Raw genomic sequence first — 144,179 nt, 5'->3', positions numbered from 1 at the left:
TAGTTATTACCAATTGTATTATATTAAAGTGTATGGAAAGACAAAACTTTGGTGGTGAGGGTATTACAGCCCCCATCAAGTTTTTATTGCGGTCTTTGTCCCCACTAGGAAACTATATCCTCTCAGTTGTCCACTGTCCTCTTGGTTGATCATTGACGCTAGGACTCAAAGTAAGGGACAGTCCAACATTTTTGGAATGGGGATCATCTTCCAATGGGGACACGACTGTCTAATGCCCCGTACACACGATCGGATATTCCAACAGCAAAAGTCCGGTGAGAGCTTTTGAATGGAAATTCCGACCGTGTGTAGGCTTCATCGGATTTTTGCTGTCGGAATTTCCGCCAACAAAAGATTGAGAGCTGGTTCTCAAATTTTCAGACGGAAGAAATTACTAGCGGAAAATCTGATCGTCTGTAGCAATTCCGACGCGCAAAACTCCGATGCATCCTCGGAAGCATAGAACTTCATTTTCTCGGCTCGTCGTAGTGTTGTGCGTCACTGCGTTCTTGACGGTCGAAAGTTCAGAGAACTTTTGTGTGACCGTGTGTATGCAAGCCAAGCTTGAGCAGAACCTTAGGGGGCAGATCCACAAAGATCTGCACCGGCGCAGCGTATCTAAGATACGCTACGCCGCCGTAACTTACTTTGCTTTGTTTTAAATGTAGTGTAGTGTATCTCTCGCGGCGTAATGGCGCGGAATTCAAATGCGGCGGGTAGGGGGCGTGTTTCATTTAAATGAAGCGCATCCCCGTGCCGAATGAACAGCGCATGCGCCGTCCCTAAATTTCCCGCCGTGCATTGCGCTAAATGACGTCGCAAGGACGTCATTGTTTTGACGTGGACGTAAATTACGTCCAGCCCGATTCACAGACGACTTACGCGAACAAAATGTTTTATTTTTTAATTATACGTGGGAACGACGGCCATACTTAACATTGAGTACGCCACCATATAGCAGCTTTAACTATACGCCGGAAAAAGCCGACTAGAGACGACGTAAAAGAATGCGACTTCCGCTCGTACGTTCGTGGATCGTCGGAAATAGCTAATTTGCATACTCGACGCGGATTACGACGGGAACGCCACCCAGCGGACGCCGAAGAATTGCATCTTAGATCCGAAGGCGTACGAAGCCGTACGCCTGTCGGATCTAACCCAGATGCCGTCGTATCTTTGTTTTGAGGATTCAAAACAAAGATACGATGCAGGAAATTTGAAAGTACGCCGGCGTATCAGTAGATACGCCGGCGTACTCGCTTTGTGGATCTGCCCCTAGATGTTTTTTCCCACGGAAAATCCGATCTTGTGGAAGCGGCATAAGAGGATATTTCCCTCACTTTCTGTTGTTTCTATAAGTCAAGAAGTGAAGGGATCTCCCCAATGGAGTCCAGGTGGCTACAAAAAATTATAATCTGACATGGGTTGGAAAGCTGCCCTACTCCGTCCAAAATGGAAAAAAAATCGTTTTGTCTTTGGATATACTTATGCATATGCAGATATTTTGAAGCATCTACAGAGCCCAACAGGGAACCTTCATGAGTTTCTTGTTGCTAGGGAAGACTTCCAACAATAGCTATAAAATACATCCATACAACATATCGTCCGTCTACACTCAACATTTCTCATTGGACACAAGTGACACTTACGAAGCCTGTACTAGCAGGATAGGTTGCGTACCTGATTATTTAGGGTGCCTTGCCTTACAATATTAACATTTCCAGAAAAGTGAAGCTTGGCTTCAATTCTGTCCTCACAATCCAAAAGCAGATCCCTCACCCAGAAGGTCAATCAGTTGAGAAGTTCACATCAACGCATTTGATGGCCGGAGGAGGTGAGTTGCTTACCCTGACAGATATTTACTCTCCACCTCTCCCCCCCTCTGCATGATCGCCCTTTATGATTTGACAAAGCTGCTACGCTGCCACGCCTCTCCCTCATCCCCCTTCTCCCCCGCATGTAACGTTTGCAGTTTCCAAATAGATCCCCCCCCCCTGACCGCAACTCACAACCCTGGCACATGACCATACAAAGACTCCGATTCTAAAAACAAAAAAGTAACACAAATTCTGTGCGAAAGAAAATTACTTTTGTAACTATCAACAGCACAAAACTTTTTTATACTGTATATTGTTGTTTGTATTTTTTTTTTGTACTAAAAAAAAAGATATAAAAAAAAGCTAAAAAATAAAAAAAAGGGGGATAAAAGGACCATTAAACCTGTACATATGTCTGTGTGTTCGCCGAATACAACAATTTCTTAAATGATTCTGGTTAAAAATTGTGTGTTTATGCTGAACTGGATCCATGCCATCTTGCTCTGGTGTAAGGAAAGTATTCAAATAAATAAAAATAAAGAAATTACATAATAAAAAAAAAATGACTCCTGTTCATGTGTGAGTGTGTTTAATCTGTTTTGTTTAATGGGTGAGGAATAAATTATGTGGTGAGCACGCTGTTTTTTAAATTGCGCCTCGGGTACAACCAATAGCAACACATAGTTGGATTTATTTACTATGGCGAAGAGCAGCGTTCGATCGTATCCGAGTTCATAAAAACACAAATTTATCACTGAAAGGAAATGCGGCTGTTAACTGTTCCTGCGCTCAGCAGGTAATGACTGCTTATTGCTCTGCCCTATTCAATATTTTCAGCTATCTACATTCATGGACACAGTTTGCTTGGCATTCACAATAACATATCTATGGGCCACTTACAATTACAACTTTAAAAGAAGCTCCGGGTGCCTCTCACTAAACACCTTGGACTGTCTACTTTCCAAAAAGGGGGTCATTCGGGGGATATTTGTACTATCCTGGCATTTTAGGACCTCAAGTAATGAGAAAGGCCATCAGTACATCAGCATTCATCGATTTTCAAATATATATACCATAGTGTTTAGATTCTATTAGCTAGATTCAGTAAGAGAATTTAAGTGTATTCTCAAACAGATACACTTAAACCTATCTAAGATACGACGGCTTGCGCCATCCTATCTTAGGGTGCAATATTTAGGCTGCCCGCTAGGTGGCGCTTCCATTGCGGTCGGCGTAGAATATGTAAATCACTAGATACGCCTATTCACGAACGTACGCCTGGCCGACACAGTACAGATACGCAGTTTCCGTAAGAGATAGGCCGCCTAAAGTTAAAGATGCCCCCTAGGTGGCGTAGCCAATGTTAAAGTATGGCCGCCATTCCTGCTTCGAAATTCGAAAATTTTACGTCGTTTGCGTAAGTCGTCCGTGAATAGGGATTTACGTCATTTACGTCCACGTCGAAATCAATAGGACCGTGCAGCGTACTTGGCCGCAATGCACACTGGGAAATGTAGGCGGACGGCACATGCGCCGTTCCAAAAAAACGTCAGTCACGTCAGGTCAAAGCATATTATCATAAAACACGCCCCCTCAGCCTATTTTGAATTAGGCGCGCTTGCGCCCGCCGCATTTACGCTACGCCGCCGTAAGTTAGGAGGCAAGTACTTTGAGAATACAGTACTTGCCTCTCTGACTTAAGGTGGCGTAGCGTAAATACGATACGCTACGCCGCCTTAAAGTTGCGGCGCTCTCTGTGAATCTACCTATTTAACTTTCACACAGACTACATAATAATGCAGCAAATTCCAAAGATTTAAAAAAAAAAATTATTGTACAGTAGTTTGTTATAAAATTTTGCAAATAAATAATCTTTTTTCATAAATGTAATTAATTGTTTTCTTCAAAAGATTATTTATTTGCCAAATTTTATAAGAAACTACAAAAAAAAATGTTTTTAAATCTTTGAATTTTTTATTTTATTTATACAGCAAAACATAAATAACATGAAATTATAAAACACTTACAGACCTGAAGATTTCCCACCTTAATGACCAGGTCATTTTTTGCAATACGGTGCTGCGTCATTTCAACTGACAATTGCGCGGTCGCGCGACGTGGCTCCCAAACAAAATTGGCGTCCTTTTTTCCCCACAAATAGAGCTTTCTTTTGGTGGTAATTGATCACCTCTGCGCTTTTTATTTTTTGCGCTATAAACAAAAAAAGAGCAACAATTTAAAAAAATATATATGCTATAATAAATATCCCCCCAAATTCTTTTCTTCAAAAGATCATTTATTTGCAAAATTTTATAAGAAACTACAAACATTTTTTAATTTTTTTTAAATCTTTGGAATTTTTTTTTATTTATACAGCAAAACATAAATAAAATTAAATTAGAAAAACACTTGCAGACCGGAAGATTTCCCACCTTAATGATCGGGTCGTTCTTTTGCAATACGGCGCTGCGTCATTTTAACTGGCAATTGCACGGTCATGCGACGTGGCTCCCAAACAAAATTTGCGTCCTTTTTTTCCCCACAAATAGAGCTTTCTTTTGGTGGTATTTGATCACCTCTGCGGTTTTTATTTTTTGCACTATAAACAAGAAAAGAGCAACAATTTAAAAAAATATATATATTTTTTACTTTTTGCTATAATAAATATCCCCCAATTTTTTTTCTTCAAAAGATCATTTATTTGCAAAATTTTATAAGAAACTACAAATGTTTTTTTTTTTTTAAATCTTTGGATTTTTTTAAAATTTATACAGCAAAACACTGGGGGGTTAAATGTGTTCCCTAGGGAGGTCTTTCTAACTGGGGGGGAGACTGACTGGAGGTGGAGAGAGATCACTGTTCCTAATCACTAGGAGGAATTAGCAGGAACTACAGTATTCTACAGTAGGGCAGTAGAAGATAGACAACCCTAGCAATCCAGCTGCTGTGGGAATACAAGTCCAATGAGGCAATGCAAGACTGCGACAACCACAGGCTTGACTATAGGGGCAGAGGCATGGCGGGATTTGTAGTTCCACCATAGCTGCAGTGCCATCGTTGCCAACACCTGGTTCTACAGCCTTACAGGACCATTGCACCATTTACATCAGTCTCTGCCACAGATGGATCAGCACTTTACTATCCTAGTCATCAATTGTTCAGACATGCAAACTCGGGCCAACTTGGACTAACAATCAACCTGCCTGTGTGATTTCGGATCATGGAAGGCGTGCAAGACAGAGGAAGACAAGGTAACAAAGCAATGCAATATATATATATACAGATTATATTGTACCGGTCTAGTGCTTTATTATATTGGCATTTATTTGCCAATGCATAATTCACCAGGCACCGACGGATTCTCTGGAGACAGTGGAGAATACTATAAAGCGTTCTCTCTTATCCTTTTGCCACATTTAGGAAACTTATTTAACACTTTCCCTACCGAGTCATTATAAAATGACGTCGGCGGGAACCCTCCCTCCCTCCGGGTGGACGTCATATGACGTCCTTGCCTTCCCGGGCGGCTAGGGTGCCTACGCACCCCCGCCACATTGCTCGGGACCCGGGAGATTATGGGGTTCCCAGTCAATAGGAGATTATGGGGCCCCCGGGCAATAGGAGATTATGGGGCCCCCGGGCAATAGGAGATTATGGGGCCCCCGGGCAATAGGAGATTATGGGGCCCCCGGGCAATAGGAGATTATGGGGCCCCCGGGCAATAGGAGATTATGGGGCCCCCGGGCAATAGAAGATTATGGGGCCTCCGGGCAATAGGAGATTATGGGGCCCCTGGGCAATAGGAGATTATGGGGCCCCCGGGCAATAGGAGATTATGGGGCCCCCGGGCAATAGGAGATTATGGGGCCCCCGGGCAATAGGAGATTATGGGGTTCCCAGTCAATAGGAGATTATGGGGCCCCCGGGCAATAGGAGATTATGGGGCCCCCGGGCAATAGGAGATTATAGGGCCCCAGGCATTAGGAGATTATGGGGCCTCCGGGCAATAGGAGATTATGGGGCCTCCGGGCAATAGGAGATTATGGGGCCCCCGGGCAATAGGAGATTATGGGGCCCCCGGGCAATAGGAGATTATGGGGCCCCCGGGCAATAGGAGATTATGGGGCCCCCGGGCAATAGAAGATTATGGGGCCCCCGGGCAATAGGAGATTATGGGGCCCCCGGGCAATAGGAGATTATGGGGCCCCCGGGCAATAGAAGATTATGGGGCCTCCGGGCAATAGGAGATTATGGGGCCCCTGGGCAATAGGAGATTATGGGGCCCCCGGGCAATAGGAGATTATGGGGCCCCCGGGCAATAGGAGATTATGGGGCCCCCGGGCAATAGGAGATTATGGGGTTCCCAGTCAATAGGAGATTATGGGGCCCCCGGGCAATAGGAGATTATGGGGCCCCCGGGCAATAGGAGATTATAGGGCCCCAGGCATTAGGAGATTATGGGGCCTCCGGGCAATAGGAGATTATGGGGCCTCCGGGCAATAGGAGATTATGGGGCCCCCGGGCAATAGGAGATTATGGGGCCCCCGGGCAATAGGAGATTACGGGGCCCCCAGGCAATAGGAGATTATGGGGCCCCCAGTCAATAGGAGATTATGGGGCCCCCAGTCAATAGGAGATTATGGGGTCCCCAGTCAATAGGAGATTATGGGGCCCCCAGTCAATAGGAGATTATGGGGCCCCCGGGAAATAGGAGATTATGGGGCCCCCAGGCAATAGGAGATTATGGGGCCCCCAGTCAATAGGAGATTATGGGGCCCCCGGGCAATAGGAGATTATAGGGCCCCGGGCATTAGGAGATTATGGGGCCTCCTGGCAATAGGAGATTATGGGGCCCCCGGGCAATAGGAGATTATGGGGGCCACACAGTATATACACACACACACAGTATATACACACACACACAATACACACACATACACAGTACACACACACAAACTCACAATACACACACACACATACACAGTATACATACACAGACAGACAAAATACACACACAGTACACACACATACAGTATACATACACAGACAATATACACACACAGTATACACACACATACACTATACATACACAGTATACACACACTCACAATACACACACAGAAAGACAAAATACACACACACACATACAGTATACACAGACAATATACACACACACACACACACACATAGTATACACACAGACAGACAAAATACACACAGTCATACAGTATACATACACAGTATACACACAGAGAAAATACACACACAGTATACATACACAAACACACAGTATACACAGACATACACAGTATACACACACACACATACAGTATACACACACACATACAGTATACACACATACAGTGCTTGACCTTACGTTTTTTACGTTTTTTCCGAACTGCGCATGCGCCGGGCACCTACATTTCCCAGAGTGCTAAGTACGCGGCACGGGCCTATTGATTTCGACGTGGACGTAAACAACGTAAATCGCTATTTGCGGACGACTTACGCAAACGATGTAAAAATTTTGAATCTCGAAGCGGGAACGGCGGCCATACTCTAACATTGCTATTCCATCTAATAGATGGAATAACTTTAGGCCTGATAATGGCTTACGGAAATGGCGTAAATGTACTGCGGCGGCCGGGCGTACGTTCGTGAATCGGTGTATCTACTAATTTACATATTCTACACCGACCGCAATGGAAGCGCCACCTAGCGGCCATCCGAAATATTGCAACCTAAGATAGGACGGCGCAAGCCGTCCTATCTTAGATATGTTTAAGCGTATCTCTGTTTGAGAATACGCTTAAACATAAGTCGGCGTAGATTCTGAGTTAGGTCGGCTTATCTACTGATAAGCCGGCCTAACTCTTACTGAATCTACCTAAATGTGCGTGTAAAGGCAGGTGTCCCAATACTTTTGGTAATGTAGTGTAGATACATATACAACTTCTACACACACAAATCCATATACTTTTTAATTCAATTCCTTCCTTGACAAAGCTCTTCCTCTGTTTGTACACTGTGTACACATTTAAATACATTCTAATATTTAAACCCCGTCGTTTAAAGGCTTTTAAAGCGCGCCATTTAGTGAACAGACTGTGCGATTATCCAATAATGTACCTGAAAATGCTTGTTCTACAAATGACTGTAGAAATGCATACCCAGGGTTTATTCAATTACAAATAGTGTACTTGTCCAAAATGGAAAGCATTACTTGTGTTTAGGGTTCTAAAAAACAATCTGATTAAAATACTAAGGAGGGTATGCATCACTAGAGAACAATACATAAAATAAAATTGCCGTTATAATGGAATAAATTGCGCGGCTCAGTTATACGTAATGAACTTATTAAATTATTATCTCGATCATAAATTCCCTTTAAGTGGCAAAAAATCGCGATCATTCCGAAAGCCAAGCGAAACACCTCAGGAGCTTTAATAATCCAATCCACAAATATAATATTTTCTAATAAAACCTTATTGCTACATAAACGATATAGGTCATCCATTCCCACTAAGGAGAGCTGCAAACTATTGATGTATAAATGCCCCGAAGTCACCCTGAAGTTTTCTACAATAAACCATCACACAATATATGAAATACAGCGATCGTTTCACAGCGACAAAGGAGTGCCAGAACTAGCCTATAACATATGGCCCAGATTCACAAAGCACTTACGCCGACGTATAACAAGTTACGCCGACGTAAGTGCAAATGTGCGCCATCGTATCTGTGCGCCAGACCCACAAACAGAGATGCGCCTAAAACCAGGCTACACCCCGCCGACGTAGCTTGCTTACGCCGGCGTAGGGTGGGTGCACATTTAGGCTGGGTGCATGGTGCCGCTCACGAACGTACGTGCGCCCGATGCAGGCTACGCGAGGTGCGCGTAAGTTGTACGTCCGGCGTGAAGTTATTCCCCATAAAGGAGGTGCAACCCGGCAACAGAGATGCTCAGGTCTGCACCAGGAAATACAAGCCGGCGTATTTTACGTTGGACGTGTGTCTGGCTGGGCGTAGGTTACGTTCACGGCATACGCAGCGATCCGGCGTAGCTTAGGCAGTTGTTCCGACGTGGTTGTGAGAAGGCGCAGGGGGATGCGTTCACGTCACGGCACATGCGCAGTTCGTTATACGTACTTGTCTGGCGCTCGGCCCATCATTTGCATGGGGTCATGCCTCATTTTCATGGGTCACGCCCACTTCCACCTATGCCGGCCTGCGCCTTTGAAACTTACACCACGCTGGCGCGACGTTGGGAGCACTGGCTTGATGAATTCCATGCTTGCCTCTCTGCGTTGGCGTAGCGTACAGGGGTTACTCTACGGCGGCGTAATGTGTGCCGTGCTCTCGGTGAATCTGGGCCTATATGTGCTCATCAAATGATTGAGTTCAGGTGTTTCCAGTGAATGGGAGCACTACATAGACATGTTCGGCAATTGTGAGCTTCCAACCTTGCGGGCAGAATTTGGGGAAAGCCTGTCTCTGTTTTAGCATGACTGTGTACAAAGCCAGCTCCACAAAGACATTGAGGGGGAATAAGCAAAGAGTGGTGCGGGCAGGGCCAGTGCTATCACTAGGCAAACTAGGCAGGCGACTAGGGCGCACTGCCACCTAGGGTGCACCACAGCATGTCCTAACAAGACTGTGACATGTAGAAAAATTGATACCCTGCAGCTGCTGAATGCCAGCTTCTCCTCCTCTCCCTCCCGCAAGAACTCCTATTCAGTTCCTGCTGCCTCCGCTGTGATCTCCCGCTGTCCTCTCTCCTGGGCCCCGATTTGATCTCTCCCAGTCCTCTATTTCCTCTCTCCCAGCCCCGCTGTCCTGTCTCCTGGCCCCCGCTTTGATGTCTCCCAGCCCGCTATTTCCTCTCTCCCAGCCCCGCTGTCCTCTCTCCTTTCCCCACTTTGATCTCTCTCCCAGCCCGCTATTTCCGCTCTCCTGGCCCCACTTTGATCTCTCCCAGCCCGCTATTAACTCTCTCCCAGCCCCGCTGTCCTCTCTCCTGGCCCCACTTTGATCTCTCCCAGCCCGCTATTTCCTCTCTCCCAGCCCCGCTTTGATCTCTCCCAGCCAGCTATTTCCTCTCTCCCAGCCCCGCTTTGATCTCTCCCAGCCAGCTATTTCCTCTCTCCCAGCCCCGCTTTGATCTCTCCCAGCCAGCTATTTCCTCTCTCCCAGCCCCGCTTTGATCTCTCCCAGCCAGCTATTTCCTCTCTCCCAGCCCCGCTTTGATCTCTCCCAGCCAGCTATTTCCTCTCTCCCAGCCCCGCTGTCCTGTCTCCTGGCCCCCGCTTTGATGTCTCCCAGCCCGCTATTTCCTCTCTCCCAGCCCCGCTGTCCTGTCTCCCAACCCTGCTTTGATCTCTCTCTTTCCTCTCTTCCAGCCACACTGTCCTCTCTCCTGGCCCGCTTTGATCTCTCCCAGCACACTATTTCTTCTCTCCCGGCCCCGCTGTGCGCTCACTCTGCCCCACTTTGACCTCTCCCAGGCCTATTTTCCTCTCTCCAGACCCTGCTTTGATCTCTCCCGGCCACGCTGTCCTCTCTCTAAACTGTGTTTACTATCCCTTAGTTTATGAATAAATGGGAAGCCTCTGTACAGAGCTATTCCTGTTCATTTATTCTGTTCTGCTGAGGCTCCAGAGATGGAGACTTATGCCTAGTACACATGACTGGGATTCCCGACGGGAAAAGGTCCGTCAGAAAACCGAGAACCTGCTCTTTACTTTTTCCCGTATAGACGATTGGTTTTCCCGTCGGGAAAACTCAGATGAGAGCTTTTTCTCTGGAATCTCGACCGTGTTTATGCTCCATCTGAGTTTTTCCCCCACGGCCAAAAGCTCTCCTCGTAGTTCTCCTGTCGGAAAACCCGGTCCTGTGTACGGGGCATGAGGGTTGTATCCTCAATCTCCTTTGTCTCAAAGGTGAAACATCAAAGGTCTGTTTAGACCCCTGATATTTCATCAAAGCCCCCCAACGGGGATCCTAAAGAGATAAAAATAAATGAAACTGTAAAAAAATTAAATTATAATAAAATGTTAAAAAAATTAAATAACAGAAATAACCAACTACTGACACCAGTGGAGTAAGGCAGGCTAAATACAGGAGATACAGGAACCTCCGAGATACAGATACCTCCGAGATACAGGAACCCCCGAGATACAGGAACCTCCGAGATACAGGAACCTCCGAGATACAGGAACCTCCGAGATACAGGAACCTCCGAGATACAGAAACCTCCGAGATACAGAAACCTCCGAGATACAGAAACCTCCGAGATACAGAAACCTCCGAGATACAGGAACCTCCGAGATACAGGAACCTCCGAGATACAGAAACCTCCGAGATACAGAAACCTCCGAGATACAGGAACCTCCGAGATACAGGAACCTCCGAGATACAGGAACCTCCGAGATACAGAAACCTCCGAGATACAGAAACCTCCGAGATACAGAAACCTCCGAGATACAGAAACCTCCGAGATACAGGAACCTCCGAGATACAGGAACCTCCGAGATACAGAAACCTCCGAGATACAGAAACCTCCGAGATACAGGAACCTCCGAGATACAGGAACCCCCGAGATACAGGAACCTCCGAGATACAGGAACCTCCGAGATACAGGAACCTCCGAGATACAGGAACCTCCGAGATACAGAAACCTCCGAGATACAGAAACCTCCGAGATACAGAAACCTCCGAGATACAGAAACCTCCGAGATACAGGAACCTCCGAGATACAGGAACCCCCGAGATACAGAAAACCTCCGAGATACAGAAACCTCCGAGATACAGGAACCTCCGAGATACAGGAACCTCCGAGATACAGAAACCTCCGAGATACAGAAACCTCCGAGATACAGAAACCTCCGAGATACAGAAACCTCCGAGATACAGAAACCTCCGAGATACAGAAACCTCCGAGATACAGAAACCTCCGAGATACAGAAACCTCCGAGATACAGAAACCTCCGAGATACAGAAACCTCCGAGATACAGGAACCTCCGAGATACAGAAACCTCCGAGATACAGGAACCTCCGAGATACAGGAACCTCCGAGATACAGGAACCTCCGAGATACAGGAACCTCCGAGATACAGAAACCTCCGAGATGCAGGAACCTCCGAGATGCAGGAACCTCCTAGATGCAGGAACCTCCGAGATGCAGGAACCTCCGAGATGCAGGAACCTCCGAGATGCAGAAACCTCCGAGATGCAGGAACCTCCGAGATGCAGGAACCTCCGAGATACAGGAACCTCCAAGATACAGGAACCTCCAAGATACAAGAACCTCCAAGATACAGGAACCTCCTTTATTTTCCACCATGGAAATTAGAAAATTCTGGAATTAGCTGCTCTGGGTAACACTCTTCATCAGTCCTTACACATGGTGCAATCTGCACAGCACATAAACAGGTGCTTAGTATTTATTACCTGACGGGAGTGTGTCAGGTGTGTCGGGGACAGAAGGGGTTAACCAGCCGGAAGGATGTCTGATTACTTGTGTGGGATTAAAAACTCCTCTTCTCTGCGGAAAGTGCTCCTAAGTGCAATATAATGACTGTCTAATCCTTTGTAATTACCCGAGCGCAAACGAGTTTTGTTTAATTATATGTAACTCATGTAGTTAAAAGAAGTATTACTACTTACTCCTGTCTGGGTCTCTCCGTCCAATTACATGCTTTGCTGTTTAGTTCATCAAATGAGCTACTATTAAGTGTAATTATTGCCATCTTCAGGAGGTAATTACACAACCTCTACTCGACCACCGAGCAGCCATTACCACGCGTGTCAGAGTTCGTGTTGCCACAGAGACCCTGCATAGGGAGGATTTATTTTTTTCCATTCTTTTTTTAATTTGTTTTCTATGTTTTGTGTACAGCGTGTTTACTAAACAGCTAAAGACCTCGCTTTATCCGAGTATTTGTCTTATTTCATAATCGCTTATTTTCCAGTGCTCTTTATTTGCAGTAAATGGCAAGTCCTCAAGTACCCCCCAACGGGCCATGTTTTCAGGTTTTCCTTTACTTTGTAAAAACGGGGGAATAAACTGGATATTATTCCCCACAAATATATAATATTGTATTGTAATTTTATTGTTAGGGGCTGCTCGTTGTGAGGTTAAAAAAAATGAAATTGAAGAAAAGTTTGTGATGAATGAACCGCGCAACCTATTAATGAATAAAGCATTAACATCATAAAATGCAAGAAAAGTGCAATATCATGAACGACCATTAGATGTCCCTAGTGGATTGAATCATCATAAGTGAACATGCAAAATTACATAATACAGTAATAAAAAGGTAAATAATAATATATAATAATAATAATAATATACTTATAATAATAAATAAAAGTAAATAATAATATATAATAATAATAATATACTTATAATAATAAATAAAATAAATACAAGTAAATAATAATATATAATAATAATAATAATACTATACTTATAATAATAAATACGTAAATATTAATAAAAAAATAAAAGTAAATAATACATAATAAAAAAGATTACATAATACAATCACATAATTAAATCGGTTGTATACCCACAAAACAAAACAAAAATGTAAAAATAAAACCTGTAAGGCAAAGGCATAATGAGCTAGTATGCACTGCTCATTATGAAATACTTACCTTAGAACGATGTCCCTGCATCGCATCCCAGTCAACGCCGAGGGAGCTGACATTTTCCCCTCTGCGTTTCTTCCGGTTCGCGGCTTCGGCACGGTCAGTGGCCAGAGCCGCGATGATGTCACTTCCTGCGCGCGGGAGTCCTCAGTTCCAACAAGGCCCGGCATGATACGCCGGACCTTCACTGCGCATGCACCGCTGACGTCAGCGGCTGCATGCAGGGTAAATAAATCGTGTAGGTTCAGGAGATATTCATTTTACCTACAGGAAAGCCTTATTATATTCATCCTAGAGAGTGCCATGAGGTGGTGGCTGTGCCAGGAGGGATCAGAAAGTTTGGTATGACTGATATAAAACAGAAGGGACTTCCAAAAATGGACGTCATAATCCATCCAATTATCACCCTAGAGTCAGGCAAATGATTTCTGGCTTTTTTAGGGGTAATTAGGTAGCCAAAAGGTCGTAGACACCCAAACATCCCATCCCATCCCATAACCATTCATACAGAATTGCCACACCATCACCGTCTTTCACTATAGTGGCTTCCAGTCTTCTGGAAAGATTACCAAGAAGATATTGATATTACCAAGAAGGCATCGATATTACGCTCCAATAGAACCAAGACTATTAGCTAGATTCAGGATGGCGAGCGCATACTTGCGGCGGCGTAGCTTATGGCATTTAGGCTACGCCGCCGTAAGTTAGCGAGGCAAGTACATGATTCACAATGTACTTGCCTGCCAAGTTACGGCGGCGTAGCCTAAAGCGGGCGGGCGTAAGGGCGGCTAATTTAAATTAGGCTGAGGGGGCGTGTTTTATGATAATTCGGCTTGACCCGACGTGATTGACGTTTTTTTCGGAACTGCGCATGCGCCGTGCGCCTACATTTCCCAGTGTGCATTGCGGCTAAGTCTGCCGCACGGGCCTATTGGTTTCCATGTGGACGTAAACGCCGTAAATCCCTATTCACGGACGGCTTACGCAAACGGCGTAAAATTTTAGAATTTCGACGCGGGAACGACGGCCATACTTAACATTACTATTCCATCTATTTGATGGAATAACTTTAGGCCTGAAAATGCCTTACATAAACGGTGTATCTTTACTGCGTCGGGCAAGTGTACGTTTGTGAATCGGTGTATCTACTCATTTACATATTCTAGTCCGACCGCAATGAAAGCGCCACCTAGCGGTCAGCCTAAAAAGTACACTTTAGGATACAAGGGTGTAATGCCACATACACACCATCACTTTATGTGATGAAAAAAAACGACATTTTCTGTGAAGTAAAAAACGACGTTTTTGAAACTTCAATTTTCAAAGACGAAGTTGCCTACACACCATCGTTTTCTCACAATGTTCTAGCAAAGCGAGGTTACGTTCCACCACGTTTTTCCATTGAAGCTCGCTTCATAAGTAGCTTCTGGGCATGCGCGGATGAAAAAACGTTGTTTTAAACCATGTTTTTGCTACACACGGTCAATTTCTGTGAAGTAAAAGTTGACGTTTTGAAAAACGACACATAAAATTGAAGCATGCTTCAATTTTTTTTGGTCGTTTTTTAGAAGACATAAAACGACGTTTTCCCCCACACACGATCAATTAAAGTGACGTTTTTAAAAACGTTATTTTTTTTCATCACATAAAACGACCGTGTGTACGCGGCATAAGACACTTACGCCGCTCGTATCTGAGCCTAATTTAAGCGTATCTGGTTACCAGAATACGCTTAAATTAGCGCCGACGCAAATTCTGACTTAGGCTGGCGTATCTATTGATACGCCAGCCTAAGTCTCTCTGAATCTAGCTATATATCCAAAAATACACAAAGGACCAAAAGCAACATGGCTCAGCAACACAAATGCACTTAAAACCCCAGCACCCTAAATGATGACACTGATGTAGCCAGGTGCTGAAAGCTCCCAACTTCTTTGGGCCATCTATTGCTGGGGATCTCATTCCACTTGCCTGCTCTTTATCCCCCTTTTCTCTCACCATATGGTTTACTGTGAAAGATGTTGCCACAAACAGTACTCTGGGATATGTAGTCCCATAAAGGGGCAGCAGCACGGTGGAAACATGAAGAAAACGACATTTCCCCAAAAACACAGGAAGGTGAGAAAGATTCATACAAGACTGCCCGGGGAAGGTTCGGAGCAGTTGACGTCTGACAAGTAGGAGTGTGCATCCTCATGGTAGCGCACCTTACTGTAAGGGATCCTAGGCCAGAGAAATCACCACCATAAGACAGTGTATTGCGAAGCTAGCCGCCTTGTCATGGAGCCACAGCGAGTGAGAGATAGAGGGCCATATTCTCAAATAATTTACGCCGGCGTATCAGCAGATACGCCGACGTAAGTCCGTTTCCTATGTTTAAGTGTATTCTCAAACTGAGATACACTTAAACATGCCTAAGATACGACAGCCTGCGCCGTTGTATCTTAGGCTGCAATATTTACGCTGACCGCTGGGTGGCGGTCAGCGTAGAATATGCAAATGACTAGTCACGCCGATTCTCTAACGTACGCTTGCCCGCCGTAGTGTTTTAACGTCGTTTCCGTAAGCGATACGCGGCGTAAAGATAAAGATGCCCCCTAGGTGGCGTACTCAATGTTAAGTATGGCCGTCGATCCCGCGTCGAAATTTGAAAATTTAACGTCGTTTGCGTAAGTCGTCCGTGAATGGCGCTGGACGCCATTTACGTTACAGTCAAAACAAATGACGTCCGTGAGACGTCATTTAGCGCAATGCACGTCGGGTAATTTACCCGACGGAGCATGCGCATTACGATCGGCGCGGGAGCGCGCCTAATTTAAATGATCCACGCCCCCTACCAGGATCATTTGAATTAGGAGGGCTTGCGCGGGTGGACTTTACGCGACGCCGCCGCAAGTTTACAGGTAAGTGGTTTGGGAATCAGGCACTTGCCACTTAAACTTGCGGCGGCGTAACGTAAAGGACATACGTTCCGCCGCCTCAGATCTATAAGAATATGCCCCAGAGAGGCTATTCTTCACCAATCACAGCACTGCTTGCCAGAGATTTGGGAAGAGATTGAGGAGGGGCCCCTCCCATCTTCGCTACTAGAGCTGTGTCGCAAGACGGGTGAGAGGGTTGTCAACTTGTTATCTATACTGTTCGGCAGGAAATTAATTATTCTGGGACAGGTCAACTGTCATGCCCCTTACAGGCTGACTTAGCTCACAGCATACTGCCTGCTGCCAGGTCGCACGTTTAACTCTGTTTCAAGGCATTGCTGCCTATCAGCTCTACCTTTACAACTAACTTAAATAGCTTTAACCCCATTTCCCATCTTACAACTCAACCAAAGACCAGATCAGCCCTTCTGCGTGTCATCACCGGATTAAAGACACTCTTAAAGTGCACCAATGCTTCAAAAGGGCCCCAACGGTAGCCAGCAGAAGAGACAACTTATTGACTGCTGCCTTCCTCCCTAGTTCATTTAGTCAACCTACATTTTACCACCTGTTTGCTATTTGGAGTTGGTAGGATCGAGATGGTGTCCTACAGGCAGCCTTAGGCCTAGTAAAGCCACCCTTGTGTACAAGGGACGCATAGCTGCATTTTATTAGCTGTTCCCTGTTGCATGGTTGGTGACAGTATTAATGTTTAAGCCGACCTGGTTGGCCAGTAAACCATTGGATTACCTAGTGTTGTTAGCTGTTTTACACCTCAAATGAACTGTTATATTTACCATTCAGTGCATGCTTTCCATGGTTGCTTCCTTGTAACATTTGTTTGACCACTAATAGGTATCAATATACCAACTGTGCCTTTTTTTATTTATTGGTCTGGTGTCTATCCTTTAAAAATTGGCAATCTTGGGTGCTTTGAAAATCCTTAATGCCTTTTCAAAAGCTACGGGCCTCCGTGTCAGCTGGCACAAGTCCATTCTATTTTCTATTGACCCCGGTGCCCAGAAGAATGCCCTGAATTATCTTCCACTGCAATGGGTTGACACTTTTCATTACTTGGGAGTAATAGTTTCCCGTAAAGTGTCGGATTATGTGTCTCTTAATCTGCTCCCTGTTCTGCAGGAGCTTAAAGTCAGACTGAAGGTGTGGAGCAATCTGCCACTGTCCCTTTTAGGACATATCAACCGAATTAAAATTGAAATACTGCCCACTTTGACATAACTGTACCTTAACCACTTAAGACCCAGACCTTTAGGCAGCTAAAGGACCCGGCCAGTTTTTGCGATTCGGCACTGCGTCGCTTTAACTGACAATTGCGCGGTCGTGCGACGTGGTAGACAAGTAGAGCTTTCTTTTGGTGGTATTTGATCACCTCTGCGGTTTTTATTTTTTGCGCTAAAAACAAAAATAGAGCGGCAATTTTGAAAAAAATTCAATATTTTTTACTTTTTGCTATAATAAATATCCCCCAAAAATATATAAAAAAACGTTTTTTTCCTCAGTTTAGGCCGATACGTATTCTTCTACATATTTTTGGTAACAAAAATCGCAATAAGCGTTTATCGGTTGGTTTGCGCAAAATTTATAGCGTTTACAAAATAGGGGATAGTTTTATTGCATTTTTATATAAAAAACATTTTTTTTACTACTAATGGCGGGTCCCGCGGTCACGGAGCTTCAGAGCACGCTGCGGGCGCGCGCCCGCGACCCACGGCTGGGCACTTAAAGAGGACGTACCTGTACGTGCTTGTGCCCAGTCGTGCCATTCTTTTTTTTCACAAGAAAACCAGCCGTGCCATTCTGCCGACGTATATGTGCAGGAGGCGGTCCTTAAGTGGTTAAACAATAACAAATTCTGGAACTGGATGGACAAAAGTACAAATGGTTTGGAAGACTAATCAGCTCCCCTATATATATTTAGTGGTTTCCCTGGAGCCATTTTGATGCATTCACAAATGTCTGGTTCACAATTGTCCCTCACTTGAAAGGCCTGCCCCTCTTTTGAGATCAGATCCCCTTTGTTCCTCACAGCCTAAGGTTGGCCATATATCATACAATTTTCTTGAACAATTTTCCTTTAGATTTACCAAAACCATATAATAGGAGGTCAAACCTAAACACGTTCAATTTGAATGCAACCAGGCAGGTCCCGTCCCTGTACTACATATCTGAAGATAAATCTAAAGGAAATTGAACAAGAAAAATGGCCAGCAGCATTCTCCTCAGCCAACGTGCACTCAAGGTGTGCTGGTACTTATAGTTCTCATGACCTGTCAAGTATCAGCCCTCCTGTTTCTAGCCTAGTCTGGTCACAGAAATTCTCCATTTACCGTATTTATCGCCGTATAACGCGCTCCCGCGTATACCGCGCACCCCCAAAGTGACCCCCAAACCTGTGGAAAAAAAGTTATTTTTGTACTTACAGTTTTGGTGTCTTGCGCGGCGTCCATCGGCGGCCTCGTCGGGTCCGGCGTCCTTCTGCGGCTTCGGGTGTCCTCTTCGGCGGGTCCGGCGTCCTTCTGCTTCGTCGGGTGTCCTTCTGCGGCAGGTCCAGTGTCCTCTTCGGCGGGTCCGGCGTCCTCTTCGGCGGGTCCGGCGTCCTCGCGTCCTCCCCGCTCGTTTCCCGCGCCGAGTTTTGAATACTGCGCCAACATATGCCGAGCGCAGTACACTCGGGCAGGCTCGGCAACTGTCGCGCTCACGTCCTGTACGTCCAGGACGTGACTGCGGAAGAAGCCGAGACTGGCCGAGCCTGCCCGAGTGTACTGCGCTCGGTATATGCCGGCGCAGTATTCAAAACTCGGCGCGGGTATCGGCGTATATCGCGCACCCACTATTTTGCCCTGATTTTCAGGGCAAAAAAGTGAGCTATATACGCCGATAAATACGGTACTTGACACACAGTGTGCTAATTTTGTACATCCAGTGGAAGTTTTCGAGCAGTGGCATGGATCGATACCCCTCATTCGTCACCCGCAGGCTCTCAGCCCTGCTCATTAGTAGTATTCTTTGTGCTTTCTTATTAAGGTCACATCACCAACACAACACCACTTAAAACCAGATGCTGCACTCATCGTAGATATACAATGTAATAGCCCTGCTGCAGTGCCGGCCCAAGACATTGTGCTGCCTGGTACCAATAATGAAATGCTGCCCCCCCCCCCAAAAAAAAATTACGCCCACCAAAATGCCCCCACATCCATTATTTTATATCATGATAACTAAAGTGGACCTATCATGGCTCTATACATGTATATAGGAGTATAAAGAGGACCTGTTATGGCTCTATTCATGCAATTAACCCCACAGTGGAGCGGAGAGCGGAACGGGAGGAGCGGTCGGGCGACAATTAGCCCCACAGTGGAGTGGAGAGTGGAGCTGGCGGAATGGGATGGTGTGCAGGCAGGAAATTTGCTGCCCCCCTGAAAGTGCTGCCTGGTACAATGGTACCATCAGGTCCCATGGTAGGGCCGGCCCTGCCCTGCTGTATGAAAAAAAGCAGCAATCTGGCTTTTTACAGTCAGCCAGATTGCTGGATGACCTTTTGGGGCTGGTTTACTAAAGGAAAATTGGCTGTCGACTTTGCAAGGGAATTTTAACTTATCTTAGTAAATGAGGTGAAGCTCTGCTGAAGTCCATCATTCGATCAAGTGCAAACAATAAAAAAAAATGTCTCTGGTTAGGCTTCTCACAATGGACAGGACTACCTTCCAACAGGGATGTGCAGTCAGGGGAGGCAGGTGAGCTAGGGTCATAGAGAACCCAAATTTGTGGGGGGGGGGGGTAGCCTAACTCTTACCCCACCACTGGGGCTCCTACAACCTATGGCAGGGGTCTCCAAACTGCGGCCCGAGATGTGGCCCTTTGCTAGCCTTTATCCGGCCCTTGGGGCACAATTTCCCCCATTGACATGAGGCACTATTCCTCCTATTGACACCAACAATGGGGCACTATATTATCCACTCATACCAATGATGGGATACTATTCCTCCTACTAATAGGGGGAATACTCCTCTTCCTATTGACCACCAACCCTGAGGCCATATAATGTTCTAACTGATGCCGGTCCCGTGACTTTTTCTTCCCTTGCTGGCCCCAATCCGGCCCTCCTAAAGTCTGAAGGGCAATAAAGTGGCCCTTTGTTTGAAAAGTTTGGAGACCCCTGCCTTAGCCCATAGCTCATAGCTAAAACCCATAACTCATTGCTAAAGTCTGTAGCTAAAAAGTGAAAATGGTTCTGCAGCTCAACGGGTTAATGTGAAATAAGTGAAGTGCTTCAGGGGCAAAATCAGTGGAAATTCATATGAGCCTATTTAACATTGCAGGACTGTCAAACATATCTCCCGTAAACAACGGGCAAAAAGAAAATCTATCACCTGGGAGCACAAAGACCGTCTCCTGGACATGTTGTGTTACCCTGCTGTGCGACATTGCATGGGGGATGGGCTTACTGGAATACCACAGAGATTGCTGTTCCCGATCACTGGGAACAGCAGTTCTCCATGACTTCTCCTGTCAGAATGGGGATCCGCCTTGTTTACATCCCCGTTCTGCCTCTGTGTACCGTGATCGCGGGGCGCCAGCGGACATATAGGTAGATTCACAAAGAGTTTGGCCGGCTTATCAGTAGATAAGCCGACCTAACTCAGAATCTACGCCACCGTATGTTTAAGCGTATGTTCAAACAGAGATACGCTTAAAACATATCTAAGATAGGACGGCTTGCGCCGTTCTATCTTAGATTTCAATTTTTCGGATTGGCGGCTAGGTGGAGCTTCCATTGCGGCCGGCGTAGATTATGTAAATGAGGGGATACGCCGATTCACGAACGTACGCCAGGCCGACGCAGTACTTTTACGCCGTTTACGTAAGAGATAGATAGCGTAAAGTTAGTGCTAGGCTCTAGTGGAATAGTAATGTTAAGTATGGCCGCCGTTCCCGCCGCGAAATTCGAAATTTTTACGTCGTTTGCGTAAGTCGTCCGCGAATCGGGATTTACGTCGTTTACGTCCACGTCGAAATCAATAGGCACACACGGCGTAGTTAGCCGCAATGCACACTGGGAAATGTAGTCGCCCGGCGCATGCGCAGTGACAAAAACGTCAAAAACGTGAGGTCAAGCCTCATTACCATGAAACACGGCCCCCCCAACCCATTTGAATTAGGCGCCCTTACGCCCGCTCGTTTTAGGCTACACCGCCGTAAATTAGCAGGTAAGTATATTGAGAATCATTACTAGCCTAGCTAATTTACGGCGGCGTAGCCTAAACAGGCTACGCTACGCTGCCGTAACTATAAGCCATTGTACCTGAATATACCTAATAGAGGCCGTGGGACTCGAGGGCGCGCTCCCGCGGCGTGCAGGTTAACACGCACAGACCAACGTAAGGGTATGTCGGTTTGCGCAGGAGAGCTGACCTGCCGCAGTATACAGTATATACTGTGGCTGGTTGGCAAGAGGTTAAAGGGGTTGTGCATTCTATGCATTAAAGTGGTTGTAATAAACCCTTACAGACCACTTTAACCTACAGGTGCCTAGATTAAGGCCTGCCTGTAGGTCCAAGAAATATCTCCTTAACCTACACGGTTTAGGAGATATTTTCCATAGACAATGGCGCAGGCGCACTGAGCATGCCGTTAGTGAAGACGATCATGCCGTCACTAGCTGGTCCCGCGTGCATGCGCGGGAGTGACGTCATCGCTGCTCCGGCCAGTTGCAGCGACGGAGCAGCGATACCCGGAAGTCACTCCGGGAGAGATGGCGGTGGAGGAGGAGGTGATCGAGGATCGCTTCGGGGGCTTCGATCTCAGGTAAGTAATTTATAATGAGCTAGTATGCTATGCACACTAGCTTATTATGCCTTTGTCTTGCAGGATTTTTTTTTCCCCGGGTTTACTTTAAAAAAAACTTCCGTCAGTGACCGGCCCCCAGCCCCCTCGTTTTACTTAACCACTTCATTACTGGGCACTTAAACCCCCTTCGTGCCCAGACCAATTTTCAGCTTTCAGCGCTGACGCATTTTGAATGACAATTGCGCGGTCATACAACACTGTACCCAAATTATATTTTTATCGTTTTTTCCCCACAAATAGAGCTTTCTTTTGGTGGTATTTGATCACCTCTGCGATTTTTATTTTTTGCGCTATAAACATAAAAAAACTGAAAATTTTGAAAAAAAACACAATATTTTTTACTTTTTGTTATAATAATATCCCAATTTTTTTAAAAATAAATAAAAATTTCCCTCGGTTTAGGCCGATACGTATTCTTCTACATATTTTTGTTAAAAAAATCGCAATAAGCGTATATTGATTGGTTTGCGCAAAAGTTATAGCGCCTACAAAATAGGGGATAGATTTATGATTTTTTTTTTTTTTTACTAGTAATGGCGGCGATCTGCGATTTTTTTGTCAGGCCTGCGATATTGCGGCGGACGTATCGGATACTTTTGACACAATTTTGGGACCATTCACATTTATACAGCAATCAGTGCTATAAAAATGCACTAATTACTGTATAAATGTGACTGGCAGTGAAGGGGTTAACACTAGGGGGTGAGGAAGGGGTTAAATGTATTCCCTGCATTGTGTTCTTACTGTGTGGGGGAGGGGGGTGACTGGGGGAGGTGACCGATGCGGTGTCCCTATGTACAAGGGACACAGATCGTCTCCCTGACAGCACGTGGAGCTCTGTGTTTACACACACAGAGCTCCACGTCCTGCTGTGTCACCGATGATCGCGGGTGTCTGGCGGACATCGCGCCCGCCAGGCACACGCATCGGCTCCCGAGCGATGCGCCGGGCACGTTGTTTCCCCGCTGCGCTCCCCCAGCGGCGCGCACGGGGAACAACAACAACAGGACGTCCAGGGACGTCCACCCAGGACTTGAGAGCCGCGCTGTGGACGTCTTTCGTCCATAGTGCGGATCCCAAGTGGTTAACGTGGAATTGAGTCGGCGGTGACGCGCTTTCCCTCTCTCCACAGGGTCTCGGCTCTTGATTGGATAGATTAATAGCAGCACACCCATTGGCTCCTGTCAATCAAATCCAATGACGCGGGCACCAGGGGGCGGGGCCGAATGAATGACTCTGGAGAGCGCCAGCAAGGTAACCCCCCCAGGAGAGTGCTTCTCCTAGGGGGTTATCTGATGCGGGGAGGAGCCGCCAGGGGACCCCAGAATTCGAGGATCGGGGTCACTCTGGGCAAAACAAGCTGCACAGTGGAGGTAAGTATGATGTTTGTTATTTAAAAAAAAAAATAAATAAAGCTTTACAATCACTTTAAGGAGGGTGGGCTACCTCCAGCTCACCTGCCCTCGTCTATCCTGAGGTTCCCCTTTAGAAATTCATATATATATATATATTTACACACCTTTGCCATATTATATTTTATATAAGGAATGAAATTATTCTCAAACTGTGATGTAATGTTATATATAAAGTGAGCGCAAAAAAAGAAAAAAAAAAAGACCAGTTTTTCCCTGATCTGGCAGCGCCATCTTGTGGGAGAAAAACATAACTGTTTTATAAAAAGTACCCCATAGATGAGCTCAAATAATTGCCTGGAAATACTCAGTATCTGGTTAAAGCTGAACTCCAAGAAACCAAAAAAGTCCTCCCTTGCAGAGGGGGCTACTTCTTGAGGTCTAGAGCAGTGTTTCCCAACTCCAGTCCTCAAGGCGCACCAACAGGTCATGTTTTCAGGCTTTCCATTATTTTGCACAGGTGATTTGATCAGTTTCACTGCCTTGGTAATTACCACAGCCGTTTCATCTGAGGGAAATCCTGAAAACATGACCTGTTGGGGTGCCTTGAGGACTGGAGTTGGGAAACACAAATGATATCAGCTGTGATGTATTTCAGATATCTTGCAAACCTGGCCTGTTAGTGGGCCCTGAGGACAGGGGTGATGACCACTACTCTACACATAAGAGAACAGGGCAGTACAGGGACAGCCCCACCGCAAAAAGAAGGATTTTTAGATTTCCCAGAGCTATTTGAAACCAAGTCAAAGATTTGTATTTTGTCCTGGATAGAGTAGGAAAAGGTTAGAAGCTCTGTCAGGCCTTTATTGTCACCTGTGCCTCTATAGGGAAGATCTGCTGAACAGGAACTGATAGTGACAGGGACACAGAGGAAAGGGTTAGAAGGGACAATGTCTTATTTTCTGCTGTCCCTACAAGTCCCAGAGTAGCCCGTACCACCCATTTCTGGGGTCACGGGGACAGGAAGTGGGGCAAATCCTGCCAATGTGGTCACAGAGAAAATTATTTAAAACTCATAAAATGTTCTGAACCTAAAAAATATATAAAAGCCTAGAGTTGGACTTCAACGCTCTCCAGAAATGATCGTTTTTTGCAAACTTACGTTGGGCCAGCTTGGCTTGACTTAATTATTCATATCTGATCTGTGGAGACCACTGGGGAACCTGAGAGCCCCAATCTTCCGGGTTCTGTATGACACAGTATGTATATATAAAGTGCCCACAAAATGCAGCCTCACTGTGCCCATCAAATGCGGCCTCACTCTCAATCTGTGCCCATCAATGCAACTCCTCAGTCTGTGCCCGTCAATGCAACTCCTCAGTCTGTGCTCGTCAATGCTGAGCCCCTCAGTCTCTGTGCCCATTAGAGCAACTCCTCAGTCTGTGCCCATCAATGCTGAGCCCCTCAGTCTCTGTGCCCATCAATGCTGAGCCCCTCAGTCTCTGTGCCCATCAATGCTGAGCTCCTCAGTCTCTGTGCCCATCAATGCTGAGCCCCTCAGTCTCTGTGCCCATCAATGCAACTCCTCAGTCTGTGCCCATCAATGCAGAGCCCCTCAGTCTGTGCCCATCAATGCCAAGCCCCTCAATGCAACTCCTCAGTCTGTGCCCATCAATGCAACACCTCAGTCTGTGCCCATCAATGCAACTCCTCAGTCTGTGCCCATCAATGCCGAGCCCCTCAGTCTGCGCCCATCAATGCAACTCCTCAGTCTGTGCCCATCAATGCAGCCCCTCAGTCTGTGCCCAATGCAGACTCACCAGTGCCTGGTTCATACAGCGCTGTGTCATGGCTTGCGTCTGAATTCTTGTATCAGGGTCCCGCCTCCTACACCGGCTCCTCCTGTGATAGACGACAATGCGGAAGATTAACCACTTAGGTTCCACAGTGAGTATAACAAGCATCATTTACTGCATATACAGACTGATTGTACGGTTGTGGGTTTAGTAACACTTTAGATCCTGTTCTGGGGACAACACAAAATGACGACGCGTTTTATTTTTAATGATAATGGTAAACAGGACAAGTAGAGAAGGTGAATCTCCCTAACAGGGACACAGACAGCAATAAAAACTGACGGGGGTTCTAATCCCTCTCCACTCCATCCAAAACTAATAAATAGAAAAAGATTTGCCTTTCATTATACTTTCAAACGCATTGTTGTCTCCCTCTAGTGGCCAAGAGTGAGCACTGCCAAGATCTAGGTTTACCACTGATCAGTAATGAAGAATACGGGCCCAGCTCGGGTCCTGGATCAGAAATGTTCCTTATGCCTCCTTGCAGGTTTCTGAAGCCTCCCCCCATTGGGGGTTACGTAGACGGGTGTTTTAGTTACTGCATTTTAAGTGCAAGGCTTGAAACTCCACTCTTACGCTGTAGTGTGGCTGTCTAAACGTTCTGCGATTCCCTCACTTCCAGTGGAGACACTAGTTCTGGTGACACGCCGGGATTCCTTCACTTCCAATGGGGACACGAGTTCTGGTGACACACCGGGAATCCCTCACTTCCAATGGGGACACGAGTTCTGGTGACACGCCGGGATTCCCTCACTTCCAATGGGGACACTAGTTCTGGTGACACGCCGGGATTCCCTCACTTCCAATGGGGACACTAGTTCTGGTGACACGCCGGGATTCCCTCACTTCCAATGGGGACATTAGTTCTGGTGACACGCCGGGATTCCCTCACTTCCAATGGGGACACTAGTTCTGGTGACACGCTGGGATTCCCTCACTTCCAATGGGGACACTAGTTCTGGTGACACGCCGGGATTCCCTCACTTCCAATGGGGACACTAGTTCTGGTCACACGCCGGGATTCCCTCACTTCCAATGGGGACACTAGTTCTGGTGACACGCCGGGATTCCCTCACTTCCAATGGGGACACTAGTTCTGGTGACACGCCAGGATTCCTTCACTTCCAATGGGGACACTAGTTCTGGTGGCCCCCCCGGGATTTCCTCTCACTTCCAATGGGAACACCCTAGGATTCCCTAATTTCCAATAATGACACCCTGGGATTCCCTCACTTGCAATGGGAACACTAGTTCTGGTGACACGCCAGGATTCCTCTCACTTCCAATGGGGACACTAGTTCTGGTGACACGTCAGGATTCCTTCACTTCCAATGGGGACACTAGTTCTGGTGACACCCCAGGATTCCTCTCACTTCCTGTTTTGGGTATGGAATGGTAAGTGAAGGGAAATCTCCCCAGTGTGAAACAGATGGAAAAAAAAAAATGAATGCAGAGGATGGGAAGAAGCAGCGATCAAATGATCAGTGCCACAATAGTCACATGATCAGAAGCCAGTCCTCCTGTCGCTACCGATCGTTAGCTCAGGCTGAGAGCTGTCTGTGATCGGGCAAGCAGTGAGCACACTCGTAGCTGCCCAGTGATATGTGTAGGAATTTATTCCATCTCCCTGTTAAAGTCTATGGGCATTCCATTCTGTCATTCCTTTTAGTATTTTCAGTAGATACGCCAGCCTAAGTCAGAATTTACGCCGGCGCTAATTTAAGCGTATTCTGGTAACCAGATACGCTTAAATTAGGCTCAGATACGAGCGGCGTAAGTGTCTTACACCCTCGTATCCTAAAGTGTCATTTTTAGGCTGACCGCAAGGTGGCGCTTCCATTGCGGTCGGCGTAGAATATGTAAATCAGCTAGATACGCCTATTCACGAACGTACGCCCGGCCGACGCAGTACAGATACGCCGTTTACGTAATGCATTAGCGGCCTAAAGTTATTCCATCAAATACATGGAATAGTAATGTTAAGTATGGCCGCCGTTCCCGCGTCGAAATTCGAAAATTTTACGTCGTTTGCGAATAGGGAATTACGTCGTTTACGTCCACGTCGAAATCAATAGGCCCGTGCGGCGGACTTAGCCGCAATGCACACTGGGAAATGTAGGCGCCCGGCGCATGCGCAGTTCCAAAAAAACGTCAATCACGTCGGGTCAAGCCTCATTATCATACAACACGCCCCCTCAGACAAATTTGAATTAGGCGCCCTTACGCCCGCCCGCTTTAGGCTACGCCGCCGTAACTTAGCAGGCAAGTACATTGTGAATCATGTACTTGCCTCGCTAACTTACGGTGGCGTAGCTTAACCACTTCTGGACCGCCGCATGTAGATATACGTCGGCAGAATGGCACGGACAGGCACATTGGCCTGCCTAGACGTACCCCCCCCCCCCCGTACATGCGGCGGTTCCCGTGGCTTCAGGAGCGATATGGGACGAGGGCGCGGCTATTCATTTCTAGCCGCCCCCTCACGATCGGTCCCCGGAGCTGAAGAACGGGGAGAGCCGTATGTAAACATGGCTTCCCCGTGCTTCACTGTGGCGGCTGCATCAATCCTGTGATCCCTTTTATAGGGAGACTTGATCGATGACGTCAGACCTACAGCCACACCCCCCTACAGTTGTAAACACACACTAGGTGAACCCTAACTCCTACAGCGCTCCCTGTGGTTAACTCCCAAACTGCAACTGTCATTTTCACAATAAACAATTTAAATGCATTTTTTGCTGTGAAAATGACAATGGTCCCAAAAATGTGTCAAAATTGTCCGAAGTGTCCGCCATAATGTCGCAGTCACGAAAAAAATCGCTGATCGCCGCCATTAGTAGTAAAAAAAAAAAAAATAATAATAAAACTATCCCCTATTTTGTAAACGCTATAAATTTTGCGCAAACCAATCGATAAACGCTTATTGCGATTTTTTTTACCAAAAATAGGTAGAATAATACGTATCGGCCTAAACTGAGGAAAAAAAATGTTTTTATATATGTTTTTGGGGGATATTTATTATAGCAAAAAGTAAAAAATATTGCATTTTTTTCAAAATTGTCGCTCTATTTTTGTTTATAGCGCAAAAAATAAAAACCGCAGAGGTGATCAAATACCACCAAAAGAAAGCTCTATTTGTGGGGAAAAAAGGACGCCAATTTTGTTTGGGAGTCACGTCGCACGACCGCGCAATTGTCAGTTAAAACGACGCAGTGCCGAATTGTAAAAACCCATTGGGTCATTTAGCAGCATATTGGTCCGGTCCTTAAGTGGTTAAACGCCATAAGCTACGCCGCCTTAAAGTTGCGGCCATCTCTGTGGATCTAGCTATAGGTGTGTATCACACGGCTTCGGTTTGTATAAGCGCAGTGTGGTCAGCCAGCTTTATTGAAGTGTTTTGTAGGGCTGTGGCCTCATCCCTTTATAACTGAACACGTATGAATTACACAGGTTCAGGGGCTGATTAAGGTGGTAATTAAACTCACTTGGTGCCTTATTTGCATTAAATTGGCCTCAGAACCCGAGTAATTCATGTGTTCAGGTTTAAAGGGACGAGGTGACAACCCTACGCTGCAGTTTGTAAATGGGGAACACAGATCCTCAGCACTCCCATTATGATCACCGATCACCATTTACTAGCTGGAGCTGAATAAGGAACGCTTGCCGATCACACTGCTCCTATACAAGCTGACGTCCATGTGATACAGCTCTTATGTCACTGTAGTGCACCAGCAGACTCCTGAATTTACCTGTAACCCCCCCATATAAAGCAGCAACAGCCCCTCCCCTCCCCCAGTTCTGACCAATGCATTTTGCTTAAAAGGATTCTGTCCATTGCCGATCTTTCTATGATGAGAATGAAGATGGCGGTGGAGTTGGTCTCCTACCTGTGGGATGATGAGGAGTGAGGAGGGAGGAGTCACCCCTGTAGATTGCACAGAGCAGGTGTGATCTATAATCATGATCAGCTGATCTCCAGCAGATCCCATCATACCAAAGGAAAGCCTTGTGCACTGTTAACGTTCATTGCATTGTATAGACATTGGCCCAGATTCTCAAAGACTTACGACGGCGTATCTCCAGATACGCCGCCGTAAGTCCGAATGGCCGCCGTCGTATCTATGCGCCTGATTCATAGAATCAGTTACGCACAAATTCTGTCAAGATACGAGCGGCGTAAGTCTCCTACGCCGTTGTATCTTGGGGTGCATATTTACGCTGGCCGATAGGTGGCGCTTCCGTTGATTTCCGCGTCGAATATGTAAATGAGCAAGATACGCCGATTCAAGAATGTACGTACGCCCGTCGCAATTGGTTCCGCCGTTTACGTAAGACATACGCCGGCGTAAAGATAAAGCTGGTCTCTAGGTGGCGCAGCCCATGCAAGGTATGGACGTCGGAACAGGTGTATCTTTTTACGTCGTTTACGTAAGTCGTACGTGAATGGGGCTGTGCGTAGGTTACGTTCACGTCACAGGCATTGAGCCGACGTATCTTTGGGCGTAAATACGACGTGATACTGAACATGCACGCGCATGCGCCGTTCGTTCGGCCATGCATCTACATGGGGTCACGCTTAATTTAAATACAACACGCCCACGACCTGCCTACTTTGAATTACGCGCGCTTACGCCGGCCGATTTACGATACGCCGCCGTAACTTAGGACGCAAGTGCTTTGTGGATACAGCACTTGCCTCTCTAAGTTGCGGCGGCGTAGCGTAAATAAGATACGCTACGCTCGTACAACGTAATGCAGCCCTACGTGAATCTAGGCCATTGTCATTTCAATGGAACTGTGTGCATTGCAGGTTGCTGTCATGTGTTTGTTGTGTGTGCATGCCTTGTTCTTGTAGTGGGCAATACCCAACCCTGTTGGCATGAACAGTCCCTTAGTTCTACATAAGGATAGCCCATTCCTTCGAATAGGCTGCCTATTGCTGCTAAATAGTATGATTTTCTTTATTTTTTTATTTTTTTTAAATGCACAGCCCCCAAACCTAATATGTTAAAATGCATTCTAGTGCGATCCATTTGCATTGACAGGTGGATTTGGGGTTCCATTAAACATACCTCCCAACATTTTCACATGGGAATGAGGGACACCTACTAGCAAATGTATATGTATGTAGGCATAGGACAAGCCCCCTGCCACACCCCCTTAAAGGAAAAATAACCCCAAAAAAAGGTTAATTAAATACAAAAGGATTTTTTTTTTTACCACTACTATTCCTTTATATTGACTTTTAACATTTACAAATGCAGCAATTTAGAAATCGGATGAAAGGTTTAGCACTTGGAAATACTTTTTGAAAGATAAAAAGTGCATTTTATATACATCTATAGAGATCAGACCAAAATGAGGAGGAATGAGGGACAGAGGGACATTGCGCCAAATCAGGCACAGTCCCTTGAAATCAGGGACAGTTGGGAGCTATGCATTAGGAATGCAGGGACAGCAGCACCCCTACATAAAAAGCATGCGCTGAGGGACTACGCATGGAAAGTGGACGGGGCTAAACCTGAAGGGGATTGTACAGTCACATTGTAAAGTGTAAGACTTTCTTTAGTATATTTCACAGGCAGATACTGTACACATTACAGCCAATCTATTGTGTGGACACAAATTGAATGGATGGTTTAGGTAGGTATTAGGCCCCCCATTTTAGACTGAGCCGCCCGGGGGGGGGGGGGGGGGGGGGGGGGCGTGTCACGGCGGCGGTTAATGATGGAATGTGGGGTTCCAGCACCTTGTACCTCTGCAACCCTGTACATTACACAGCCCCCTGCACCTCTGCACCCCTTTAAATTACACAGCACCCTGCACCCCTTTACATTACACAGCCCCTTTCACCTCTGCACCTCTTTACCTTACACAGCACCCTGCACCTCTGGACCCCTTTACATTACACAGCACCCTGCACCTCTGGACCCCTTTACATTACACAGCACCCTACACCTCTGGACCCCTTTACATTACACAGCACCCTGCACCCCTTTACATTACACAGCACCGCACCTCTTTACATTACACAGCACCGCACCTCTTTACATTACACAGCACCTTGCACTTCTGCACCCCTTTACATTACACAGCACCCTGCACCCCTTTACATTACACAGCACCCTGCACCTCTTTACATTACACAGCACTCTGCACCCCTTTACATTACACAGCACCCTGCACCTCTGGGCCCCTTTACATTACACAGCACCCTGCACCTCTTTACATTACACAGCACCCTGCACCCCTTTACATTACACAGCACCCTGCACCTCTGGGCCCCTTTACATTACACAGCACCCTGCACCCCTTTACATTACACAGCACCCTGCACCTCTGGGCCCCTTTACATTACACAGCACCCTGTACCTCTTTACATTACACAGCACCTTGCACTTCTGCACCCCTTTATATTACACAGCACCCTGCACCCCTTTACATTACACAGCACCCTGCACCTCTGGACCCCTTTACATTACACAGCACCCTGCACCTCTGGACCCCTTTACATTACACAGCACCTTGCACCTCTGCATCCCTTTATATTACACAGCACCCCTTTACATTACACAGCACCTTGCACCTTTGGACCCTTTTACATTACACAGAACCCTGCATCTCTGGGTCCCTTTACATTGCACAGCACCTTGCACCTTTGGACCCCTTTACATTACAGAGCACCCTGGACCCTTTTACATTACACAACACCCTGCACCTCCAGACCCCTTTACATTACACAGCACCCTGCACCTCTGGACCCCTTTACATTACACAGCACCTTGCACCTCTGCACCCCTTTACATTACACAGTCCCCACAGTTTGTTACACAGACACCCCCCTAATAGTTCTGGACCCTCTGCATGTTACACATACCTCACTACAGTACAGACCCCCTACCTACAGTACAGACCCCCCTACATTACAGCCCCTCTTTACAATACAGACCCCCCTACATTACAGATCCCTCTACAATACAGACCTGCTCTACAATACAGACCCCCCCCCCACAATATAGACCCCCCTACAATACAGAACCCCCCTATATTACAGACCCCCCCACAATACAAAACCCCCCTACATTACATACCCCCCACAATACAAAACCCCCTACATTACAGACCCCCCTATAATACAGAACCCCCCTACATTTTAGACCCCCCTACATTACAGACCCCCTACATTTCAGACCACCCCTACAATTCAGATCAGCGCGGGACTGCATGTCGGGCCGACTCCTCCTGTGTAGACATAGAGGAGGGGGAGGCGGCTTCACTCTGCTTGGCTGTGTGAGACAGCCGAGACTGATCAGATCATCAGAGTCACCATGCCAGAGAGAAGGGGATCATTGCGGGTCTTGGCCCCCTGATGTGCCGATGGGTGTCACTGTCACTCGAGTGCAGCTCCAAATCGCAGCTGAGAGTGTACTGGGGGAGGCGTGAAATGCGGCCCGTGGGCCGTCATGGGCCACCGCGGCCCACCGGGCATATGCCCGGTAAGCCCTATGGCCAGTCCAGGCCTGGTAGGTATATGTCATAGCGGTTAGTACATAAAGGCTCATTTATATGGGCATGCTTATGCCTACATGGTGTGCACAGGTGTTCCATGCATCTCTGTGTAGGAAGTCCCTTTCACATATATTGGGAAGCAGCACAGCAAAGAACACGGCTGTTGGTCCCACTCTAACATCCGTGTAGGTGCAGGTGCGTGCCCCCGGACAAATTCTGTCTGCCTTTCGAGGACACGCACCTGCACACATGACAAATCGGGATCAGCGGCTGTGTCTGCGCTTTTCAGAGGGCAGTTAGCATTACCACCTGTCTGAAAGAGGCCTTAGACCTAGTACACGGGCCTAACCATGTGTACCAAATCCAAAGAGTGTACAAGTACACACGTTGCCAGTGTTGCCAACCTGCCAGATTGAAATTTACTGACACAACACCCAAAATGCCCTGGCGCAGCCAAGTTTTTACTGGCATTTCCAAACGTTACAAAATGACAGTTGTAAGTGCACATTTCAGTATTTAGGCTACACATAAGTACAGTATGCAATAAGCAATGCGATTTAAGGCAAAAAGCAGATTTCTTATTTTATTTTCAATGTTTCTCAACTCCAGTCCTCAAGGCGCCCCAACAGGTCATGTTTTTAGGCTTTCCATTTGCACAGGTGATTTGATCAGTTTCATTGCCTTTGTAATTACCACAGCGGTTTAATCTGAGGGAAATCCTAAAAACATGACCTGTTGGGGCGCCTCGAGGACTGGAGTTGAGAAACACTGTATTAAGTAAGTGGCTCAGGGGCAGAAAATTCGAATGGGCCACACACGCACAAGAAATGTCTCTCACAGTGACACGGACAGCAGTGTGCAGCAGCACAGATTACTAACATGTCCCCTCCTGAGTCACAGCGACAGTTTCTCTCCATGCCAGGTGGTCCTCTCAGTCCAAACAGCACTGACAGTCCCACTCCTGGCTTGCCTTGCTCCCGTCCCACAGACCCGCACACGAAGCTCTGGCCGGTCCGCACTGTCTCCACCAGACCCGCCCCCCGCCGGTACCACCCGAACACTCTCTAGCAGGTACTTGGATGGTCCTGGCCAGCTCCAGACATGAGCTGCGCATGCCCAGGTCCAAACCAAGCGTCACAGCCATATTTTTTACTGGCAACCATTTCCATTTACTGGCAGGAGAAAAGTGGCAGTTTTTTACTGGCTGCCAGCAAGCCTGGACTGACCATAGGGCATACCGGGCATATGCCTGGTGGGCCGCGGGCCGCATGTCACGTCTCCCCCAGTGTAACATGCAGGGGGTCCAGAACTGTTAGGGGGGTGTCTGTGTAATGTAAAGGGGCCCAGAGGTGCGGTGCTATGTAATGTAAAGGGGCCCAGAGGTGCAGGGTGCTATGTAATGTAAAGGGGCCCAGAGGTGCAGTGCTATGTAATGTAAAGGGGCCCAGAGGTGCAGGGTGCTGTGTAATGTAAAGGGGTGCAGAGTGCTGTGTAATGTAAAAGGGTGCAGAGGTGCAGGGTGCTGTGTAATGTAAAGGGGTCCAGAGGTGCAGGGTGCTGTGTAATGTAAAGGGGTCCAGAGGTGCAGGGTGCTGTGTAATGTAAAGGGGCCCAGAGGTGCAAGGTGCTGTGTAATGTAAAGGGGCCCAGAGGTGCGGTGGTATGTAATGTAAAGGGGCCCAGAGGTCCAGAGTGCTGTGTAATGTAAAGGGGTCCAGAGGTGCAAGGTGCTGTGTAATGTAAAGGGGCCCAGAGGTGCGGTGCTATGTAATGTAAAGGGGCCCAGAGGTGCAGGGTGCTGTGTAATGTAAAAGGGTCCAGAGGTGCATGGTGCTGTGTAATGTAAAGGGGCCCAGAGGTGCAGGGTGCTGTGTAATGTAAAGGGGTCCAGAGGTGAAGGATGCTGTGTAATGTAAAGGGGTCCAAAGGTGCAGGGTGCTGTGTAATGTAAAGGGGTCCAGAGGTGCAAGGTGCTGTGTAATGTAAAGGGGTCCAGAGTGCTGTGTAATGTAAAGGGGTCTAGGGTGCTGTGTAATGTAAAGGGGTCCAGAGGTGCAGGGTGCTGTGTAATGTAAAGGGGTCCAGAGGTGCAGGGTGATGTGTAATGTAAAGGGGCCCAGAGGTGCAAGGTGCTGTGTAATGTAAAGGGGCCCAGAGGTGCGGTGGTATGTAATGTAAAGGGGCCCAGAGGTCCAGAGTGCTGTGTAATGTAAAGGGGTCCAGAGGTGCAAGGTGCTGTGTAATGTAAAGGGGCCCAGAGGTGCGGTGCTATGTAATGTAAAGGGGCCCAGAGGTGCAGGGTAGTGTGTAGTGTAAAAGGGTCCAGAGGTGCAGGGTGCTGTGTAATGTAAAGGGGCCCAGAGGTGCAGGGTGCTGTGTAATGTAAAGGGGTCCAGAGGTGAAGGATGCTGTGTAATGTAAAGGGGTCCAAAGGTGCAGGGTGCTGTGTAATGTAAAGGGGTCCAGAGGTGCAAGGTGCTGTGTAATGTAAAGGGGTCCAGAGTGCTGTGTAATGTAAAGGGGTCTAGGGTGCTGTGTAATGTAAAGGGGTCCAGAGGTGCAGGGTGCTGTGTAATGTAAAGGGGTCCAGAGGTGCAGAGTGCTGTGTAATTTAAAGGGGTCCAGAGGTACAAGGTGCTGGAACCCCACATCCCATCATTAAGCGCCGCCTCTCATCTATGTGGTTTCATGCACAGATGTCTATGCAAGTCGCACGCAAAATTGCCAAAAGTGCAGGAACTACTTTTGCAAATCAGTGTAGCAATTTCAACAGTGCGATTGCTGGCAATAGACTGTGACTTGTAATGCAATTTGACCTGTGAACGGGGGCTAAATCTTACTTTTTTTTATCAAAAAGCTTTATTTATTCTTACAGACAAAAACTTTGGATTGGTTTCTATAAAATAAAAACATAAAAAAGTAAAATATACTTGCCTTTACATACCTTTAGGTTCTTGGAGGGCGCCACACAATCAGGATCGGGTCCCCCTATTGCAGTATAAAGCTAAAGTCAAGCATTCTGGAACCCCCTGGTACACAAAACACCATCCTCTCCATTGAGGGCAGCGACAGGCAGACTGGCACCATTTTTGTACTGCAGGTTGCAAGTGGAAATTTTCCAAATTTTATCATGTTACAACCAAAAACATAAATGTTTGCGAGAAGCCATGTGGGGGACACAGCAAACGTGTGGAAGAAGGTGCTCTGGTCAGGTGAAATCAAAAATGAACTTTTTAGCCTAAAAGCAAAACGCTGTGTGTGGTGGAAAACTAACACTGCACATACCTACTGTGAAACATGGTGGTGGTAGCATCATGTTGTGGGAATGCTTTTCTTCAGCAGGGACAGGGAAGCTGTCAGAGTTGATGGGAAGATGGATGGAGCCAAATACAGGGCAATCTTAGAAGAAAACCTGTAAGAGTCTGCAACAGACTAAAGACTGGGGCGGAGGTTCACCTTCCAGCAGGACAACGACCCTAAACATACAGCCAGAGCTACAATGGAATGGTTTAGATCAGGGATATGCAATTAGAGGACCTCCAGCTGTTGCAAAACTACAAGTCCCATCATGCTTCTGACTCTGGTGTCATGCTTGTGGCTGTCAGAGTCTTGCTATGCCTCCTGGGAATTGTAGTTCTGCAACAGCTGGAGGTCCGCTAATTGCATATCCCTGGTTTAGATCAAAGCATATTCATGTGTGACTCAGTCACAGTCCAGACCTAAATCACATTGAGAATCTGTGGCAAGACTTGAAAATTGCTGTTTATAGATGCTGTAAATGTTTGGATCATGTACCTAATATTTATTGGAATAAAGTTGTATCTTGACCTTTTAGCAGTGGTGAGACGCTTCAATTTTCACTTTTGTTACATTGCGCTACAAACCAAGGAGCCCATGGAGATCCTCTGGAATGTACAAGTCGCCTGCCCAGAAACCAGATCATTTACATCCACATGAATACCAAACCGCAACATTGTACCATCCAGTCTCCTCCTGTCCCCCCCCCCCCCATACTATACAGTTCTCTTCTCCTCATCCCCTGTGCTATTCTCTCCTGGCCCCCACTGTACTATACAGTCTCCTGTCCCCCCCCCCCCCGCATACTATACAGTTCTCTCATCCTCATCCCCTGTACTATTCTCTCCTGGCCCCCACTGTACTATGCAGTTTCCTCCTGCCCCCTTTATTAATCAGTTACCTCTTTGCCCCCTGTACCATACAGTTCTCTCCTGGGCCCCCCTGTACTATACAGTTATCTTCTGCCCCCCCTTTGTATTATACAGTTCTCTCCTGGGCCCCCCTGTACTATACAGTTATCTTCTGCCCCCCCCCCCCTTTGTACTATACAGTTCTCTCTTGGGCCCCCTGTACTATTCCCTCATGGGCCCCCCTGTACTATACAGTTCTCTCCTGGGGCCCCTGTACTATTCCCTCATGGGCCCCCCTGTACTATACAGTTCTCTCCTCGCCCCCCTGTACTATTCCCTCATGGCCCCTCGTCCTATACAGTTCTCTCCGGGTCCCCCAGTACCGTTTCCTCCTCGCCCCCCCCCCCCCTGTTCTGTTCCCTCATGGCCCCTCGTACAATACAGTTCTCTCCTGGGCCCCCTTGTACCGTTTCCTCCTCACCCTCCCCCGTATTATACAGTTCTCACCCCATTGTACTATACAGTTCTCTCCTGGGCCCGTTTCCTCCTCGCCCCCCCTGTACTTTTCCCTCATGGCCCCCCGTACTATACAGTTCTCTTCTGGGCCCCCCTATACCGTTTCCTCCTCGCCCCCCGCCTGTACTATTCCCTCATGGCCCCCCGTACTATACAGTTCTCTCCGGGGACCCCTTGTACCATTTTCTCCTCGCCCTCCCCCATATTATACAGTTCTCGCCCCACTGTACCATTCCCCCTGCCCCCCGTACTATACAGTCCTCTCCTGGGCCCCCTGTACTATACAGTTACCTCCGGGGCTTGTCCGCTCGGCCGACTCCACTTACTCAGCGGGGGATCGAACGGCTGATCCCCACTGAGCAGGCGAATGACTGGTCCGTGTCCGCTCACTGTGCAGAGATGAACCTGTCAGAGTTCCAGCTCTCCTCTGTGGGGAGATCAGATGAAAACGTACCCCCTTGTCCGTTTTCATCCGATCCACCAGACGGATGTAAAATAGTGTCACCATCTGCCTGGGTCTCACGGACAGGATTGGATAGCAGCAGGTGTCACCGCTGAGCTCTGCCGCTCCATAGGAGTGAACGGAGCATCTGATCAGGTTCGACCTGAAAAACTGACAGACAGACCTGATCGGAAAGGGTCCTTATGCCATTTCTAAGCATTATTGTTGTTATATCTACAGCTCGCTGATCACACCGATGTTCCGTGAGCTTTATAGATCTGAAAAATTATTTCAGGGGTTCCCTGAGCTCTCAGACCTTTAGAAACACTGAGCTCCATGGGTTCACTTACCTTTTCCTCCAACACTGTGAATGTTTAATGGGTGTGTTGAATAAAGACACAAGAAATGAAAATGGTCTGTGTAATATCAGCTTTAGCACATAGGGGTCTATTTACTAAAACTGGAGAGTGAAAATTCTGGTGCAGCTCTGCATAGCAATCAGCTCCTAACTTCAGCTTGTTCAATAAAGTTTTGACAAAAAAAAAAAAACTGGAAGCCGATGCGTTTCTATGCAGAGCTGCACCAGATTTTGCACCCCCCAGTTTTAGCAAATCAACCCCTCAGTGTTTGTCTATTGTTGTGACTTAGATGAGGATCGGATCACATTTTAAGGCAAAATTACTGTAGAAAAACAATTCCAATGGGTTCATATACCGTATTTATCGGCGTATATCGCGCACTATTTTCCCCTTAAAATAAGGGGAAAATCATGGGTGCGCGATATACGCCGATAGCCGCTTCCCGCGCTCAGTTTGAAATCCTGCGCCGACATATACCGAGTGCAGTACACTCGGGTACATTCGACTAGGCTCGGCTTCGCTCGTGCTCACGCATAAACGTCAGAGCGTGAGCGCGAGCGAAGCCGAGCCTTGCCAAATGTACCCGAGTGTACTGCACTCGGTATATGTCGGCGGAGGCGTTCGAACTGAGCGCGGGAAGCGGGTACTCGACTTGAGGCGCGCGCTGGAGAAGCCGGGAGGACACCATCGAGGCCGCAGACGGACGCCGGACCGGACGATGGACGCTGGGAAGACACCAAAACTGTAAGTAATAAAATCATATAACATTTTTTTTTACAGGAATTTTGGGGGCAACTTTAGGGGTGCGCGGTATACGCGGGAGCGCGTTATACCGCGATAAATACGGTACTTGTTGTTGCCACTGTATAGGATGTAGAAGGTTCTGTTTTTACTGTTCCTTTTTTTTAAATCTATCAAAAAATAAAATAAAAAAAGGGATGCATATACTTACCAAATTGAAGCTACTCGTGTGATCCGAGTTCCCCCCCGTATCAGCCAGCACTGCTGCAGGGGAGAGGAGGGATCGCCAATAATGGAGGAAGCACTGGCTGACACAGAACAGCAGGACCACAAGCAGCCTGAAATCTTCCAGCCCCTCTGGTCTTGCCACATGACCCCCCCTGTGTAGACCAGCTGCAGGGGACAACACGCTGACAATGGCTGGAAATGCCAGGGAGCGGTGATGCCACCCATAGGCTTCAATGGCCCATCCATTGTCCGTGCTCCGTCCCCTCTCCAGCAGCAGCACTGGCTGCCACACAGGGAAGCAGGACCACAAGACCGGAACTGGAGCAGCCTGAAATGTTCCAGACACCCTGGTCCATTCACATGATCTCCCCTGCGTAGGCCAGTGCCAGCTGCAGGGGACAGCGTTCTGACAAGGGATGGGCCATTGAAGCCTATATGCGAGGTCTCCACTCCCTGGCATTTGCAGTCCATGTCAGAGCGTTGTCCCCTGCAGCTGCCACTGGCCTACACAGGGGAAATTATGTGACCGGACCAGAGTGGCTGTAAAATTTCAGGCTGGTCCGGTCTTGTGGACCTGCTTCCCTGTGTGGCAGCCAGTGCTGCTGCAAGAGAGGAGGGAGCGTTGACAATGGATGGGCCATTGGAGCCTATGGGTGACGTCACCGCTACCTGGCATTTCCAGCCATTGTCAGAGTACTGTCCCCTGCAGCTGGCCTACACAGGGAAGATCATGTGACTGGACCAGAGTGGCCGGAAAATTTCAGGCTGCTCTGGTCTGGTGGTCCTGCTCCCCTGTGTCGGCCAGCGCTGCTGCAGGAGAGAGCAGGGAGCACAGACAATGGAAGGGCAATTGAAGCTTATGGGTGATGTCACCGCTCCCTAGCATTTACAGCCATTGTCAGAGTGCTGTCCCCTGCAGTTAGCACTAGCCTACACAGGGAAGATCTGACCGGACCAGAGTGGCCTGGTCTCGTGGTCCTGCTCCCCTGTGTCGGCCAGCACTGCTGCAGGAGAGAGCAGGGAGCACAGACAATGGAAGGGCAATTGAAGCTTATGGGTGATGTCACTGCTCCCTAGCATTTACAGCCATTGTTGGGCGAGATCATGTGACCGGACCAGAGTGGCCTGAAAATTTCAGGCTGCTCCGGTTCAGTCTTGTGGTCCCGCTCTTCTGTGTCAGCCAGTGCTGCTGGAGGAGAGAGGAGGGAGCGCCAACAATGTATTGGCAATTGAAGCTTAACGGTGACGTCACAGCACCATGCCATTTCTAGCCATTGTTGGAGAGCTGTCTCCTTTTCCCGGCAGCCAGCACTGGCATACACAGGCGAGATCATGTGACCAGACCAGAGTGGCCAGAAAATTTCAGGCTGCTCCGGTCCAGTCTTGTGGTCCCGCTCTTCCGTGTCAGCCAGCACTGCTGGAGGAGAGAGGAGGGAGCGCCGACAATGGGTGGGCAAATGAAGCTTATGGGTGACGTCACAGCTCCATGCCATTTCCAGCCATTGTTGGAGCGTTGTCTCCTCTCCCCGGCAGCCGGCACTGGTCTGAACAGGGGAAATCCTGTGACCGAACCAGAGCAGCCTTAAAATTTCAGGGTGCTCCAGTCATGTGATCCTGCTCTCCTGTTTCAGCCAGCACTACTGCAGGGGAGAGGAGGAAGTGTCGACAATGAAAGGGATATTGAAGCTTATGGGTGACGTTACTGCTCCCTGGCATTTTCAGCCATGGTCTCCTCTCCCCTGTAGCCAGCACTTGCCCACACAGGGGAGTGCACTTGACCAGAAATACACAAGTTACCAAGTATAGGTCTAAGGAAGGGGAGGGGAAAGTTTAGGGTTATCCTTAAAGCGGTGGTTCACCCTAAAAACGACTTTCCCCTATTATACTGCCCCCCCACATTAGAATACGATTATGCCTATATTTTTTTCTTGCTGCTGTACATACCTGGGTACAGCTATTCACCCGTGTCCTCCGGGTTGCGAGTCCCGCGGGAGTGGGCGTTCCTAACATGGCGGTGATTGACGTTTTGACAAAAAAACGAGCTCCCCCCGTCGCGCAAGCCGCGTCACGATTGGCGAAAGGAGCCGAATGGCGAGTCGGCGCTATACTGCGCCTGCGCATCGCCGTTCGGCTCCTTTCGCCAATCGTGACGCGGCTTACGCGACGGGGGGGGGGGGGCTTGTTTTTTGGTCAAAACGTCAATCACCGCCATGTTAGGAACGCCCACTCCCGCGGGACTCGCAACCCGGAGGACACGGGTGAATAGCTGTACCCAGGTATGTACAGCAGCAAAAAAAAAATTATAGGCATAATCGTATTCTAATGTGGGGGGGCAGTGTAATAGGGGAAAGTCGTTTTTAGGGTGAACCACCGCTTTAAGTTCCACTTTGAGTCGGAATTCCACTTTAAGGCATAACTCCAACATCAACATACTTGTTCTACCAACCACCATCCGACTGGAGTCGGACCACTTGGCCTTCAGGAGAAAGATTAAAACCCATCTCTTCTGAGGTCAAGGGGTTCCTTACCCATGAAATGGATACAGCGCCCAGAGGCGATTAAGTTTGCATGTGTTGCGCTTCACAAGTCTCTCTCTCTCTCTCTCTTCTAGGTCCACGGCTGAAAAGTAGTGAAGCCACTCGATGAGCGCGACAGCCAAGGAACTGGGGGGGAGGCCAAGAATAGCAGCTTCCCGACATTCCCCGGCCACCCGTTGTGAATCGACTCAACAACATAACACACAGACAGACGTGGTACAGATAAATTTGTTTTTAATAAAGGAGTTAATTTTCTTTCAATCCTATATAAAACAATAGCAATTAAAAACTTCATTTTTGAAAGTAAAATATTTACATATGAACAAGTAACTGTGCAAAAATGTACAAGAAAACAAAATGGAAAGACAAGATCAGCAGGCGGGCGGGAGGAGGAGGAGGAGACGACGACAGGATGTAACAGCGGTCAGTTACAAATACTGATCAGAGTTCGGTGACAAAAGGCAGAGTTTGGTAAATCCGGAGGGGAGGGGGGTGGACACGAGGTCAGGCTATTTACACTCATAAAAGTATTATCCAATCAACAGTTTAATACAGTAACCTCTGAAAATATAAAGAACCAATTAGTATATTTTAATTTTTTTTTTTTTTCGTATTCCGTAATAAAAAAATAGGTACAAAGATGGGGCTATTGCCGTGGCGGCAAAAAACGGTCGCCAAAGCTTGCATACTGTTTTTTTCATTTTAACAAAATATTTTACGGATATTTGTACATTTTGCGGTAGAATGGGAGATTCTGTGTTATATTTAAATTTTCGCCAACCCCACCCCTGCTATCGTGTGCCAGAAATTATCTACATAAAACTACTCAAAAATACAGCAAGCCATGTCGAGACTTTTACCAAGTGTGTCAAAAAAAAAAAAACACCCCTCTCTGTAAAAAAAATAATTATATAAAAAAAGAAAAAAAAAACCCTCTGTAAAAAAAAAAAAAGAAAGAAAAAAAAAACCCACGGTGGTGTCTGTTAAAAAAAGAGAGAGGGTGGAGCGCTCAAATTATATACGAAATCAAAAAAATTAAAACAGTGCAAGTATAATATATATATATAGATATTTATATATTTATGCCATAAAAATGTTGTGTCCTTTGTCGTAAACTTTTGCAACTGCCCACAGGTTTTTTTTATTTTCTTTACAAAAAAAAAGCAAATAAAATAAAATAACATTGCATTGTGTTTTTTTTTTAAACGCTAGGTATTTTCTCCTAAAATTTAAAAACAGTCTATAAACCTTTATTGTGGAAATTTAGATTTCTAAAATTTTACTTTAATTGGGTTGCCCAAAGAAGAGGGGGGGGGGGAGGGGTAAACGCTGTAGATTGCTAAAAATTCAAGAGGCAAAGATGGTTCTGGTGTGTCGATCCCACAGTAGGCAGAGGTAAAACCAATAAATACAATGAAAAAAAAATATATAGGGCGGGGGATAAGAGGGACTGCCCTCTGCAAAAAAAGAACCGACGTGTCATAACTGGAACTCCTTTCACTGGCGGAAGAATATAAAAAACGCACAGTTACTGACCACTGGCGAGAAACAGAAGTAAAAACGGGTTTTTAAAAAAAGTCCATCCATATATGGCTTGATTTGCAGAAGGCAGCTTTCCATCCTGTGGGTTTCTCCATCCAAGTATCCGTCGTTTGCGGCTCTCAACGCTAAAATCTCAATCACAAAGCAGCTTTTTGTTTTAAACTGGAAGGAATCCGAAGGGTGATGATGATTGTGGTTTGCTCTTAATTAAGCGTGTCAAAAAAGGAAGCAAAAAGGCAATAAGAATCGGCAAACATATAAAAATGAGAAGAAAAAATAAAATAAAAAACAGTCCCAGCGAGGTTCAAAGGGGGGAAAAGTGTCGTCTTTGCAAAAACCAAAGAAAAAAAAAATACCTTGATCTTTTCCATTTTTGTTGAGTTTTTGTTTTATTTTTAGTTTTTTTTTTTTTCACTTTAGGAATGCTTTATATAGCAAAAGTGAATGGCTTGTCTCTCTCTCGTTTTCCAAACAAAATATGAGGTCCCTGAGATTGACACGCGTTATCCGCTGCCGTGTAAACTGTCTGCTACTGCCTGCTCCGGAGCTGCTGGAGGGTGTTGTACTGGTGCTGGATGCCTGCAGGAGGACAAGAGACAAAGCATGTTATAATATAGAGTCATCTGATAGTATGCAAGAGTACCTGAATACTCCAGTCTTTAACCACTTGCCTACCAGGCACTTTTACCCCCTTCCTGCCCAATTTTCAGCACCGTCACACTCTGAATAATCATACGAACATATTCGCCAGCACACCGTGGATCGTACAGAACGTCCAAAAATTTGTTGCAGTGAAAACATCACAAGGATTGCAACGTTTCGAGGTCGCGCAGGACCTCTTCGTCTAAGAGGTCCTGCGCGACCTCGAAACGTTGCAATCCTTGTGAAGTTTTCACTGCAATACATTTTTGGACGTTCTGTACGATCCACGGTGTGCTGGCGAATATGTACTATTGCTGTTCCAGTTCCCAGCTGGTGATCGCTTCAGCACCCATTTTTGCACTCATTGGCCGTTTCTCCAGGAAGGCGTGCAATTGGAATATTGACCAACACTCTGAATAAAAACTGCGCGGTCATGCAACACTGTACCCATATAAAATGATTACGATTTTTTTTTTTTTTTCACACAAAGCTTTCTTTCGGTGATATTTAATTACCACATTTTTTTTTCTAAACATAGACCGGAAAAAAAAAAGATTTTTTTTTTCTCCTTCAATGATGGGCGCCGATGAGGCCGCACTGATAGGCAGCACTGGTGGCACTGTTGAGACTGCACTGATAATCAGGACACCGAGGCTGGATTCACTTCCCACTTTTTAAAGGACCAAAAGTAATAGGACAGCTTAACAATCATAAATCAAACTTTCACTTTTTAATACTTGGTTGCAAATCCTTTGCAGTCAATTACAGCCTGAAGTGTGGAACGCGATGACATCACCAGACGCCGGGTTTCATCCCTGGTGATGCTCTGCCAGGCCTCTACTGCAACTGTCTTCAGTTCCTGCTTGTTCTTGGGGCATTTTCCCTTCAGTTTTGTCTTCAGCAAGTGAAATGCTCAATCGGATTCAGGTCAGGTGACCAACTTGGCCATTGCATAATATTCCACTTCTTTCCCTTAAAAAACTCTTTGGTTGCTTTCGCAGTATGCTTCGGGTCATTGTCCATCCGCACTGTGAAGCGCGTCCAATGGGTTCTGAAGCATTTGGCTGAATATGAGCAGATAATAATATTGCCCGAAACACTTCAGAATTCATCCTGCTGCTTTTGTCAGCAGTCACATCATCAATACAAGAGAACCGGTTCCATTGGCAGCCATAAATGCCCACACCATGACACTAACACCACCATGCTTCACTGATGAGGTGGTATGCTTTGGATCATGAGCAGTTCCTTTCCTTCTCCATACTCTTCTCTTCCCATCACTCTGGTACAAGTTGATCTCGGCCTCATCTGTCCATAGACTGTTGTTCCAGAACTGTGAAAGCTTTTTTAGATGTTGTTTGGCAAACTCTAATCTGGCCTTCCTGTTTTTGAGGCTCACCAATGGTTTACATCTTGTGGTGAACCCTCTGTATTCACTCTTCATTGTTGACTTTGACACACCTACACCTACCTCCTGGAGAGTGTTCTTCATCTGGCCAACTGTTGTGAAGGGCGTTTTCTTCACCAGGGAAAGAATTCTCCGGTCATCCACCACAGCTGTTTTCCATGGTCTTCCGGGTCTTTTGGTGCTGCTGAGCTCACCGGTGCGTTCTTTCTTTTTAAGGATGTTCCAAACAGTTGATTTGGCCACACCTAATGTTTTTCCTATCTCTCTGATGGGTTTGTTTTGATTTTTCGGCCCAATGATGGCTTGCTTCACTGATAGTGACAGCTCTTTGGATCTCATATTGAGAGTTGACGGCAACAGATTCTAAATGCAAATGGCACACTTGAAATGAACTCTGGACCATTTATCTGCTCCTTGTAAATAGGATGAGGGAATAACACACACCTGGCCATGAAACAGATGAGCAGCCAATTGTCCCATTACTTTGGGTCCCTTAAAAAGTGAGAGGCACATATACAAACTGTTGTATTTCCTACACCTGATTTGGATGTTAATACCCTCAAATTAAAGATGGAAGTCGTTAAAGCTCATCTTGTTTGTTTCATTTCAAATCCATTGTGGTGGTGTATAGAGCTAAAATGATTAGAATTGTGTTGATGTCCCAATATTTATGGACCTGACATTATATATATTATATTATATACCCACACAGACATACATAAACTGAACCTTTCAGGGTAGAGGCAAAAACCCTGCAATACTCTCCCTGTTGGTAAGCAGCTACTGCAGCTCGTCCCTTGTTCCCCGAACTGATGCAAAACCCAACGCATCTGATTAAATAGCACAGCACACACTGGAAGGCAATAGAATTCCATAGGCAGGCTGTCTGCCCTAAGAAAAGCCAAGTAGTTCTGCAAAGTGCTAGTAGCTTTGGAGCTGCTGATTGGTGGCAGTTCAGATTACGGCATCCCCACAGCGGCAGGCCAGTGTCCAGTGGAAATTATTTTTATTAGGAAAGTGCTTCATACCCCTATTAGTACTCAGATGTCATCAAAATCACCTTCACTTGCTGTCTGGCACAATTAGGAAAACTGGTGAAGCTCTCAAAAATGCAGCTGTGACCATAACCACATACACCGAAGCTACTTTGCGGTACAACCAATCACCTGCTGAAAAAGTAGCTATAGAACCGATACATACCTCTGACCCTGAACCATGGCCTGGGGAGTCCATTTTCCTCTTTTTTCGAGGGCCGATAGCTGCTAACGCCGTTAAGTTTGCATCTCTTTGCCTCATTTGTGCCAATTCCTGTTGCTGCATCTGTAGAAGAGGACAGAAGAAAAGAAATGAGTAAACTGCCGCGGAGATAGCGAGAGGTAAGTACACATCAAGGGTCGGACTCACCTCCTTTGCTTTCTGTTTTAACCGTAACTGCTCTGGATCTTCCTGCCGTGACCGAGACTATGAAAGGAGCACAAAGGGGGAAAAGTGTTAGGAGCACGCTGGGTTTTGTAATTACAATCTGCATACAGTAACCCACAGCACAGAGAACAGCTTTAGGGGGAATTTCAGTCTTTTTTCCTCTATATAATTTAGGAAAAGGTGGTCATCCTAAAGCTCAGCACTCCAGTGAGTCTGCAAACTCCTTTTTCTCTGCCACGCTGCACTTACTACTAAACATTAGTACTGAGCACTCCTGTGTTCATTCACAAATGACTAAACACAAGGTATAGTAAACATATAAGCCAATTGATCACCAGAAGGTGAAGTGACTATATGGCACAAGCAGACATCATGTGAGCATGTTTAAAGGCAACTCCAGTCCTCAAGACGCCCAAACAGGTCATGTTTTCAAGATTTCCCCCAGATGAAATGGCTGTGGTTATTACCAAGGCAGTGAAACTGATCAAATCACCTGTGCAAAATAATGGAAAGCCCGAAAACATGACCTGTTGGGGCGCCTTGAGGACTGGAGTTGAGAAACACTGTTTTAAAGTAACAGCACGCTGTACACAAACCTTTGCCGCCCGCATGAGAATTTCTCTCTCCTGCTCATCTTTCCTCTGTTTTTCTAGCTGGTCGAGCTGTTCGAAAAACTTAAGTTGCGTCCGAACATCAGTCGTCTGCTCGTACCGATCGTCCTCCTGCAAGAAAGAGACATTGGGTAAAAAATAAATAAAAAAAAAGCATACAGTCAAACATTCTACCAACATGTAAACAGAATGCCGCTCCTGCCACCGGGGATCCATCCACACTCAGCCTTGCTGAGGCTGCCAATACATTCCAACAAAAGTGTTTTAAGATTCAGCAATGTGATCAGAAATAAAAAAAAAATATATATATATATATATATATATAATATTTAAATTAACGACTTTTTGAAACCCCTAGGTAATACTGGAGCCTGCAGAAGAATACTGAGGCCTTGGCCCCAAACTGGCGAGATGGGAACCACCAAAATGTACCAAAGATTTTTGAAACCCCTGGGTAATACTGAAGCCCTCAGAAGAATGCTGAGGAGTCTGCCCAAGACTGATCAGTCACGGATCTCGGAATACCCCAGATCCATCGAGCAATTAACAAGCATGAAGTACGGGGCAGGAATGTTATCTGAAAGAGAATATACCTGATCAAATGTAGCAAATTCACAGGACTAGTACCAACATCCAAGTACTACAGGCTTGATAGTATAGATGTGTAGTGCCAATAAGCTAATCGGCCACTTAACAAAACCACCAGATTATGGAAGAATCATAGGAAAAACATCCAGACAGACAAAGGCGCTGTTGGCAAGTGGCCACAAGGTGGTGCTAGACACGCTAGATTCAAGTCTAATAAAGAAAAGGCATGTATCAAAAAGATTAATTGAGCACATAAAAAAGATCTACTTTAAAATAGCAGAGTTGGGGTGAAAGATGCTTTGATAGAATTATGGCAAAGGTAATAAATGTAGTATACCAGCCCTGCCATGGAAGAGCGGTGTGTTCCCCAATGATAGTATAAAGGGACAGCTCCAGAGATGTTGCATAGAGAGGCTGTGTAATACAGCGGCACAGTCCAGACCAGAAGTGATCTCTCAGGAATTGCTGAAAGGCCAGGAGGAAGTATTCACAGGAAAGAGGCTTGAACCACAAACATCCTAGTTGCCATGACAACACGTTTCGCAGTCTGGAGGAAACCACAAGGCTACAGGGTAAGCGCTCCTGCGCTATCACTTTAGGTGTACTGAAGTGGGTAACTGCTGCAAGTTTATTAGCGAATGAGTGATAAATATAAGACAGTGTTGGAGCTGCCCTTATCATATAAATAGGATTAAGCCCAATGTAATCAATACATAGAAATGAATGGAACTCCACTTAAAGTGTTCCAAGTTTATTAAAAGTCAGCAGCTATAAAAAGTGACAGACACTCATCTTTCCCATGGTCCAGCGATGAAGCCGCCCGAAGCCTCGCTCCTCTCCCGGCACCATCATTGCAAGTGTGGGCACCCAGCTGTGACAGCTTGTGGCTTCACTGTGCATGCGCTCTCCTAGTGGCCAGGCAATTGTTTGGGGACCTGTGACATGTCCCAGAAAATTGCAGAGAGGGAGGGGCCGCCTAGGTGGCAAGACAAAGGAAGTGGGCCAGGAAGTACCTGTCAAAACCAAGCACTCATACCGCCCCCCCCCCCCCCCCAAGAAAAAATACATGTGAGGGCGAGGTGTGCTTTAAGTGGAAGCTCACTTTTGGGTGGAGCTCCGCTTTAAAATTTGTGCCAATACATGAAATTGAACCCAAAAGATTGCAACATTAAACATTCATTAAGGTTCTGTTCACATCTAGGGGTCCTCCCCTTCTCTCTGTGGCGCCAGCATCGTGACTGTGGCGCCCAGCTGTGGCTTCACAGCCGGGCATGCGCGAGCCACGATTGGCTGGGCAATCTTCTGTGATGTGTCCCAGATGATTGCAGAGAGGGAGGGGAAAAAAAGGTGAACTTTCTTCTGGCGCCGCAGTGCCCCGGGAGGAAGTGGGAGCTGGAACCCTCTTAAAAAGAGGGTTTGGGCTCCACCACCAAAAAATGACATGCCAAATGTGGCATGTCAGGGGTCAACTTCCTTTAAAGCGAGAGTTCCATTGTTGGGTGGAACTCTGCTTTAAACAGTACACTCAGGTCTGGAAAGCGCCACAAGGCAGAGTCTAGTTCAGTGATGTCGAACCTTGGCACCCCAGATGTTCCGGAACTACAATTCCCATGATGCTCATGCACTCTGCAGTGTAGTGGAACAACATGGGAAATGTAGTTCCAAAACATCTGGGGTGCCAAGGTTCGCCATCACTGATCTAGGCATTGCTTTTAAAGCTGGGCTCGGGATAGACTGGTCCAGATGGCTGCTATGTAGAGACCAGACCAGATCTAGCAGCGATGTAACAAGGAATCTTGATGGAAGTTAATGGAAGAGGAATTCACAAATAAATGAAGGGGGGGGAAAAAAGCAGAAAAAGTGTCCCAAACTTTCACAACAGAGCTGGAGACAAGATGCACACCCTCCTAGAATATAAGCATAAAACTGAGGCACGCTGGGTGGAGAAGGGGTTATCCTGGGGGCTGGCTTCGTTTAATTGGGTTTTTTTTAGCCAGTGTCCAATCCTCCTGCAGGCAGCAGTATAACCCGACAGTAGAAGCTATACAGGAGACTTACTAAAACTGGAGTGCGCAAATTCTGGTGCAGCTGTGCATTGTAGCCAATCAGCTTCTAACTTCAGCTTGTTCAGTTAAGCTTTGGCAATAAAACCTGGAAGCCGATTGGTTTCTATGCAGAACTGCCCCAGATTTTGCACTCTCCAGCTTCAGTAAATAAACCCCCATTTAGCTTATTTTAAAATCAACCTAATTTGCTGCATTCGCAAGCCAAGTCAGCACAACGGCAGTGCAAATTTTGCCAAGTCTTCTTTATTGCCTGGGCCAAGTGGGGGGACAATATCCTATACTTACTTTGTGAGAGATGTTCTTTTGCTGAGCAGTTTCTGAGATTTTCTCTACAATGTTTTGTAATCGCTGTTGCGTGGCGTGCGAGACATAACCGACCACGTCTGGATGGACTTCCGTTATCCCGTGTTTCTTACCTAGTAATGAAAAAAAAGCCACACTGAAATAGAAGCTGCCAATGATCAAATACCATTTGTGTGCAAGTTTCCAATGATAAATGTACCTTTCCACTTATGAATATAATGTGAACACAATAGGGACTCCACATGGACGGCAGTCTCTATCGCCAGAGGGTAGTCGAGCAGCTGTTGCCAAGAATACAGGCAGTGATCCTGCTTCCTTCTTAAGCCCCTTTCACATGGGGTGGATCCGCTTCGCTCAGAAGTGTATCTGTCCGCTGAGCAGCGCTGATTGATGACTGGTCTGTGTCTGCTCAGTTTATGCAGGGTGGACACAGACCAAGCCCACTCTGCTCAATGGGTGGTCTGTCCGTTTACACCCAACTACCTTCGATCCAAGCCTCCTATATGGAAGACAGATCCTCCTCTGTTTGTTTTTAGTGGATTGGAGGTAGGGGGGTGTACACTGAAGTCCGTTTAGGCTCCAAAGTTGCGCTGACTTTGGATGGGTGCAACATGAATAAGACTTTGACCAGTGATAGTGGATAACTGTTGCACACAAGTTGCATTGTATAACATTCAGGTACGACTTTCATACAACCTCTGAGGGTTAACAATGAAGTCTATGGCCCTCAATTTGCAAGAAAGTCAGACTAAAGTAGTGCATAAACTACTTTGAAGTTGCTGCATTGCGGATATATATGAATAAGTGAATCATTGGAAAACATGGGAAACGACTTGTCTTGCAACTTTGAAGTCCAAAGTTGCATGACAAGTCACACAAGTGTGAATGGAGCCTTACACCCACCAATCCATTGGGATACATGGACCATTCAATCAAGTCAACCTGACAGAGGGACCTGATTGGATCGCCCATACGAAAGGGGCCCTAAAGTGGTTCTAAAACCATTGACCCCTTTTACACTAAGGCGTTTTTCAGGCGCTTTTGGGCTAAAAATATCGCCTTTAAAGTGCCTGAAAACGCCTCCCCTGCAGTCCCAGTGTCAAAGCCAGAGTGCAGTGGTGCTACACGCGCGCATTTAAACCTTTATTCGGCCGCTAGCGGGGGTTTAAAAATGCCCAGCTAGCGGCCGAATGGTGCCGCTAAAACTAGCAGTGTTTTACCATCAACTCCTGTCCGTTCCAGTGTGAAAGCAGCCTTAAGCTTTTTCACCTTCAATGAATTCTATGCATTAAGGTGAAAAACCTTTTGTGCTGCAGACCTCCACCCCCCCCCCCCCCCTTTTCTTACCCGAGCCTGATCCGATCCAGCAACGTGCATAAGTGGCTCTTGTCGCTGTCTCCATCCTCATTGGACAGATTGATAGCAGCAGGAGACAATGGCTCTCACTGCTGTCAATCAAAAGCTGTGACACAGGAGTGGGGGCGAGTCCCATTGTCTATGTCAATGGATGCCACAACATGACTCGTAAGCGAGCACACGGGTGCCCCAATGGAAAGCGGCTTTTCATGGGGGGCACCTGCCTAAGAGGAGGGACCTGGAGCACTGGTGGGGGACCCCAGAAGAGGATTGGGGCTGCTCTGTGCAAAACCATTGCACAGAGCAGGCAAGTATAACATATTTGTCACTTTAATTAACCCCCCAAAACGAGGCTTAAGTAACACTTTAATGAGTTTTTTTTTTCTTAAAGGGTAAGGTTTAGGTCCAGCTTGGACCAATTTAAGCATGCTGGTCATATACCTGACTGATCCATATGTAAGCTGTAAATTGGCTTACACAGGGTAAACATTCAATTATTTTATAAAGGTATCAGCTCCATTTTTCCCCACCAATCATCATACATCAACCTTCAATTTTTATGGGATATGAAGGGACAGACGTACCGATCTCCAGTATCCGCCTCTGTAATACCGCAGGGAGCAGAAACAATTCATCTTTACAAGACCGCGTTAACGTCCCCACTAATTCGGAATTCGTTGCCAATATCCGCGCACTTTCCTCCGACAGGTTCACCCCCGCCATGGAAGCCACGTCGTTGATATCATCGTCATCCCTGTGAGGAAGGGAACAAGAGAATTAATGTAAGACAAATCGTAAAATAAGAAATGTCAAGGCAATCAAGGATCTGGCCATGAAAAAAATTTGTAGGACATTAAAAATTGCTGTCAAAAACTTTAAAGGTACGCCACATTCTATATGACTTTATCATATCTATACATCACTGATCAGGCTTGTGTACTGTGTAATCCTAGATATAAGTTTTAGCAGGGGTAAAAAAAAAAAAAAAAAAATCTAAGAACAACTGTTTTAGATAAAGAGAGAGGGGTTCCTAACTTTAGCATTCCTGCAAGGCTGTCTGGATATTGCTGCACTGTGCGGTCCATCCAAGCTGATCGCTCATTCCTTTTTGGTGGACAGGGCTGTACCCCACAGTTACATTTATGGTATTCTTTTCTTTTTTTACTTCTTACCTGAACGATCCTCCCCCTGGTTCTTTTAATTTGTTTTTCTGTGCGGCTGCCGCTTGCGCTGCTGCCATCGTGGAAAAGGCTTTCGTGCCAGCTACAACATTCGGTTTTACCACTGGGACTGGACAGAGGAGAAATAGATACAGACAATGTATTAAATGCATTAAAACATCAATGAGATTTTTACCTCTTTCCTCCCTTCTTCCTCCTTAACCTACCCCCTCTATACTCCAACTTCTTTACGGTGTCAACATTTCCCACCCTAAACGTTTTTGGTTGATCCAGTAATAAGCTTACAAACCACAAACAATAAATAAAAGTATCTAAACCCAAGAACAAATACACATTGCAGCCTACCAGTTCTTAGATATGGTGGCTGCAGTAGTTTTCTTATCTCTCTTAATTTTCACGTTCTAGTGTTACTGGTGGGCTCAGGCAATGCTATACAGGTGCATCTCAAAAAATGTGATCATCGAAAAGTCAATTTATTTCAGCAATTCAATAAAAAAAAAGTAAAACTAGCATATTATATAGATTGATTACACACAGAGTGATATATATTTCAAGCATTTCTTTTTTTTTTTCCCCCATTTTGATGATTGCCCTAATCAGCTAGTGAAAACCCAAAATTCAGTATCTCAGAAAATTAGAATATTGTGAAAAAGTTCAATATTGTAGACTCATGGTGTCACGCTCTAATCAGATAATCAACTCAAAACATCTGTTAAGGTTCCCTGAGCCTTTAAATGTCTCTCAGTCTGGTTCATGGGGAAGACTTGACAGTTGTCCAGAAGACAGTCCAGAAGGAGGATAAGTCACAAAAGGTCATTGCTAAAGAAGCTGGCCATTCACAGAGTGCTGTATCCAAGCATATTAATTGAGTTGAATGGAACGATAAAGTGTGGTAGAAAAAGGTGCACAAGCAACAGGGATAACCACAGCCTTGAGGATTGTGAAGCAAAGGCCATTCAAGAATTTGGGGGAGATTTACAAGGAGTTGACTACGGCTGGTGTCAGTGCTTCAAGAGCCACCACACACAGTGGTATCCAGGACATAGGCTACAACCGTCAAGCCACTCCCAAACCAGAGACGTCAGAAGTGTCTTACAAGGGGAAAAAGGACTGGACTGTTGCTCAGTGGTCCAAAGTCCTCTTTTCGGATTAAAGTAAATGTTGCATTTCATTTGGAAATCAAGGTCTCAGAGTCTGGAGGTAGAGTGGAGAGGCACAAATCCAAGTTGCATGAGGTCCAGTGTGAAGTTTCCACCGTCGGCGATGATTTGAGGAGTCCTATCATCTGCTGGTGTTGGTTCACTGTGTTTTTATCAAGTCCAAAGTCTACTGTACCAGAAAATTCTAGAGCACTTCATGCTTCCCTCTACTGACCAGCTTTATGGAGATTCGGATTTCATTCACTACCAATACCTGGTTTAATGATCGTGGTATTCCTGTGATTGGCCAACAAACTCGCCGGACCTTAAAGTGGATGTCCGCTGAAAAAAAAAAATATTAAAAGCCAGCAGCTACAAATACTGCAGCTGCTGACTTTTAATATTAGGACACTTACCTGTCCTGGAGTCCAGCGCCGTCTGCAGCAGAGGACGAGCAATAGCTCGTCACTCTCTTGCCCCCCCCCCCCCCCCCCGGCCATCCTCGGTGAGGGAACTAGGAAGTGAAGCGCTCCGGCTTCACGGCCCGGTTCCCTACGGCGCATGCGCGAGTCGGGAGGTGATGTCATGCCCGCAGTCTGCCCGACACTGTGTGGCCGGAAGTGGGTGCAAATACCTGTCTTTAGACAGGTATCTGCACCCCCCTCCCCCTGAAAGGTGTCAAATGTGACACCGGAGGGGGGGAGGGTTCCAATCAGCGGGAGTTGCACCTTAGGGTGGAGCTCCGCTTTAACCCCATAGAGGAATATGAGAGACACCAGACCCAACAATGCAGACAAGCTGAAGGACGCCATCAAAGAAACCTGGGCTTCCATAACCCCTCAGCAGTGCCACAGGCTGATCACCTCCATGCCACGCCGCATTGATGTAGTAATAGATACAAAAGGACCAAGTATTGAGTGCATACTATACTGTACATGGACATACGTTTCATTAAGCCAACATTTCTGTATTAAAAATCCTTTTTTTATTCTTTTTTTTTTTAATTGGTCTTATGTAAAATAAAAAATTTCAGAAAAATTTAATTTTGCGTTTTCACTAGCTGTAAGCCATAATCATCAAAATTAACAGAAAGAAATGCTTGAAATATATCACTTTGTGTAATGAATCTAAATATACGAGTTTTACTTTTTGAATTGAATTACTGAAATAAATAATTTTTTTTATTATATTCTACGTTTTTGAGATGCACCTGTAGGTCTAAAGACACTCACATTCATCCTAACAGTCGCTAAAGCCGACCATAGAGGATTCAAATCTTAGCTGGCGGAGATTCAAACCATCTATGGGCTGGCTGACTGTACCCAAAGCAATTCATTGATATATGTGGGTGCATCCAGCATGTCAAGTTTTACATGCTATTATTGCCAGTGGTTATAGTAGCCGCTAGCAATAACCACTGTGTTTTCCCAGCAGGGACGGCGCCCCCCAACGGAAAAACACAATAGCGCCGCCGAAGAGATTCCCTCCCTATCAACACAGATCGTGTTGATAGGGGAATCAAGCAATTTTCTTTCTCCGAAGCCGTGGTTGCAGAAAAGTAAAAAATCACACCAGCTATGGCCTGCCTTAGTCATGTCCCAATCACAAAGATCCATCAATAACAATATACCTCAACATGCTTGCATACACTGGTAACACTGCATATCACACCACCCTATGTGTGTCAGACTCACCTGAATGCAGCTGGTTTAGCTGTATCTGTTGTGGAGTGGTGAGCATAATTCGGCTTTGAGGCGGTCTAAGTGCTACCATGGGCGTTTGGGTCAATGTGACCTGTTGGTGTCGTACAACGGCCCCAGCTTTATGTGCCTGCTGGATAACCTGAAAAAAAAAAGAAAAGGTAAACGCACAGAAAACTACATTAGTATAGGTTATAGGTGAGCTTATTCCATAATCATCTGGTGTTGGTGGATGTAGCCACATTGAAGGTGAACATTTAAAAAGGTGAACTCTACATACAAAAAAATTGCTGCATGGACGTACCAAACAGGCCACAATAAAAAAAAAAAAATCACATTTTGTATAATAGGATTATTTCCTGTGATCATAAGCACCATCTAGAGGCCATGATGTTGTATTTTTCTTGATGGGGGCATTTTAGGAAAAATACCAGAATATGGCCACTAGATGGTGCTTATTGTCATAGGAAGTAATCATAAATACAAGGATTTCTTATTTACTGCTGGGCAAACGTTTGTCACATTGGTAACAAAAAAAAAAAAACTGTGTGTTTATTTTTAGACCTCTTGGTGTGTTTTGTGTATTTCTTCTGGATCTGTGCAGTAGTTCCTCGTGAAACTCCTGCACTTTACCTCTGTGCAGAGACTTCCTATGATCAAGACTGGTCACTGCAGTCCTCTCTTTCCCCATGAGATAAATGTAGCCATAGCTGTCTGGAGGCTTCAACCAAAGCTGGCGGAGCTTGTGAGAGGCTGAAGTTGATGGGTTCCTTTTTCTTTGTAGTATTGAAAAAAAGTAATGCATTTGGGTGCTAAAAATACGAACGCAAGTTATTGGCCATGGGGACAACCTCTGTGGGAACCTAGGATGGAAAAAAATACCTGGGGGTCCTAGTAGATGATAGGCTCAGCAATGGCAAGCTGGTGCAAGCAAAGTCAACAGAATATTGGCATGCATTAAAAAGGAGATTCACTCCAGAGATAAAATTATAATTCTCCCACTCTACAAGACTCTGGTCCGGCCGCACCTGGAGTATGCCGCTCAGTTCTGGGCACCAGTCCTCAGGAGGAATGTGCTGGAACTGGAGAGAGTCAAGAGAAAGGCAACAAAGCTAATAAAAAGGGACTCTCCAAACTATGGCCCTCCAGTTGTTCAGGAACTACAATTCCCATCTAGCCAGGTCTGTGAAGGTCCGTTTTACAATGCTTCATTGTAGTTTTGCAACATCTGGGAGGGCCACAGTTCCCTGGGCTAGAGGATCTCAGTTATGGGGAAAAACTACATATATTGAACTTATTCTCTCCTCTGGAGAGGAGATATGATATCAATGTACAAATACCATACTGGTGACCCTAGCATAGGAAAAAAAACGTTTCAGTAAAAGTTTAAGAAGACACGCGGCCATTCACTGAAATTGGAAGAGAAGCAGTTAAACCTTAAACTGTGTAGAGTTCTTTACTGTCAGAGCAGTAACGATGTGGAATTCTCTTCCACAAGCAGTGGTATCAGCAGAGTGCGTCGATAGTTTTCTTTATACTATTATGCCTCGTACACACGATCGGTTTTCCAAACGGGAAAACGGCCATGTTTGCTTTTGGTCGGGAAAACCGGCTTTGTGTATGCTCCATAGCAGTTTTCCCGACAGGAAAACTGCAAGAGAAAAAATGAGAACTTGTTCTCTTTTTCCCCACCGCGATTCTCATCGTTTTTTTTGCTCTGCAGTTTTCCTATGGGAAACACTGCAGTGGAGCATACACACAGCTGGTTTTCCCGACCAAAGCTCTCCTGGCTGTTTTCCTGTCGGGAAAACCGGCCGTGTGTACACGGGGAAAAGCAACCGAGCAGGTTCTCGGTTTTCCCAGCGGACTGTTGACCGCCGGGAGAACCGATTGTGTGTTCGAGGCATTAGATGGGCATCTTAACGATCGTAATATACAGGGATATTGGAATTACTATTGACAAACACATGCATGCATGCACACACCACAGTCTGAACTGGATGGATTGGTGTCTTTATTCAACCTTACCGACTATATAACTATGTACTATGAACTTAGCTTCTGAGAAGGGACTCACCAGTGGGGATGGTTGGCCAGGTTTAGAATGTACATGTTGTGCGGGGCTGATGACAGGCTGTTGTAATGTATTTGTGACGGTGGCAGTGGTCTTGCCAGCTGTTCGCTGTGCAGGGTTGTTTAGCATGACTGCGGTGAGGGCTGTCGTGGCCTGGGCGGCCGGTTGCTGCTGCTGACTCTGCTGGATAAAGGCTGCTGAGTCAGGGGTCAGCTGGCGCAAGGCAGGGAGGCTCCTCTGTAGAAACAAAAAACAGGTTAGAAGAAATATCGCCAAGTCTGTATTATGCAGTGGGTAGCTTTGGGACATAATATTACAAAAGGAACAATGTCAATGCCTTTTACAAAAGCTCTAACCCTTTTGCATGAGGGACTCTAGCGATACTTGGCCTACGAGTTAAAGCCCAACTCTACTTTTATGAAAATGAACAGTCCTGCCGCATAGAACAGCCATCGTTCATTCTACTTCCGGCTTGCTGCCAACATCATAGACACTGGCACCGGCGTCACCATATTCCTTCGCCACCTCCTCTATTTGGCCAATTACAAAAGCAGGCAAGGGTGACTTACCTACTACATATGGTGTGATCCTGTCCACTAATCTGGAACAAGACGTGCATATATGGAAGGAGCGCCACAGCAAAGGATGACAGTCCAAATAAATGTATTGGATGTTGCGTTAAAAAGACAGCCAGTCCTCTAATCTGACCTTTCTGGGTTTCAGCAGTTGAGGTCCTTAATAGGACATGTAAAGTCCCTTTGCATTTGGATCCTCTCACTAGGTATAATGGAAAAGGTGGTATTGGGTTGCTATGGCAATCCGTCTCTCTTAGGTCATCTTTCATGCAAGACGAGAAATTCTCATACACAGGAAAGTCCCTACTCTTCCTACATCATCTACCTGGTGTGCTGCTGATAATCAGGAGCCGCCCTTATACAAATTAACCTTTAAAAGCAGAAGTTGTCTGAAAAAGTTCTAAAAACATATGGTCTGCTGGGATTGACACACAGGGGGAGATTTACTAAAACTAGCGTCCAGAGTCTGGTGCAACTCTGCACAGCGACCAATTAAACTTCCAGGCTTGATTAAACCTTAACTGATCGATGTAGGTGGGGGGAGACGCTATCGGGGGCTCTGTCCACCATGTCAAGTATATGAAACTACAGCCTGAATACCTTTTTTTTGTTGCCATCACTTCCTGGGTCTGGCTACTAGACTGAGGTTCGGGTTTAGGCTGCATTCACACCTCAGCGACAAGTATTTTGCCGCGAATAGTGTATCTTTTTTTTTTTTCAAATCCTTCCCATTGCTGTCAATGGCCGAACGCCAATGTCGCCTGAAAAAAAGGGTCCGGGACTTTTTTTCAGGCGACAGGCGTCTATGAGATGTGAACCATCTCCATAGACAGCAATGGGAATTCTCCCCTCTAGAGGCACAAGCGTCCGGCGTCGGGCGTTTTGTCACCTAGATGTGAATGGGCTCTTATGTTTTGGTTTCTCTGCTGCATGCATTACAAAGTGGTTACAATTGCTCTTCATGGTGCATACAATAAAAAAATCTATCAATTTATTCATATATTGTATGTTAAATCACATAAAGAGACTAGGAAAATAAAAAAATTGTACCATTTCATGTTTGATATCTTCATTACGAATTAGTTACAATTTGCTTGTCACGGCACAATCCCGACATGTTTCGCTATTTAAGCGGTTTCTTCGGGAGATATATGCTAGCACACCAATTTCAAGAATAGTTATGCAAACACGGATTCAAAACTATTCCTAACCTTTATATCCTCCAAATCCCAATGGGATCTCCCGCTTATACAAGGAGGATATGAAGCTTAGAAATAGTTTTGGATCAGCGTTTGCATAACTATTGGAATTGGTGTGCTAGCATAGATCTCCTGAAGAAGCCGCTTAAATGGCGAAACCTCGGGATTGTTGTGCCGTGACAAGCGAGTTGTAACTAATTCGTAATGAAGATATCAAACATGAAATGGTACAATTTTTTTTTTTTCCCTAGTCTCTTTATGTGATTTAACATACAATATATGAATAAATTGATAGATTTTTTTATTAAAAATGTTGTGACCCAAGTTATTGGCAACTAAAAAATCCCAGCTCTCCTATAGAGCATTTTCTTGTGTCTTGATCATTATTTGAACAAGCTGATTGGCTAATATGCAGAGCTGCACCAGATTCTGTGTGCATCAGTTTTAGTAAATCTCCCCCACAGAGTCAATAATGCCTACAGTGTACTGCAAGGTCCACCTCTATGCCCTTCCTCCTCTTACCAACCTTTTTCCCCGTCCATTCTTGCCTCTATTCCCCCCCCCCCCCCCCATCCTCCATTTTTCATGGAGGGGGGCCTTCTCTCATTCATTTGCTCCCCTTTCTCTTTTTACTGTGATTTTTCAGCGCTGTGGGGAGGAAAGGGGCAAATGAGGGGCGGCGGACCGGACAGCAGATGGAAGGGGTTCAATAAGGCAGTACAGCCAGCCCTCCTTTACTGGGCCTGGGCCTCATCGGTTAAAAAAAGGGGGGCCCAGGTATCTGCTGAGCAGGAGGGGCGGCTGTACTGTCCTACTGCAGACACCGATCCTCTTCTGCTTTCCCCTGCCAACTTCTCCTCCCGATTCTCCCTCTGGCTACACTGCAGGGGGATTGGTTCTAGCACGTGAACCCCTTCCATTTGTCGTCAGGTCCGCCGCCCCTGTTTGCCCCTTTCCCCCACAGCACTGCTGCTTTCTTTCCTCTGCCCTTCCATTAAGAGCTGCTGTGGTTACACAGTAGGAGGTTTCAAGATGAACGGTACCAATCAATCATGTGTCCATTTATCACTGAAGCATAATTATTTTTTTTTTTTACTGTGCTTCAGTATGTGAATCACAGTAAACTGTGTTTACAATGCTTCAGCATGCGAATGAGCAAGAAAGCCTCAGAGTGCATCTGTGCAGCTGAGGCTACAGAGAAAGGGACAGATAAACTTACTGTATGTCCTCAGTCACTTTCGGCAGGGGGGGGGGGCCTGTCAGGTGGGCTGTATGGGGCCCCCATGACATCGAACAGCAGCCCTGCTCTCAATGCACAGCTGCACCAGATTCTGTGTGCTCCAGTAAATCTCCTCCATGCTGTGCCATTAGTATTTCATAGAGGGACAAGTTGTGTCAGAGTGCGCCATCAAAGGCCTAGGGTGGCCGGAGAGCTCTTACCTTTAGGAAAGGCACAAGGTAAGGTTGAGGTGAAGAGTTCAGTTCTCTGTATAATCTACTGGTGAAATCCTCTGCTTCAATTTTCCCATCCTGCGGAAGAAAAATAATTTATATGCAATTGCTACTGATATTCGCACTAGGTGAAGAGCATCCAACAAAAACATAAGCAGTTACATCACCGGGTTTCTTTCAAACATCAAAGACGGTAACGATCGTCACACCTTTGCTAAGAGGGTGAGAAAATAATTCAGCAGCTTTAAACTCATGCTAAATTCGTTTTTTTTTAAACTATGTGCTGGTCTCTCTCTGTTTGGGAAAATTTGCGTCGGAGCCGTCATTAACAAGCAAAGACCCCCATTAGCTTTCCTGTGTTTAGGTCCCTCCTATGAGCAGGTCAATGTAATGCCTAGGAGCTGTCAATCACAAATATTGACCCTATCGGCTCTCTTATGTATAGTGCCCCGGCCTCACCAGCACTTTATAGCCCCATAGATTTCATGGGTCTGTAGCTCCTGATTCGTAAAAACAACCCTATAGAAGGCCTTTAGGGCTGCAATGTGAAGGTGCAGCCAGAAGAGTGAGACTTGAGAACATAAACCGCAATAATTTAAAAAAATAAACCCAAACTGAAAAGTACATAAAGCTACCACTGCTGAAATTACAAGCTTGCTGGCTGTCCATGTTTGCAAAGCTCCAAATTCAATGACATTCCCCATCTGTGTGCTTGTTCTGGGTCTGACGCTAGGGATGTATTAAAGTTAGGGTCAGCCAGGCAGCTAGCATTTTCAGAAGGAGGTCACCAATGGTTTTCTTCAATTTTCTCTCAGAACAGGTTAGAAGGCAAAAGGACACATGGACAACAGAATGGAGACATCATACTGAGAAAGTACACATGACAGAATGGAGACATGACAGAATGGAGACATCAGGCTGAGAATGGAGACATGACAGAATGGGAGACATCGGGCTGAGAATGGAGACATGACAGAATGGAGACATCAGGCTGAGAATGGAGACAAGACAGAATGGGAGACATCAGGCTGAGAATGGAGACATGACAGAATGGAGACATCGGGCTGAGAATGGAGACATGACAGAATGGAGACATCGGGCTGAGAATGGAGACATGACAGAATGGGAGACATCAGGCTGAGAATGGAGACATGACAGAATGGAGACATCGGGCTGAGAATGGAGACATGACAGAATGGAGACATCGGGCTGAGAATGGAGACATGACAGAATGGGAGACATCGGGCTGAGAATGGAGGCATGACAGAATGGAGACACCAGGCTGAGAATGGAGACATGACAGAATGGGAGACATCAGGCTGAGAATGGAGACATGACAGAATGGGAGACATCAGGCTGAGAATGGAGACATGACAGAATGGGAGACATCGGGCTGAGAATGGAGACATAGGCAACACAATAGAGATATTAGGCTAAGAAAGGACACAGAATTGAGACATCGGGCTGAGAAAGGACACAAGGACAACAGAATGGGGATATCATACTGATAATGGAGTCATGGACAAAACAATTGAGATATCGGGCCGAGAGTGGAGACAGAGACACGGGGCCGAGAGTGGAGACACAGGGCCAAGAGTGGAGACACGGGGCCAAGAGTGGAGACACGGGGCCAAGAGTGGAGACACGGGGCCAAGAGTGGAGACACGGGGCCAAGAGTGGAGACACGGGGCCAAGAGTGGAGACACGGGGCCAAGAGTGGAGACACGGGGCCAAGAGTGGAGACACGGGGCCAAGAGTGGAGACACGGGGCCAAGAGTGGAGACACGGGGCCAAGAGTGGAGACACGGGGCCAAGAGTGGAGACACGGGGCCAAGAGTGGAGACACGGGGCCAAGAGTGGAGACACGGGGCCAAGAGTGGAGACACGGGGCCAAGAGTGGAGACACGGGGCCAAGAGTGGAGACACGGGGCCAAGAGTGGAGACACGGGGCCAAGAGTGGAGACACGGGGCCAAGAGTGGAGACACGGGGCCAAGAGTGGAGACACGGGGCCAAGAAGGGAGACACGGGCCTGGGAAGGGAGACACGGGCCTGGGATGGGAGACACGGGCCTGGGATGGGAGACACGGGCCTGGGAAGGGAGACACGGGCCTGGGAAGGGAGACACGGGCCTGGGAAGGGAGACACGGGCCTGGGAAGGGAGACACTGGCCTGGGAAGGGAGACACGGGCCTGGGAAGGGAGACACGGGCCTGGGAAGGGAGACACGGGCCTGGGAAGGGAGACACGGGCCTGAGAATGGACACACGGGCCTGAGAATGGACACACGGGCCTGAGAATGGACACACGGGCCTGAGAATGGACACAGACAGACAGCGTGACACTGAGAATTGACACCTGGACAGCAGAATAGACACTGAGCTGAGAAAGGACACATGGACAACACAAAGGGGATGTCACACTGAGAAAGAGGACATGGACAACAGAAAGGGGGCTTCATACGGAGAAGGGAAAAATGGTCAACACAACTTACCAGCAGATTCTGTACTAGCTCTTTAACGTTAGCTGCCGTCTCTGAAGACTGTTTACCCGATGAGGCCAGTTTTATGAGAGTGGATAAAAAATTCTTACATTTCTTCACATTTTCCATGGTTTCCTGAAGCATACAAGAAATATTAAATTACAGTGCATGTTCAAGCAATTGTGTTTTAAAAATACATATATATTTTTTAAAGTGTTCTATTTCTTTACACTTGATGTCCCTTCCAGGGAATCGCTCTGCTGCATAAAAACATCTAATGATCATTCTGCCCCTTTATCCACACAGTTCCATCACAGAGGACCTGTCTGTTCAATAGTCATGTTTATAATGTCAGCCTGAGATCCTGGAAATCCCACATGACCCCAAAGGCTGCACTTTCACAAATATGGAGTATATATTGAAGGGGATTTCTAGGAAAAGGTTCTGGTTCCTTGTGAGTCCCAGAGTCTGGGGTGTTCTAGGACAAAGATCTACAATTATAGACATTACCCACAGCACCACCTACGTAAGATATAAGGCAGGGGTCTCAAACTGGCAGCCTTCCAGCTGTTACGAAACTAGAAGTCCCATCGTGCCTCTGCCTGTGGGAGTCATCCTTGTAACCATCAGCCTTGCAATGCATCATGGGACTTGTAGTTTCACAACAGCTGGAGGGCGGCCAGTTTGAGACCCCCGATTTAAGGTAATGCAGAGTGACCTGGAAATATAGACATACCTAATGTGGTTGAACAGGGGACTGAAAGGGCCACTCCACTGAAAACCTCAAACACCTATTCACCATCTCCTTAAAAAATGATTCACGCAATATATTAGATAGATTTATTCATCCATCTATATATGCTTTTAAAATGGAGCTCTGGGCATGCCCAATATAAAACACAGTGCCAGAGATGCATCATTGCCAAGCGTGTATTGACCCCTGTAAGAACATTGGTCTCCATGGAGGGCAGATCTATGGAGGGCCAGGTTTACAATCTGCATTAGGGGCGTTCTCGTTAGAATTACAGCGTAGGATTATAAACCAGAAGCAGAGCGGTCACGTTTAGGGCCAGTGTCAATGGGCTTTAGTTTGCTTCTCCATCTATAGAGGGAATTCAAAGCAGCTTGGGAGCATGTCAAAGCAAGTCAGAAGGAGGTCCAGAACAAGCTAGTAGGTGGTCAACTGCAATGAATTCTGAATGATCCGAGAAGCATGCTGCATTTGTGGTTCGAAGCCCATCGACACTGGCCCTCAGAGGCATACATTTACAGATCCAAATCACCTTTAAATTGACACACACATATGTAGTGCAAGGCACTTCCCCAATATTGCATTTATAATTCATATAACAGTGATGACAAACCTTGGCACCCCAGATGAGTGCATGAGCATCCTGGGAAATGTAGTTCAAAAACATCTGGGGTGCCAAGGTTCGCCATCACCGATGTATAATATAATCAGGTCACACAACATATGTGTTGCTGGAAATCTAAAAGGCGAACACAGATTGCCACATGTATGGCCAGCTTAAGATAGACTGTACATTTCAGGTCAGCGTTACAAAGATCTAAGCAGGCAGAGCTTTTATTTAACAATGGAACCAATCTGGGTCGGAACTTACAAGTTTGTTACAAGCAAAACCTTATTTTGTCAAGGAGCACTCCGGAAGTCTTGATTTTCCTATAATTCCTGCCACTGCTTGTATTATCTTTTCATGTCAATACCTGTCCCTTCACTCGGAGCTCCAGTATTGACCACCAATCATGGCAGCTCAAAGGCTGCACTATTAAAATCGATATTCATTTCTTAGTCTGCTCCAATTTGCAGTGGCCTATTTTTCAGAAACAACCTAAATTTATATCAAAGTCTGTTAAGGTCCAGTCGCTTTTCCTTAAAAATGCCCTATGCAGCATATTCCCAATCCTACAGAAACCTATACAAAAGCACCATCTTGTTAGATGGTGCCAGTCTGAGGACGCTCAGGGGCGCTGTACCGTGGTGGCTGTCGCTGGGGTAGCAGTTCCTTGCACCGCTCTCTGCGGGGTTCCAGTCTGGACGGCCGACGCTGTCCCCAAAGTGGCAGTTTGCGCCGTGCTGCCGAGCACTATCTGATTCTGTGCAGGAGAGACAACACGGATATTATAACTGGCTGGCGGGCACCCTGCCGCTTCTCGGCTGGCGGTACACAGAAATCAATAAAGGCCTCCCTAAAAAAAGTGTTAAAAACAGGCCAGGTGGGTAATGAACAATGGTGCCAACTTAGAAACACAACACTGGCAAAAAAAAAAAAGAAAAAATGTAAAAGTAAAATTTATGAGCGGTTTAGTGTTTTTTCTGAAATGCGGTTAATAAAGTAATCCAACTCTTCATTTAAAAAGCCCTACCTGCATCAAACAAAGCCGGTATAATTATCCAACACCTGACTTTATATGACCTCTCTTTTTCCTCATGTACACCATAATGCCTGCTAAGAGCTGTGGGCCAGCAATCTGGGAAGGCCAGGAGCTTTTTAAAATCACCTTTTGCAATATAGAGAGTTATGCTGAGAATTCCTGGTGTATGTGTATTCACTCCCCCTAGAGGGCAGGGAAGCCCAGGACGTCATAGGACGCCAGCCCAGGATGGGAGATCCCTCCTGCGGACGTCATATGACTATAGCTGGGATGGGAAGTGGTTAAATCGCCTTTTGCAATATAGAGAGTTATGCTGAGAATTCCTGGTGTATGTGTATTCACTCCCCCTAGAGGGCAGGGAAGCCCAGGACGTCATATGACGCCCGCCCAGGATGGGAGATTCCTCCTGCGGACGTCATATGACTATAGCTGGGATGGGAAGTGGTTAAATCACCTTTTGCAATATAGAGAGTTATGCTGAGAATTCCTGGTGTATGTGTATTCGCTCCCCCTAGAGGGCAGGGAAGCCCAGGACGTCATATGACGCCCGCCCAGGATGGGAGATTCCTCCTGCGGACGTCATACGACTATAGCTGGGATGGGAAGTGGTTAAATCGCCTTTTGCAATATAGAGCGTTATGCTGAGAATTCCTGGTGTATGTGTATTCACTCCCCCTAGAGGGCAGGGAAGCCCAGGACGTCATATGACGCCTGCCCAGGATGGGAGATCCCTCCTGCGGACGTCATATGACTATAGCTGGGATGGGAAGTGGTTAAATCGCCTTTTGCAATATAGAGCGTTATACTGAGAATTCCTGGTGTATGTGTATGCTGCAACGTTTAAAGCAGCCATTCTGAACTGGGGCTCCATGGAACCTTAGGGTTCCTCCAGGGGTAGCTAGTGGTTCCTTGAGGTGTGGCTAACTCACCTCCTATCTGATGGTGCCAGGTCCAATGCCACTGGCAGAGCAGGTGGCAGGACTGAAAGTAATTCTGGCCATCACTGTAAGGGGGGCATTCTTCTTAATTACTACCACCAATATTAGACCGCTGTCAGATGTTTTTTTACCTTAATGCATAGGATGCATTAAGGTAAAAAAACTTTTACCTTTACAACCCCTTTAAGCTCTGGAGCAACTGTATTTGCAGTGTACAACAGATTTGCCTTTAGTAAATGAACCCCAAGGAATCGTAGCCCTCCGACTTCTTCCCTTGGTCTATAGAAGACTTTGTTTACTGAATTACTGGGGAGGTGTCTGTAGTTCAGTAAATGACAACTGGTCAGGGCTGACACCCTTCCATGTAGTTTCAGTGTAGCAAAAGCAATGCCACAACAGGAAATTAGAAGGCTGGTGCAAGGTCCAAGATCAACAGGTATTGAAGGTCCAAGATCAACAGGTATTGTTCAGTACTGGCAGGGTATGTAAACGAAATGAGACCCGTGGAAATGATCACGTCCTGAATATATACGATTACTCATTTTGCCCTGACATATGCTTTGGTAGATTTTAATGGAACTTTGTTTAGAGGGTCTGAATGACAGAGGAGGGTACAGATAATTCATACATGGCTCTATATTTATCTATAAATCCCTGTAAAATAGAAGGAGCTGAAAAAAATCCATGACTTCTCTCCTTCTCATTGGGGTGTGCTTGAATGTCAGATGGATAATCTGCTATTTAGTCATATATGACATATCTTGTATATAGTCACCTAACATTGCGAATTCAGTTCGCATGTGCAGCGCTATATAAGTTTTTCACTCACTCAACACAACCAGGAAGAAAAAAAAAAACACTAAAGCAGGCAGGAGACTATAAAATAAAAAAATTATTCGAAAAAATAAATAAATTAAAAGCTAAATCTTATTCCACATCCTCATGCTGGAATTCTGCTAAATGACCACTAGGTGGGAGCCTCAGCACGTCTATGTAATCTGCTCTCTCCCTCATTCATAGGAACGCACGGAGCGAAGTCTTTTCTGACCGATTGATTGGTATGATTTATGAGATCGGATGGTCATGCAGAGTGATCCATGACAGAATGATGGTTGTTGCAACAAATAAAAAATAAAAAAATTGGGGAAAATGATCAATAGACATCAACAAGTCATAACATGTGCATAGCAGAATTGTGATGTCATCAGGAGCCGCCAGCCAACAGCTTGACAAGAGAACACCGATAACTGAAACATTATGGGGCATGGAGGGCATCAAAATGCATTATTGTTTAAAATTAGGACACATTAGGGGGAGATTTACTAAAACTGGAGCGTGTAAAATCTGGTGCAGCTCTACAAAGAAACCAATCAGCTTTCAGGTTTTTTGTCAAAGCTTAATTGAACAAGCTGAAGTTAGAAGCTGATTGGCTACCATGCACAGCTGCACCAGCTTTGGTAAATCACCCCCCTATATATCAATGAAACCAGATAGATGTTTCCTGTGATTGGCTGCTGTTGATAAAGCCATGACCAGTAAGGATTCAGTTGTAGATGACATCATAATGCTGTCCCCAGGATATGAATGAACACAGCATGACACTCTTACACTTTGTATGACAATAGCAGCACCCCATGAGCTGGGGGTAAGATGGTGAATCATGTGGGGTACTTACTTGTACAACAGGGGGTCTCTGTAGTGTGGTGGTGGGCTGCACAGTCGTTGGCGTCTGAGATACTTGCTTGATGATGGTAGTTGGCGTAACCTGCCGCGTCATCAAAGGTGCACCGGGGGACTGCAGGCCAGAGAGAGAGGGATGAGAAATAAAATCACAGGCAGATGTTTGATGGCTTATTATTTCTCCTAAGCTAATTTGCATCATAGAGCGATCAGTATTTATATATCACCTGCTGAGTCAGCATTCTCTCCTGCCCAATAAAACATACAAATGTAAAAGGTAAGCAGCCGCGCATTTTCAGGGACCACTCATTGGGAGCCATTATAAAAAGTTTACTGTTTATTTGCTGCACCATATTTCTTTTACATGTATGTGCAGACAAATAGCGCTTCCCTCTAGATCAGGGGTCTTCAAACTACGGCCCTCCAGTTGTTCGGGAACTACAATTCCCATCATGCCTAGTCATGTCTGTGAATGTCAGTGTGTTACAATGCCTCATGGGATGTGTAGTTCTACAACAGCTGGAGGGCCGTAGTTGAGGATCCCTGCTCTAGAGCAGTGTTTCTCAACTCCAGTCCTCAAGGCACATAAACGGGTCATGTTTTCAGGATTTCCTTCAGATGAAAACGGCTGTGGTTATTACTAAGGCCGTGAAACTGATTAAATCACCTGTGCAAAATAATGGAAAGCCTGAAAACATGACCTGTTGGGGCGCCTTGAGGACTGGGGGTTGAGAAACACTGCTCTAGAGCAGGGGTAGGCAGCCTGGGGCCCTGCAGCTGTTGCAGAACTACAAGTCCCATCATGCCTCTGGGACTAATTGTAACTGCCAGCCTTGCAATGCCTCATGGGAAATGTAGTTCTACAACAGCTGGGAGGACCCTAGGTTGCCTACCTCTGTGCTAGAGCAGTGGTTCTCAACCCTGTCCTCGCGTACCCCCAACAGGCCATGTTTTGGGAATTTCTCTTAGATAAAAAAGCTGTCCAAAATACCAAACCATTGACTCTGATTTAAACCACCTCTGCAAAATAAAGGAAAACCTGCAAACATGACTTGTTGGGGGAACTTTAGAACAGGGTTGAGAATTACTGCTCTAGAGCAGTATTTCTCAACTCCAGTCCTCGAGGCGCCCCAACAGGTCATGTTTTCAGGATTTCCCTCAGATGAAATGGCTGTGGTAATTACCAAGGCAGTGAAACTGATCAAATCACCTGTGCAAAATAATGGAAAACCTGCAAACACGACCTGTTGGGTTGAGAATCACTGCTCTAGAGGATATCTATGTATGGCAATGCAATCCTGTGTTTGTAAACCCAATCGAAAAAAAAAAAAAAAACCCTGCTAGCTCATTATGAATTACTTACCTCACATCAAAGTCTCCGCAGCGGTCCTCGTAGCCCCCTCGGGCCGGCGACATATCTCCGGGGGTTACTTTCGGGTAACCTAGGCTCCGGAGCCGCAATGACGTCACTCCCACGCGTGCGCGCAGGACTTGCCGGTTACAGCACACTAACTGAAGCGACGGCACATGGCAGCGCCTGTTGGCGGGCATCCACTCACCTGCTGCCACCACGTCCCCCTCACCTTGATGATGTGTCTGCCGCATCACCAGCCATCCCATTAAAGTGAATGGGACTGTCGGTAAGTGAACAGCGGGACAGAGGAGGTCGCTGGCCACATCAGAGGGTTCCCCACAGGCCACCCCTGGCTTATACAGTTGGAAATTGTTAACAGCTACATTCATTACCGTATCCACAGTATAGCTAAAAGGACTACAGAATCCCTCCATTTAGAGCACATAAACAGTATATGCATCATTTATATTCACCGCCATACCTGGACTGTGGAGATCTGCACAGACGGGGCAGTGGTGGGCGTTGCAGGCCGAGTAACCATTGCATTCTGGGCCTGGGCCTGGGCTTGGGCTTGGGCTTGGGCCTGAGCTTGAGCTTGGGCTTGGGCCTGGGCCTGAGCTTGGGCCTGAGCCTGGGCTTGGGCCTGAGCCTGGGCCTGTGATTGAGCCTGTGCTTGAACCTGAGCCTGCATCTGGGCCAGTGCCTGCTGGGGGATCATCAACAGCTGCCCGTTCTCGCTCCGTACAAGGACCATCCCTGAAAAACATCAAATGTTCAGAAGACCATTCAGACAGAGAGCATCCAAGTCTAAAGTGTTAAACTTTGCATCATCACACCCAACAAAAAGCCAAGGGCTCATGTTGACAGATCTTCCAGTCAAAACACTACATATTTATCTGAACACGTGCAGCTACATTTAAAACGCAGCGTTTGTTACAAAATATTACAGGCGTTTGATGTAGAGCTGCACAATTACCATATTTATCGGCGTATACCGCGCACTTTTTTGCCCTGAAAATCAGTCCAGGACGTGAGCGCGAGAGGAGCCGAGCCTGCCCGACTATACACGAGTGTACTGCGCTCGGTATATGCCGGTGCAGTGTTCAAACTCGGCGCGGGATCAAGCGGGGAGGACACCGCAGAAGGACGCCGGAGCCGACGAAGAGGACACCCGAAGCCGCAGATGGACTCCAGGCCCGACGAAGAGGACACCCGAAGCCGCAGACGGACGCCGGACCCGACGAGGCCGCCGATGGACGCCGCGCAAGACACCAAAACTGTAAGTGCTAAAATGTTTTTTTTTACAGGAATGCGGGTCCACTTTAGGGGTGCGCGCTATACGCCGGAGCGCGCAATACCCCGATAAATACGGTAATCAAGATTCAATCACCACCCCCCCCCCCCCCCCCTGTCGATCTCCAATGAAGAGTTTGCCGATTCTTTCATATTACAAGGGGAGAGACTTCTCTGCTCAATCAGCTGTCAAAAGAAAATATCTGTCAAGTTTTTAACAACATGAAACATTGTAACCAATGCTTCCTTCTTAGAAGAAAGGGATAAACTTCAGTGTCTAAACGCAGGAAGTTCAACCAAAGTCTAAATCTTTTTCTGACACTTGTTTCTCAAGTTAAAATCAATCATTTTTGCTATAAAAATTACTTGGAACCCCCAAACATTATATATTTTTAGCAGAGACCCTAGGGAATAAAATGGCAATATTTTATGTCACACTGTATTTTCCCAGCGGTCTTTCAAACGTAAAATACACTTCAATGATAAAAAAAAGAAAGAAATAGTAAACGGTAAAGTTAGCCCAATTTTTTTTGTTTTAATGTAAAAGATGATGTTACGCAGCGAGAATCGTGATCTATCTTCTAAGCAAAAAAAATTGTGATTCTCATTTTAGCCAGAATCGTGCAGCTCCTTATAGAGGAACTTTAACCTACCTATGTAAACATAACATTCCCTCCAATAAATGTCCCTGTACGGGGGAAAACCCACACAAACTTCATATATTCTTACTCATGGAGTCCATCCCCATCTTCCTTACAGCCCAAGCCCAGTTTTGAACCCCCTTTTTCCAGACGATGGTTGTTCTAATTCCACAAATCTGCGTATGCTCAGAAAGGCCACAGGACCCTGGCACGTGCTTTGTAGAGCCCTGGAACATGGTCTGCACATGTGTCGGGTCTGGCAGGGGCTCTGCCTGGTCCTAAATGAAACAATACTTTGTCTCTGCCAGAAACACTGTCTCTTGGGAAGTAAGCAAAGGACATCGCAGGAGGCAGTGGGTAAAGGATACATATGCCTTGCCTAGGTGAGGAATCAGGAAGTGGCGGCCACACCAAGTGAATAGCCAATACCAAATCATCCTTGCCTAGGTGAGGACTGAGGAAGTGAGGGCCACACCAAGCGGGTACTACATCATCCTTGCCTAGGTAAGGACTGAGGAAGCTAGGGCCGCACCAAGCGGGTAGCGGAAACTACATCATCCTTGCCTAGGTGAGGACTGAGGAAGCGAGGGCCGCACCAAGCGGGTACTACGTCATCCTTGTCTAGGTGAGGACTGAGGAAGTGAGGGCCGCACGAAGCCGGTACTACGTCATCCTTGCCTAGATGAGGACTGAGGAAGCGAGGGCCGCACCAAGCGGGTACTACGTCATAAGACTTTCATGCAACCCCGAGGGTTTACGGATAAGTTCACTCATCGTAATATGTTATGAATGCACTGGTATCCTGAAGCTTTAAGAGTTCCCCTCATCAGAACCAAGGGGCCAAGTCCAACCCATGGACAAGTGCACAAAGCAAGGTCCATAAAGACATAGATGAGCGAGTTTGGAGTGGATGAACTTGACTGGCCTGCACAGAGTCCTGAACTCAACCTGATAGAACACCTTTGGGATGAATTAGAGTGGAGACTGTGATCCAGGCCTTCTCATTCAACATCAGTGCCTGATCTCACAAATGCACTTCTGGAAGAATGGTCAAACATTCCCATAGACACTCCTAAACCTTGTGGACGGCCTTCCCAGAAGAGGTGAATATATATATTTATGTGTGTGTATATCTATATCTCTATCAGATAGATAGAGATATAAATAGATATATCTATATTATATATATATATAAAATCTATCAATATATCTCTATCTATCTATATCTCTAACTATCTATATCTCCATCTATCTCTCTATCTCTCTCTCTCTCTCTCTCTCTCTCTATCTCTCTCTATATATATATATATATATATATATATATATATATATATATATATATATATATATCTCTATATCTCTATCTCTCTATATCTCTATCTCTCTATATCTCTATCTATCTCTCTATATCTCTATCTATCTCTCTATATCTCTATCTATCTATCTATCTCTCTATATCTCTATCTATCTCTCTATATCTCTCTCTCTCTCTCTATATCTCTCTCTCTCTCTCTATCTCTCTCTCTCTCTCTCTCTCTCTATATATATATATATATCTCTCTATATCTCTCTCTCTCTCTATATATCTCTATCTCTCTATATCTCTATCTATCTCTCTATATCTCTTTCTATCTCTCTATATCTCTATATATATATCTCTATCTCTCTATATCTCTATCTATCTCTCTCTCTCTATATATATATATCTCTATCTCTCTATCTATCTCTCTCTATATATATATATCTCTATCTCTCTATATCTCTATATCTCTATCTATATCTCTCTATATCTCTATCTCTCTATCTCTCTATCTCTCTATCTCTCTATATCTCTATCTCTCTATATCTCTATCTCTCTATATCTCTATCTCTCTATCTCTCTATCTCTCTATATCTCTATCTCTCTATATCTCTATATCTCTATCTCTCTATATCTCTATCTCTCTATCTCTCTATCTCTCTATATCTCTATATCTCTATCTCTCTATCTCTCTATCTCTCTATATCTCTATATCTCTATCTCTCTATCTCTCTATCTCTCTATCTCTCTATATCTCTATCTCTCTATCTCTCTATATCTCTATATCTCTATATCTCTATCTCTCTATATCTCTATCTCTCTATCTCTCTATCTCGCTATATCTCTATCTCTCTATCCATCTCTATCACACATACACTCTGAGCATTGCAAAATACAGTAGCATTGCTGGAAGATGCCTTGCATTATTAATAAAAAAATAAAAGATTCATTGACAAACGTAGAGCAGAAATCAGTAATGCACAAAGTGCAGCAACCAATCTGCTGCTGCTTTTCACAGATGTCACTACAGACTGAAATCTGATTGGCTGCTATAAATGTTGATGTGGATCTCAATATTCTGGTGTAATGGGTGGAAATCTATGCTTCATTTGATTAGCGAAAGCAGCGTGTGTGCCGATCACTAGAAGCTGACGTGCTTTGGATGGAGTGATGCCGGGTAATGATCGGATCCTGTCACTGTCTGCAGGGTTGATCTGAGGACGTGCACTGTCTGCGGATACATTCATGTGCTCCGGAGAAGAGGCCGGCCTGGCTGCTTTCTTCTTGTGTTTACTACTCTGACGTCAGTCTCCTCCAGCTCATCCTGGTGTCTCTATACACAGCCAATCCACAGGCAGCCTGGGGCACTTACCGGGAGGCAGCTGTGTACTTGTAATGTTTATTATCCAGGCTGAGCTCTGCTCAGATACACCCATCACACCCGGATATTCACTGAGCATTTCCAATCTTCTCCCGGAGGATCGGACATAAGACGAATGTTTCTTAGAAGAGTTCATTTATACAGAGTACGGCACGCTGAGAGATTGTGGATACCGGCATCACCCCACTGACAGGTCCACAGACACCCCAACAATCACCCTTTCTTCTGTCAATGCCTGGTACACACAATGACATCATCCAATTATCCTCCGGGGTTTTTTTTTGCATGCTTCTCTCATATCAAAAAATGAAGAGATTACTAAATTTAGGACAGAATAAAAGCCTCAGAAGTCATGTCATGTATTGTATTTTCAAACAACAAGTGTACTGATTAACCACTTCAGCTCCGGAAGGATTTGACCCCTCAATGACCGGGCCTGTTTTTGAAATATGGCACTGCGTCGCTTTAACTGACAATTGTGCTGTCATGCCACGCTGCACCCAAACAAAATTGATGTCCATTCTTTCATTTTTATAAACGTTTTTCTTTCTTTTTTTACTAGTAATGGCGGCAATCTGCGATTTTTTTTAGCGAGACTGCGAAAATTGCGGCAGACAGATCAGACACATTTGACACATTTTTGGGACCAGTGACACTTATACAGCAATCAGTGCTATAAAAATACACTGATTACTGGCAAGGAAGGAGTTAACACTAGGGCGTTCCTAACTGTGAGGGGACTGGCTGGGGGAGGAGACATATCACTGTTCTGTGAGGGGAGGGGACTGGCTGGGGGAGGAGACATATCACTGTTCTGTAAGGGGAGGGGACTGACTGGGGGAGGAGACATATCGCTGTTCTGTGAGGGGAGGGGACTGACTGGGGCAGGAGACATATCGCTGTTCTGTGAGGGGAGGGGACTGACTGGGGCAGGAGACATATCACTGATCCTACTTCGTAGGAACAAACGATCTGGCTCTCCTGACAAAACTTATATCCTATAACCCTACGGACTAAGACTGGGATGCCATTAAACACTTTAGCCCTGGAAGGTTTAGCTGCTCAATGATGGGCCGTTTTTTTGCGATTCGGCACTGGATCGCTTTAACTGACAATTGCGCGGTCGTGCGACGTTGTACCCAAACAAAATTGATGACCTTTTCCACAAATAGAGCTTTCTTTTGGTGGTATTTGATCATCTCTGCAATTTTTTTTGGCGCTATAAACAAAAAAAGCGTCAATTTTGAACTTTGCGCAAAAGTTATAGCATCTACAAAATAGGGGATAGATTTATAGCATTTTTATTTTTTCCTAGTAATGGCGGCTATCTGCTATTTTTATCGGGACTGCAACATTGCGGCGGACACATCATACACTTTTGACACATATTTGGGATCACTGGCATTCATACAGCGATCAGTGCTATGAAAATGCACTGATTACTGTAAAAATGTCACTGGCAGGGAAGAGTTTAACACTAGGGGGCGATCAAGGGGTGAAGACTGACCTAGAGGAAATGACAGATTGTGATTCCTAGCTATTAGGAACTCACAATCTGTCCCTCCTCACAGAACAGGGATTTACACACACACACACACGTGCCTGTTCTGCCTCTCGTGATCGCTCGCAGCCAGTGGTCATCACGACCAACAGTCACCAGCATCGGCACCCCCGTGATGCAGCGGGCGCACCTGCTATCCCACTTAACCACTTCCGGACCGCCACATGTATATGTACGTTGGCAGAATGGCACGTACAGGCACATTGGCGTACCTGAGACGTGGGTCCGATCGGGACCCCCCCCCCGCTACATGCGGAGGTCGGATTCCCGCGGGGAGCGATCCAGGACGATGGCGCGGCTATTCGTTTCTAGCCGCCCCCTCGCGATCGCTCCCCGGAGCTGAAGAACGGGGAGAGCCGTATGTAAACACGGCTTCCCCGTGCTTCACTGTGGCGGCTGCATCGATCGAGTGATCCCTTTTATAGGGAGACTCGATCGATGACATCAGACCTACAGCCACACCCCCCTACAGTAGTAAACACACACTAGGTGAACCCTAACTCCTACAGCGCCCCCTGTGGTTAACTCCCAAACTGCAACTGTCATTTTCACAATAAACAATGCAATTTAAATGCATTTTTTGCTGTGAAAATGACAAACGTCCCAAAAATGTGTCAAAATTATCCGAAGTGTCCGCCATAATGTCGCAGTCACGAAAAAAAAACGCTGATCGCCGCCATTAGTAGTAAAAAAAAAAAGAATATATAATAAAACTATCCCCTATTTTGTAAACGCTATAAATTTTGCGCAAACCAATCGATAAACGCTTATTGCGATTTTTTTTACCAAAAATAGGTAGAAGAATACGTATCGGCCTAAACTGAGGAAAAACATTTTTTTTTATATATATTTTTGGGGGATATTTATTATAGGAAAAAGTAAAAAATATTGGATTTTTTTCAAAATTGTCACTCTATTTTTGTTTATAGCGCAAAAAATAAAAACCGCAGAGGTGATCAAATACCACCAAAAGAAAGCTCTATTTGTGGGGAAAAAAAGGACGCCAATTTTGTTTGGGAGCCACGTCACACGACCGCGCAATTGTCTGTTAAAGCGACGCAGTGCCGAATTGTAAAAACCCCTTGGGTCATTTAGCAGCATATTGGTCCGGTCCTTAAGTGGTTAAGAGACCGACTTAGAGCTACGAAGGATTCGCGGGATCTTGACGACCTGTCGCAGTATAATGCTGGTCGGCAAGTGGTTAAAGTTTATGTGCGTGTAAAGGCAGGCGTCCCAATACTTTTGGTAGTGTAGATGACGGGGTTAATTCAAGGAGCACCAAGCTCATCTCTCACACACCAATGCAGATAACATTGAAGTGCCAGCTCCATGTAGTAGCCGGCTTTGCCCTACGGCACGCTGTGACTGGAGCTATATATACACACAGACACCTATCCACGTACACGGCAGACATCCACAACTCCCCGCGCAGCCATGATGCTTATCACCATAACAACCCGAGTCGTCGGTCTGGCTCCCTGCGTTGCGCACGTGATACTCCCGACAAGCCTACTCTCATTCTGTCAGAAAGGAAATGATTCTGTGCACAAGGACGGTCGTCTCCAGCGCAAAGAGGACCTGTAATGCACACTATACTACAGGGCTTGGCAAATTTGCTTGAAATCTAGGAGCCAGCTAAAAAAGTTAGGAGCCAGGAATGCGCCCCGTCCTGCCGAGCTCACGCGCAGAAGCGAACGCATACGTGAGCAGCGCTCGCATATGAAAGCAGTGTTCAAACCACACATGTGAGGTATCGCCGCGATTGGTAGAGCGAGATAAATAATTCTAGCCCTAGACCTCCTCTGTAACTCAAAACATGCAACCTGTAGATTTTTTTAAACGTCGCCTATGAAGATTTTAAAGGGTAAAAGTTTGTCGCCATTCCACGAGCGGACGCAATTTTGAAGCGTGACATGTTGGGTATGAATTTACTCGGCGTAACATTATCTTTCATAATATTAAAAAAAATGGGGATAACTTTACTGTTGTCTTATTTTTTAATTAAAAAAAGTGTAATTTTTTCCCCAAAAAGTGCGCTTGTAAGACCGCTGCGCAAATACAACGTGACAGAAAGTATTGCAACGACCGCCATTTTATTCTCTAGGGCGTTAGGATAAAAAATATATATAATGTTTGGGGGTTCTAATTAGAGGGAAGAAGATGGCAGTGAAAATAGTGAAAAATGACATTAGAATTGCTGTTTAACTTGTAATGCTTAACTTGTAATACCAACGGCCACCACCAGATGGCGCCAGCTCAAAAGTCGCCAGGACCCTATTTCTAGTCGCCATGGCGACCGGGATTTGTCAAGCCCTGCTCTAGGGTGTTAGAATAAAAAATATATATATAATGTTTGGGGTTTCCAAGTAAAGGGAAGGAGGGCAGTGAAAAAACAGGCAGGGGAAGCTCCATTAGCATTGCTGGTTGTCTTGTCATACCAACGCCCACCACAAGAGGGGCGCCAGATTCCAGAAGCAAGCATAGAACTGCAGAAGGCCGCAAAGCCGCGGCCTCAATTACTGGCCGGCGCTGCCCAACGCGATCGCACTGGGGCGTGCGCACGGAGACAGGATACCCCAGCTGTGCCAGGTGCAAGGTTGCCAATTCTAGTCGCAGATGCGACCTGGTGCCCGGGGTTTGTCGAACCCTGCTTTAATGAATTCAAAAACTAAACAGCAAAGTTAGCCCAATTTTTTGTATAAGGTGAAAGAAAATGTTACACCGCGAGAATTGTCATCTTTATTCGAAGAGCATTCCTCCTGACTGCAGAAGATTATTGGACTGGATCTCATGCACTACTTTCTAATGACGGAAAATAAAGGTTTGATCCAAAAGCATGATTGTGTCAACCAATCACTGAAGAGATGCTGCGATTGTTGCCCATTGTCTACACATCCCCTGTATTCCATCAATCCTTCTATAATAAGCCCCATGACCATGTGCAAAGTACTGTAACCAATCAAAATAAAGCTTCCACAGGTCCAACCACACCATGCTGCTGAAAACTGACCTTTGCCTGGCTGGTACCTGCGCTCCACCCTTCCGTAGAAGTCTAGATTATAATGCAAAAAACTAGAACGCCGAACCGAGAAAAGCGAGCCACACGTCTTCCACCCCTGGAAAAGCTGGAAAGCGACAGCCCAAAGCCGGAAGATGTGTATGCCGATACAATCCGATGTTCCAAACGCAACAGAGACCTGATCTGCACCACACTATTCATCATATTCCCTCGCCGAGTATCAACCAAGCTCATTTGTGAATCCCTATGGAAATCAGAGGCAAAGAAAGCTCAAAATCTGACACCTCCACATGTCATTTAAAGGGACAGTCCAGGAAATCCTCTCTCTAATCCCCATGCACTGAACAGGCCGCACTCATTGGCACCAGAGAGGCCGCACGCATGCATTATTTTTATTAAACTGCCTTTGTTTGCCATTAACATTAGAATGATGTTACCGCACAATGTATCATATCTGTCTCATAACATCAATATCCATTCTAAAACCAGGTGGGCATGGATGGGGAGCCCCGATATGAGGCAACGCAGTGGAGAGGGGGGGTCAGTGTGAATGGGTGAGTATACCTTGTAGAGCAGTTGTTCTCAACCTGTCTAGTGCCGTGACCCCTTGATAAAATGTCCCAAGTTGTGGGGACCCCTAACGGTAAAATTATTTTCCTATCATGGGTTGTCGGTACCCAAGGTAAGACAAGTAATTTGCGCCCCTAATCCACGGACATTTAGCGCTCCCCGAGTCCCTTCTACTCATACAATATTAAAACCCCTTATAGTACATTTTAGGATGTACCACTCTTTCTCTTTGTTCTTCTTTTCTTTCCCTTGTATCTCTCTCTATCCTAATTTCTTGTTTGTTATCCCCATCCCTCTCTAGACGTCTTTCTTGTTCTTTTTCTTATTCTTTCTCTTTGTTCCTCCCCTTCTTTTCCTCTCCCTTCCATGTAGTCTCTATTTTTATTCCTTCTCTTACTCCCTGGTGGGGAGTATGGGATCAGTGGCAATGCTGGCGGGGTGTTGTGATGAGTGGCAATGCTGGCGGGGGGTTCTGATCAGCCAACTTAGGTGCTCTTGATCAAGGTCATCTGCTGATCTGAGAACTATAGTGGGGACTTTTAAGGGCAACTCTAATCACAGGTAGTGTTACTCAATGTGCCTCCGACTTTGTGGTTTCTCGTAGCAGTGACACCTATGCTGAAATCAGCAGATAGGGTCTCCTCCAGCCCCTCCCACTTTACATTCCTCACCAGTCAGCTGACCTCTAGTCCCTGCCCCCCAGCTATGCTGTGAACTGAAGGGGCAGCTGTGAAGAGGTTGAGTGGGCGGCCGTAGGCTTCAGGAACAGCCCAGGTTTTGGGGACCCCTGGCAAATCCTCATTTGACCCCCAAGGGGGTCCCGACCCCCAGGTTGAGAACCACTGTTGTAGAGGAAGGTTTCATTGACAACAGAAAAATCATTAGGCATCAGCTACAACTTTGGCCCAGGGAAGACACCAGCCCGGGGCCAGGACAGTTCCAGGGATGAGCCCAGCCTGGGGCCAGGACAGTTCCAGGGATGAGCCCAGCCCCGGGCCAAGACAGTCCCTGGGATGAGCCCAGCCCTGGGCGAGGACAGTCCCAGGGATGATCCCAGCCACGGGCCAGGACAGACCCAGGAATGACCCCGGGCCAGGACAGACTCAGGAATGACCCCAGTCACGGGCAAGGACAGTCCCAGGGATGAGCCCAGCCCGGGGCCAGGACAGTCCCAGGGATGAGCCCAGCCCCAGGCCAGGACAGTCCCAGGGATGAGCCCAGCCCAGGGCCAGGACAGTCCCAGGGATGAGCCCAGCCCGGGGCCAGGACAGTCCCAGGGATGAGCCCAGCCCGGGGCCAGGACAGTCCCAGGGATGAGCCCAGCCCGGGGCCAGGACAGTCCCAGGGATGAGCCCAGCCCCGGGCCAGGACAGTCTCAGGGATGAGCCTGGGGCCAGGACAGACTCAGGAATGACCCCAGTCACGGGCAAGGACAGTCCCAGGGATGAGCCCAGCCCCGGGGCCAGGACAGTCCCAGGGATGAGCCCAGCCCCAGGACAGTCCCAGGGATGAGCCCAGCCCGGGGCCAGGACAGTTCCAGGGATGAGCCCAGCCCCAGGCCAGGACAGTCCCAGGGATGAGCCCAGCCCGGGGCCAGGACAGTTCCAGGGATGAGCCCAGCCCCGGGCCAGGACAGTCCCAGGGATGAGCCCAGCCCCGGGCCAGGACAGTCCCAGGGATGAGCCCAGCCCCGGGCCAGGACAGTCCCAGGGATGAGCCCAGCCCGGGGCCAGGACAGTTCCAGGGATGAGCCCAGCCTGGGGCCAGGACAGTTCCAGGGATGAGCCCAGCCCCGGGCCAAGACAGTCCCTGGGATGAGCCCAGCCCTGGGCGAGGACAGTCCCAGGGATGATCCCAGCCCCGGGCCAGGACAGACCCAGGAATGACCCCGGGCCAGGACAGACCCAGGAATGACCCCAGTCACGGGCAAGGACAGTCCCAGGGATGAGCCCAGCCCCGGGGCCAGGACAGTCCCAGGGATGAGCCCAGCCCGGGGCCAGGACAGTCCCAGGGATGAGCCCAGCCCGGGGCCAGGACAGTCCCAGGGATGACCCCAGTCACGGCCGAGGACAGTCCCAGGGATGACCCCAGTCACGGCCGAGCACAGTCCCAGGGATGACGCCAGTCACGGCCGAGGACAGTCCCAGGGATGACCCCAGTCACGGCCGAGGACAGACCCAGGAATGACCCCAGTCACGGCCGAGGACAGTCTCAGAGAGCATATACTTATTCCTATTTGCACAGGCACAGCACTTAACTTTACTAAAGGTATGGATGAGGCACCAGCTTGAAAATTGTTGTTCCCTTTTCAGCATAGAAAAGAAAATCTTAAGCATCCTGTCACATGGCAACTACTACTTACAGACGTGAACATGCCTAGGTGCAGACGCCCGACGTGAACATGCTCCTCAAGGTATGCGGTCGCGCAAACTGGCATTGTTGTAAAAGGGCTTGAGGTTGCGCCGCCATTACCTGCAGGTTTGGCGGCACCTTATGCAAGCATTAAAAAAGAAGCAGCATATGTTGTATTGGTTATATGGTGGATGTTCTTAACTACATATATTGAATTACCATTTAAATGACTACACCATGAGCATTTTTTATGGCTGTTGATTCCATGTGGATGTCAACACTAGTACTAACCCCTGGTGGATTGGAAAAGAACATAGAAAGGTCATGCTGGGCACCATATAAAACAAGCACTCATTGCTGTTCTAATGTTAGACAGCATACCTTTGTGGTGAGTACGAAATTTTACCATATGGTGAAGAATTGACACAGAGGGTGATTTGCAATCGCTGGGTGAAGGTTGGAGGAGTTGAAAACTTTTGGACTTAGGTTTTCATTTACAAGTTTTGGGAATTACTCATATATTTGGCCGAGACACTTGGGGGGGTAAAAAGTCTAATTTTACGGATTATACCACCAAACGTAATTCAGTTCAAAGCTGCAATCACCTTTATATCATTTTCATTTGTGTGTTCTATATCTACACTTCTTGATTGGCTCCCGCTGTTTTCTGGGAGCCGAGTGTTCCCAGAACACAACGGGGGGGGGGGTGACGTCATGCCCGCAGTTTACCCGAGACTGTGTGGCCGGAAGTGGGTGCACCCCCTCCCCCTGAAAGGTGTCAAATGTGACACCGGAGGGGGGGAGGGTTCCGATCAGCGGGAGTTCCACTTTAGGGTGGAGCTCCACTTTAATTATTTTACATACTTATCCCTATTTAGATCTCCACAGGCACAGCAACTCTACGTAAACACGGGCCTCGGGGCAGGCGCCCGCCCCAAAACACGCGCCTCGGGGCAGGCGCCCGCCCCAAAACACGAGCCTCGGGGCAGGCGCCCGCCCCAAAACACGCGCCTCGGGGCAGGCGCCCGCCCCAAAACACACGCCTCGGGGCAGGCGCCCACCCCAAAACACGCGCCTCGGGGCAGGCGCCCGCCCCAAAACACGCGCCTCGGGGCAGGCGCCCGCCCCAAAGCATGCGCCCGCCCCAAAACACGCACCTCGGGGCAGGCGCCCGCCCCAAACACGCGCCTGGTGAACAAGATCCAACAGGACATGGGGACAACCCGTATCACCACTTTACATAAATGATGCCTCCAATTCTTTTCAATCTGTTTGCCAACAATAAAGCAGGTGGCAGCAATACCCTGTGCAAGAGTTTTAGGACTTCATCCCCTTGTTGTTTTTGCTCACCTATTTCCATACTTGCAAATAGCTTGGTCAGGAAAGTATCGTTTTCTGTCTGAGGACTCAATGCAGCCGAAAGATGGGCAACCTCTGAAAATGGTTGTGAGATTTCTCTTTGTTCAGATCAGATTGTTGAAGGAGCAACATTCCATACCATTGCATGCTATCTGCAAATATTGTATGATATTTAGTTTACAAGACGAATAGCGCAAACATTTCTGGTTGCACTAAGGCCTCGAGCACACTGGACGTTTTTACAGCTGCCGAAAAACTCCCCAGCATGTTATCCTATGAGTCCATGCACACATAGGCTGTTATCAGTTTTTGGCAGGGGTGCTTTCTGGGTGGAAAAAAAAAACCAAAACCAGCGGGTTTTGAGGAGGAGTTTTTCAGCTGAAACACATCTATCTCTGAAAAATGCAGCTATTCGGCATTTGTGAGCCAAAAGCTTTTATGGGAGTATAGTCTTGCTAAAAATATATTATTTATATATATATATATACAGTGAGGAAAATAAGTATTTGAACACCCTGCTATTTTGCAAGTTCTCCCACTTGGAAATCATGGAGGGGTCTGAAATTGTCACCGTAGGTGCATGTCCACTGTGAGAGACATAATCAAAAAAAAAAATCCCAGAAATCACAATTTATGATTTTTTAACTATTTATTTGTATGATACAGCTGCAAATAAGTATTTGAACACCTGTCTATCAGCTAGAATTCTGACCCTCAAAGACCTGTTAGCCTGCCTTTAAAATGTCCACCTCCACTCCATTTATTATCCTAAATTAGATGCACCTGTTTGAGGTCATTAGCTGCATAAAGACACCTGTCCACCCCATACAATCAGTAAGAATCCAACTACTAACATGGCCAAGACCAAAGAGCTGTCCAAAGACACTAGAGACAAAATTGTACACCTCCACAAGGCTGGAAAGGGCTACGGGGAAATTGCCAAGCAGCTTGGTGAAAAAAGGTCCACTGTTGGAGCAATCATTAGAAAATGGAAGAAGCTAAACATGACTGTCAATCTCCCTCGGACTGGGGCTCCATGCAAAATCTCACCTCGTGGGGTCTCAATGATCCTAAGAAAGGTGAGAAATCAGCCCAGGACTGCACGGGAGGAGCTGGTCAATGACCTGAAAAGAGCTGGGACCACCGTTTCCAAGGTTACTGTTGGTAATACACTAAGACGTCATGGTTTGAAATCATGCATGGCACGGAAGGTTCCCCTGCTTAAACCAGCACATGTCAAGGCCCGTCTTAAGTTTGCCAATGACCATTTGGATGATCCAGAGGAGTCATGGGAGAAAGTCATGTGGTCAGATGAGACCAAAATAGAACTTTTTGGTCATAATTCCACTAACCGTGTTTGGAGGAAGAAGAATGATGAGTACCATCCCAAGAACACCATCCCTACTGTGAAGCATGGGGGTGGTAGCATCATGCTTTGGGGGTGTTTTTCTGCACATGGGACAGGGCGACTGCACTGTATTAAGGAGAGGATGACCGGGGCCATATATTGCGAGATTTTGGGCAACAACCTCCTTCCCTCAGTTAGAGCTTTGAAGATGGGTCGAGGCTGGGTCTTCCAACATGACAATGACCCGAAGCACACAGCCAGGATAACCAAGGAGTGGCTCTGTAAGAAGCATATCAAGGTTCTGGCGTGGCCTAGCCAGTCTCCAGACCTAAACCCAATAGAGAATCTTTGGAGGGAGCTCAAACTCCGTGTTTCTCAGCGACAGCCCAGAAACCTGACTGATCTAGAGAAGATCTGTGTGGAGGAGTGGGCCAAAATCCCTCCTCCAGTGTGTGCAAACCTGGTGAAAAACGACAAGAAACGTTTGACCTCTGTAATTGCAAACAAAGGCTACTGTACCAAATATTAACATTGATTTTCTCAGGTGTTCAAATACTTATTTGCAGCTGTATCATACAAATAAATAGTTAAAAAAATGTTACATTGTGATTTCTGGATTTTTTTTTTTGATTATGTCTCTCACAGTGGACATGCACCTACGATAACAATTTCACACCCCTCCATGATTTCCAAGTGGGAGAACTTGCAAAATAGCAGGGTGTTCAAATACTTATTTTCCTCACTGTATATATATATATTCACTCTACAGCCTTCTACTACTAAGATTACTGCCTTTTTTTCCCCAGAACGTCCAGTGTGCATGAGGCCCTAGGTTGGCAATGCCTCATGGGACATGTAGTTCCACAACAGCTGGAGGGCCGTAGATTGAAGATCCCTGCCCTAGAGCAGGGGTGTCAAACTCGATTTCTCGCAGGTCGCATCAGCATTAGGATTAGATGTCCAGCACTTCCCTTCCCCTTACATTAGATGTCAAGAGCCACCCCACCATCAGAAGTTGAGTCCCCCACTCTGCCTTACATCACAGTGCACCCCCCTTTCCTTATGCTGCTGCTGGGAAGAAGCTGGATGCATTGCTTGAAAGCAGAAAGTAAGGGTCTGGAGGAGGACCAGAGGAGGGCTGCAGGAGACGTGCGAGGGCCACATGAAATGGCCTAGAGGGCCGGATTCAGCCCGCGAGACTTGTGTTTGACACATGTGCCCTAGATCAGTGTTTCCCAACTCCAGTCCTCAAGGCACCCCAACAGGTCATGTTTTCAGGATTTCCCTCAGATGAAACGGCTGTGGTAATTACTAAGGCAGTGAAACTGATCAAATCACCTGTGCAAAATAATGGAAAGCCTGAAAACATGACCTGTTGGGGTGCCTTGAGGACTGCAGTTGGGAAACACTGCCCTAGAGAATAAAATAGTGGTAGTTCTAATCTTTTATGTCACGATATCACCGCAATGTCAGTAGAAAAAAAAAATAGGAGAGGTCCTATCTGGTCCTGCTCAAGACTCTTATGCCACGTACACACGATCGGATTTCCGATGGGATAAAATCCGAAGCTGACTTTCATCAGTCTTGCCTACACACGATCAGACTAAATTCCAACAGTCCAAAACTCTGTGACGTAAAACACTACAACCAGCGGGAAAAAAATGAAGTTCAATGCTTCCGAGCATGCGTTGACTTGATTCTGAGCATGCGTGTTTTTTTCTCCGATGGAGTTCCACACAGACGATCGGATTTCCTATCGTTTTTTTTTCCCCATCACAAAAATTTGAAACATGTTCTATTTTTTTACACCGATGGAAAAAAGTCCACACACGATCGTTTTTTTCGATTAAAAAAGTTTAATGGACTTTTTTTCATCAGAAAAAAACGATCGTGTGTACACGGCATTACCTTCTGCTTTGAAGAAATGCATCCAGCTTCTTCCCAGAAGCAGATATTGTGTTTTTTTCAAAATTGTCGCTCTGTTTTTGTTTATAGCGCAAAAACTAAAAACCGCAGAGTTGATCTAATACCACCAAAAGAAAGCTCTATTTGTGGGGGGGGGAAAGGACGTCAATTTTGTTTAGAAGCCACGTCGCACGACCGCGCAATTGTCAGTTAAAACGACGCAGTGCCGAATCGCAAAAACTGGCCGAGTCTTAAAGCGGTGGTTCACCCTAAAAACGACTTTCCCCTATTACACTGCCCCCCCACATTACAATACGATTATGCCTATAATTTTTTTTTTGCTGCTGTACATACCTGGGTACAGCTATTCACTCGTGTCCTCCGGGTTGCGAGTCCCGCGGGAGTGGGCGTTCCTTACATGGCGGTGATTGACGTTTTGACAAAAAAACGAGCTCCCCCCCGTCGCGTAAGCCGCGTCACGATAGGCGAAAGGAGCCGAACGGCGAGTCGGCGCTATACTGCGCCTGCGCATCGCCGTTCGGCTCCTTTCGCCAGTCGTGACGCGGCTTACGCGAAGGGGGGGAGCTCGTTTTTTTGTCAAAACGTCAATCACCGCCATGTTAGGAACGCCCACTCCCGCGGGACTCGCAACCCGGAGGACACGAGTGAATAGCTGTACCCAGGTATGTACAGCAGCAAAAAAAAAAATTAAAGGCATAATCGTATTGTAATGTGGGGGGGCAGTGTAATAGGGGAAAGTCGTTTTTAGGGTGAACCACCGCTTTAAGTGGTTAAAGAGCCCCTGTCGTTTCAGATCCATCATGGCAGCGCCCGTAAGCGGGCATCCACTCACCTTGTTGGGTCACTGCCACATCACCAGCCATCCCATTAAAGTGAATGTGACTGTTGGTGTGTCAACAGTCAACAGCAGGTCAGAGGCGGAGCCACAGCAGGACAGAGATGACAGTTGATTTAAAATCAAGCCTTTTTACTAGTGATTTAAATCAAAGCCATCCTGTCAGCAGTAAATAGCAGTCTTGTGATTTCTATCAGTGTCTGGTTAAAGCTTGTAGGATGTATTTTCATTCTCCTCTAAATGTTATATGAAGCTGCACAACCCCTAACCTTCTGTCCGGACAGTGCTGATCGGCCCTGTACCGATTGCATGCATTTCTGAGGGGAAAATAAATTATAGCAATGCATACCAAAGTGAGCATGTGCAGAGTGCCTCCAAGGCTCTGTAATGCTAGCAGATGGATTGGAGACAGTAAAAGAAAGAGAGTATCAGAGAAGACAGGATCAAACAGCCTAGGTTCCACAGCGAGTAGCTAGACCCGTGGACCGCCGAGGTGGGAGGTGGGACCGCCAGGGTGACTTTGTACTAAATCGAAACCAGCTAAATGAAAATTCCTGCTTACTTCTTTCATCTGCTATGATTGGCTATTCCAAGTCACCAGGTATTTTCCTTCCAAACGATTGGATGATTGAAGTGAAGAGTCAAACAATTAATGGAGTGAAGATTTGCAACTCTTTTAGTAAATCACTCTGTTTGAGGCACAGAATGACTCTCCTGTTGGAAGACACAGTATATGTTCAGATTCTATGAAGACTTCCTCCACAGCTGTCCTGACTATTATCTCCACCATCCAGAAGTCTTCCAGCTGACATCCAGATCTTAAAGATTGGATAGTATGTATGGTCGAGCCCGATAAACAGAATCCTCCACCCGTGCTAGGCCCTTTGCCCGCTGGGGGGGGGGGGTGCTCACCCTGGCCAGACCCGTGGACCGCCGGGGGAGGTGGGCGCCCAGGCTAGACCCATGGACCCCCGGGGGAGTTGGGCACCCTGGCCAGACCCGTGGACCGCCGGGGGAGGTGGGCGCCCTGGCCAGACCCGTGGACCGCCGGGGGAGGTGGGCGCCCAGGCTAGACCCATGGACCGCCGGGGAAGATGGGCACCCTGGCTAGACCTGTGGAGGTGGGCGCCCTGGCCAGACCCGTGGACCGCCGGGGGAGGTGGGCGCCCTGGCCAGACCCATGGACCTCCGGGGGAGTTGGGCACCCTGGCTAGACCCGTGGAAATGGGCGCCCTGGCTAGACCCATGGACCGCCGGGGGAGGTGGGCCACCCTGGCTAGACCTGTGGACCGCCGGGGGAGGTGGGCCACCTTGGCTAGACCCGTGGACCGCCGGGGGAGGTGGGCGCCCTGGCTAGACCTGTGGACCACCGTGGGAGTTGGGCACCCTGGCTAGACCTGTGGACAGCCGTGGGAGTTGGGCACCCTGGCTAGACCCGTGGACTGCCGGGGGAGGTGGGCGCCCTGGCTAGACCCGTGGACCGCCAATGAAGGGGCGTTGACTAACAAGGGTCAGATTTACACATGAAGCCAAGTAAATTTGAAAGGGGCACAGCAAAGGCTTCCCAGGCTACTAAAATGAACAGCATCTTGTGGGGTCTGCACTCTGCAATGGAGTACAGGTTCACTTTAGTTCCCACCACGCATGTTGACCTGCAAAGATGAACGCAGGCTCCACGCAGGAACACTGAGAAAACGATTGTGCTCTCTGTATGCGGTGATCTACACGGTGTAAAAACTCTTTAATAAAGGATTGGGGGTCTATAAGACCCCAAACCCCTCCTTTGCACTTCAAAGTATTCAAAACGTCAAAAATCGGCTTTTCTGAATACTTTATTTTAGGGCCGAAACAACTAATCGATTAATTTCACAATCGATTACAATTTTCATAATCGATTAATCGGCCAGTAACATAATGGGGTTAAAAAAACAAAAATTAGCCCTTTATAGTACAAAAAAGCAAATCGCTACTGTAAATATTACTTTCACTGTCCCACAGTAAAAAAATGAACCCCTTACAGTAGCGATTATTTGCTCTTTTTGTACTTATTTTAGTTTTTTTAACCCCATTATGTTACTAAACATCTCAGGCCTGTTTTTTTTTTGGTGCTTTTTGCAGAAACACACTACAGTTCATTTCCATGTTTTCCTATGGGACACGTTCACATCCAGGATTTTTTTCCAGCTGCTGCGCATTTGGAAAGGGCAAGGACTTTTTATTTTGTTTTTTTTGGTTCAATATACTTTAATGGAGAAGCTGGAGAAAAGCATGTAATGTGTTTTTACGGCAATTTGTGTTTTGTAATCTGCCCAACAACAAATTGGCCCCCAAAAAAATGAAAATGCAAACATTGTTTTAAGGTTATTATCCGATTAATCGAAACAATAATCGGCCAACTAATCGATTATGAAAATAATCGTTAGTTGCAGCCCTACTTTATTTTTTAAACTGACACCATTAGGATGCCAGAGATCCAGAAGTGATGTCATGACAATGCTTCCCGGGTTACTAGATGCGAAAAGCCCATCCAGCTTTTTACAGGTCTTCTGCCAGCCGGCGGATGTGCCACTTGGTCACTCAGGCCCCCCGGTGGGACAGGAGAGCCCCGTTACATTGGGGTTATTGGCTGGATGTTTTTAAACGCCGGTTTTAGCCTTTAAAAACGTGTGTTTAGCAGAGTTTGCGCCGGCGTCCCGTGTGCATGGGGCCGAACACGACTCGCACCTCTCAGATTAGAACATGTCACATATAGCAGCACATGATGTTTTTCAGGCTGCGACTCCAACATCAGAATTATCACACCACAGAAATTTGTTATACAAGAACGCTGACTGCAGCTTGGTTCTGTGCCACAAATTCCCGATTGATAAGGAGAGGGGAAGACTAGAAAGTGAAAGAATTAAGAGTTCTACAACTTCCTACAGCCAAGAGAGAGGAAAGCACACACTGAGACACATTCCTAAAGTGGTTACAGGGGGCCCTGCTTCCCACTGGCCGCCCACGCGAGGAGAGGGACCTCCTTCCCGCTGGCGGCCCACGCGAGGGGGAACCTCCTTCCCGCTGGCGGCCCACGCGAGGGGGAACCTCCTTCCCGCTGGCGGCCCACGCGAGGGGGAACCTCCTTCCCGCTGGCGGCCCACGCGAGGGGGAACCTCCTTCCCGCTGGCGGCCCACGCGAGGGGTAACCTCCTTCCCGCTGGCGGCCCACGCGAGGGGTAACCTCCTTCCCGCTGGCGGCCCACGCGAGGGGGAACCTCCTTCCCGCTGGCGGCCCACGCGAGGGGGAACCTCCTTCCCGCTGGCGGCCCACGCGAGGGGGAACCTCCTTCCCGCTGGCGGCCCACGCGAGGGGGAACCTCCTTCCCGCTGGCGGCCCACGCGAGGGGGAACCTCCTTCCCGCTGGCGGCCCACGCGAGGGGGAACCTCCTTCCCGCTGGCGGCCCACGCGAGGGGGAACCTCCTTCCCGCTGGCGGCCCACGCGAGGGGGAACCTCCTTCCCGCTGGCGGCCCACGCGAGGGGGGGGGGGGAACCTCCTTCCCGCTGGCGGCCCACGCGAGGGGGGGGGGGGGAACCTCCTTCCCGCTGGCGGCCCACGCGAGGGGGGGGGGGGAACCTCCTTCCCGCTGGCGGCCCACGCGAGGGGGGGGAGGAACCTCCTTCCCGCTGGCGGCCCACGCGAGGGGGGGGAGGAACCTCCTTCCCGCTGGCGGCCCACGCGAGGGGGGGAGGAACCTCCTTCCCGCTGGCGGCCCACGCGAGGGGGGGAGGAACCTCCTTCCCACGCGGGGGCGAGGAGCCTCCTTCCCGCTGGCGGCCCACGCGGGGGAAAGGAGCCTCCTTCCCGCTGGCGGCCCACGCGGGGGAAAGGAGCCTCCTTCCCGCTGGCGGCCCACGCGGGGGAAAGGAGCCTCCTTCCCGCTGGCGGCCCACGCGGGGGAAAGGAGCCTCCTTCCCGCTGGCGGCCCACGCGGGGGAAAGAAGCCTCCTTCCCGCTGGCGGCCCACGCGGGGGAAAGGAGCCTCCTTCCCGCTGGCGGCCCACGCGGGGGAAAGGAGCCTCCTTCCCGCTGGCGGCCCACGCGGGGGAAAGGAGCCTCCTTCCCGCTGGCGGCCCACGCGGGGGAAAGGAGCCTCCTTCCCGCTGGCGGCCCACACAAGGGGAGGGGGAAAGGGGCCTCCTTCCCGCTGGCGGCCCGGGGGAGTGGGATATCCCTCCCGCTGGCCGCCCACGCGAGGGGTGGGAAGGGGCCTTATTCCTGCTGGCCACCCACGCGAGGGGAGGGATGGGCCTCCTTCGCGCCGGCCGCCCACGCGAGATGAGGGGGGGATGGGGCCTCCTTCGCGCCGGCCGCCCACGCGAGAGGAGGGGGGGATGGGGCCTCCTTCGCGCCGGCCGCCCACGCGAGAGGAGGGGGGGGGATGGGGCCTCCTTCGCGCCGGCCGCCCACGCGAGGAGGGGGGGATGGGGCCTCCTTCGCGCCGGCCGCCCACGCGAGGAGGGGGGGATGGGGCCTCCTTCGCGCCGGCCGCCCACGCGAGGAGGGGGGGATGGGGCCTCCTTCGCGCCGGCCGCCCACGCGAGGGGAGGGGGGGATGGGGCCTCCTTCGCGCCGGCCGCCCACGCGAGAGGAAGGATGGGGCCTCCTTCGCGCTGGCTGCCCACGCGAGGGGGGGGAGGTGCCTCCTTCGCGCTGGCTGCCCACGCGAGGGGGGGAGGTGCCTCCTTCGCGCTGGCTGCCCACGCGAGGGGGGGGGAGTGCCTCCTTCGCGCTGGCTGCCCACGCGAGGGGGGGGAGGTGCCTCCTTCGCGCTGGCTGCCCACGCGAGGGGGGGGAGGTGCCTCCTTCGCGCTGGCTGCCCACGCGAGGGGGGGGGAGGTGCCTCCTTCGCGCTGGCTGCCCACGCGAGGGGGGGGAGGTGCCTCCTTCGCGCTGGCTGCCCACGCGAGGGGGGGGGAGGTGCCTCCTTCGCGCTGGCTGCCCACGCGAGGGGGGGAGGTGCCTCCTTCGCGCTGGCTGCCCACGCGAGGGGGGGGAGGTGCCTCCTTCGCGCTGGCTGCCCACGCGAGGGGGGGGAGGTGCCTCCTTCGCGCTGGCTGCCCACGCGAGGGGGGGGAGGTGCCTCCTTCGCGCTGGCTGCCCACGCGAGGGGGGGAGGTGCCTCCTTCGCGCTGGCTGCCCACGCGAGGGGGGGGAGGTGCCTCCTTCGCGCTGGCTGCCCACGCGAGGGGGGGGGGGAGGTGCCTCCTTCGCGCTGGCTGCCCACGCGAGGGGGGGGAGGTGCCTCCTTCGCGCTGGCTGCCCACGCGAGGGGGGGGAGGTGCCTCCTTCGCGCTGGCTGCCCACGCGAGGGGGGGAGGTGCCTCCTTCGCGCTGGCTGCCCACGCGAGGGGGGGAGGTGCCTCCTTCGCGCTGGCTGCCCACGCGAGGGGGGGGAGGTGCCTCCTTCGCGCTGCCTACGCGAGGGGGGAGAGGTGCCTCCTTCGCGCTGGCCCACCCATGGGGGGGGGCAGGGCCTCATTCCCGCCGGCCACCACCCACGGAGGGGAGTCAGGGCCTCCGCCCAGCCAAAGGGGGGGCCCCCAGTTTAATTTTTATAGAGGCCAGTTATCTTTTCTCACCATTACTGAACATTATTTTGTAATATACAGTAGCCCTGGGTGTGAATGTACTTATTCCTTTATCGGCAAGCTGCAGTCCACACTAAACGTACCACGAGATGTAGATAAAATAACTATTAGCTGGGAGACCTGAAGCGTTATTTTAAGGGTTCCTCTATGATAAAAAGTTTCAGGAAGCCCCATTGCAGAGTGACTCAGGGAAAAAAAGCGCACAAAAGTTTTCTGACTCGGGACTGAAAAAAAACAGATGACAGGAGCACACGGCCTGGAGAGAGTTCTGCAAAAATGAAGCCGAGATAAGAAAGAATCCAAGCTCCACTCAGACCTTTAGTGAATTTACAACACCGAGAGTGAAAGAGTGAAGGAAGCCATGTGACCAAAGCAGCCAATCAGATTGCAGCTGTCAATTTCAAATGTGCAGTGGATCTGACAGCATGAGGGGAAAAAAAGAAATGTGCGCCTATTTAGGAGGCAATATCCTTGAGACGGCACTCCAAGTGGGAGAGGTTCAAGGTCAGTGCACAGAGAGCGAGAGAGAGAGAGAGTTGGGCCAGCTGACGGGGAGACCATTGCTGAGACAACTGGAAGAGAGCGTCCAGGGGACCAGAGGAAAAAGTAAAAAAAAAGGGAGTGACAAAGCATGGGAGTTTCAGGAGAACCCCTTCCTAGGGGCCAGGAATGGGCCTGTGCAATTCTCTAGGCCGAGTGAGCCCTTTGAGCCAGGTGGCTTAGCATTTTCCTTTTATTGTATTTTCCTGGAGAAGAACCCCTGTGTGGGCGAACCCATGCATGGATGAACTTTTGTTACTTTTAATAAAAGTGGGCTGTCATGCCCTAAAACCTGAAGTTCCTGTTGGCTGTTGGCTCACTGAAAACACATCTACTACTGAGCTAGTAAGGGTGCAGTGGCTCATCATTGATCCGTGATCCAAACAGGTCGCCTCTTTCGGATCAGCACACCACGTGATCTGCGGATTGCGGCCATAGGAAAGACCGCAGATTCGGCCTAGCTCCAGCCATGTTGGTACACCCAGCGGCGGCCTAGGTGAGCTCCCCAGAGCTGATGGGGGAGATGTGGACATTACGGGGGGGGGGGGGGGGGGGAGATGTCTGTGGACATTACAGGGGGGGAGAGAGATGTCTGTGGACATTACAGGGGGGTGGGGGGGAGAAAGATGTCTGTGGACATTACAGGGGGGTGGGGGGGGGAGAGAGATGTCTGTGGACATTACAGGGGGGTGGGGGGAGAGAGAGATGTCTGTGGACATTACAGGGGGGTGGGGGGAGAGAGAGATGTCTGTGGACATTACAGGGGGGTGGGGGGAGAGAGAGATGTCTGTGGACATTACAGGGGGGGAGAGAGATGTCTGTGGACATTACAGGGGGGGGGGAGATGTCTGTGGACATTACAGGGGGGGGGGAGAGAGATGTCTGTGGACATTACAGGGGGGGGGGAGATGTCTGTGGACATTACAGGGGGGGGGAGATGTCTGTGGACATTACAGGGGGGGGGAGATGTCTGTGGACATTACAGGGGGGGGGGGGAGATGTCTGTGGACATTACAGGGGGGGGGAGAGAGATGTCTGTGGACATTACAGGGGGGGGGGAGATGTCTGTGGACATTACAGGGGGGGGGGAGATGTCTGTGGACATTACAGGGGGGGGGGGGAGATGTCTGTGGACATTACAGGGGGGGGGGGAGATGTCTGTGGACATTACAGGGGGGGGGGGAGAGAGATGTCTGTGGACATTACAGGGGGGGGGGGGAGAGAGATGTCTGTGGACATTACAGGGGGGGGGGGAGAGATGTCTGTGGACATTACAGGGGGGGGGGGGGGAGAGATGTCTGTGGACATTACAGGGGGGGGGGGGGGAGAGAGATGTCTGTGGACATTACAGGGGGGTGGGGGGGGGAGAGAGATGTCTGTGGACATTACAGGGGGGTGGGGGGGGAGAGAGAGATGTCTGTGGACATTACAGGGGGGTGGGGGGGGGAGAGAGATGTCTGTGGACATTACAGGGGGGGGGGGGGGGGAGAGAGATGTCTGTGGACATTACAGGGGGGTGGGGGGGGAGAGAGATGTCTGTGGACATTACAGGGGGGTGGGGGGGAGAGAGATGTCTATGGACATTACAGGGGGGTGGGGGGGAGAGAGATGTCTATGGACATTACAGGGGGGTGGGGGGGGAGAGAGATGTCTATGGACATTACAGGGGGGTGGGGGGGGAGAGAGATGTCTGTGGACATTACAGGGGGGTGGGGGGGAGAGAGATGTCTGTGGACATTACAGGGGGGTGGGGGGGGAGAAGAGATGTCTGTGGACATTACAGGGGGGTGGGGGGGGGGAAGAGATGTCTGTGGACATTACAGGGGGGAGAGAGATGTCTGTGGACATTACAGGGGGGGAGATGTCTGTGGACATTACAGGGGGGGAGATGTCTGTGGACATTACAGGGGGGGAGATGTCTGTGGACATTACAGGGGGGGAGATGTCTGTGGACATTACAGGGGGGGGGGATGTCTGTGGACATTACAGGGGGGGGGATGTCTGTGGACATTACAGGGGGGGGGGATGTCTGTGGACATTACAGGGGGGGGGGGATGTCTGTGGACATTACAGGGGGGGGGGGGATGTCTGTGGACATTACAGGGGGGGGGGGAGGGATGTCTGTGGACATTACAGTGGGGGGGGGGTGGGAGAGGTCTGTGGACATTACAGTGGGGGGGGGGTGGGAGAGGTCTGTGGACATTACAGTGGAGACTATATATGGTGGTGATCCAAAAAAATTATCCGATCCGTGACTCTGATCCGAGGAACAATCCCAGCCGTGAGTTTTTTTTTACTTCGTTGCACCCCTATGATCTAGACATAACCCATATTTACAATACGCACAAACACAGAAGTGAAAGGAAAAGAGCCCCCTTGGGGAGGAAACGGAATATGAAAATTGGAAGATTTGAATAACGGACAGTGATGTAGTACTGTATGCTGGGCTGAGATTTTACATTAACATGCAAGTGTCTAGTGTCCCTAAACATCCAAAAAATGAAATAAAATAATAATAAAAGAAATACTATAAACCTGAACCCTCAGATGCTCTGACAACACACATCACCCTTTGAGTTTGTATGGAGGAACACAGAAACCTCTAGTGACACCAGCTGACGGACTTTACAAACTGGCAGGGACGTGCAATAGCCAGGATTTTACTCTACGACAGTGGTCATCAACCCTGTCCTGCAGGGCCCACTAACAGGCCAGGTTTTATGTATTACCTTGGGGAGATGCAGACTAGAATACGGCAATCACTGAGGAGCAAATGATATCACCTGTGATGTATTTCAGTTATCTTGCAAACCTGGCCTGTTAGTGGGCCTTGGAGGACAAGGTTGATGACCACTGCTCTACGAGACACAATTCTAAGAGATTCAAGGAATATAATAATAAAAAAAAGGGGGGAAAAGAGGAAACAAAAATGAGAACATCTAAAAACACAATGCAACAGATTTGATGTCATTTGTATCAGAGAATAACAAAAATAAAAGGATCAAAGCAACAGATAAAAATCGAGTTGGAAAACGGCGCTCTGAATGACGATTGCCGATCGGAAGTTTGCGCAGTAGCTCGTCTTTTCACGATCAGCCATTTCTCTGACATCTCTTTACAAAAGTGAGTTTTGAGAATGTTAGTTTTAGTTTGCGGCGACATGAACGGGTTAATCAGACAAACATAAAAGATCAATAGAACCGACTGCAAGCCTTGAAGCGTGAAATATGAGTTGATCCGGTGAACAGGAAGGACGGCACACGGGGACAAGGTGGGCTGAGGGCACTCTAGGTGACGAGGATGAGAACTCTTCACAGGACGCTATTTGCACAGAACCAATAGATTACACACAACGCTCTCTCCCGAGTCTCACACTTTCCAAGCTGTCACAATGCCGCCCCATGTGACCCTCATAGAAAGCTGCCGAGCAGTCAGAGCCGGGTGACAATGATTGGTTGGATGAACAGGCACATGTAGTATAAACACAGTGAGAGAAGGGGGAGGGGCACGCCTCTCCCAATTCACAAACCATTCAGCTGGGACTTGTCATTGAAGATATTATGTAGCTTTTCCAAGTCACTTCTTCAGTTCTAATGAGTGCCAGGAAGATACCCACCCCAATCACCATGGTACAATCCAAGCACAGGACCTTCCCGTTCTCAGACAATCTACATATGCCATGGGGATTGGACTGAAGCACCTGTGTGAATATAAATTCTGGGGTAGCGTCCCGACACGCATTACTACTGAAGAAGCTGGTGAAGATTTGGAGATAGCAAAAACAACTGGGCACCCACGCAGGGGATCAAAATAAAGACGCGCAAGGTAGTAATACAAGTATGATCACACACAGCATAGCAATTTCATAGGATAAAAGGACAATAGTGCAACCTTGCGGCAGTGCGAGACACCTTCAACATTACAGAACAAGTCCAGCGGAGTTCAACCAACTAGATATACCATGACCTGGACCAATGAGACCCTTCATACACATTCCATGAACAATGAGACCCTTCATACACATTCCATGACCAATGAGACCCTTCATACACATTCCATGACCAAGGAGACCCTTCACACACATTCCATGACCAAGGAGACCCTTCACACACATTCCATGACCAATGAGACCCTTCACACACATTCCATGACCAATGAGACCCTTCACACATATTCCATGACCAATGAGACCCTTCACACACATTCCATGACCAATGAGACCCTTCACACACATTCCATGACCAATGAGACCCTTCACACACATTCCATGACCAATGAGACCCTTCACACACATTCCATGACCAATGAGACCCTACATACACATTCCATGACCAGGATCAATGAGACCCTTCATACACATTCCATGACCAATGAGACCCTTCATACACATTCCATGACCAATGAGACCCTTCACACACATTCCATGACCAATGAGACCCTTCATACACATTCCATGACCAATGAGACCCTTCATACACATTCCATGACCAATGAGACCCTTCATATACATTCCATGACCAATGAGACCCTACATACACATTCCATGACCTGGATCAATGAGACAATTCATACACATTCCATGACCTGGATCAATGAGACCCTTCATACACATTCCATGACCTGGATCAATGAGACCCTTCATATACATTCCATGACCTGGATCAATGAGACCATTCATATACATTCCATGACCTGGATCAATGAGACCCTTCATACACATTCCATGACCTGGATCAATGAGACCCTTCATACACATTCCATGACCTGGATCAATGAGACCCTTCATACACATTCCATGACCTGGATCAATGAGACCCTTCATACACATTCCATGACCTGGATCAATGAGACCCTTCATACACATTCCATGACCTGGATCAATGAGACCCTTCATACACATTCCATGACCTGGATCAATGAGACCCTTCATATACATTCCATGACCTGGATCAATGAGACCCTTCATACACATTCCATGACCTGGATCAATGAGACCCTTCATATACATTCCATGACCTGGATCAATGAGACCCTTCATACACATTCCATGACCTGGATCAATGAGACCCTTCATATACATTCCATGACCTGGATCAATGAGACCCTTCATATACATTCCATGACCTGGATCAATGAGACCCTTCATATACATTCCATGACCTGGATCAATGAGACCCTTCATATACATTCCATGACCTGGATCAATGAGACCCTTCATATACATTCCATGACCTGGATCAATTCGACCCTTCATATACATTCCATGACCTGGATCAATTCGACCCTTCATATACATTCCATGACCTGGATCAATGAGACCCTTCATAAACATTCCATGACCTGGATCAATGAGACCCTTCACAGACATATTGACCCATGGTCATAGTAGTTTCTTACCTGGCGGAAGCTGAAAGTTTTGGATGTTTGGTGGATTCTGTTGAGGCGGTGGCATCCGCGGCGCCAACATAGGTGGATTTATGGTCGCCCTGATGCCACCAAGCGGTGCTGTAGGAGTCCTTGGCAAACTTTGAGGCATAGTGCTGACTGAAGGTTTGCCCATTGCTGTTGGGGTGCCAGGACCTGCTCCTCCAGGGCCTGGATGTCCTGCTTGCATAGTCTGTCCAATAACCATATTCCCAGGGGCAGGCTGGCTCTGCTGAGGAGTCTGAATAATAGTTTTAGGGGACTCCGATTTGATCACCTGGCTAGGTGCCTGGCTGGGCTGGCTGTTCATTTGCAAAGACACCCCACCAGGAGCTGGCAAAGGGGAATTGATCACAGTATTGCTTCCGTTCTGGGTGGCTGGCACTCCCTGATGCATAAGAGGTCTCACCAGCGCTACAGTAGTGGGTACACCTGCCATGCCTGTGGGCTGTCCAGCTGTCGTCGATGCAGATGAGGAGATGACAGAGGCCGACACATTGGTTGTTGCAAGGTAAGAAGTCTGGATCACCGTATTGGCAGCTGTGTTCACACCGCCCTTGGTGACAGAAGCAGGGCCATTGTTGACAAGATTAACTCCAGGCGTCGGGTTACTGTTCCCCTGAAATTGGGCTCCATGCCCCCCAGGTCCATGAGAATTCATAACAACATTATTTCCATTCATGGTCTGAATGGCCGCAGGTTTGCCATTACCTGAGCCGTGGTTGGGCAAAGAAGTTACAATGTTGCCAAGGACCCCAGATTTGGCCTGACTGTGAGGTCCTCCCGTCTCTGATCCAGCAGACTGAAGTCCATCCGGCTGAGGGGCTGTTTGCAGTCGGGTGTTGTTAATGACGCCTCCTTGGACTCCAGGCACAGCTGCTCCTAGGAAACAGAGAAATATGGTGAAATAAAGATGTATCGGCTTTTTTTCTAGAAACAATCGAATGTAAAAAGTGACAACAGTACACACACAAAGCAACGTCTGTCTTTACCGAGAGAACTTGATGAGGACTAATGAACACCATTGAGGCGACTGGGCTTACTTTAATTCCCTCTACATACAGAAGCCATAGGCTACGGCCGATCCCAAGATAGGATAGATACAGGTCATTCACTCCAATGTAATGCAGAAAAGGGACACATACATGTTTATCAGGGCTATGGGCTGCATGAAAACAAAACATCTTCTGTTTCTTCACTAAAGTAACTCTTCAGAAGTCTCTGACCAATGAAAACCATGATGACAGCTGCCCCTATACATCAGAGGGGACCTCCGCATAAATCCCCAAAATGAATACCAAGGTAGAGGAGGTGTCTCAGAACGCCTATGTGCCCCATGAACCCCCATTCTGTCACCCCTATGAAAGTCCATGGAGACCCTTGTCCTCTACAGCAGTCACTCTCAACCTTTTTTTTTTACCATTGGGGAACCCTTAAAATAACTTTCTGGCCACAGGGAACCCCCTACTAATGAGAATTAGATCTACAGCCTGTGGTACATGAGTGTGATAGTCAGTGGGAAGAATGATCCCGACACGTATGGTCAGGGGGCACAGTGATCTCTACACGTGTGGCCAGGGGAGCACAGTGATCTCTACACGTGTGGCCAGGGGAGCACAGTGATCTCTACACGTGTGGCCAGGGGAGCACAGTGATCCCGACACGTCTGGCCAGGGGGGCACAGTGATCCCGACACGTCTGGCCAGGGGGGCACAGTGATCCCGACACGTCTGGCCAGGGGGGCACAGTGATCCCGACACGTCTGGCCAGGGGGGCACAGTGATCCCGACACGTCTGGCCAGGGGGGCACAGTGATCCCGACACGTCTGGCCAGGGGGGCACAGTGATCCCGACACGTCTGGCCAGGGGGGCACAGTGATCCCGACACGTCTGGTCAGGGGGGCACAGTGATCCCGACACGTCTGGTCAGGGGGGCACAGCGATCCCGACACGTCTGGTCAGGGGGGCACAGCGATCCCGACACGTCTGGTCAGGGGGCACAGCGATCCCGACACGTATGGCCAGGGGGCACAGCGATCCCGACACGTATGGTCAGGGGGCACAGTGATCCCGACACGTATGGTCAGGGGGCACAGTGATCCCGACACGTATGGTCAGGGGGCACAGTGATCCCGACACGTATGGTCAGGGGGCACAGTGATCTCTACACGTATGGCCAGGGGGCACAGTGATCTCTACACGTATGGCCAGGGGGCACAGTGATCTCTACACGCATTAGTATTGTGATATTTCGCGCTAGGACTAAGTGATTAAGCTGCTGCCCCCCTGCTTGTTCCCTCAAATGAGGGTCAATTGTATTGAGTTAAATGTATATTCAGGGAAATTGGCGCTGCTAAATCTCTACACGCATGGCCAGGGAGCACAGTGATCCCGACATGTATGGTCAGGGGGCACAGTGATCTCTACAAGTATGGTCAGGGGGCACAGTGATCTCTACATGTATGGCCAGGGGGCACAGTGATCCCGACACGTATGGTCAGGGGGCACAGTGATCTCTACACGTATGCCCAGGGGGTATGGCCAGGGGGCACAGTGATCCCGACACGTATGGTCAGGGAGCACAGTGATCTCTACACGTATGGTCAGTGGGCACAGTGATCCTCACACGCATGGTCAGTGGGCACAGTGATCCTCACACGCATGGTCAGTGGGCACAGTGATCCTCACACGCATGGTCAGTGGGCACAGTGATCCTCACACGCATGGTCAGTGGGGAGAACGCCCCTCACACGTATGATCAGTGGGGAGAATCGCCCACCCCTTACTAAAATGATCCAGTGGTTACCGGAGAGGCAGAAATGGCTCACTGCTCGAGGACCAGGTAGCAACCTCTAGACTAGAGGAACCCTGGCTGAGAAAGGTTGCTCTACGACTGACGTCACCTGGACCTTCGGAAGCATACCCAGATCTGATCACACAAGTCTGCTCTACCAAGGTGCCACATTGTCACCTTCCTATAATCAGGATGCCTAGGATCGCCCCGGCAAATGTCAGGACGGGCAATAGAAGGTCTCTGGCCGCTTGGCATACTAGGATTGGTTTTCAGCACATCGTTATCACTCTGCAATGGTTTACTGAGTGCTGGAGAGAACTTTATTCTAGGAGCTGTGCCCCGCCACCCTCACCCAATACCCTCATCTCTGTGCAAGGGGAAGGAGCTCTATGGTCAGCAATGAGGACATTCCACCCTTTTTCATCGTTTACTGGAAAACCAGGACAGTATGCCAGAGTAGTCCTGGTAACCCCGGGCATTACCTGCCTCAGAGGTTTCAGCAGTCAGACCCCCAATGACCCGAACCACACAGTGGGCGACGTCTGGGCTTACAGCTGGAATGTGATAGTTGTCACAGCCCTGGCACCCCAGGAAGAGATGACAGCTGCTAGCTTCCAATAGCTACTAAAGATAAAAGCTGGCATGGCCACTTTCACTCCCCCGGGTGACACTGGATGACTGCCATAGCTTCCTGTTGCTAGTGCCAAGTATGCCCACTCGCCTCAATCAACCACTGTGACATTGCAGGCCGCTCTCAAGCTTGTTTTGGTGTACAGCATCGGGCACCGCCACCCGCACACTCCCCGCCACCCTCAGGGCACAACCGCCACCCCCAGGGCACAGCCGGAAAACACTCCCTGCCACCCCCAGGGCACAGCCGGAAAACACTCCCCGCCACCCCCAGGGCACAGCCGGAAAACACTCCCCGCCAGGGCACAGCCGGAAAACACCCCCCGACACCCCCAGGGCACAGCCGGAAAACACTCCCCGCCACCCCCAGGGCACAGCCGGAAAACACTCCCCGCCAGGGCACAGCCGGAAAACACCCCCCGCCACCCCCAGCCGGAAATCACTCTCTGCCACCCCCAGGGCACAGCCGGAAAACACTCCCCGCCACACTCAGGGCACAGCAGGCGGTGCCAGGACCTTCCCCAAATTTCTTAAAACAAACCCGGGCTCCCAATCAAAACAGCAGACATCTCTGACCCCGAGTAACACTAACAACCTCCAGAGCTTCCCAGTACTAGTGCCAGGTATACCCAGACGCCACAAGCTTACCAGACAAACCCCTGCAGCCGACATGGCATTGCTGGCTCCTCACCGGGCCGATAGCAGGATATTGCCAGGGCACTCCTCTCACTCTCAGAGCACTGCCAACATCCTCTGGTCACCCTTTAAGCAAACCCGAACCCTTCCGTCACCCTTTGGACACAGTAAGTCTGCTCTTGTCACCCTGTGGGCACACTTCTGTCACCCTCATGGCACAACGGGCACAGTCTGCATGCTTTTGTCACTTTTGGCACACTTCTGTCACCCTCAGGGCACAATCAGCAAGCCATTTTACCCTCTGGGCACAGCCAACATGCATCCGTCACCATCTGGGCATGCTCTCGTCACACTCCTGGCCCGCTTTCACCCTCCGGGCACACCTGGCATCCTCTCCTTCACCCTCCAGGTACAACTGGCACCCTGCTTCTCTCAGCACCCTCCTGACCCACAACGGCACACCTGGCATCCCCACCTTGACCCTCCAGCCACCCATTTTCTCTGGGCACCCTACATCACCAGCCGGGCACCCTCCAGACGCCCTCTGGTTACACCTGGCACCCTCCTATGTCCCTCTGGGCATAACTGGCACCCTCTGTCACCCTCCAGACACACCTGGTACCCTACATCACCATCTGGGCACCCTCCGGTTACACCTGACAACCTATGTCCCTCTGGGCATAACTGGCACCCTCAGTCACCCTCTAGACACACCTGGCACCCTACATCACCATCTGGGCACCCTCTGGTTACACCTGGCACCCTCTGTCACCCTTTACACAACCTCTGGGCACCCCTGACAACTGGCAGCCCATATTATCCTCTGGGCACCCTCATGGCATACTTAGCCCCTTACAAACAGACCTGCCACCCTCCATGACCCTCCAGGCTCCCTCCATGACATTCTAGGCACCCTCCATGACTCAGCAGGTACACCTGGTGCCCTCCATGACCCTGCGGGCACACCTGGCACCCTCCATGACCCCGCGGGCACACCTGGCACCCTCCATGACTCTGTGGGCACACCTGGCACCCTCCATGACCCTGCGGGCACACCTGGCACCCTCCATGACCCCGCGGGCACACCTGGCACCCTCCATGACCCTGCAGGCACCCCCAGGTCATAGTTGGCATGCTCTTGCCACCCTGGGGTAGCGGCGGGCAGCAGACAGTCCCCGGTCCCCCCAGAGAGATGACAGCGGGGTGAAATACCCACACAGACCCTCGCTAGGCCCCTGTCACCCCCCAGGGTCACCCTCAGAGCGGTCAGACCCCCGTTCCCTGCCCCCGGATCCCTCAGACACCCCGGGGTGATGAGTCTCCCTCCAGACTCCTCAGGGTGCCCCCCAAGGGTGGCACACACCCGTTCCCCCCCTCCTGGCTCCCCCCTGACCCAGCCCGCCCCTCTCACCCGTCTTGGGGAGGTCCTGGGGGAGTCCGATCTTGGCCTCCGGCTGTCCCCCGGCGGTGGCGGCGGCCCCTACCCCGGCAGGGCTGGCAACATGGTTGGCGAGGGCCTGGCTGCGGACCTCGGGGGGCCCCGGGTGCGGCTGTGGCGGCTGCTGCGGGTGGTGGTGGTGATGATGGTGGTGGGCGGCGGCCGCCAGCTCGGACTCCAGGGAGCCCACCAGATCGCTCACCACTTTCTCGTCCACGTCCGTGTTGAAGAAATCATCCAGCAGATCCGAACCCGCCGCCATCTTTACTCCGCCGCTCAAACTCAAGAGGGCAGCGGCATACTGCGCCTGTGCGGCTGGCCCAACACGTCACGGACACCGAGGGAGCCCATTGGACGGCGGCACCCTATATAAGGCGAGGGCAAATGGCTGCGAGCGGGATTTGGTGGTGCGAAGGGCTGAGGAGAGGAGTGGGGGAGGGGAAAGAGGAGCGGGGCCTGGCGGGAGGGTGAGGGGAGTCCGGGATGGGGAGCGGAGGTGGAGGACCGGGTGATAGTGAGGGGCGCGGAGAAGCGGGCGGGGGGAGACACGAGCCTTTGTCTGGAACATTCAAAATGGCTGCGGGTGAGCGGAGAGCCACCACACCTGTCCGGGGCTGAGAGAGAGCGGGGAGCCGGGGACGGGAGAGCCCGCGCCTTTCTACTACACACCCCGGGGGCGGGGCCGGGACACCCGCACGGGGGCGGGGACACGCGGGAGGTGCGACGGGGTCATTTCCGGGTGAGCGGGAGACATGGCGTTCCGGGAGAAACATGTACCTACCGAGCCTGGGGAATGTACTTACCGTGAGCGGGAGAAACAATCGAGACGTGTAGCTACCGAGCCAGGGGAATCTACCTACCGCCACATGAGACCACCGGGAGAGACATGTACTTACCGTGGGCGGGAGAGACGTGTACCTACCGAGAGAGATCACTAAGATATCTACCTACCTGGTGCCCCCATCGAAAGACCCCCCCCCCCAATATTATACCCTCTGGGAGACCCTCTCCCCCCAGAAGACCCTCCAATACTGTACCCATCAGGGATACCCCACCAGAAGACCCTAGAAAATGCCCACCTGGAAGATCCCCCAATACTGTACCCCCCTCCCCCGATACTGTACCCACCAGGAGATCCCCCCAATACTGTACCCACCAGGAGATCCCCCCAGTACTGTACCCACCAGGAGATCCCCCCAGTACTGTACCCACCAGGAGATTCCCCAGTACTGTACCCACCATAATACCCCCCTCCCTCGATACTGGAGCCCCCATCAGAAGATCCCCCCCCCCAATATTATACCCACTGGGAGACCCTCCAATACTGTACCCATCAGGGATACCCCACCAGAAGACCCTAGAAAATACCCACCAGGAGATCCCCCAATACTGTACCCACCAGGAGATCCCCCAATACTGTACCCACCAGGAGATCCCCCAATACTGTACCCACCAGGAGATCCCCCCAGTACTGTACCCACCAGGAGATTCCCCAGTACTGTACCCACCATAATACCCCCCTCCCTCGATACGGGAGCCCCCATCAGAAGATCCCCCCCCCCCCCAATATTATACCCACTGGGAGACCCTCTCCCCCAGAAGACCCTCCAATACTGTACCCATCAGGGATACCCCACCAGAAGACCCTAGAAAATACCCACCAGGAGATCCCCCAATACTGTACCAACCAGGAGATCCCCCAATACTGTACCCACCAGGAGATCCCTCAATACTGTACCCACCAGCAGATCCCCCTTCCCCAATACTGTACCCACCAGGAGATCCCCCTTCCCCAATACTGTACCCACCAGGAGATCCCCCTCCCCAATACTGTACCCACCAGGAGATCCCCCTCCCCCAATACTGTACCCACCAGGAGATCCCCCAATACTGTACCCACCAGGAGATCCCCCTCCCCCAATACTGTACCCACCAGCAGATCCCCCTCCCCCAATACTGTACCCACCAGGAGATCCCCCAATACTGTACCCACCAGGAGATCCCCCAATACTGTACCCACCAGGAGATCCCCCAATACTGTACCCACCAGGAGATCCCCCAATACTGTACCCACCAGGAGATCCCCCTCCCCCAATACTGTACCCACCAGGAGATCCCCCAATACTGTGCCCACCAGGGAATCCTCCCACCAGAAGATCCCCAATGCTATACTCATCTAGAGACCCCACTCACCAATACTGTACCTACCTAGACTCCTCTGCAGTCTGCTGAGCAATTGCCCACCTACCTCCCTCCACTGTACACAGCACTAAGCTCTGTCCGACCTGCTAGTATTCCAAACCCTGCCCACTGAGCCTGGCACCTCCTGATTAGTGCTTATCCACTGATCCCCACACAGGTTCTACCACACCACCCATCATCTCCAGCCTGTGTACAGATTCTCTATAGCGCCCCCCTCACTATTTCTGAGCGGTAACTCGGGGTGCTGTTGTGTAGTTTTATTGTGAATTGTGTCCCAACACACACCTCACTAACACGTCACAGCCAGCAATGCTACCGGGACATAGGAGCGCTCATTCCCATCAATGGCCGGGCTGTACACTGGGGAAAGATGGAGCATGTGTGATACACTTGCTGTGCATACTCAGCAAGCATGGACTATCTTCACACCCCCAGGTCTTCCGTTACTTGTCTTTATGGCACCTCTCAGCAAGCCTTGTAATACCCCCCCCCATCCCTTTTGCCCAACCAGCCATGTTTTATCACAGCCAGGATCACCAGGTGTGCCAGGCTCTGTAACCACTGAGCCACCTACTTCTCTCAGCTACTCTGACAAATGCCACGTTATGGAAGGCTTTGTTGAAACGTACTGTAAGTTCACCCTTAAGAAACAATGAAAAGATGAATTAAAACTTTACATGCCCACACATTTCCCGATCCTGGGCTACACCCCCACCCTAGTACCCTAATAATGTTTCACCATCCATGCAGCCTGGTTTGGTGGTCCTGGGGTTTGAAAACTGCTGTACTTCTTCTTATTTTCCTAGAGAGACCAGGACAGATCAGAGCAGTTCTGGTTGGTCAGTGCGTTCGCTTGTCGCCACCGACCAATTGGAACTGCTCTGATCTGTCCCTGTGTCGCTATGGAAAGAAGAGGAAAAACAACACGGGTTCCAAACCCCAGGACCACCACTCAAGGCTGCATAGACGATGAGGCTGAGGAACGGAGCTGCTCACAGCAGGGGTCTGGTGCATCTCTGATCTAAGGGTGGCTTTCCTGATGGAGCTATGACTAAGCATCTATCCATGATGTGAAACATGTTAGCTTTTTTGTCCCCTATGTCCACTTTCTACCATTGATTGAAGTGTTGCATGAATTTTTGGATGTTATACAGCTTTGGATTTTTTCCTTTGTTCATTTTGTTTCAATAAATCGCCTATCAGTCCAGGAACATTTATTTTTTCCACAGATCAGCGCAGACTCTGCACCTGTCAGTACTACAGGGCGGGGGCGCAGCATAGGTCGCAGGGCTTGGAGCGGTACCCTTTTCCATGGCTTTCCTGATGGTGACTACAGTAGACCATACACATGAAATCTGTGATGAAATGGCCAACCCAATGCTAAGGAAAGATGCCTATACTTGCCTGTTCTCAGGGTGCTCCAGTCCGGTAATGTGATCTCCCCAACGGCCAGATTCAAGGTAGAGGAGAGATTGCCAACAACGGGCTGCAGAGCCTGGGTGGTGCCGTCACACATAGACTAGGATACAGGGCATGTGTTCACTGTCCCTTCTTTCCCCTGGAAGCCAATCAGAGTGCCCTTAGATTGGGTAAGTATACACTTCTTTCCTTTAGTAAGGTGATGGCAAACCTTGGTGCCCCAGGTATTGCTGTATCCTGGCCTAGGGCAGCACTTTGCAGGGGGCGGGGGGGCAGCACGAAAAGTGTCCCTGCCGGCTTGTGCTACACTTTTAGTGTAGCGCCAGTCTTGTGGGGTGGACTGGGCTGAGAGGCAAATTAGTCTAGCGCCCCCAAAAAAGCGGCAGCACTGCTGCCGGTATGCGGGCAGTTGGCATTCCGCAACTGTGGGGGGAGCGCTTTTTTTTTCATTTTGGAGGGTTATAGCCCCTGTCAGTTCTTTTTTATACCATCCCTGTCCCATTGCAGAGATTTCACTTCCTGCCCCATAGCCAAACAGGAAGTGAGAGGAAATCTATGCAAATTAGGGAATCCATTGCCCGCCTCCAGGCCCTCAGAACTAGTGTCCCCACTCGAAAATTTCAGGGCGGATCTTAAACAGAAAGGGGTGTGGCCTTGACAGGAAGGGGTGGGTCATATTTAAATTAGGGGATGCATGAGTTTAGTCAGGCCTAGGGCAGCACAAAACCTAAATACACCACTGGCCCCAGGTGTTTTTAAACTACATTTCCCATGATGCTCATGCACTCGGCAGTGTAGTGGAGCATCATGGGAAATATAGTTCCAAAACATCTGGGGCACCAAGGTAAGAAGTGTGTACTTACCCAATCTAAAGGCACTCTGGTTTGGTCAAATGATTGGCTTCAGGGGACAGAAACGGATGCCCTGTATCAAGTCTACGGGTGACGTCACCACCCAGGCCCTGCAGCCGTTGTTGGCAATCTCTCTGGTATAGGGCTTAGAAGGGGGGTGGGAGTAGGTTTTCACCAGATGTCTACTTTTAGCTAGATTCAGAAAGGGCGTCCTAACTTTGCGGCGGCGTAGCGTATCATGTTTACACTACGCCGCCGTAAGTTAGCGAGGCAAGTACATGATTCACAAAGTAACAAACAGGTAGGAAGGCTGCCGCTCCAGGTGAGCACACTAGAACAATCAATGTCCAATCAGAAACCAATAGGTGCCGGCAATGCACGGGATATGCAAAAGAAGAGAGATATGGACAGCCGCACTGCAATTTCTTAAAAAGATGTGCACTTTATTGGGTAAAGGAAAAATGCACTACAGGTATCAGCACACAGTGGGAAAAACAGCTGACGCGTTTCGCATTGGATATCATTGCTTAGTCATAGCTATGATTCACAAAGTACTTGCCTGCTAAGTTACGGCGGCGTAGCCTAAAGCGAGCGGGCGTAAGGGCGCCTAATTCAAAATAGGCTGAGGGGGGCGTGTTTTATGTTAATGGGGCTTGACCTGACGTGATTGACGTATTTTACGAACGGCGCATGCGCCGTCTGCCTACATATCCCAGTGTGCATTGCGGCAAAGTACGCCGCACGGTCCTATTGATTTCAACGTGGGCGTAAAACCCTATTCACGGACGACTTACGCAAACGACGGCCATACTTAACATTACTATTCCAGCTATTTGATGGAATAATTTTAGGCCTGATAATGCGTTACGTAAACGGCGTATCTGTACTGCGTCGGCCCGGCATACGTTCGTGAATAGGCGTATATACTCATTTACATATTCTACGCTGACCGCAATGGAAGCGCCACCTAGCGGTCAGACTAAAAATTACACTTTAGGATACGACGGTGTAAGACACTTACGCCGCTCGTATCTGAGCCTAATTTAGACGTATCTGGTTACCAGAATACGCTTAAATTAGCGCCGACGCAAATTCAGACTTAGGCTGGCGTATCAGTAGATACTGATACTGTCTCTCTGAATCTAGCTATTTATCTGTATAGTTTCAGTTCTGGTTTAGAGTTCTGCTGTAATCTTTACAAGTCAATGCACAACACAAGCCTTTGCTTCGCTGCCTTAGGGGCAGTTCACACCACATGCAGTCCAGTGTGATGTTTTTTTTTTTTTTGGCATCAAATGCATGGAAAGTAGGTTATATGGTTTCCAATGGTCTACTTCACACCGTTCGGGAAAAATATCGTAATTAATGAAAACCCGTTTAATCCGAAAATCTGAAATAATAACTACCGGTAATAATATCTTAACTATTCAATTCTAGGTCTTGGAATTTCCCTTCTAATTTGGCTGTTAGTGAACGCGATGAATACGACTTTATAAGTTATGAATTATCCAAAATAACGAATGCCGCATCTAAACGTATGGAACGTAATGCCCCCGTGGGCGCGTGAGAGCGGGCGTTCAGGGATGATAATAACGAGAGCTGCACCGTCCTGCTGTCTTTTGACGGTAACTGGTTAAGCACCTGAATGTGACCTGCTATCAACCTTGCTGTCTCTTTACAGCAGGGCTGTGGTGTGAAAGGAAACAAGCAGCCAATCTGTTTCACATGCTCACAAGAAGCTTGCTGATAGGATGAGAAAGCAAAGGGGACCTGATGCCACAGTCACAAGTTGGGGTGGGTCCAGAATGACCTGGGCTCAGAGGAAGTGATCTGAATTATGCTGGCCATCAGACTAAGGACATCTACTGGATGAAAAAAGTATAGCTTATTTACCTCTGCTCCGTTAGGATTTTCTCTCTCGCTGTCTTGGGGAAACCCTTTTCTCCAGATGGGAAGTGAAAGAAACGGAAGCATTGGGTAAAAATACCTTTTTATAGTGGGGGATGAATAGTAGACAGGTTTGTTTCATTCTGAATTGAAATTCGGACATGTTTTTCGTTATTGTATCCGAATTACAATAGTAGCAAATTCAAAAGGAATAGAATAATAAAAGAATAGCATAAAACAACAAAATAGAAAATAAAGGGATAGAATAATAAAAAAAAATTCGTAAAACAGAACAAAATAGAATAGAAAATAAAGGGATAGAATAATAAAAGAATAGCATAAAACAACAACAATAGAAAATAAAGGGATAGAATAATAAAATAATAGCGTAAAATAGAATAGAAAATAAAGGGATAGAATAATAAAAGTATAGAAAAGAATAGTGTGAAAAATAACAAAATAGAATAGAAAATAAAGGGATAGAATAATAAAAGAATAGCATAAAACAACAAAATAGAAAATAAAGGGATAGGATAATAAAAGAATAGTGTAAAATAGAATAGAAAATAAAGGGATAGAATAATAAAAGTATAGAAAAAGATTAGAACAGATAATAAAGGGATAGAATAATAAACAAATAGCGTAAAACAGAACAAAATAGAAAATAAAGGGATGGAATAATAAAAGTATAGAAAAGAATAGCGTAAAACAACAAAATAGAATAGAAAATAAAGAAATGGGGCAGATCCAAAAAGATCTGCCCCGGCGCACCGTATCTGAGATACGCTACGCCGCCGTACCTTACTGCAGTTTGGTTGGAATCCTTAAAGATTTCGAGCCGTAAGTTACGGCGGCGTAGTGTATCTCTCGCGGCGTAATGGCGCGGAATTCGAATTGGGCGGGTAGGGGGCGTGTTTCATTTAAATGAAGCGCGTCCCCACGCCGAACGAACTGCGCATGCGCCGTCCCTAAATTTCCCGCCGTGCATTGCGCGAAATGACGTCGCAAGGACGTCATTGTTTTGACTTGAACGTAAATTACGTCCATCCCACGATTCACGGACGACTTACGCAAACGAAAAAAAATATTTCAAATTAAACGCGGGAATGACGGCCATACTTAACATAGCAGCTTTAACTATACGCCGGAAAAAGCCGACTAGAGACGACGTAAAAGAATGCGACGGCCGCTCGTACGTTCGTGGATCGTCGGAAATAGCTAATTTGCATACCCGACGCGGAAAACGACGTGAACGCCACCCAGCGGACGCCGAAGAATTGCATCTTAGATCCGAAGGCGTATGCCTGTCGGATCTAACCCAGATGCCGTCGTATCTTGTTTTGAGGATTCAAAACAAAGATACGTTGCGGGAAATTTGAAAGTACGCCGGCGTATCAGTAGATACGCCGGCGTACTCGCTTTGTGGATCTGCCCCATAGAATATAACCATATTCTGACGTTCGAATTTCAAATAGAATAACATTTATACACAATGGAATAGAAAAAATAAGAGAATAAAATAGAATATAACCTTCCAAGATTCAAATAGAATAAATTCAAATTTAACAATAATACAAAAGTATAGAAAAATAATAAAAAAAAGAATAGAATAGAAAAAACAACAATATAACTTTTTGGAATAGAATAAATCCTAATTCGAATAAAAAAGAATAGAATTTAATAGAAAAGAACAGAAAATAGAATAGAAAAAACAATGGAATAGAAACAATATAACCATTGTCCAAAATTTGAATGGAATAAATTCAATTTGAATTGGAATTGGAATTGGCCGCCGGTAACGGGATGGAATATGGGGGATGGGGACTTGTTTTGTACAGTGTTTGTATTTGGAAAATTCGAATTGATTCCAATAAAGAAAGTGAATTGTGAAAAGAAATTGATGTAAATACGGAATGGAAACACAAAAGGAAGGAGGTGAGAGTAAATCTCGGGATAACATGTGACTTGGATTCTTTCATATAAAGGGGAGCAGCTTCCAGGATTGGCGAGCCGGTCTCGGCTCCTGATTTATTTATACTGTATGTGAAGGTGCCAAGGTTTCTCATTGTTTATTTTATGCTTGGCCGCCAGTAAAGGGCTTGGAGTATGGGAGTTACGGGACTGTCATCTTTCTCTTCTATCCTCACCCACTATTGCTGGAGTAAACAGGACCTGAGCAAGTTTTCTAGCATGTGACTCTTGTGTTATTGTTTTTCTTGCTCAGGTTCTGTTTACTTCAGCGCCTCCTGCTGGCAGAACAGGTAAATCGCAGCTCCTGCACAATCTGAAAGGCTGTGGCGGTCCATGCATGGCTGTCTAAAGCATCGCTTGTCCATCAGGCTGTGCATGGTTTAACTTGCAAGCAATAATGAGGACGTGCTAAAATCAGAGTTACGATGTGATTTCTTTTACCCTTTTCACATCAGAAATGGTAACAGTCCCTTCCCTGCTTGCTTCAAATCCATCATCTGCTGAACTATGGAGAAGAGTCGAGACCAGCTCGGTTTGCGAACGTCGCCGCGAAAGATTCAAGCCTCTGGGGTGTGCAGTACCACATTTAGCCAGAGGTGTGGGGGCGCCAGTGACACTCAGAGCCGCTTGACATTGGTGGTCAGTGAAGAAGCGACCCCTTACAATGGTGGTCATTGAAGAAGCGACCCCTTATATTGGTGGTCAGTGAAGAAGCAACCCACAATGAAGAAGTGACCCCTTACATTGGTGGTCAGTGCAGTAGCGACCCATTACATTGGTGGTCAGTGCAGTAGCGACCCCTGACATTGGTGGTCAGTGAAGAAGCGCCCCATTAGATTGGTGGTCAGTGCAGACGCGACCCCTTACATTGGTGGTCAGTGTAGAAGCGATCCCCTACATTGGTTGTCGGTGCATAGGCGACCCCTTACTTTGGTGGTCAGTGCAGAAGCGACCCCTTACATTGGTGGTCAGTGCAGAAGTGATCCCCTACATTTTGTGGTCAGTGCAGAAGCAACCCCTTACAATGGTGGTCAGTGCAGAAGTAAATCCTTTTATTGGTGGTCAGTGCAGAAGCAACCCCTTACAATGGTGGTCAGTGCAGAAGTAAATCCTTTTATTGGTGGTCAGTGCAGAAGCAACCCCTTACATCGGGGGTCGGTGGAAAATTGCACCCTCGCACTGGTGGTTAGTGTAGGTAAGAGACCAGTCTACCATTGCTCAGTGATCAAGGAACCCATAGCGACCTTAGATGGAACCCTAGGGTACCACAGGAAAGGCTGATCTACGTCATAGAGAAGATCTGGAGAGTCAGAGTTCCTTATCTCCATACTTGTTCTGAGTCAGTATGTAATCCATTGGATGAGGATGACAGCCGGCTTCCATTATTATATAGGCTCTGAGACTGGTGTTGGAGCAAACATGGGACTAATAATGATGTCCTCCTCAGACCTAGCAATTGGCCACTAGACCCAAGTGCTACATTATGACGGGGGGGGGTCACATGCTCCCTCATATCTGCAATCACCGGGTATTGTGGAGTGGCTCCAATGGTAGAGCCTAGAAATGGCTACTGCAAGTGGGTCAAGTGGTGGGCTGAATGGTCAGTGACAGTTTAACTCAACCTTCTAACACCAGGGGAACCCTTAAAATAATTGCCAGGTTTTTGGGACCCTTCTAAAACAAAGGCATCAGGGGTCAGTGAAAAGTGTCCCCATTAGAGTGGTTGTCAGCGAGAAGAGTGTCCCCATTACAGTGGTGGTCAGGGAGAAGAGTGCCCCCATTACGGTGGTGGTCAGCGAGAACAGTGCCCCCATTACGGTGGTGGTCAGTGAGAAGAGTGTCCCCATTACAGTGTGGTCAGGGAGAAGAGTGTCCCCATTACAGTGGTGGTCAGCAAGAAGAGTGTCCCTATTACAGTGGTGGTCAGCGAGAAGAGTGTCCCCATTACAGTGGTGGTCAGCGAGAAGAGTGTCCCCATTACAGTGGTGGTCAGCGAGAAGAGTGTCCCCATTACAGTGGTGGTCAGCAAGAAGAGTGTCCCTATTACAGTGGTGGTCAGCGAGAAGAGTGTCCTCATTACAGTGGTGGTCAGCGAGAAGAGTGTCCCCATTACAGTGGTGGTCAGCGAGAAGAGTGCCCTCATTACGGTGGTGGTCAGCGAGAACAGTGCCCCCATTACGGTGGTGGTCAGTGAGAAGAGTGTCCCCATTACAGTGTGGTCAGGGAGAAGAGTGTCCCCATTACAGTGGTGGTCAGCGTGAGGAGTGTCCCCATTACAGTGGAGGTCAGTGAGAAGAGTGTCCCCATTGCATTGGTGGTCAGGGAGAAGAGTGTCCCCATTACAGTGGTGGTCAGCAAGAAGTGTCCTCATTACAATGGTGGTCAGTGAGAAGAGTGTCCCCATTACAGTGGTGGTCAGGGAGAAGAGTGCCCCCAGAACATTGGTGGTCAGGGAGAAGAGTGCCCCCAGAACATTGGTGGTCAGGGAGAGGAGTGCCCCCATTACATTGGTGGTCAGGGAGAAGAGTGCCCCCATTACATTGATGGTCAGGGAGAAGAGTGCCCCCATTACATTGGTGGTCAGGGAGAGGAATGCCCCCATTACATTGATGGTCAGGGAGAAGAGTGCCCCCATTACATTGATGGTCAGGGAGAGGAGTGCCCCCATTACATTGGTGGTCAGGGAGAAGAGTGCCCCCAGAACATTGGTGGCCAGAATGTCACCCTTACCCACAACTAAAAAGGTTGTTCATCCCATACCACAGGTTTGACCAAAGGGCATTGGCCTCAGGACTATGCAGGCACCATTAGATGGAATCCCAGCAGGTCACACAGCTCATGGAAACCCTAGAATCCTCTTGAGGATCCCTAGTATTCCATGGAACCCTGGATGAGTATGGCTGGTCTAAGTAAAATATACTCTTCTCTCCTAAAAGCCACGCTGTGCAGACCATTCCATGTTGTATTAGAGCAGGGGGAAGCAACCTCAGCACCCCAACTGTGATGAAACTACAAATCCCATCATGCCTCTGTCCCTGGAAGTCACAGAACACCCCAGTCTACAATACCAAAAATGTATATGTTACTTACCAATGGGAAACCAGAGCCTGGGATCATTCACACAACCACCTTGAGGAAATTAATTTCACATCAGAGGTCCTCCCATCACATCAGAAGCCCCCCCCCCTTTCATACCTTCCATATCAGAGGTCCCCCCATCACATCAGAATTCACCTCATCACATCATTATCCACCCTCCACATCAGAGTTCCCCCCCCCCCATCATATCAGAGCCCCCTTCACATTAGAGGTCCTTTTTCCCATTATATCAGAAGCACTCCTTCACACCAGAGGTCCCCTCATCACATCAGAAGCCACCCTCCACATCAGGGGTCCCCCCATCATATCAGAGGTCTTCTCTTTGCATCATGTTCTCTCATCACATCAGATGTTCTCCCATCATGCCAGAGGTCCTCCCATCACATCAGAGGTCCTCCCATCACATCAGAGGTCCTCCATCACATCAGAGGTCCTCCATCACATCAGAGGTCCTCCCATCACATCAGAGGTCCTCCATCACATTAGAGCCCCCTTCACATCAGAGGTCCCCTATTATATCAGAGGTCCTCCCATCACATTAGAGCCCCCTTCACATCAGAGGTCCCCCATCACATCAGAGGTCCTCCTATCACATCAGAGGTCCTCCCATCACATCAGAGGTCTTCCATCACATCAGAGGTCCTCCCATCACATTAGAGCCCCCTTCACATCAGAGGTACCCCATCACATTAGAGCCCCCTTCACATCAGAGGTCCCCTATTATATCAGAGGCACTCCTTCACATCAGAGGTCCCCCATCACATCAGAGGTCCTCCCATCACATTAGAGCCCCCTTCACATCAGAGGTCCCCCATCACATTAGAGCCCCCTTCACATCAGAGGTCCCCTATTATATCAGAGACACTCCTTCACATCAGAGGTCCCCCATCACATCAGAGGTCCTCCCATCACATTAGAGCCCCCTTCGCATCAGAGGTCCCCCATCACATTAGAGCCCCCTTCACATCAGAGGTCCCCTATTATATCAGAGGCACTCCTTCACATTAGAGGTCCCCCTTCACATCAGAGGTCCCCCATCACATTAGAGCCCCCTTCACATCAGAGGTCCCCTATTATATCAGAGGCACTCCATCACATCAGAGGTCCTCCCATCACATCAGAGGTCTTCCATCACATCAGAGGTCCTCCCATCACATCAGAGGTCCTCCATCACATCAGAGGTCCTCCCATCACATTAGAGCCCCCTTCACATCAGAGGTCCCCTATTATATCAGAGGTCCTCCCATCACATTAGAGCCCCCTTCACATCAGAGGTCCCCCATCACATCAGAGGTCCTCCTATCACATCAGAGGTCCTCCCATCACATCAGAGGTCTTCCATCACATCAGAGGTCCTCCCATCACATTAGAGCCCCCTTCACATCAGAGGTACCCCATCACATTAGAGCCCCCTTCACATCAGAGGTACCCTATTATATCAGAGGCACTCCTTCACATCAGAGGTCCCCCATCACATCAGAGGTCCCCCATCACATCAGAGGTCCTCCCATCACATTAGAGCCCCCTTCACATCAGAGGTCCCCCATCACATTAGAGCCCCCTTCACATCAGAGGTCCCCTATTATATCAGAGGCACTCCTTCACATCAGAGTTCCCCCATCACATCAGAGGTCCTCCCATCACATTAGAGCCCCCTTCGCATCAGAGGTCCCCCATCACATTAGAGCCCCCTTCACATCAGAGGTCCCCCATCACATTAGAGCCCCCTTCACATCAGAGGTCCCCTATTATATCAGAGGCACTCCTTCACATTAGAGGTCCCCCATCACATTAGAGCCCCCTTCACATCAGAGGTCCCCCCATCATATTAGAGGTCCCCCCATTGTATCAGAGGCACTCCTTCACATCAGCGGTTCCCCCATCATATTAGAGCCTCCCTTCACATCAGAGGTCCCCCATCACATTAGAGCCCCCTTCACATCAGAGGTCCCCTATTATATCAGAGGCACTCCTTCACATTAGAGGTTCCCCTATCATATTAGAGCCTCCCTTCACATCAGAGGTCCCCCATCACATCAGAGGTCCCCCATCACATAGAGCTCCCTTTACATCAGAGGTCCCCCCCATCATATTAGAGGTCCCCCCATTGTATCAGAGGCACTCCTTCACATTAGAGGTCTCCTCATCTTATCAGAGCCCCCCCCCCCCTTGACTTTAGAGGTCCCCCCCATCACATCAAAGCCCACCTCATGATGTCAGAGATAGGGTTGCTACATCAACCCTTTAATCCAGGACACATGAATTACACAGGTGCTGAGGCTGATTTAATACAGATAAGGCGCCATGTGAGTTTAATTACCGCCTTAATCACCCACAGAACCTGTGTAATTAATGTGTGTCCTGGATTAAAGGGATGATGTGACAACCCCAGTCATATCAGAGGAACCCACCATGTAAGAGTACCACATCACATCAAAGTCACCCCAATACATCAGAGATCCTCCATCACCACAAAGTCCACACATATCACCCAAGTCCTCCCTATACATGAGAGTCCCCCCTCCCATCAAAGCACCCACATGACAGCCCCCCTACTTCCGGGCCACATTTCCAAGCAACTGACATTTTTTTTTATTTCAAGCAACTGAATTTTTTTGCTTCCAACCAAATGCCGTTTTTCTACTTCGAAGCAACGGACATGTTTCAACTAGGTAATCAACTATGACTTCTCTCTGATTTTCTTTGTTCTGGGCTAGTCCCCTTGCAAGTACTGCAACTGGAAACAGCAAAGCAACTGATATTTCTCTGCCTCCAAGCAACTGACATTTTTCTACTTCCAAGCATCTGACATGTTTCCACTATCAAGAAACTGACATGTTTTTGCTTCCAAGCATCTGACATTTTTCACTTCCAAGCAAAATAAATTTCCCACTTCCAAGCAACTGACTTTTTTTGCTTTCAACCAACTGACATTTTTCTACTTCAAAGCAACTGATATTTTTTACATCCAAAGTAACTGACATGTTTGCATTTCAAAGCACCTGACACTTTTCTTTGCTTCCAGGCAACTGACATTTCTGGATGAGTCTCAGGATGATTCTCAGGATGATGCTCAGGTCAACTCTCATGATGACTCTAATTATGACTCTTAGGTGGACTCTCAGAACGACCCTCAGGGCGACTCTTCAGTGACTCTCAGAATGGCTCCCATGTCGACTCTCAGGACAAATCTCTGGATGGCTCTCAGGTCAACTCTAGGGATTATTCTCAGCTGGATTCTCAGGTCAACTCTCAGGACAAATCTCTGGATGACTTTTACAATAATTCTCAGGACGACTCTCATGTCAACTATCAGGATGACTCTCAGAATGGCTCCCAGGTCGACTCTCAGGACAAATCTCTGGATGGCTCTTAGGTCAACTCTCATGACGACTCACTCCAAGGATGACTCTCAAGTGACTCTCAGGATGACTCTTAGCTGGACTCTCAGGATGACTCTCAAGGGACTCTCAGGATGACTTTTACAATAATTCTCAGGACTACACTCAGGATGACTTTCAGAATGGCTCCCAAGTCGACTCTCAGGAAAAATCTCTAGATGAGTCTCAGGATAACTCTCAGGACAAATCTCTGGATGAGTCTCAGGGTGACACTTGGGTCAACTGTCAGGATGACTCTCAGGTGGACGCTCAGAGTGATCCTCAGGATGACTCTCGGGCCGGCTCTTCGGTGACTCTCAGAATGGCTTTCAGGTCGACTCTCAGGACAAATCTCTGGATGGCTCTCAGGTCAACTAAGGACGACGCTAAGGATGACTCTCAAGTGACTCTCAGGATGACTCTTAGCTGGACTCTCAGGATAACTCTTAAAGCGTATCTCCACTCTAAAGTGGAGTCCCGCTGATCGGCACCCTCCCCCCCTCCGGTGTCACATTTGACACCTTTCAGTGGGGAGGGGGGTGCAGATACCTGTCTACAGACAGGTATCTGCACCCACTTCCGGCCCTACGATACGGGCAAAGGACGGGTTTTTTCTCCGCTTCCCGTCCGTCCCCCGTTGTATGCTGGGAACACTCGGCTCCCAGCACACAGCGGGAGCCAATCGGCGGGCGCAGCGCGACTCGCGCATGCGCCGTAGGGAACCGGGCAGTGAAGCCGGAGCGCTTCACTTCCTGGTTCCCTCACCGTGGATGGAGGGGGGAGCAGCAGGGTGACGAGCGATCGGCTCGTCATCTGCTGCGATCACCGCTGGACTCCAGGACAGGTAAGTGTCCTTATATTAAAAGTCAGCAGCTGCAGTATTTGTAGCTGCTGGCTTTTAATATATTTGTTTAGTGGCACATCCGCTTTAAGCCTCATACACACGATCAGACTTCAAACAAACTTTTCCGTGGATTTTTGTCCGAAGGGAGTTGGCTGGGCACACCCATAGCATACACATGCTCTGACTTTTCTGCAAACTTTCCCAACATCATGTGTTTTTTCTGCTCTTTACCGCCACCCTTTGGTCAACTTCTGCTATTGTTGGTTGATTTTAACATTGGTTCTGGACATGCGTATTTGTACTTCGGACAAAAGTCAGATGGATTCCTTTACACACGGTCAGACTTTGCACCATCGGACTTTTGTTGCCGAAAAGTTTGTCCGTTTGCAGAGCGAACTTTTGTCCGATGAAAACCGAAAAAGTGTGTCCGATGGAGCGTACACACGGCCGGATTTTTTGGAAAACTTGCTCATTTTGAAGTTTGTTGGCAAAAAGTCTGACCGTGTGTACGGGGCTTTAGGATGACTCTCAGGATGACTCTTAGGGTAACTCTCAGGATGACTCTCAGAAGGGCTCCCAAGTCAACCCTCAGGGCGACTCTTTGGTGACTATCAGAATGGCTCCCTAGTCAACTCTCAGGGCGACTCTTTGGTGACTATCAGAATGGCTCCCTAGTCAACTCTCAGGGCGACTCTTTGGTGACTATCAGAATGGCTCCCAAGTCAACTCTCAGGGCGACTCTTTGGTGACTCTCAGGATGGCTCCCAAGTCAACTCTCAGGGCGACTCTTTGGTAACTATCAGAATGGCTCCCAAGTCAACTCTCAGGGCGACTCTTTGGTGACTATCAGAATGGCTCCCAAGTCAACTTTCAGGGCGACTCTTTGGTGACTATCAGAATGGCTCTCAAGTCAACTCTCAGGGCGACTCTTTGGTGACTATCAGAATGGCTCCCAAGTCAACTCTCAGGGCGACTCTTTGGTAACTATCAGAATGGCTCCCAAGTCAACTATCAGGGCGACTCTTTGGTGACTATCAGAATGGCTCCCAAGTCAACTCTCAGGGCGACTCTTTGGTGACTATCAGAATGGCTCTCAAGTCAACTCTCAGGGCGACTCTTTGGTGACTATCAGAATGGCTCCCAAGTCAACTCTCAGGGCGACTCTTTGGTGACTATCAGAATGACTCCCAAGTCAACTCTCAGGGCGACTCTTTGGTGACTATCAGAATGACTCCCAAGTCAACTCTCAGGGCGACTCTTTTGTGACTATCAGAATGGCTCCCAAGTCAACTCTCAGGGCGACTCTTTGGTGACTATCAGAATGACTCCCAGGTCAACTCTCAGGGCGACTCTTTGGTGACTATCAGAATGGCTCCCAAGTCAACTCTCAGGGCGACTCTTTGGTGACTCTCATAATGGCTCTCAAGTCAACTCTCAGGGCGACTCTTTGGTGACTATCAGAATGGCTCCCAAGTCAACTCTCAGGGCGACTCTTTGGTGACTCTCAGAATGGCTCCCAAGTCAACTCTCAGGGCGACTCTTTGGTGACTCTCAGAATGGCTCCCAAGTCAACTCTCAGCGCGACTCTTTGGTGACTCTCAGAATGGCTCCCAAGTCAACTCTCAGGGCGACTCTTTGGTGACTCTCAGAATGGCTCACAAGTCAACTCTCAGGGCGACTCTTTGGTGACTCTCAGAATGGCTCCCAAGTCAACTCTCAGGGCGACTCTTTGGTGACTATCAGAATGGCTCCCAAGTCAACTCTCAGGGCCACTCTTTGGTGATCAGAATGGCTCCCAGGTTAAGGTGACCAGATTATTTTTTTACTAGTAATGGCGGCAATCAGCAACTCTCTGTCAATTCGCTCCGCCGCCCGCCTCACAGCCAGTTAATTCTCACTCTTCGGGCCCCGGGTACTACTGGGTGGGGAGCAGAGGAAGATCCCGCCCCTGTTCAAATCCAACCCAGGGACAAAACCGGGGGACAGACTTGGTCCGGGATAGTGTTCTCAATCTGGGGACTGTCCCCTGAAACTGGGGATGTCTGGTCACCCTATCTTAGGTCGACTCTCAGGACAAATCTCTTAACTACTTCAGACCCGGGCGTGTGTAAAAAGACGGCCTCAAGGTGGCTGTATAAATCCGGGAGGCCATCTTTTTACGGCCTCGGGTCCTCCGGCCACTGGGATGCCGATGCGCGTGCCTGGCGGCCGCGATGTCCGCCAGGTACCCGCGATCGGCAGTTTTAGAGCAGGGACATGGATCTGTGTGTGTAAACACAGAGCTCCACGTCCTGTCAGGGAGAGAGGAGACCGATCTGTGTCCCTTGTACATAGGGACACAGATCCGTTACCTCCCCCAGTCACCCCCCTCCCCCCCACAGTTAGAACACACCCAGGATCCACATTTAACCCCTTCCTCGCCCCCTAGTGTTAACCCCTTCCCTGCCAGTCACATTTATACAGTAATCAGTGCGTTTTTATAGCGCTGTTCGCTGTATTAATGTGAATGGTCCCAAAAATGTGTCAAAAGTGTCCGATGTGTCCGCCCCAATATAGCAGTCCTAAAAAAAATCGCAGATCGCCGTATTACTAGTAAAAAAAAAAAATAATAAAAAAATGTCAGAATTCTATCCCCTATTTTGTAGCCACTATAACTTTTGCGCAAACCAATCACTATACGCTTATTGCCATTTTTTTATTATTATTTTTTATTTATTTTTTACCAAAAATATGTAGAATACATATCGGCCTAAACTGAGAACAAAATATATATATATATTTTTTTAAATTGGATATTTATTATAGCAAAAAGTAAAAAATATTGGCCCAGATTCTCGTATCTGGGCGTAAAACTATGCGGGCGTAACGCATCTCGTTTACGTTACGCCGCCGCAAGTTTTATGGGCAAGTGCTTGATTCACAAAGCACTTGCCTGTAAAATTCACGCTGGGGCAGCGTAAATCCTCCGGCGCAAGCCCGCCTAATTCAAATGATCCGGGTAGGGGGCGAGGATCATTTAAATTAGGCACGTTCCCGCGCCGAACGTACTGCGCATGCGCCGTCCCTAAAATTTCCCGACGTGCATTGCGCTAAATGACGTCGCTAGGACGTCATTGGTTTCGATGTTAACGTAAATGGCATCCAGCGCCATTCATGGACGACTTACGCAAACGACCTAAATTTTCAAATTTCGACGCGGGAACGACGGTCATACTTAACATTGACTGCGCCTCATAGACCCAGGGGCAACTTTACGCGTCGCAAATCTTACGTAAACGTCGTAACTTCACTGCGTCGGTCGGGCGTACGTTCGGGAATTCGCGTATTTTGCTAATTTGCATACTCGATCGGGAAAACGACGGAGGCGACACCTAGCGGCGAAAAAAAAAATTGCATTTAAGATCAGACAGCGTAAGAGCCTTACGCCTGTCCGATCTAATGGATATCTATGCGTAACTGATTCTAGGAATCAGTCGCATAGATACGACGGCCCAGATTAGGACTTACGACGGCGCACATGGCGTTGCGCCGTCGTAAGCCCTTTCAGAATCTGGGCCATTGTGGGGTTTTTTTTCAAAATTGTCGCTCTTTTTTTTGTTTATAGCGCAAAAAATAAAAAACGCAGAGGTGATCAAATACCACCAAAAAAAAGCTCTATTTGTGGGAAAAAAAGGACGCCAATTTTGTTTGGGAGGCACGTCGCACGACCGCGCAATTTTAATTTTAAGCGACGCAGTGCCCATATGTGCCCAGTAAGCAAGTGGTTAATGGCTCTCAAGTGACTCTCAGAATGATTGATCAGCCTATAGTACAATACAGAGTCTAGATACACATGCCATAATAAATAAAACCTTGTGATCCTATCAGTGACATCACTCACAGGTGACAGGTTCTCTTTAATGAAAACCACGTGATCCTATCAGGGCTGACAGGTCCTCATTACACCCCAGGACACCTGTGAGCCGCCCATCACACTGGCAGACACTCCCACCTACAACATGGCCGCCGCCCCCCTACACATGTCGTCACTCTGGAGCCAGCTGTGTCCTCGCGTCACTAGTTGCCGAGGCTCGCCTAGTCTGCCCGCCACGGCCAATCAGCGCACTCGACGTCACCCGCCCGGAGAGACCCGCACAGAAGAGTGCGCAGTAAAGAAACAAGAGGGCCGCCCCGCCCCCTCGGCGTGTTAGTGGGCGGGCCCGGCGGCGCGGTTTATTAATGGAGGTGGTGGGCGGCGCCTCGCAGTCCGGGGGGGTTCCGCAGGTGGGAAGGTGTGTGGAAGGGGACTCCCTGAGAAGACTGGAAGGATGAGCTCGGGAACGCCGTACATCGGGAGCAAGATCAGCCTGATCTCCAAGGCGCAGATCCGCTATGAGGGCATCCTCTACACCATCGACACCGAGAACTCCACTGTGGCCCTAGCCAAAGGTGCAGCCAGGGGCCCCGGGCCTGGGAGGGGGTACACTGCTTGTGCGTCACTGGGGAGGATACCAACCTGTGCCCGATGGGGAAGCGGGTCTCCCTGCGGAGGGGTGACGTCATTCCGGGCACGGTGATGGAGCCAGCTAAGGGGCGGGGACAAAGCCCTGTCACCCCAGGAGAGCACTGGAGGCCATGATGGCATTTAGGGTGATTACCTGTGTGCTGGTACCCTGCAACTGGGAACTACAGGGCTCTGGGTGGGCAGGAGAGGTGGAGGGCACCATGGTGACAAGGCTTGGCCATTTAACAGAAAGAAAGGCTTGAGCATTTTACTTATCAAGGTTGGTCTCTTCTAGGTTGGGTTGGACCCCCACTCCCTTGGGATGTTGGGTTGGAACCCCCTTCCCCCCCCCCCCCAGGAAATCCAGTGCATGTTGGGTTGGAGGGCCTCCCCCCTCCCCCACCTTGGGATGTTGGGTTGGAGGGCCTCCCCCACCTTCTCCTTGGGATGTTGGGTTGGAGGGCCTCCCCCCTCCCCCACCTTCTCCTTGGCATGTTGGGTTGGAGGGCCTCCCCCCCTCCCCCACCTTCTCCTTGGCATGTTGGGTTGGAGGGCCTCCCCCCTCCCCCACCTTCTCCTTGGCATGTTGGGTTGGAGGGCCTCCCTCCTCCCCCACCTTCTCCTTGGCATGTTGGGTTGGAGGGCCTCCCTCCTCCCCAACCTTCTCCTTGGCATGTTGGGTTGGAGGGCCTCCCTCCTCCCCAACCTTCTCCTTGGCATGTTGGGTTGGAGGGCCTCCCTCCTCCCCCACCTTCTCCTTGGCATGTTGGGTTGGAGGGCCTCCCCCCTCCCCCACCTTCTCCTTGGCATGTTGGGTTGGAGGGCCTCCCCCCTCCCCCACCTTCTCCTTGGCATGTTGGGTTGGAGGGCCTCCCCCCTCCCCCCTCCCCCACCTTCTCCTTGGCATGTTGGGTTGGAGGGCCTCCCTCCTCCCCCACCTTCTCCTTGGCATGTTGGGTTGGAGGGCCTCCCTCCTCCCCCACCTTCTCCTTGGCATGTTGGGTTGGAGGGCCTCCCTCCTCCCCCACCTTCTCCTTGGCATGTTGGGTTGGAGGGCCTCCCTCCTCCCCCACCTTCTCCTTGGCATGTTGGGTTGGAGGGCCTCCCTCCTCCTCCACCTTCTCCTTGGCATGTTGGGTTGGAGGGCCTCCCTTCTCCTCCACCTTCTCCTTGGCATGTTGGGTTGGAGGGCCTCCCTCCTCCCCCACCTTCTCCTTGGCATGTTGGGTTGGAGGGCCTCCCTCCCCCCCCACCTTCTCCTTGGCATGTTGGGTTGGAGGGCCTCCCTCCCCCCCCACCTTCTCCTTGGCATGTTGGGTTGGAGGGCCTCCCTCCTCCCCCACCTTCTCCTTGGCATGTTGGGTCGGAGGGCCTCCCTTCTCCTTGGGATGTTGGGTTGGAGATCCAGTACCCCTCTGAATCTTGGGATGGAGCCCCCTTGACATCTTTGGGCAGGGTTTCTAATTGCTAATGTGTTGCTCTGCAGATCAAGGCTAGTTTGGTTGGAGACCCCTGGGATTTTAGGATGAAGGCCTGTTGGTTGAAGTCCCCTTTGGGCTATTGGGTTGGAGCCGTCCAGGAGGTCCAGAGTAGGGCTGCAACTAACGATTATTTTCATAATCGATTAGTTGGCCGATTTTTTCGATGAATCGACTAATCGGATAATCTTAAAAAAAAGTGGTGTACAATTTAGTTAATGTGTAAATAAAAAAAGGGTAATTCTTAAATATCCATATGCAGTGGTAAATATAAATAACCAACTACAGTAATTGTAATGCCTTCTATTACCTCCACTTTCTCTGGGTTCAGATGTTGATCTTCCCTGCACAGAGTCTTTAAAGTGATTTTTCTTTTTTTTTTTAACAAACTTGTTATACTTACCTGCTCTGTGTAATGGTTTTGCACAGAGCAGCCCAGATCCTCCACTTCTGGGGTCCCTCACCGATGCTTCTGGCTCCTCCTGCCTTCAGAGTGCCTCAATAGCAAGCTGCAAAGTATAGTATAGAGCGCCCTCTATAGCAAGGTAAAAAAACTTCTGCCTTTTGGAACCACTCTCTTCCAGGACTACATGTCCCATGAGGCATTGCTCCTCACACTTTCACAAATTCTCAGGCACTTAGTGACATGTATGGATGGTGTCCTGCACTGTATTTCCTGATATGTAAACAAATAATGCATACTATATGCAGGCCAACTAATCAACTGGCCGATTAATCGATTATGAAAATAGTTGACAACTATTTTCATAATCGATTAGTTGTCGCTTAACCGATTAGTAGTTTCGGCCCTAGTCCAGAGCACTCAATCTTTGGCTGAAGTCCTCTTGAGACCTGGGCTCTTAGTAAAGTGTTGCCCTTCAGATCTTACTATATTGGAATGCATGTTGGGTTAGAGGCCCCCTCTTTGGGATGTTGGGTTGGAGCCCCCCATAGATCTGTCAATCTTGGGACAGGGTTTCTAATTGGTTATGTGTTGCCCTACATATCTTGAGGCTGTTTAGGGTTGGAGCCCCTCTGATGTTAGGATGGAGGCTCGTTTGAGTAATTTTTGATGTTTTGGGTTGGAACTATCCAGGAGATCCAGAACACTCAATCTTTGGACAAGCCACCTTAAGATCTTGGGACAGGAATTGGGTAAAGTGTTGCCCTGCAGATCTTGAGCTGTTGGCATGGTGGCCTGTTGGGTTGGAGCCCCCCCCGAGATCCATATGCCTTTGAAACTTGGGCTGGCCCCCTTGACATCTTGGGACAGGGTTTCTAATTGGTAATGTTGCCCTACATATCTTGAGACTGTTAAAGTTTGGAGCCCCCCTGTGATATTGGGATGAAGGCCTGTTGGTTGGAGTCCCTTTTGGGGTTTTGGGTTGCAGCCATCCACGAGGTCCAGAGCACTCTGGACAAAGCCACCTTTGAAATCTTGGGTCAGTGCTCTTAATTGGTCAAGTCTTGCTCTGCACATCTTGAGATGTTGGGTTGGTGCCACCAGAAGATCAGAGCACCCTTGAGATTCTGGGACAGGGCTCCTAACTGGTAATGTGTTGCCCTGCTGATCTGAGGGTTGGCGCCCCCTGCAATAGGATGGAAGCCTTTTGGGTTGGAGCCCCCAGGAGATCCAAAGCACTCTGTATCTTGGGACCAAGCCCCTTGTGAGTTTAGGAGCATTTTAATTGGTAATGTTGCCCTGCAGATCCTGAGATGTTGGGTTGGTGCCGCCAGAAGATCAGAGCACCCTTGAGATTCTGGGACAGGGCTCCTAACTGGTAATGTGTTGCCCTGCTGATCTGAGGGTTTGGCGCCCCCTGCAATAGGATGGAAGCCTTTTGGGTTGGAGCCCCCAGGAGATCCAAAGCACTCTGTATCTTGGGACCAAGCCCCTTGTGAGTTTAGGAGCATTTTAATTGGTTATGTTGCCCTGCAGATCCTGAGATGTTGGGTCCTCCCAGATCCGTCTGAAGCTTGCTGCGCTGCCCTGTTGAGCCATGGAGTCCTGTTGGGTTGAAACCCCCAAGGAAACCCTGAGCTTTCTGAATCTTTGTACAGTGGGCCCTTGAGACTTTGGGACAGGGCTCCTAATTGTTAATGTGTTGCCCTGCAGATCTTGAAGCTGTTGAAGGCTTTTAGCCCTCTTGTATGAATGTAACCCTCCCTTCTAATTGCTTGGTTTGCCCCTAGGGCCCCTAACTGGATATGAGGAGCCCTTTGGGTCCTACTCTGAGGAAGCAGGCCTTGTGCTGCACAGTAGACTGGGTTTTAGGAACCGCTCTGGAAGCTTGTCAGTTGGGTGGGCTGCCCTTGTGATAAGCCATAAACGTTCAGCTAGTTCCTTGCAAGCATACTCTGGTTATTGCATGTATCCTATTGGCTGTCAGAGCGCACATTGCTATACTCATAACCAATGAAGGGTATGTCACTGATCTGGGCGCACATTGCTATACTCATAACCAATGAAGGATATGTCATTGATCTGGGTGCACAGCTGACTCTCCTCTAGGACAATGAGCTTGGTGCAGAGGTGTTTAAAAGCTGCTTAGGGTCTCAAACTGGCGGCCCTCCAGCTGTTGCGAAACTACAAGTCCCATGAGGCATTGCAAGGCTGACAGGTCCAAGCATGACTCCCTCAAGTAGAGGCATGATGGGACTTGTAGTTCCGCAACAGCTGGAGGGCCACCAGTTTGAGACCCTTGGTAGTCACCCAGTCGTCTCTGTTGGCCATTTTTATGTAGTGGACTTTGAGGACTTGTTCTTTCCTCAACAATGTTTTTGATTTCTTTACAGTACGATCCTTTGGGACCGAAGACCGTCCGACCGATCGTCCGGCACCACCTCGCGAAGAGGTTTATGAATATATCATCTTCAGGGGTAGTGACATCAAAGATATTACGGTGTGTGAGCCCCCTAAGGCCCAGCATGCCTTGCCCCAGGATCCAGCCATTGTCCAGGTATGTGGCAGGCGTTACATGAGATGGTTTCTTAAACTGCATGCTAATTGTGTGGCCGCCAGTTTTTAGCGCTTCGTACTTTGCTGTTTTCCTTGTGCCAGAGCATGCCCATATTCCGCATGCAAGCTTTGACTTCTGGAATGCTGTAACCTGCACTGGGCTCTGTAAGCTCCCCCTTGCTCCCCCTGTGACAGTGCATAGATCTGGGGCTTTGGCAGTCGGGTTCCTAGCACTTCGCTATTGGGGAGAGTATGTTACCATACCTGTAAGTATGAACGTCCCTCTACAGGATCAATGTCAGTGTAGTCAGCCTTAACAAGTTTCTCCCCTGATGGGCTATTGAACACCTTGCTGTTAGAATTAGAACATGTCCCATAGTCTGGGCTTGTGTACCACAGTCCAGTCAAGGACTAGGCAGGATTGACAACACGGCTTGGGATTTCAGTGCAGCAGAGACACTGTTGGCTCACTATGGGAAGCGTAGGAAGCATATAGTGCAGGGGTTCCTAAATCAATTTTATTGCGGTCTGCAATAGCTAGCAGTATGATTCCCCACAAAGGGCCCCGTTGTATCTATGTGCTGGGTGCGGGGTTCAGGGGTGTGGGTGTGTGCAGGGTTCAGGGGTGTGGGTGTGTGCAGGGTTCAGGGGTGTGTGCTGGGGGTTCAGGAGTGTGGGTGTGTGCTGGGGGTTCAGGAGTGTGGGTGTGTGCGGGGGGTTCAGGAGTGTGGGTGTGTGCGGGGGGTTCAGGAGTGTGGGTGTGTGCGGGGGGTTCAGGAGTGTGGGTGTGTGCGGGGGGTTCAGGAGTGTGGGTGTGTGCGGGGGGTTCAGGAGTGTGGGTGTGTGCGCGGGGGGTTCAGGAGTGTGGGTGTGTGCGCGGGGGGGTTCAGGAGTGTGGGTGTGTGCGCGGGGGGGTTCAGGAGTGTGGGTGTGTGCGCGGGGGGGTTCAGGAGTGTGGGTGTGTGCGCGGGGGGGTTCAGGAGTGTGGGTGTGTGCGCGGGGGGGTTCAGGAGTGTGGGTGTGTGCGCGGGGGGGTTCAGGAGTGTGGGTGTGTGCGCGGGGGGGTTCAGGAGTGTGGGTGTGTGCGCGGGGGGGTTCAGGAGTGTGGGTGTGTGCGCGGGGGGGTTCAGGAGTGTGGGTGTGTGCGGGGGGGGGTTCAGGAGTGTGGGTGTGTGCGCGGGGGGGTTCAGGAGTGTGGGTGTGTGCGCGGGGGGGTTCAGGAGTGTGGGTGTGTGTGGGGGGTTCAGGAGTGTGGGTGTGTGTGGGGGGTTCAGGAGTGTGGGGGTGTGTGGGGGGTTCAGGAGTGTGGGTGTGTGCGCGGGGGGTTCAGGAGTGTGGGTGTGTGCGCGGGGGGGTTCAGGAGTGTGGGTGTGTGCACGCGGGGGGGTTCAGGAGTGTGGGTGTGTGCGGGGGGTTCAGGAGTGTGGGTGTGTGCGGGGGGTTCAGGAGTGTGGGTGTAGGGGGGGGGGTTCAGGAGTGTAGGGGTAGGGGGGGGTTCAGGAGTGTGGGGGTAGGGGGGGGGTTCAGGAGTGTAGGGGGGGGTTCAGGAGTGTAGGGGGGGTTCAGGAGTGTAGGGGGGGTTCAGGGATTTGGGTGTGGGGGGGTCAGTTGTGTGGGGGTTCAGGAGTGTGTGGGTTCAGGAGTGTGTGGGTGCAGGGGGTGGTTCAGGAGTGTGTGGGTGCAGGGGTTCAGGGGGTTCAGGAGTGTGTGGGTTCAGGGGGTTCAGGATTGTTGAGGTGTGTGGGCTGTGTAAGTGGCCCGGCCTCATCTTGCAAGAAAATTCTCTGATTTTGGAGATCTATACCCGCTCCAGGGTGCATGTGGGGATCTTTTAGATCCAGAGAAAAGCTGTCCCTTGTAAACAGAAGGCTTCTGTGTTTACAAGTGACAGCGGGGTGTGGAGAGTGGAATAGCGTTCCTCCACGTTCTGCGTATGAGGGTCACATGCCCAGGTCTGGTGGGCCATATTCGGCCCTCGGTATTTGGCATGTGATATGGGCATACAGTATATACTGAATTTTGGACCGGAGCTCTCTTGTGAAGCTTGGGCTCCGAACTGCTCCAAAGTAATAAAAAATTGTCTCCAATTAGATTTGGGTGGCTGACGGGTTAACATTTTGTCTTATAAAATATAACTGGAGCAAGCAGCCGTTTAATCCCTCTGATGGCAGATCTAGTCCCTGTTTATGTAACTTGTCCTCAAATTCCCCACAGTAACGAGATAATTATAGGCTTCAGCAGCGAGACAAATGAAGTGAAGGTGGGACGTCATTGTCACCTGCAGGAGACAAGAATGGATCTCCGCCTTGTGAAATCTGCAGGGTCTGAGATCGCCAAGCCATGAAGACTGCGGGTGGTCAGGCTGTGTTATGGGGGACGTTAGGAGGAGACTCAATGTATACAATTGTCTTGGTTGACTTGGCAAGGATTTGCACTTGGCTGGAAGGCAGCTGTATGGTGATGAGGTTGTACGAGGGCAACACGGGTGGTTATCATGCCCTATATAGGTCATCATTAGTGGGGTGATGTTTAGTTAAAGAATTTCTGAAGAGTAGTTCACCTTTTTGCACCAACTACGTACCACTTTCATGGTAGATCTGGTGAGAAACCTGCAGTGGGTTTCACTTCTTGGCGAATGTAGATGGGCAGATGTATTGCCATCACCAGCCTGTAACTGGCTTATATGGTTGGTGCTTTGGCCTTGCAATGCTGGGGTCCTGGGCTCAGTGGCCAGGGAATTTGCTGCATGCATTTTTGCCCACCTAGAGCAGGGGCTGAAGGCAGGGTCTCTTTACTGGAAAGCGCAGTCATATCTTTAAGAGAACCTGTCACCATACTATCAATTTCAACAATCTTCCCATAAGACTGTAGTTAGTGTTACACCCACAGCAGTAAAATCAGTCTGTATATGCAGTAAACCATGCTTGTTATACTTGCTGTGGAACCTAAGGGGGTTAATCCTCTGCATTGTGTAAAAAGGCTGTTTGTTCCTGTCTTCTCTGATCTGCCCTTTCTTTCACTGTCCCCAATCCACCTCCTGATAGAATAGTCTTGGGGGGGCACTCTGCACATGCTTAGTTTGTGTGTTGCTAGAGTTTTTTTTTTTTTTTTCTTGGGTGTGCATGTGATCAGCATAGGGCCAATCGGCGTCTCGTGGCTTTGGCGATGGGGGAGTCTGCGTCTCGTGGCGGCGGCGGCGATGGGGGAGTCTGCGTCTCGTGGCGGCGGCGGCGATGGGGGAGTCTGCGTCTCGTGGCGGCGGCGGCGATGGGGGAGTCTGCGTCTCGCGGCGGCGATGGGGGAGTCTGCGTCTCGCGGCGGCGGCGGCGATGGGGGAGTCTGCGTCTCGTGGCGGCGGCGGCGATGGGGGAGTCTGCGTCTTGTGGCGGCGGCGTCGATGGGGGAGTCTGCGTCTTGTGGCGGCGGCGTCGATGGGGGAGTCTGCGTCTTGTGGCGGCGTCGATGGGGGAGTCTGCGTCTTGTGGCGGCGATGGGGGAGTCTGCGTCTCGTGGCGGCGGCGATGGGGGAGTCTGCGTCTCGTGGCGGCGGCGATGGGGGAGTCTGCGTCTCGTGGCGGCGGCGATGGGGGAGTCTGCGTCTCGTGGCGGCGGCGATGGGGGAGTCTGCGTCTCGTGGCGGCGGCGATGGGGGAGTCTGCGTCTCGTGGCGGCGGCGATGGGGGAGTCTGCGTCTCGTGGCGGCGGCGATGGGGGAGTCTGCGTCTCGTGGCGGCGGCGATGGGGGAGTCTGCGTCTCGTGGCGGCGGCGATGGGGGAGTCTGCGTCTCGTGGCGGCGGCGAGGGGGGAGTCTGCGTCTCGTGGCGGCGGCGATGGGGGAGTCTGCGTCTCGTGGCGGCGATGGGGGAGTCTGCGTCTCGTGGCGGCGATGGGGGAGTCTGCGTCTCGTGGCGGCGGCGTCTGCGTCTCGTGGCGGCGATGGGGGAGTCTGCGTCTCGCGGCGGCGGCGATGGGGGAGTCTGCGTCTCGTGGCGGCGATGGGGGAGTCTGCGTCTCGTGGCGGCGATGGGGGAGTCTGCGTCTCGCGGCGGGTGGCGGCGATGGGGGAGTCTGCGTCTCGCGGCGGCGATGGGGGAGTCTGCGTCTCGCGGCGGCGATGGGGGAGTCTGCGTCTCGTGGCGGCGGCGATGGGGGAGTCTGCGTCTCGTGGCGGCGGCGATGGGGGAGTCTGCGTCTCGTGGCGGCGGCGATGGGGGAGTCTGCGTCTCGTGGCGGCGGCGATGGGGGAGTCTGCGTCTCGTGGCGGCGGCGATGGGGGAGTCTGCGTCTCGTGGCGGCGGCGATGGGGGAGTCTGCGTCTCGTGGCGGCGGCGATGGGGGAGTCTGCGTCTCGTGGCGGCGATGGGGGAGTCTGCGTCTCGTGGCGGCGGCGTCTGCGTCTCGTGGCGGCGATGGGGGAGTCTGCGTCTCGTGGCGGCGGCGATGGGGGAGTCTGCGTCTCGCGGCGGCGGCGATGGGGGAGTCTGCGTCTCGTGGCGGCGGCGGCGATGGGGGAGTCTGCGTCTCGTGGCGGCGATGGGGGAGTCTGCGTCTCGCGGCGGTGGCGGCGATGGGGGAGTCTGCGTCTCGCGGCGGCGATGGGGGAGTCTGCGTCTCGCGGCGGCGATGGGGGAGTCTGCGTCTCCTGGCGGCGGCGGCGATGGAGTCTGCGTCTCGCGGCGGCGATTGGGGAGTCTGCGTTTCGTGGCGGCCGCGATGGGGAGTCTACGTCTCGTTCCTGTATAGTGTCGACAGTCTCTGACCGTCTCCTGTAATTTATATATAAAAACTAATTATAAAAACTGTCACTTTCGGTTTTAGGCTACGTGCATTTTTGGTTTTGCCACCAAAATTTCCTTTCGGTGCACCCCTAGTGACAACCAAAAGCCTTCTTGGATGCTTCCTTGAATCTGGTGACAGAAGCCCCAGCAGGCTCAGAACAGTCACTATAGTATTCTCCTTTACTACCCTCCTGGCAGCTACAGGCAATTTAGGGGGGTGGAGGAGCTGGACCAGCACGTGCAGTTATTGAAGACTGACATGCAGGGAGGGAAGGGGCTGTGGCAGAGGCGTGACTTGGAATAGTCGACTTTTTTAGCAAGTTCAAAGGCATGTTGCAAGTGAATAACGCCAATTTATAAAAAGGACTGCAAGTAAGCATTTAAAATTGATTCTCGAATGCCTTTTTTTTTTGTAGTTCTGATGTGAGTTGTTGGGATTTTAATTGTCTTCCTTACCCTTTCTTTAGTCATCATTGGGCTCTGCTTCAACATCGTCCTACCAGCAGTCGGTGCCTTACAGTCAGTTCCGTGGCATGCCATCGTATGGTCAGCTGGCGGCCTCCTCCCTCCTTAGCCAGCAGTATGCTGCGTCCCTGGGCCTTGGTAAGTGCCTCTATTAGTAATTGGGAGTCATTGATCTGAACTTGCCTGTCAATGTTGGCTTACAGGAGAGTTAAATATTGATAAATTGATTTTTGGTCATAAAGTTTCCAGGAAACCCCATTCATGGAAAATAGTCATCTCCCCTTTCCTGCAGAGGTAAACTGGGGTCCTCCCTTCCCCATAGGCCCTTTATAGTGAGACCACCATCCTGTGGTTTGTGGTATGTAGCTTGAAATGGGGCACATGGCAGAGAAGGGCGCTTGTTCTGTGGAAGCTGTGGCCTCTCCGTATCGGTCTGGCACCCCCCCCCCCACCCTCGGAGTCAGAAGCAGAGTTCTGTAATCAACAGGCAGCATGAGATTTGGTAACTGGAGGTGAAGCTTTGACTAGGGTGGGGTGTTGGACCTCAGCAGAGAGAATACTGCTTCTGCACACAGCATATCCACAGGGGTCAGGATATTTTAACTCGAGCTGTGGCTGCTTTTAAAGAAAATTGGGATAAGTGACCCCGTCCAACAAGATAAATGGTTGCAAATGTGGAATAAGCCTTTTAAATGGAGGTTAAAGGTTGTAAACCTTCCTGTTTTTTCACCTTGCATTAAGGTGAAAAAGATTGCCCCCCCCCCCCCCTGTTTTACTTACCTGAGCCCCCAAGTCCCGCGTTGAACACGCTCGATTTCGGCCTGGGCTTCTCGGCTCTTCATTGGATAGATGGCAGCGCAGCCATTGCCTCCCGCTGCTGTCAGATCCAATGACCCAGGAGCGGTGCCGAGTGCAGCATTCGTGTCTATTGACGCAAATGCTGGTCCCGGGAGCAAGCCGGTAAGGTAACCCCCTTGGTAATGCGCTTCCCAGAGAGGGTATCTGATGCGGGGAGGAGCAGAGACGGCTGCCGAGGGACCCCAGAACATATAGTTTTTTTTTTTTTATGTCACAATGTAGAGAATACGATTTCCTATCTGTGCCCAGTCTTGCCACACAGAGTTAATCCAGCGCTGAGCAATCCTATTTTTATTGTTCAGTGAAATAAAACAGACTTCTAGATACAACCAAAGTCCTTGCTTGAGTGACAGGTTATTTACATATCTCGTGCACTAGCTTGCAGACAAGCACAGCTTCTTGTCTATGTATTATCTGATGGCTGTTTACACTGAACTGTGGATCACCCCATATTTTGAAAACATTTAATCAAAACACAGGAAAGACAGCCAATCCTGGGAGAGCTGGACAGGAGGGGAGGGGGATGTGAATTGTGCACTTTACAGAAGCTGTGCATGTCTGCAAGCTAGTGCACGAGATATGTAAATAACCTGTCACTCAAGCAAGGACTTTGGTTTTTATCTAGAAGTCGGTTTTATTTCACTGAACAATAAAGAGGATTGCTCAGCGCTGGATTAACTCTGTGTGTCAAGACTGGGCACAGATGATAGGAAATCGTATTCTCTACATTGTGACATAAAAAAATACATTTTGGGTTTACATCCACATCAATACCCCTTTAAGACCAATCTAGAAAGCCTCCATTTATGTAATAGGGGTTTGGTTTCCCTGTAACTCCTTGAAAATGTTACCTGCAGGATACAAATATGGAGGTTCCCTAGTTGGACCTGTCCATAGGGTTGCACCAATACCAGTTGGTGAGTACCGATACTTTGGGTCAAGTAACATCCCATACGGAGTACCCATACTTGGCACAAAATATTGGCGCAAAGTCACATGCGATTTGAACAGGAATGTGGTGCGATTTCTGTCTGAATTGCATGAGATTGTCCCCCACTGCTCTTAGTGTGTGTATTTATAGAAAGGGAATAGTGCCATCTAGAGGTCAGTTTATTAAAATGATAGAACTTGCAGTACATATATGGCCAAATACAGTATCTTCAAAGGTGTCCCACCGATAATGGCAAATCACGGCCACTGGAGGCGCTCACAGGGCTGAAGGAAAAGTTCCGGGACCCCCTGGATATAGGGCAGAAGTGATGTCTGCTTGGGGGGGGGGGGGGGGGTGGACCACCTCTACATCTCCTCCAGCGAGCTCCTTCATTGGCCGTGATTTTCCATCGGTGGGACACCTGTGAAGTTCTAACATTTTTAATTGCCCACTAAATGGCGCTTTTTCCTTTTTTAATACACAGGAGCGGAGGGGGAATTGCAACACGTTTCAGTTGCGTGCAAATTGTTGCAGTGCGATTTGTACCCTTTAATTTTGATGCAGATCTTGGTACCTGTGCGTTCCTAGCTGTCCTGGTGATTCCCTGACCTACAACATGTTAATGAAGTGTCCTGATCATTCTGTGTTTGCTTATTCTAGCTACAAAAGGACAGCAGTGAAAGTTGATATTCTGTATTGATGGCAAATGGTGGCGGTGTCACCGTACAACCCTGCAGTAACTGAGGGGACAGTCGTAAAAAAATGCTGGATTGGAAGGTCTCCAATCCTTCCATGGCCAGGGGTCATTGACGACCCATTGCTGAGGTCAAATCAACTCTGCATTAATCAGTACTGCTTTTATATTAAAAGCTTAAAATTAGATATACAAGCACAAATATAACATTGTGTATTACCAGTCCTTAGAATTTGTCTGCCTTGTCTAGTGCTAGTCTAGTTTCTGCAAATACAGAACTATCTTGGATGACCCAACTGCCCCCCCATGTGGTGGAGATGAGTAGAGCGGGGGTGTTCTAATCTCCTGTAGCAGGGTGACAACGCTGCTCCTCCATACGGTGAGTGAACGTTGTCACCCTAGGACACAAAGGTGTGCTTGATCCTGTAATCTCAGCAATTTTCAGGCGTTCCCTGATATATCCTTGGCTTGTAAGTCTGTAAAGTCAGATTATGAAAATTTAAAAAATGTTTAAAAGGTATGTTCTGCCAGTGTTATCTGTCTTGAATAGCTACAGTGGTTAAAGAATCGTTGAGTCTGATGCTGGTCGTACCCCATTTCGAAAAACGAACATTCGGCCATGAGCGCAAACGCACATATACCTAGTGCAGACAGTTCGGACGGGAAACACATTAAAGCGGAGCTCGACCTTAAGTGGAACTCCCGCTGATGAGAACCCTCCCCCCCTCCGGTGTCACATTTGACACCTTTCCGGGGGACTGAAAATCGGCCGAAATTCAGTCATTTAGTTATTTAGACCGTTCGTTTTTCGCACAGTTAATGGGCACAAAATCGATAATCATTGATGTTTTTGGAGTTGAAAAACAAACGACAAGTTTGGAAATTTTCTGCCAAGCGATAAATTGAAAGGTTAAAGCGGAGCTCCGCTGGAAAAAAATATTAAAAGCCAGCAGCTACAAATACTGCAGCTGCTGACTTTTTTAATATTAGGACACTTACCTGTCCTGGAGTCCAGCGCCGTCCGCAGCAGAGGACGAGCGATCGCTCGTCACTCTGCTGGCCCCCCCGCCATCCTTGGTGAGGGAACCAGGAAGTTAAACGCTCCGGCTTCACTGCCTGGTTCCCTACGGTGCATGCGCAAGTCGCCCTGCGCCGTCTGACTGGCTTCCGCTGTGTTCTGGGAGCCGAGTGTTCCCAGAACACAACGGGGGGGGGGGGGGGGCGGTGTGACCTGACGTTCTGCCTGCAGTCTACCTGCAGACTGTGGCCGGAAGTGGGTGCAAATATCTGTCTTTAGACAGGTATCTGCACCCCCCTCCCCCTGAAAGGGAGGGTTCTCATCAGCGGGAGTTCCACTTAGGGTCGAGCTCCGCTTTAATGTGTTTCCCGTCCGAACTGTCTGCACTAGGTATATGTGCGTTTGCGCTCATGGCCGAATGTTCGTTTTTCGAAATAGGGTTCGGCTGATTTTTTTCATATAGTGTATGGCCAGCATGACACTGGCTGGTCTCCATCTAAGCACTGTGGGTCCCGGTGCCTCCGGTGTGGCACTGTATGGGCCAGCAGATGGAGCCAAAGAGTACAATAGGGAGATAGGATTCTGACACTCCTGGAAGTGTCGGATCCTGAAGACTCATTAGCCACTGTAGTATGGCGAAGACTCAGTCACTAGGTACTGAAGAATGTACAAATGACTCTACATGGAAAATGACTATTGTAAGATGCCTTAATTTTGAACTAGCCGTAATCGTTCCCGAATTGTTTGGTGCACAATGCCTATCATGGGCTCTATTTTTATCTTGCTTTCACTTGCGTAAAGACAATGGAAGTGGCAATGTTAACGCCGACCTTGTGACTGTTTTACAAGAATTTTAGCAAGCAAAGATGAACCGCGCTAATGTTGGAAGAAGCTCCATTTTGATGAAATGAGCAGTTCTTTGCCCTGAGAAGAGTATGAATTAACGTGGGTCAGTCCCAGCGCCAAAGTTGATGGCCATTGCAGGAAACGTTCCTTCTACCCCAAGCTAGTCAGATGGCACCCAGAAGCTTGCTCTGAGCTGCTTGACTTTTTTCGGTGGTGCAGCTCTTTAAAGCGGGAGTTCACCCCTAAAAATTTTTTACCCTTAGATTCCTGCTCATTTTGTCTAGGGGAATCGGCTAGTTTTAAAATCCGAGCAGTACTCACCGTTGTAGAGAGCGATCTTCTCCGCCGCTTCCGGGTATGGGTCTTCGGGAGCGGGCGTTCCTTCTTGATTGACAGTCTTCTGACAGGCTTCCGACGGTTGCATCCATCGCGTCACGAGTAGCCGAAAGAAGCCAAACGTCGGTGCGGCTCAATACGGCGCCTGCGCACCGACGTTCGGTTACTTTCGGAAAATCGTGACGCGATGGATGCGACCGTCGGAAGCCTGTCGGAAGACTGTCAATCAAAATAGAAACGGCCAGTCCCGCAGCCCATACCCGGAAGCGGCGGAGAAGGTCGCTCTCTACAACGGTAAGTACAGCTTCGATTTTAAAACAACTATCCGATTCCCCTAGACAAAATGAGCATCCATCTAAGGGTAAAAAATGGTATTTCCCGGTGAACCTCCACTTTAATTTCAACTTGCGTACCAGCCTATCCTACATGTCGTAGTGCAGGGCTCAGAGTTCTGAGCTACTAGCCAGGCCTCAAAGGTTACTCGCCACCAGTGCCCCACTTAATCCCAACCCTGCCCGCCCCTAGACACGCCCTCATAAATTATCTGATGAAATGACACGTAAATGTGTTATGAAAAAATAAGTTACAAAAATAATTCAGATTTATCAGTGCAGCCTTACCTGGGCAGAGGAATGCATTGCTAAAGGAAGAGAGCCGCTTGATGGCACGCTGTTACCGACACTTACATTATAATTTTCTCCACTCAACACAGCCCCGCCTCCTCCTGACCTGCTCCTGTGATATAACGCCAGTCCAATGCTGCGATGTGTTCTGGCTATCGCAGGTCAGGAGGAGGCGGGACTGTGTCGAGCAAAGCGGAGACAATTCTAATGTAAGTGCCGGTAACGGCGTGCTATCCTGCGGCTCTCCTCTTCCCCCAGGGGTGATCGATGGGAGAACGGCTCCCGATCAACCAGGTCCTCTCCCAGGCAGGCAGCCTAGCTCGCAAGCCCTCATTTTCCACTCGCAAAATGCAAGTAGATGAGTGGAAAATTTGAGGGCTGTCATAGTGCATGGGTATGAGCCCAGAAGCTGGAGCCCCTTAACCACTTCCGGACCGCCGCATTGAGATATACGTTGGCAGAATGGCACGGACAGGCACATCAACGTACCTGTACGTGCCTGCCTAGACGTGGGTCGGGGGTCCGATCGGGACCCCCCCCCTGCTACATGCGGCGGTCGGATTCCCGCGGGGAGCAATCCGGGACGACGGCGCGGCTATTCGTTTATAGCCGCCCCATCGCGATCGCTCCCCGGAGCTGAAGAACGGGGAGAGCCGTATGTAAACACGGCTTCCCCGTGCTTCACTGTGGCGGCTGTATCGATCGAGTGATCCCTTTTATAGGGACTCGATCGATGTCAGACCTACAGCCACACCCCCCTACAGTTGTAAACACACACTAGGTGAACCCTAACTCCTACAGCGCCCCCTGTGGTTAACTCCCAAACTGCAACTGTCATTTTCACAATAAATAATGCAATTTAAATGCATTTTTTGCTGTGAAAATGACAATGGTCCCAAAAATGTGTCAAAATTGTCCGAAGTGTCCGCCATAATGTCGCAGTCACGAAAAAAATCGCTGATCGCCGCCATTAGTAGTAAAAAAAAATAAAACTATCCCCTATTTTGTAAACGCTATAAATTTTGCGCAAACCAATCGATAAACGCTTATTGCGATTTTTTTTTTTTTTTTTTTTTTTACCAAAAATAGGTAGAATACGTATCGGCCTAAACTGAGGAAAAAATTTTTTTAGATGTTTTTGGGGGATATTTATTATAGCAAAAAGTTAAAAATATTGCATTTTTTCAAAATTGTCGTTCTTTTTTGTTTATAGCGCAAAAAATTAAAACCGCAGATGTGATCAAATACCACCAAAAGAAAGCTCTATTTGTGGGGGGAAAAAAGGACGCCAATTTTGTTTGGGAGCCACGTCGCACGACCGCGCAATTGTCAGTTAAAGTGACGCAGTGCCGAATTGTAAAAACCCCTTGGGTCATTTAGCAGCATATTGGTCCGGTCCTTAAGTGGTTAAAGCATAAATATTAAAGGCTTTCTTCACCTATTGAACATTATAGTGCGTGGTCGGCTTTAACATTCAAAAGCTTTGCAGGGAACTTCATTTTATATGAATTGTATGTATACATGTACATAAAAGCGGCTTTGTCTGCAGCATATTGTAATGAAGGCTGTTGCATCAGATGACAATTTGAGTTTTTTTCCTAAATGCCAACTATGATTTTTTCCTGTGTAAGCTTGAGAATGAAATGGACAATTCTGGCTGTCAACGTTCCTCATGTGATCTTGATACTTGAAGCCACTACTGTGTTATTGACCTGTTTGATTTAATGTTTTGCCCTATCCATGCAGAGAAGCTGGTAAGTCCTTCGGCCTCAGCCGCGGAATCCAGCTCCTCCTCTTCCCCATCTCCACAGCCTGCCCTGGCGGATCCTGACATACTGGCGGAGCCTCCGCACCTCACCTCAAAGGGTAACATGGCCAATGTGTTTGTAACGCTCTGCATGCTGTTGTGATCTTCCCTGTAGCCCTTGCATGCGTAGACTAGTTTGTGTATGTTGTCCAGTCGTGCTTTGATATTTTGCAGATTCCAATCGGGTGCAAAAAAGTGAAGTTGTGGACTAACCTTGTCTTTATGTAGTTTACCTCGTCTCTGCACTTCAAGGATCTTTTATCATTTTCCACAACTAGTCCATAGCCTTCTGCTGCACAAATGCACCACCCAGCCACTTGACACTTTTTTTTATTTGCTAGACCTATCGCTGTTTCGACCTCTAAACCAGGGGTCTTCAAACTTTCGAAACAAAGGGCCAGTTTACTATCTGTGATGGACCCTCGTACTCAAGATGCATCTGTCGGCCGTATCGCTCCTCTGTCCAGTACCTCACAATCAAAGACCCCTTAGCTTTCCAATTCACTAGACGTAGCTCAGTGTAAGGTAAAACATCAGACGGTTTATTAGAACCAGTATACAAGTCTTGTATACAGTTAGAGTTTCTACCTCCTGCTCATATTACTCTAACAATACACAGAGAAACATAAATTTACATGAGCTAATTAACAATAATCCCTTAAAGCAGCCAATGTGACTCCCTATCTACAAAACACATTATAATACATATCAACACAGAACTCCTTTATACAATTGCAGGGTTAATTGGCACAAGCAACAATGGGTGAAAGACTCTTAGAAGTTATCCTAGACTCATTTACATTATAACACAGGTGGCTGGAGTTGACATCATATTCTAACAGTATGTGTCCCAACATTATGAATCGGTTAATATTTCTAGTATGGTATATACAGGGTTTCCAGAGTCTGTCTTGGGGGGGACATGGACCTGAATCCAAAGTAACATTACTTCCCCAGGCGTACAGCTCACAAAGAGAACTGTTCCCCCAAATGCAAGGGCCCATAATCACAAGGAAAGAGGCCAGCAGTCGGTCCCTTCTAAAAGCCTCTGTCCCAGGCGAGTCTGTCACTCTATCCTTTAGACCAGGGATATGCAATTAACGGACATCCAGCTGTTGCAAAACTACAAGTTCCATCATGCCTCCGTCTGTGGGTGTCATGCGTGTGGCTGTCTGTCTTGCTATGCGTCATGGGAGTTGTAGTTCTGCAACAGCTGGAGGTCCGCTAATTGCATATCCCTGCTTTAGACTTTAGGAGGGCCGGACTGTAGCCATAGTAGAGGTCCTGACATCACTGGGGAAAAACAATGTCCTATTTGTTTCAGTGAAAGTAATTGCGCCCCATTGGTGTAAGTGGGAGGAATTGTGCCCCACCGTTGATGTCATTGGGCCCCATCATTGGGGTAAGTGGGAGGAATTGGGCCCCGTTGTCATTGGGAGGAAATGTACACCCTTCATTAGTGTAAGGGAAGGGGATTCTGCCCCATTATTGGTATTGTGGATGAAATGGTGCCCCAAGGGCCGGATAAAAACAAAAGGGATGCGTTTTGGAGACCCCTGCTCTAAACCATCAGCATATTATCCAGTGTCGGCCTCTTCAGAGGATAGTGGTTAAGACACTCCATGTGCTAATGCTTGGTGTTAAGATGTGGGCTCCCAACACTCGGGAGCACCTGTTTTGCAGATGTGGCCATTGGAGTGGAAGGGATGGGCTGGACAGAGGACTAGCCACGGCCAGCTGGCCTAAATGGGCAGGATGAGTCTCTTTAAAGAAAGCTATAGATGGATGTTAAAAACATGTTTAGTCCACCTATCCTCAAATTCAATGTGTTTGACCTATGTTGTGTGCAGTTATATGCAAGTCTTAAATTAATCATCTTCTGCCCACTGGTTGAAACAAATTGGGCACTGTGGGAGTAGTAGTCCAACAGCTTGCTTATTGTAGTGTTAACCCGCTTCCTGCCTAATAATCTTTGTCTAGTGCAAATATGTACAACTGTTTCGTCAGTAGGATTGGAGCCAGATGTTTTGTCCTGGTCGTATTATGGAGTAGTTTCCAAATGTAGAGCATGTTTGGGTAGATAAAGAATTTTAGGGCAAATGTGGAAAGCGGGGTTAGTATTCCTGGCCAAAACGTTATTAGTTTTGGATAGTGGGTGAGGGATTGGAACCCCCATCAGGTTTTCATATTGGGTTTTTACTATCAGAATTTCCCTCAACTTTGTCCTACAACTGGTTCACAGGAAGCCTTGGAAAATCTGTTTAACTTCTTGGTGCTGGGCTTTGATGCCGAGTAGCTGCATATTTCCCTATTTTGACCTAAGGTCCTCAACTCCTTGAGCAGAGGAGTTGGTTTGTTTTTCATGTTCTGTCAAACAGCAAGTTCTTTGGGCTCTGTTCTGTCACCATGGTGTCTTCGTTTTTTTTTCTTTCATTCTTTCTTTGCCCATTATACATTGAACAGGGAAAGTAGGATGTGCTATATTGGCCATGGCAGGTCAGAGTAGTATTCCCAAATC

At 48.6% G+C, this 144,179-nt stretch overlaps 2 protein-coding genes across 5 annotated transcripts in view; one reads left to right on the top strand and one right to left on the bottom strand.

The window, feature by feature from the left end:
* Positions 1-43,647: 43,647 nt before the first annotated feature.
* On the bottom strand, positions 43,648-105,380 carry TAF4 (TATA-box binding protein associated factor 4). Of its 3 annotated transcripts, none has more exons than XM_040331466.1 (16): positions 104,705-105,380; positions 99,207-100,115; positions 70,535-70,809; positions 68,695-68,814; positions 65,683-65,802; positions 63,700-63,822; positions 61,197-61,286; positions 57,986-58,219; positions 55,903-56,050; positions 53,061-53,178; positions 52,473-52,642; positions 50,515-50,645; positions 47,561-47,686; positions 46,947-47,003; positions 46,743-46,862; positions 43,648-44,071 (listed from the first exon to the last, which is right to left on the bottom strand). In XM_040331466.1, exons 1-16 carry the CDS (start codon positions 104,991-104,993, stop codon positions 43,904-43,906), a joined length of 3,198 nt encoding a protein of 1,065 aa, XP_040187400.1. In that variant the 5' UTR covers positions 104,994-105,380; the 3' UTR covers positions 43,648-43,903. The 3 variants fall into 3 exon arrangements, with proteins under 3 accessions (XP_040187400.1, XP_040187401.1, XP_040187402.1); XM_040331467.1 differs by having other exon boundaries at positions 99,207-100,109; XM_040331468.1 differs by lacking the exon at positions 65,683-65,802 and having other exon boundaries at positions 104,705-105,378.
* Positions 105,381-124,595: 19,215 nt separating this feature from the next.
* The window catches only part of LSM14B (LSM family member 14B), a 29,327-nt gene continuing 9,743 nt past the window's right edge, over positions 124,596-144,179 (top strand). The window contains exons 1-4 of one of the 2 annotated variants that reach the window (XM_040331437.1): positions 124,596-124,812; positions 129,142-129,305; positions 134,551-134,686; positions 141,601-141,720. In XM_040331437.1, coding sequence (XP_040187371.1) covers positions 124,692-124,812; positions 129,142-129,305; positions 134,551-134,686; positions 141,601-141,720 — 541 coding nt within the window. In that variant the 5' untranslated portion in view covers positions 124,596-124,691. The remainder of the gene's footprint in view (positions 124,813-129,141; positions 129,306-134,550; positions 134,687-141,600; positions 141,721-144,179) is intronic. The other variant, XM_040331438.1, reaches the window with a different exon arrangement.

The sequence above is a fragment of the Rana temporaria genome, chromosome 12, assembly GCF_905171775.1.
Source record: "Rana temporaria chromosome 12, aRanTem1.1, whole genome shotgun sequence".
Taxonomy (NCBI): Eukaryota; Metazoa; Chordata; class Amphibia; order Anura; family Ranidae; genus Rana; species Rana temporaria.
The sequence above is the reverse complement of the archived record's forward strand: the minus strand, read 5'-3'. Positions and strand labels throughout refer to the sequence as shown.

Bases quoted from the DNA above. Each gene is read 5' to 3' on its own strand.
- TAF4 (XM_040331466.1), bottom strand. From the start codon at position 104,993: ATGGCGGCGGGTTCGGATCTGCTGGATGATTTCTTCAACACGGACGTG. The intron at 47,004-47,560 runs GTTTGTGTACAG...CTCCTTTCATAG, and splicing joins TTCTCATGCGGGCGGCAAAG to TCTCGGTCACGGCAGGAAGA. The intron at 44,072-46,742 runs GTATGTATCGGT...GTCCTCCTGCAG, and splicing joins GCCATGGTTCAGGGTCAGAG to GCATCCAGCACCAGTACAAC.